The sequence below is a fragment of the Panulirus ornatus genome, chromosome 50 (genome assembly GCF_036320965.1).
Source record: "Panulirus ornatus isolate Po-2019 chromosome 50, ASM3632096v1, whole genome shotgun sequence".
Taxonomy (NCBI): domain Eukaryota; kingdom Metazoa; phylum Arthropoda; class Malacostraca; order Decapoda; family Palinuridae; genus Panulirus; species Panulirus ornatus.
In genome coordinates, this window is record NC_092273.1 from 23,415,176 (window position 1) to 23,559,354 (window position 144,179).

Below are 144,179 nucleotides of genomic sequence, written 5' to 3' on the forward strand. Positions count from 1 at the left end.
AAGCCTAGCTCCACCACCACTGGTGTCAAGCCTAGCTCCACCACCACTGGTGTCAAGCCTAGCTCCACCACCACTGGTGTCAAGCCTAGCTCCACCACCACTGGTGTTAGCCTAGCTCCACCACCACTGGTATCAGCCTAACCTAGGATAAGAAATCTAACCTACCTTAACAAATCAAACCTAACCTAAGTTAACTTAACAAACATAACCTAACGAATCTAACCCACCCTAACAAATCTAACCTAACCTAACCAAAGCTAACTTAACAAACCTTTTATCTAACCTAAACCAACCAAAGCTAACTTAACAAACCTAACGAATCTAACTTAACCTAACCAAAGCTAATTTAACAAACCTAACGAATCTAACCTAATCTAACAAACCTAACCTAACTAATCTATCCTAATCTAACAAACCTAACTAAAGTTAACCTAACAAACCTATCCTAAAATTCTCTTTTGTATATCATGACTGAAGACATAATCTAACATTAATTCAATTAACTACGTAACGACACTGGCTAATTAGCTAAAACAAGGATCACATCTGAAGCGTCACGCCTTTCTCCCAACAAAAAACGGGATGTCTGATAATGACGCGCCTGGTTATAAAAGAAAACTTTTCTTTAAGGCAAAATGATGTAGCAAAAAACCAGTTGTGAAAAAAATGGCTGATCACTTGAGTGGCGTAACAAGTTGTAAAAGTGAGACGCTATTACTTGCTACTAACTCTTTTGTTTTTACGTTTGGACCCACTAGTCTGTTTCGCCCTAGACTTCCATCATCAAGGGTGTATAAGCAAGCTGGTCCCACACATCCCAAATGGGACATGGGACACAGGAATCCCAAAGGACCCTACAGACGGTTCATGAGGGAAAAAGAAAACTAATATATACATTTTCCAGATGACAGACCAGGACAAGTGATCCCCTTAAGTGAGCGGATGAGACAGTTCATAAATCTAAGTGACACCAGAGGCCATTTATAAGTGAACTGATGACAGTCAGCCACAAGGGTTATGCAAGGGAGCAAGATAATGTATAACCCACCCAGGGCAACGACAGGGCAGAGAAAACACGACCTAACGAACAGGAAAGCAACAGGAGCCACCACGTCCACAGGAGCCACCACGTCAACAAGAGCCACCACGTCAGCAGAGCCACCACGTCAACAAGAGCCACCACGTCAACAAGAGCCACCACGTCAGCAGGAGCCACCACGTCAACAAGAGCCACCACGTCAACAAGAGCCACCACGTCAACAAGAGCCACCACGTCAACAAGAGCCACCACGTCAGCAAGAGCCACCACGTCAACAAGAGCCACCACGTCAACAAGAGCCACCACGTCAACAGGAGCCACCACGTCCACAGGAGCCACCACGTCAACAAGAGCCACCACGTCCACAGAAGCCACCACGTCAACAAGAGCCACCACGTCAACAAGAGCCACCACGTCAACAAGAGCCACCACGTCAACAGGAGCCACCACGTCAACAAGAGCCACCACGTCAACAAGAGCCACCACGTCCACAGGAGCCACCACGTCAACAAGAGCCACCACGTCAACAAGAGCCACCACGTCAACAAGAGCCACCACGTCAACAAGAGCCACCACGTCAGCAGGAGCCACCACGTCAACAGGAGCCACCACGTCAACCTCGTCTTTACAAGCCACTTACGACACCTCGCAATGACTGACGGATCCTTACAAGCCCCTTACGACGCCTCGCTGACGGCTCCGTCCTCAGTGTGGACGCAGAGGGCGAGGGGCGGAGCCATGTGTCTGTGGTAGAGAAGTGGTGGCGGGTTTCCACCTGCGACAGAGAGCGGGACACAGATGGTGTTACCCGGTGTGATGAGGGAGAAAGTGGACACAGTGACATATGGCCGCCCGTTCCCCCGCAGGGCAAGGAGAGTGAGGCCCTTGAGCATAATAGGACGAAGGCACTGACGAAGGCACTGACGAGGGCACTGACGAAGGAACCGACGAAGGCACTGACGAAGGCACTGACGAAGGCACCGACGAAGGCAATGACGAAGGCACCGACGAAGGCACCGACGAAGGCACCGACGAAGACACTGACGAAGGAACCGACGAAGGCACTGACGAAGGCACTGACGAAGGAACTGACGAGGGCACTGACGAAGGAACCAACGAAGACAATGACGAAGAGGTAAAATGCTGCAGGAGACACATTCCTCTTAACCTGCACCAGTTGGTAAACACCTAAATCAGAATCATTTAATGATGTAAAAAGTGAAGTAAACCAATTGAAACGTATTTACCTGACAAGATCCAACAGGTTCCTCACATTTCAAGAACTCCAGCTGTTACAATGACAGGGTACAAGGCACACACCCCACCACCCCCCCCCCCCTGCTGGAAAATGAAAGCAGATTGAAGGAAAAGAAAGAAATGCGCAGCTTTCATTAAACCCTCCTCACCCACTTTGCGCGTTCATGATATACATGGCCTCATGGACGGTTTACCCGGGGTGTGGTTTTACGACGAGTGTGGTTTAGGGAGAGTTTACTATCCCTCAGTTCAGTGACTGAAGCGAAGCTGTGGACCAGAGGGGTCCCTGAACAGACCACAGTGCCTGTGGTCTGCGGGCATGTAGAGGAGAATGGATGAAGGGCCATGTGACGGAAGGGGCCACCTGTCGCAAGACGGAGGTACGACACCATCTGACAGACCCCCACAGCTGGAGTTTGGACCAGCTGCGGTGTGGTGGTTGAGTAAAATGTTCGAGACTGTGGATAGCGAATGAAAGTGAGGAAGGATACGGCACCCGATTTCCCTTCTTAATCTGGTAGCGCCACAGGTTTACCACCAACATGGAACACCGCGTAATGCATCAATAACATGACTTGTATCAACGCAAGTTGTTCTTCAAGAACAGATAACAATCTTACGATGAACAATGCAGATTATTGTATGGTGTTCATCTGGCATGTCTTGGATGACTGGTCTCTATCATGTCTATTTCTTTACTTACGCCGCTAAGCTTTGGAACTCCCTTCCCTTCTCCTGTGTCGTTCCAAAGAACTCCGACCTGAACCCTCGCACATTAAGAAGCTTTCCACTTCCTCCATAACTTATTTTTTTTCCCTTCTACTCTCCTGGCTTTTCCATCTTGTTAACCTTGGTGTGTGTGTGTGTGTGTGTGTGTGTGTGTGTAATGAGGCAGAACTTATGGACGTGACCGGAGCTTTTAATATTAAGAGATCAATAATACTGAGAGATTATATATATATATATTCCTGCGAGTCCACGGGGGGTGGGGGGTGGGGGAATGAAACACGATAAGTTCCCAAGTGCATTTTCGCGCAATAATCACATCATCATCGGGGAAGACACATATATATTTTTTTCCTCGGACAGCAAAGCCGTGGAATTCCCATCTTGCCTTCCTTCCTTCCTGTGTTTTCTCCTTCATCCTATAACCCTGCTACCTTTAAGACTCAAGTCTACAACACCTGCTCAGCCCTGAGGCTCAAGTCTACAACACCTGCTCAGCCCTGAGGGTCAAGTCTACAACACCTGCTCAGCCCTGAGGGTCAAGTCTACAACACCTGCTCAGCCCTGAGGGTCAAGTCTACAACACCTGCTCAGCCCTGAGGGTCAGGCCTACAACACCCGCCTGGCCCTGAGGAAACACGCCAGACCTACAACACCTGTTGAGGCCCAAGGCCACAAAAGAGGCCTACAACCCGTGCACACAACATTCTCCATCCTACAAGTGTTTTACCTTTCACCCAACATGGCCTTGCTGGGTGGCGTGTTTTGAGCGGCCTATGTCGGTCAACGCGAGATTAAAAGAAAAAAAATATACGATTAATCATTCCAAGTGAGGGCGTGTGGGTGGAAGTGGCCCTACGACCTGTGCAGGGAGGGAGGGAGGATGTAACAGCCCCTCAGTACATCCGTACAACCTCAGTACAACCAGAAGCTGTTGTATACAACCTCAGTACAACCAGAAGGTGTTGTATATTGCCTCTGAGGCGTAAGATGTGTGTGTCGTCTTATATTACGTGATGAGATTATTACATGACATGGCCATGAAGCAGAGGTTCACACACGTGAGAAACTACTGGTAACCCGAACGATTACAAGTGTAATTGGGTGATTAGGTGACTTGATGGTAATTATATTATTTATATACACAAATCTATACATGCGTATTTGGACTGTAACCTCTAATAACTATTTTTCACATATTTCATCAAATTTTGTTACGTTATCTGTTGAAATCTGTTTCTATTGTCACCCAAATACAGTCCAATAATAATGATAATAATAATAATGATAATAATAATAATAATAATAATGATAATAATAATAGATAATTATAATAATGATAATAATAATAATAGTAATTATAATAACAAAGATAATAATAATAATAACAATAATTACTTAGTCACGTAAAATATATGAAATATGCTTTGTGCATTTTCACAGTCATTCATCCTGATATATGAGATATCATATAATTATCATACTCATTTATCACAAGCTAAAACGTAAATGAAAAGACTGTTCTAAAGTCCATTAAACCACATACGAAAATTACATATGCACTCTGTCTTGAGAACCATACAAATCACCTTCTTTTAATCTCAAACGTCCCATTCTGTCTTATTGTGAGACATGTTAGATTCTAACATGTTAGATTTTAACATGTTAGATCTTAAGTTCACATATTTATCTACACGTGAGCCAACACACATCATGTGATGAGAGAGGGTTTTTATAATAATCAAAATCAAAAATGACAAATTGACATAAAAATTCAGAAAACCCAGAGCATTAACTGAACCATGGTGTACTTTCTACGTAGAAAAAAAAAGGATTAATACATATATATATATATATATATATATATATATATATATATATATATATATATATATATATATATATATATATATATAACTACAGTGGATCGCCAAACATCTAACCAAACCCCACTGACCAATAGATTACCTTTATCAAACTTCCTATCTATCATGATGTAGGACCATCTACTACCTTCGTCTCCAGATAGATAATTGGACCACTGGAGAATAATCTAATAGGCGGTTCAGCATCATCCCACGAAAAGTAGAAGTCCCTGATCTACATCACGCGCCTCAGAGATTAATATAATCATAGTCGATCACCTGAAAGAATTTTTTTTTCATTTTTTAAATGATGAACTTCAGCATACGAGTCAAGGTCGAGGGAGGAGGAGGATATATATATATATATATATATATATATATATATATATATATATATATATATATATATATATATATATATGTTATCCCTGGGGATAGGGGATTAAGAATACTTCCCACGTATTCCCTGCGTGTCGTAGAAGGCGACTAAAAGGGGAGGGAGCGGGGGGCTGGAAATCCTCCCCTCTCTTTTTTTTTTTTTTTTCTTTTTTAATTTTCCAAAAGAAGGAACAGAGGGGGCCAGGTGAGGATATTCCAAAAAAGGCCCAGTCCTCTGTTCCTAACGCTACCTCGCTAACGCGGGAAATGGCGAATAGTTTAAAAGAAAGAAAAAAGATATATATATATATATATATATATATATGGCCACAATATGTAGTTGTCTGAGAAACTGTGTTTACCTCGTCCACCCTACAGGAACTGGGAGTGTAGTCGGTAATAGACAGATAGAGAGACAGATGGAGAGATAGATAGATTAAAAAGACAGAGATGGAGAGATAGATAGAATCAAAAGACAGAAATGGATAGACAGATACATAAAAAAGACAGAGATGGAGAGATAGATAGATAGGAAGAGAGACAGATGGAGAGATAGATAGATTAAAAAGACAGAGATGGAGAGATAGATAGAATCAAAAGACAGAAATGGATAGACAGATACATAAAAAAGATAAGAGATGGATAGACTGATAGATTAAACAGAGAGAGATGGAGAGATAGCTAGAAAGGCGTCTTAGAATCTCGTAAGTTAAGGCCAAACTCTGTGTGTGATCCAGTGACTCACATCACGATAAAACATGTGATAAATGACACTTGACATCTTTATAATGACATAATTGCTGCTCCTGTGAGATGGCTGCGAGTGCCCGAGCCTCAGTGAGTGTGCTGAGGTAAATAGACACAGTGTGGCTTCCCATGGTTTCTGTGCAGACGCCAGCCGTACGATGATTGGCCATTATAATAACGCCTCCCTCTCCTCCCCCATATACGACCCAAACCCATGACCAGCGTGGCTGTAGAATTCTTCCACAATCTTTGAATTTACTTGTAGCATTTCCATAACTTAAAAAAACCTCTGTAGTTCTACAAATACTCAAATTCATTTCTACATATCTTTGTTGTCAATTTAGGAAGTAGGCCATGACCAGACCATATCATACCCTTAGCAAAATACCTGATATATATATAAACACACAAAAGAGTTACTGACATGGAGAGGAACGCAACAGCCACAAAAACCCTCGCTCTTGCTCACATCTTACAACCATCTCCCCCCCCCCTCACACACACACACACACACACACACACACACACACACACACACACACGAATAATACAAGCTTGTAGATGCGATTCTCTCAAAGGAAGGGTAGAAGAAATTCCCCTTCTGGTCCACACACAGAGGTGGTGTTCCAAGCTCCCGTTTTCCACCACTGCGTCAGCTAAGCTTTCCCCCCCCCCACCCCCCCACGATGGACGAGGGGTCCGGACCCGCCCCTGCAGGCCCCCCCCCCTTAACACCACCAAAGACTAGCGGGTCTTTTTAGCGTAGTTTCACACACAGACCGACCGACCACGTCTCCCAGTTGGCGGGGCAAGAGCGAGCCAAACTACCTACCTTGGATCAACCATCGTTTCGGGCGAAAGTCCTGTGGAGTAGTGTGCAAAGCACGAACCAATGGTTTCTCTTTACTATTACCTTCTTGCCCCCGTTTCCCAGGGAGCGTCTGAGGTGATAATGCGACCCTTATGGGACATACTGCATCTACTGTAGGACTGTTGTATGATGCATACAACAGCATGAACCATACACAACATCTTGTATAACATTCGCCATCCATCCACGATACAGTACTGTATTATATGCAACAATGTGTCTTAAAATACAACTACACTCGACACTTGTAAACAAGTAGAAAACTTGACGCGACACTTACTTATAAACAAGTAGAAGTGAGTTGCAAGGCAATTATAAGTATCCTGTTACTGACGCCAGATAGACTGAAAAGTATAAGTAATTTCCGAAAATACTTAAATCCTTATACAGGATACAGTGTGTCCTGCATGTGTGACTTTGTTTTTCTCATATATATATATATATATATATATATATATATATATATATATATATATATATATATATATATATATATATCTTTTTCTTTCAAACTATTCGCCATTTCCCGCGTTAGCAAGGTAGCGTTAAGAACAGAGGACTGGGCCTTTGAGGGAATATCCTCACCTGGCCCCCTTCTCTGTTCCCTCTTTTGGAAAATAAAAAAAAAAAAAAAAAAAAACGAGAGGGGAGGATTTCCAGCCCCCCGCTCCCTCCCCTTTTAGTCGCCTTCTACGACACGCAGGGAATACGTGTGAAGTATTCTTTCTCCCCTATCCCCAGGGATAGTATGATATATGAATATCTGTATATATTACACATATATGGCATATGTATATCTTTATATATTACACATATATGGCATATGTATATCTTTATATATTACACATATATGGCATATGTATATCTGTATATATTACACATATATGGCATATGTATATCTGTATATATCTGTATGAAACGGATTTTTCAAAAAACTGGTAAATCCACACTCGCTTGGTACAGTTTGAGGGACACAAGAACCCACCTACCTCATGGGTTACGACCGCGACCAACGCTAACCACCCAATGGGGTGGTTACCCGTGTGTCGTTTAACAGATGACGACCTGACCCCCACCTGTGCAGGGGGGGAGGGGTCACTTGCCGTCGGAGGTCAGGTCAGGCGTCCTAAACACGACGAGTTGACCCAAGTTTTCCCGGATGTCCAAAAAGGTCACCAGATGACCTCTCCACTAACAACTCCCCCCCCCCTCCCCCACTGCTGGTCTTACTCTCGTCAACCACTGGAGCGAGGTCATGGTGGACCTGTGACCTGGTGGGTCATGGTGGACCTGTGACCTGGCAGGCGCGTGTGGAGCTGTGACCTGGTAGGCTTTAGCATGCCCACGACCTGGCAAGCTACGTTCTCACTAAGAGTGAAAAAAAAAAACAATAATTGATAAATAATAAATGGCATTTAACGAAGGTGGGTGAAAGTGGTGACCTTTGTGATAACTGGCTCGCAATTTCGGTATCAATTATCACACATTTTTGCGTCCATTTTCCCAAATACCCGTTGCCATTCAACATACCTCTGGCCTTCTCTCTCTCTCTCTCTCTCTCTCTCTCTCTCTCTCTCTCTCTCTCTCTCTCTCTCTCTCTCTCTCTCTCTCTCTGTGCACTCGAACGCATTCCTCTTGGGTCAAGGGGTAAGGTGCTATAGGGTCCACGTCTTGGTCCTCTTTGCACGTCAAAATGTCTATGCACACACCCCTTTCAGAACATGCTATCCCCACACTCCAATGCCAAGCCATTTCCACCCTTGAGGCTCGTTGCTCGTATCGTCCATTCATGCCATTTCCCACCCTTAAAACATGGCCTTTTTCTCTCCCCTTAACTCATGCCATTGCCACCCTAAACATGTCCACCCTTAAGTGTCATCATCACCCTAAACATGCCCATGTTTCCACCCTTAAGTGTCATCATTTCTTCGTACGAAATCCATTTCCATTCTTAAAAGCAGACATTTTCGACCAGCTGTCCAGGTGGTGGTCTGCTATATAGCACTGACGTAGACACTACCAGAATGTAGCGCTTGTAGAGCGGGTCGTTCTGTAGACCTAACTAGGCTAGGTAGCACCTATATGGGGTCGTTCGGTAGACCTAACTAGCCTAGTTAACGTCCCCTAGACCTAACTAGGCTAGGTAGCGCCTATAAGGGGTCGTTCGGTAGACCTAACTAGCCTAGTTAACGTCCCCTAGACCTAACTAGGCTAGGTAGCGTCTATAGAAGGGTCGTTCTACAGACCTAACTAAGCTAGTTAGCGTCCCCCTAGGCCTAACTAGGCTAGGTAGCGCCTATAGGGGGTCGTGCTACAGACTTAACTACCCTAGCTAATGCCTAGAAAGGGGAGGTCGACCTCCTGTGTCTACCAGGTGGAATGAACCAGCCAGCCCCCCCCCCCCCCCACCCTGGTCTACACGACTCGACCACATTCGTCCTCCTCCTGCTATGTCTCTCTCTCTCTCTCTCTCTCTCTCTCTCTCTCTCTCTCTCTCTCTCTCTCTCTCTCTCTCTAAGATACATCCAAATCAACCTCTTGATCACTACATCAATACCCTTTGGGCACGACCTCCATGCCTTTGGACCTGGGATCTCTCACAAGGAGCGGAACGACCAAGGCTCGGGAAAAACGACCAGTTCTTCCCTCGTTACAAACACCATTAAGAACAGTAGTAGTGGTTGCCAGCTGGCCAAGGCTTCGAGAAGGTGGTCGTCCAGTGGGTCTAACTCTGACCCACAGACAGGTGGAGCAAGGCTGGCTACTCCTGCCTGACCTACCTTGGCATTTGTACAAAGTCTAGACGTAAATAGATATGTGTACACCAGGAAGAGACTGCTAAGCCAGTCCCTGGGTTCGAACTCTCCTAGTATGTCTTCGGCAAAGGCGCTGTGACCCATCTGTATGGTCTATTCCTTCCCCATGTCTTAGACATTTAGCTTTTCCATATTTCAGCTCCGGTTTCACCCCGATGATCGTAAGGTAGTTAGAAAATCAACGGTAGTTTACAAGACAAAAAGGTTTAGAATTGGGGTAGTTAAGGGTACTGGTCTACGAGTGATTATAAGGGTCAAAGTCAGCCCAAAATAGCGAGATGAAGAAAGGTTTCCAATTGGCCCCTACAGACAATCTCTCCACTAACAACCCATCAGCTCAAATCACCATGAAAGAATAATAATCAGGCAACCACAACACAACACGTAATAATAAACAAAAGGATAAATATTAAGTCGTATATCTATAAACAAAAAATAAGTGATTGTATGTCACAGGTTTGCCCAGATATCACTTGGGAATATTGAACAAATTATCAAATGATATCAAATAATCTCTCATTTTATAGAACCCTTTTCTTGAACGTACAAGAAACACTTTGACACCCACGGGAACTTCCCCGAATATTTTGAAAAAGTTTCAGATGACAGCGATTAAAATGGCTGACTTCCGTCCACCACACACATTCATTTGACGTTGGTGGCCGGAGCCAATTCAGGTCAAAAACTGACGATTTAAACTCATTTCTGGAATGACGTTGTTAAGACAAGACAACTACCGTGCCGCTGGACATGATAACGACGTCCTTTTATATATTTCATTATTTTACATACATAATTTTCCTTTATTTGTACCCTAATTATAAACGCCCTGCCCACTGTTCACACAATTATTGGCGAAATACGTAGTTAAGTCCTACTTCACAGTCGCCTACAATGTTGTAAAGATGTTTTGATATATATATATATATATATATATATATATATATATATATATATATATATATATATATATATATATATAATACTTTATCGCTGCTTCCCGCGTCAGCGAGGTAGCGCCAAGAAACAGACGAAGAATGGCCCATTCATTTATATATATATATATATATATATATATATATATATATATATATATATATAATATATATATATATATATATAAATATATATATATATATATAAATATATATATATATATATATATATATATATATATATATATATATATATATATATATATATATATATATATATATATATATAAAAAGGAAAATTTTAATTTCATTTTGCCAATAAAAGTCGACCTCTTCAGAGATAATAATGCTAACCCGTGGATGAACATCTCTCGCTACCTACACTACCCACACACACACCACCGTACAGATATGTTCATCATGCGGGTCGTGAACAACTGTATCGCATGATAAAGTTGCTGAACAAGTTTGAACCTCGAGCCATGTTCATCTGATAACAACGGCCACGGAGCACGCCAAAAAAAGGGGAGGTAAAAACGCAACTCTACATTATCTTTAAACGCTTACACAAGGGAGTAGCAAGACCCAATTGTATTCAGGCAACGTTTTTCGGTGTTGTACTGACATTTCAAGACATATATAATTCGTACCTGCCTTCCCTTCACTTACATTAGTACCCCCTTATAAAAAAAAACTTGCATACCCATTTTCTTTAATTTCCAGGGTGGACTTAAACGCCCTCAGGGCCAGTTCTATTATGTAACACATCATGGCTCGTACATCAGCTACACATTCCAACGTGTATGTACTATTGTCCTACATAATCCACACATAACACAGTCTGGAAGGTGTACCAGTACACGTTCATTCGTCCTGCCCACACGGGAACATGTACTATGTACTCTTTTTGAACATTAGTACAGATATTCCACCCTGAGTACAGCTGTAACAGCATCTGTTCCTCATCTCACTTTCATGCTGTCACCCCAGCTCCTCCTGTATGCAAATCATAAACATAAAAGCACCACCTCCCCCTTTGACGGATCACAGCCTAGCTAACTTAAGTGTCAGTCCTCGTAGTTAGGTGTAAACAAGCAGTTTCTACAACCAGCGTTTTGCATAATGGTTGAATGAGACGACATAGTCATCTTTCATACTTAATATACATCTTCTTGGGTAGTTTACCCTGCAAAGCTGATTGGCGGAGGAAGATGAACTTATATGACAATGTCTATTTCGTATGTACATGTTCGAGGTGTGGGCAGGGGTATGAATTGATGCAGTCTAAGGTCAGTCATCAAACCATCAGTTACTGGGGTCAACAGGGTGGTTGAACGGTCAGCCTATGTACATGTCTTCCATCTAAGCCACAATTTCCTGCCATCAACACTTTAACAATATAGAACATATGTGCTGGCTTCCTCACACCATGATCCAAGCATATTCTTCACCCATCTACACACCTTCCCTGCATCACTTCACCCACCTACACACCTTCTCTGCATTACTTCACCCACCTACACATCTTCCCTGCATCACTTCACCCACCTACACCTTACCGTACCATTATGCCCATCTACACTGCTCTACCAACGTAGACAGCCCCTCAACCACTTACATACCCCCGTCAACCACTTACATATCCCATCAACCACTTACATATCCCGTCAACCACTTTACTCCCGTCAACCACTCACTTTATCCCCGTCCACCACTCACTTTACCCCCGTCCACCACTCACTTTACCCCCGTCAACCACTCACTTTACCCCCGTCCACCACTCACTTTACCCCCGTCCACCACTCACTTTACCCCCGTCCACCACTCACTTTACCCCGTCCACCACTCACTTTACCCCCGTCCACCACTTACTTTATCCCCGTCCACCACTCACTTTACCCCCGTCCACCACTTACTTTACCCCGTCGACTACTTACATATCCCCGTCCACCACTCACTTTACCCCCGTCCACCACTTACTTTATCCCCGTCCACCACTTACTTTACCCCCGTCCACCACTTACTTTACCCCGTCAACTACTTACATACCCCCGTCCACCACTCACTTTACCCCCGTCCACCACTTACTTTATCGCCGTCCACCACTTACTTTACCCCCGTCCACCACTCACTTTACCCCCCGTCCACTACTTACTTTACCCCCGTCAACCACTTACATACCCCACCTAGTTCACAGCTTCCCCGAGGGACGAAGGCGAGCGGAGGCCGTGTGACACAGTGGGAGCACCAAACCTAGCCAGCCAGCCTAGCCCCACCGCCATCATGGCTCAGTGTTTCTGTCTTCCCTCACCAGAGTTACCGGGGGGAGAAATTCAATTCTATTTAACCATTTCCCTCGCTCACATTTAAGTCTTTTTTTCTTTGGGAAGTTCAGAGATGGAAACAGGTTCTTCCGGGAGCATGTAAATGCCTGCCTATTTTTTTTTCTCGGCAAAAATAGAAAAAAATTTTTTTTTTGGCACAGAAGTGGATGATGACCATCTTCCACCGCTCACTTCCCGGTCGGGTTTCTGCTGCCACTATTCCACCTGGTTCTGTGCTTCTGCAGGTGGTGGGGGTGGGGGGTCACCATTGACCCGTCCCTCGGGTGAATAAAATGGTTCACTACTACGCTGTAAAATCGTCCGTCAAAAACCACCACCTCGTACAGAGCGTACGCCATTTTACGAACGCAGTCTTGCAAGGTGTTCAGCGTATATTAAATTAATTAATCTATTTCTAATGTATGTCAAGTTATATGATACCTCCTGTCAGTGAAGTCTTAGCGCTTTCATTCCCTAATTTGATCTCTTATCCTATTATCTAACTCGCATTTCTCTTTCTTTCATAATCTTATACACAAGTTTAATTCAATGTTCTTTTCTCTAAAGACCCTAACTAATTGGTCTTACATCGTACAGTCCCGCTGTTTCTTCATTAAACCACATGTCACATACTTTGACCACCACCTCCACCATCTATATACCCTATATGACGAGTATACATATATAAATTCCTTGGGATGAACGTATATATATATTCAAAAACAAAACAGACATAAGAATCACAGCATTTTTTTTAAACGCCTTTTACATCCCAAAATGAAAAAAAATAATGTCCCCCTACAACCTCAGCCCTCAAAAGCAGACAAAAAGGTATATATATATATATATATATATATATATATATATATATATATATATATATATATATATATATATAAATAACAGGGGTTAGCTATGTTGTCTTGCAGCCATATAACTTAAAAAAGTACCTTAATACACAAGTCTTCTACACTTAACAGAGTGCAGTAATAATAAATAATAATAATAATAATAATAATCTATACTCCACATTTTACGAACCACTGACATCAATTCTCAAACCACCAGACCAAATTATATCAATGAAAGTCATATAAATAATCAATAATCCAGTAATTTAGATAAAAAACATTTTCAAAGCAGATCCTTCATCAGCGAATGCCTACAGCAATGTCAAATAATTGGACATATTCAAATAACTGGACATAATTCAAATAACTGGACATAATCTAACAAAGCAAATTTATAATCTCAAAGAGAAATCAGAAATATAATCGTAGTGGTTACTTTAAACCAAAGATAACAGAAAAAACATAGAAATGACACCATATGATTATCTAAAAGCATAGAAATATAGAAACCCAGTGCATTAGAACACTATAACCAGGTTACAAGTTACGAGTATGTGGTTTTTAAGGAAAATCATTCTCCCTTAACCTAACCCAAATTAAATTTAAATAATTATGGTGAAACAAATAGCTTTATCAGTCTTTTAAGGAACAATTACGATTATAATTAAATTACTAGCGTACGTCAGTCTACCTTAGTTTCAATGACTTTAAATATGCTATGTTTATTATTAAAGTAGATAGTTAATGTTAAATATATTAACTCCCACCATTACGGCTTTACGAGTATGTAAACACTAACTAAAACTATTTTTAACGTAATATTAACATGTAACAATATTAATTCATTTGTTATTTTTTAATAATTTCTCTTCATCGACTGTCCTAATGAAATGAATTAGTACAAAAATCCTTCATCTGACAGGTATTACAAATTGCAATTTAACAATCAGGTTAAATCTATCAGCATCAGTTGGCCGGCCAATCAGAAAACTGCAAGTTAACTTTAAAGGGAAAAGGCAAACCAGTTTGGGGTTAGCCACCTATCAAGTCAAAAAATTTAATATTCTTAATTAGGAATAAGTGGGGCAAGGAACACACACACACACACATATATATATATATATACACATAAAGTACATATGTACACCTATGCACAGAGGTACATAGTATCATCTCATTGATGACCCGTATGGTCAATCCTACTTAGATTAGCCTTTGTTTTGACGGCAATATAAGGCGGCATCCTACAAGGCAAACTGCTGAACTGGTCTTCAATAGTTAGAACAACAATCTAAATCAACATAGCTTTAGGCTATGTTCCTACATACACTGACATATTTTGAAAGAGGTTCTTTCACCTACAGTCGTAAATGCATCGTATCTAAGTCTACTGTGAACCTTAAAGATCATGGGTGGTTCCATGTAATCCTAACAAGCGTATAATTACGTTCAACGCATTTCAGTAATCATTCGAAGCCATTAGAAATGTAACTAAACCTCTAGTGTCTTTAACGCATACTACATACTACATCTTTAGAGTATGTAAACACTAACTAAAACTATTTTTAACGTAATATTAACATGTAACAATATTAATTCATTTGTTATTTTTTAATAATTTCTCTTCATCGACTGTCCTAATGAAATGAATTAGTACAAAAATCCTTCATCTGACAGGTATTACAAATTGCAATTTAACAATCAGGTTAAATCTATCAGCATCAGTTGGCCGGCCAATCAGAAAACTGCAGGTTAACTTTAAAGGGAAAAGGCAAACCAGTTTGGGGTTAGCCACCTATCAAGTCAAAAAATCTAATATTCTTAATTAGGAATAAGTGGGGCAAGGAACACACACACACACACACATATATATATATATATATATATATATATATATATATATATATATATATATATATATATATACACATAAAGTACATATGTACACCTATGCACAGAGGTACATAGTATCATCTCATTGATGACCCGTATGGTCAATCCTACTTAGATTAGCCTTTGTTTTGACGGCAATATAAGGCGGCATCCTACAAGGCCGACTGCTGAACTGGTCTTCAATAGTTAGAACAACAATCTAAATCAACATAGCTTTAGGCTATGTTCCTACATACACTGACATATTTTGAAAGAGGTTCTTTCACCTACAGTCGTAAATGCATCGTATCTAAGTCTACTGTGAACCTTAAAGATCATGGGTGGTTCCATGTAATCCTAACCAGCGTATAATTACGTTCAACGCATTTCAGTAATCATTCGAAGCCATTAGAAATGTAACTAAACCTCTAGTGTCTTTAACGCATACTACATCAATGGTAAGTCATGAATTCCACTGACTGTAAACTATAAAATATCACCGGCATCACAGTACACAAAATAATATATCAGGATCCACACTTACCAGCCATGAAGGTGGCACAGAGCAGCAGTAGCCACACGAGCGATCGCTCCGTCCCTGTCATCGTTGTAGGAGGGAGTGTTGCCCACCTTCACGCCGACCCCTTTATATAACTTTCCCTTCCAGGGGGCACAACCGAACCGCCCCCCAACCCTATCAGGGGCACCAACACTTCCGCTACCACTAAACCATTCCACCAATAAAGTTTACCTAATTTTCTTAGTCAGTAATTTACAGAATATTTGAAAAATACTTTAATATTAATGAAATACATTCCGTTTGACGATGGTTGGGTGGTTGTTCGGCCGTCCATGGAAAGCTATACCAACCAACCGAAATATTTTGAAAACATTCACTTCAGACTTAATATGAATTCTTATATACTTTCTCCCTATCTATGTATTCTTTATATAATTATCTATAAATGGGTAACTGATTATCTAACGCTATATCTTAGACACTAATGTAATTCTGTTGAATATTTTGGCTATCACTTCTAAAGAGGCACTTAATTTACATATGTCTGTCTACTGTATTTGCTCAATCATTTAGGAAAGCTACACAAATGGTGTTACCGGACTCCCAAAGCAAGTAGTTACACAGCGAGCGAGAAGCAGCCTTCAGTGAGGCTGTATCATCGTTGATGTAGGGTTACTGCGTCTCGCAGGACTGCTCCCGCTTCGAAGGACTCCACATTCCCCTGCTCCTGACTGGAGCGCAGCCTCTCAAAGCAACATAATGTGGAATAAAACTAGAAATATTAATTGTACCACTTTGTATCAATTTCCTTCCTACGTGATGGATATTCACCCTAAAGTTTGCTTTAAAGTGATCAATATAATCAACATGGCTTCCAGAAAAATCACGCTCCTTGCCCGAAATATTTTAATGCAAGTGTTACCATAAAATCAGCTTTATTTGCGGTAATCTGCGGTCGAATCTTCGTTAGCGATTCTTAATTACAGGGGAAATTAGCCAAAGATCCGTCAGGTTAGAGCGAAGCGGCGAAATAGTTTTCCCGCCAGCGTCCATGAGGAAAGTGTCGGTGTGCGCCGCAGCCATATTGCACCTATTTAATTTTTACGCAATCTATCGCTCTCACAACCTCCTTTTTTCTTCTCAATTACTAAAAAATATAAAACATTAAAACCTCTATTGTTGTTCAGTTAAAAATCTAATCCGCTGAGAGGTATTGGTAATAATTTAAAGTTATAAAAATTGGCTTTGGTAACCAAGCCACCTGGTGGATCTGGGTTAGTTTCCCCCGGGGTCATTACGCCCTAATGGCGCCTCAGCATTAGACTTCAATTCCCCTGCGTGTGAAACGACGGAGACGCGAGAACAATTCTTAAAATAGAAAGCAAGACAATATAGACTTTATTTAACCTCTGAAGTTATCATTTCATACGCTTACTGTATCTGAAATGAGTACGAAAGCTCCTACACTCAATAGGCGTATTGTATAGTATATATATGAACAATACAGCTAATAGATTACTACTGCCGTTATAATAAATCTACTTCATTTCTGACGACGTGAATCGTCTCATTTCACGTGATGATATACGAGATAAATATATCTACAAACATTCAAGTGTACAATAGAAGATTCATCACATAACCTTACCATAATTTCAAAGCCAGACCGTAATCCTATGCGAATTCCTAATTTACATAAACTCGGAAATATATACAACTACACATCTGATGGCTAGAGAAAGTCACAGGCCTCGTATTAATACGATGGTAAACAAATTTACCCCACACGACATACTGTTCTCAAACAATGAATTTCCAACACATTAACCTTCTTCTACAATGCCTTACCTATAGCCCATGCCTGGCATCAATATAATATTGTTGGGACTACTATTTCTTCAAACATACCCATTTTTGCCTTCCCACATAACGTTCTTTCCACATATTTTTCGGCCCTTCCAGAATCTTCACCCCCTCACCCACACTGACACTTCTGCTTCCATGATTCCATTTGCTATTATGTCCACTCCCAAGTGTCTAAAACACTTCACTTTCTTCATTCAAACTCGCATCCCACATAACCTGTCCCTCAACCCTTCTATGCCTAATAACCTTGCTCTTAATCATATCTATTCTAAATTTCCTACTTTCACACACTCTTTCCAACTCAAATCACCAACTTATGAAGTTCCTCACTTGAATCTGCCACCAGTGCTGTATCATTAGCAAACAACATCTGACTCACTCACTTCCCAGACTCTCTCATCCTTCACAGACTGCATACTCGACCATCTCTCCAAGACTCTCGCATGTACCTCCCTCATCACTGAATTTCTTCTTTTCTATTTCAAAAGAAGGAACACAGTAAATGTATCAAATCATAAAAAGTGATAACGTATGAAACCTATACAGTACTGGGTGTATAAAACTCCAGCAAATGTTACAATTTATTCAGTCTGCTATTAGGTCCCCATGAAAATATTGATAACCACAATAGCAAAATCCGTTTTGACAACTGCTGAAGTAAAGTAATTCCATATTTTTTCTACATAACTGAATGCCTTTCCTGCCTTAGTAAGGCTACACCACAAACAGATGACTGAGCCTTCAAAGAAAAGTTCTTACCTGGTCCCTAACTTCCATCTATTTTTACCTTCACTGGGAGCTACATGGGTAATATTCTTTATCCCTATTCCTAGGGGTAATTATTATCAATCATAATTAATTTTTTTTTGTCGCTGTCTCCCGCGTTTGCCAGGTAGCGCAAGGAAACAGACGAAAGAAATGGCCCAACCCCCCCCCATACACAATGTATACACACACACGTCCACACACGCAAATATACATACCTACACAGCTTTCCATGGTTCACCCCAGACGCTTCACATGCCCTGATTCAATCCACTGACAGCACGTCAACCCCGGTATACCACATCGATCCAATTCACTCTATTCCTTGCCCTCCTTTCACCCTCCTGCATGTTCAGGCCCTGATCACACAAAATCTTTTTCACTCCATCTTTCCACCTCCAATTTGGTCTCCCACTTCTCCTCGTTCCCTCCAACTCCGACACATATATCCTCTTGGTCAATCTTTCCTCACTCATTCTCTCCATGAGCCCAAACCATTTCAAAACACCCTCTTCTGCTCTCTCAACCACGCTCTTTTTATTTCCACACATCTCTCTTACCCTTACGTTACTTACTCGTTCAAACCACCTCACACCACACATTGTCCTCAAACATCTCATTTCCAGCACATCCATCCTCCTGCACACAACTCTATCCATAGCCCACGCCTCGCAACCATACAACATTGTTGGAAACACTATTCCTTCAAACATACCCATTTTTGCTTTCCGAGATAATGTTCTCGACTTCCACACATTCTTCAAGGCTACCAGGATTTTCGCCCCCTCCCCCACCCTATGATCTACTTCCGCTTCCATGGTTCCATCCGCTGCAAGATCCACTCCCAGATATCTAAAACACTTTACTTCCTCCAGTTTTTCTCCATTCAAACTTACCTCCCAATTGACTTGACCCTCAACCCTACTGTACCTAATTACCTTGCTCTTATTCACATTTACTCTTAACTTTCTTCTTTCACACACTTTACCAAACTCAGTCACCAGCTTCTGCAGTTTCTCACATGAATCAGCCACCAGCGCTGTATCATCAGCGAACAACAACTGACTCACTTCCCAAGCTCTCTCATCCACAACAGACTTCATACTTGCCCCTCTTTCCAAAACTCTTGCATTTACCTCCCTAACAACCCCATCCATAAACAAATTAAACAACCATGGAGACATCACACACCCCTAGTGCAAACCTACATCTACTGAGAACCAATCACTTTCCTCTCTTCCTACACGTACACATGCCTTACATCCTCGATAAAAACTTTTCACTGCTTCTAACAACTTGCCTCCCACACCATATATTCTTAATACCTTCCACAGAGCATCTCTATCAACTCTATCATATGCCTTCTCCAGATCCATAAATGCTACATACAAATCCATTTGCCTTTCTAAGTATTTCTCACATACATTCTTCAAAGCAAACACCTGATCCACACATCCTCTACCACTTCTGAAACCACACTGCTCTTCCCCAATCTGATGCTCTGTACATGCCTTCATCCTCTCAATCAATACCCTCCCATATAATTTACCAGGAATACTCAACAAACTTATACCTCTGTAATTTGAGCACTCACTCTTATCCCCTTTGCCTTTGTACAATGGCACTATGCAAGCATTCCGCCAATCCTCAGGCACCTCACCATGAGTCATACATACATTAAATAACCTTACCAACCAGTCAATAATACAGTCACCCCCTTTCTTACTAAATTCCACTGCAATACCATCCAAACCTGCGGCCTTGCCGGCTTTCATCTTCCGCAAAGCTTTTACTACCTCTTCTCTGTTCACCAAATCATTTTCCCTAACCCTCTCACTTTGCACACCACCTCGACCAAAACACCCGATATCTGCCACTCTATCATCAAACACATTCAACAAACCTTTAAAATACTCACTCCATCTCCTTCTCACATCACCACTACTTGTTATCACCTCCCCATTTGCGCCCTTCACTGAAGTTCCCATTTGCTCCCTTGTCTTACGCACTTTATTTACCTCCTTCCAGAACATCTTTTTATTCTCCCTAAAATTTAATGATACTCTCTCACCCCAACTCTCATTTGCCCTCTTTTTCACCTCTTGCACCTTTCTCTTGACCTCCTGTCTCTTTCTTTTATACATCTCCCACTCAATTGCATTTTTTCCCTGCAAAAATCGTCCAAATGCCTCTCTCTTTTCTTTCACTAGTAATCTTACTTCTTCATCTCACCACTCACTACCCTTTCTAATCAACCCACCTCCCACTCTTCTCATGCCACAAGCATCTTTTGCAAATTAATATCATACACATTCCCCTTTTAACTGTATTCCTTACCTGTACTATACAGAAGTCTCTCCTATTCCTCCTAATTTACCTTTGCGCATGTTCACTAATTACCTTAAATTCTTATTTTTCATGAAGGCAAAAGAAGAGGTGAAAAAGAGAGTGCAAGAATTCTGAAGGACTTTTACATGAAATGATCAGGATATGTGGTGTGGTTTGGAACACAGTGTCACACCGAGAGAGTCTTGGCGAATGGTATGGTAAAGAAAGAGGAAGTTGTGAAATCCTTGTGTAGGAAGTATGGCAAGGTGGAAGAAGTAGAAGAAGGATATGCAAGGGTAAGAAAGAGATGGTAAGAGAGGGTAAAAGAAGCTTTGGGGTATCAAAGTCTGAACATTCAGGCCTTGATACCTTGAGAAGGTATCAGGCCTTGAGAAGTGTGCTTGTGACAAAATATATTGAATTGATGGGTATTTGGGCTGGGATGATGAAGAGATAAAACATTCTGTCATTAGGTTGATCTAAGACATATGAAGGAGTCATGGTAATCCATGGAATAGTGGGGCTTGGTTGTAGATGGTAGGCTTGAGTTTCAGTCTATTATGTGACAGCTTGAGAGTGGAAATGTGTTCTTGGCACTACCCCCAGTTAATTGTAAAAGCAATTATGTATGAGAGACATAACACTTGCATCACTTAAAGACAAATAAATATATATACTGAATATTTGCACAAGTGCTTTCACCTCTGCTATTTGCTCTGATGGCATTTTGTGCAAAGATGTCTGTAAATAAATTTGGGAATCAGTTTATATGTGGCTTAAATGATATAGGAACTTACATTCAAAGTCTTATCCAAATATCTACAACTACATAATTCTATGTCCTTTCAAAAACTCCTTTCATTTTCCTTGAACTTTTACATAACTTTTGAATACTTAGAGTTTTATGGAAAGTTTTAAACATTCTCAAAAGAACCAGGAAGGCTTGTTACTTACAATGTTATCCACAAAGTCATGATTTTCCACTGGCTACAAGTTCAGTAAATCTGAATTAATCGAACACAATGAATCTAATTAAAACAATTCCTATATAAAAAAGTCACAAACATCAATATACACTTCAAAAGTGGTTAAGTTAGTAAAATTACATAAAAGCAACAGAGGACTGCAAAAGTTTTGTAATACTGAAAATGCATATAAATCACTCACTCTACATACTGCACTTCCTTTTGCTAATCAAATAACATGCAAGACAACAGTAAATAAATATCAAAACTAAACATGATTTTCAAATTAATGGAAATTCAATTATACTTCAAACCTAAGAATCTTCTAAACAAGAAAAACTATGCATGGCAAACTTTATACTAACTTGCAAAACATCTCAAGGTAAAACTGGAATAACACTATAAAATATGAATGAACCAAAATCTGCACCAGAAAATGTTTGGAAATCACTAAAAAACAGTTTGACAGCAAGATGTAATCCCATCAATATCGTGCATCTCTTGGAAAAGTAATGAGAATGTAAACATTAATCTTTATAAAAACATTAAATTAACCTTACTGTGAACTCTGCAGCCTGATATCTTTTAACTGAAACATATGACATATACCACTACACATATAGCAAATAAATCCACACCAGCTTTAGACAAATGTGGATCCAAGAATCTATCAATACATTCCAGGAAATAATTCAGATTTCTACACATCAAAGGAAGTTTCATGTGAAGTATTTTCCACTTTAATAAATGTAGTAGTTACATTGCACAAATCTTTACATATTTGCACACTGTGTTGGAATTTCACTTTTGCCAGAGGCACAAAAGGCTAAGAATCGGCACAGAAGTCTACCACTTATGTTTGGGAGTAAATGGGATGAGCAATTGACAGAGATGGCTCTGAATGTAAATTGAGTGACTGGTAAAAATAAAAGGAGGGAGCTTGTGGAGAAATTTAAGTTATGGTTTGGATGTGTTAGGATTGGAGAAACCCATATCCTGGGCAGGGGGTATGAGGTGAAAAATGATGAATGCAAGTATCAGGGAAGAATGAAAGAAAGATGTGCAACTGTGTTATCACTGAGAGTATGGGAGGGTGTTACAGGTCATGGATGGAATGAATCAAGAATAGTGTGGGTGAAAGGAAAGACTGGAAATGTAAAGTGTGCATGGGTATGTGTAGATGTGCCTGTGAATATAAAGACTGTGCACAGGTAAGAATGAAATGAAGCATTTCTGGAGAAATTAAGATGACTGTATAATGATTTTGAGGAGACAGAGGTGGATGTAATGGGCAATATGAATGTGAAATGTGATGAAATTGGCAAGATAGTTGGTAAATGGGGAGTGCCTGGAGTAAATGAGAAGTGAGGTATCTTGCGGATGTCTGTGCTGAGACGAGCTTATTCACAGCAAACATCTTTTTTCTGCATGCAATGATCCACAGGTATACAGGATTGAGAAATGATGGAAGAAATCACTAAGAGGTTTGGCCAATTATGTGGCAGGGGATGAAAGGTTGAGAACGGCTGTTCTAGATACTAAAGCTGTGACAGAATTTTTTGGAGCCTCTTACCATTTTGTGGTTCTTGTAGGGGTAAGGATCAGGAAGTGGAGGTATGGTGTGAGTGATCAATGTAACCCAACTCTGAACACTTAATACCTTGTATATCAGCTTGTGGTGTGTAGGATTTCAACCTCTACTTAAAATCACAAAAACTCCTTATAGATTTAAACTTCTCAGTTTTTAGGTTTTTCTAAAATAACAATAAACATTTACAATACTTACAATAAAAACGTATGTCGAAATACAACGTACATCATTCCAAGCAATGCCATCTTTGCTGTCAGTGTCAAGATTATATCTCCTGGACCTGGACCTGCCATCTCCCATTAAAGACTGTTGTCAAGGTTTCTCCAACATTACTTCGTCACAATATAATCTTAAAACACAAGAAATGTAAAAGAATGAAGCTCCCAACTATCTTAAGCCAAGGATGAGTTTGTTTAATATTAATCGACAGTCAAGGTCCCAGAATCTTTAAAGAATGGATAACACTTACAAAATTTTTGATTAAACTGCTTCTCTTACATTTCATCAAAATGGTGGGCAAGATTCCTTGAGGATGAAACAGCTCATAAAAGTCTTCAACCAGCATTTTTCTATGAAACAATTTCACAGAAATGTGAATTTACAAAGTGCTGTCAATTCTAAAGAGCTTAACTTTTGCAATTACAGTATTACCTTTAAATTCAAGTTCTGCAATCATTTGAAGTGATGCTTCAAAAGGAAAAAAATACTTCACAAAGTTCACATGGATATTTTCCTTTCGGACCATTTTCTCAGACCCTATTCTCAAAACTGCACTCAATTAATAATTATAAAACTATTTTTCAGATTTTCCAGCCCCAAAACATTAATAAAGCAAAAATGAAACATTAAAATTTCTAAAGATTAAAACACCTTTACAATTAATCCAAAATGGGTAAAAACAGCATAGTTTTTCTTACTTGCTTCCTACAGACAGTTATGCATTACCTCTCAAGCTTTTTCCTTGCTCAAAAATAAGTAAAGGTTTTATGGGATATACTCTTTATCTAAAAGTTACAATTCTAGCAAATCTGAATAAAAAAATTGGGTTAAAAAATAAGAATATGGAAAAATAAGATAGAATCCCATGCAATCTTGACTTATTCTCGAGGAGACATTTTGCAATGACTCCTTGTGGACCTTTTAACCCAATGAATAACAAAATACATTATCCCATAATCCTCAACATAAAACATCAAACCGTGTATGGATAGCCCACAGCCTACACAAGTTAAGTATATCTTCACCAGTAAAAGTAATACATACAATGCCACAACAATAAAACTAGAACAGTATCATGCCATTCTGAGAGCATGATGTACAAAAGCCTGGGAAATAACAGGGATATCTAAGAAGCTCAGATACACCTCTGCAACACTAATAGTTTATAAGACAACAATCAAGTTAAACAAGAAAAAATCTTTATGACATACCTTGTAATAGGAACAATGAGATCAAAATGATAGTAAAATTCTAAACTCATCAACAATTGTGTAACTAATACTAAGCACGAGACAGTTAAGAATACAAAAGCCACTAGATTTAAACAGATGCAAGTCAACTCTTGGAAACTTTCGTTTTAGTGTGAAAAAGGCCATTACTCAAGGAATATGTCTGTCAAAAGTTAATCAGTTCTCAACCATCAATAAAAGCAAAGCCTCTGTAAACTTTTCAAAGAACGAAATATTAGAAGTCTGGATGAAAAAGATACCTAAAAGCTTTGCACTGGGACAATATTATATAAGCAAAAACCTTGCTGCCTTGTCATTCACCTAAGAATGAAACTTTCAACTTTCTTTCCTTTCACTGGGACTCATTTCTGCCCAAAAAGGTCCATGTTAAACATGTACAAGCAATCAATATGATTACTAATAGGGCCAAAGAGGAAATGACAAATATAATCACCTATCAGTTACTTATACATCAAAAGATCCCTCTAAATGAGGTTGAGGCCGTTAATACCTTTATAGCATTCAGTTTTGTAAACTTACAACTTAAAAACTTCCTGTTAATAAAGATACTTAGTACAATATCACTCAAGGAAACTTGGACTTGGAATTATAGTACAGATGTTGGGAATTCTTCAATATACTTGTTACTTTGTTGTGCATTCAATACTATAAGACTACACTTCAAAATAGACCCTCATTTCAACAGTCCAGATCTAAAACTTAAATCTTAAACTTGCAAAAAACATTTAATATAAATTAGAAAACTATAGTCAATACAAAATTAAGGAAATACGAGACTCAACCAAAAAAAAGTTTTGCTTTACATTTATGGTAGGATGATTAAGGGATGCACTCAAAAGACACCCTTGAATCACTCCCTACACTATATTTTCTAGCAATGAATGTAGGCCACATATTGTTATAGATACAGACAACTATGTTAGATATGTACTCACACAATCAGTTCAATACAGCAGAATGCTTCTAAAGAATGTATCTATGCTAAGCAAAGTGTAAGTGGTACCATACTATCTAACAAATGTATCCTAGTTATAACTTTTTTTTTTTTTTTTTTTTTTTTTTTTTTTTTACCTCGTCGCTGTCTCCCGCGGTTGCGAGGTAGCGCAAGGACACAGACGAAAGAAATGGCCCAACCCCCCCCCATACACATGTACATACACACGTCCACACACGCAAATATACATACCTACACAGCTTTCCATGGTTTACCCCGGACGCTTCACATGCCTTGATTCAATCCACTGACAGCACGTCAACCCCTGTATACCACATCGCTCCAATTCACTCTATTCCTTGCCCTCCTTTCACCCTCCTGCATGTTCAGGCCCCGATCACACAAAATCCTTTTCACTCCATCTTTCCACCTCCAATTTGGTCTCCCTCTTCTCCTCGTTCCCTCCACCTCCGACACATATATCCTCTTGGTCAATCTTTCCTCACTCATTCTCTCCATGTGCCCAAACCATTTCAAAACACCCTCTTCTGCTCTCTCAACCACGCTCTTTTTATTTCCACACATCTCTCTTACCCTTACGTTACTTACTCGATCAAACCACCTCACACCACACATTGTCCTCAAACATCTCATTTCCAGCACATCCATCCTCCTGCGCACAACTCTATCCACAGCCCACGCCTCGCAACCATACAACATTGTTGGAACCACTATTCCTTCAAACATACCCATTTTTGCTTTCCGAGATAATGTTCTCGACTTCCACACATTTTTCAAGGCTCCCAAAATTTTCGCCCCCTCCCCCACCCTATGATCCACTTCCGCTTCCATGGTTCCATCCGCTGCCAGATCCACTCCCAGATATCTAAAACACTTCACTTCCTCCAGTTTTTCTCCATTCAAACTCACCTCCCAATTGACTTGACCCTCAACCCTACTGTACCTAATAACCTTGCTCTTATTCACATTTACTCTTAACTTTCTTCTTCCACACACTTTACCAAACTCCGTCACCAGCTTCTGCAGTTTCTCACATGAATCCGCCACCAGCGCTGTATCATCAGCGAACAACAACTGACTCACTTCCCAAGCTCATTCATCCCCAAGATGAAACTTCCTTCTTTCCCATGGACTCTGCATTTCCTCCCAAAACATCCATGTAAACATGTAAACAACCATATGATCACTAATAGGCCAAAGAGTATATGACAAACTAATCACCTATCAGTTCTTATACATCAAGATGCCTCTAATGAGTCGATTAATAACTTTTACATTCAGTTTTAACAACTTGCCTAAAAATTCTTTTAATATACAGAGATCTTACACAACATCACTCAAGACCTTGACTTGAATCATAGTACATACAATAATCTCAATATTTGCTTCTTTAGTTGTGCTTCAATACTATAAGATACACTTCAAAAAACCCTATTTCAACATCCAGATCTACAAATTTAAATCTTTACTCTTCAAACCTCAACATTCTATATAATTAAGGAATAAGTCATACAAATATACTCAGGAAATATGAGCACTCAACCTAAAAATTTTCCCTTTACATATGGATAGGATTGATTAAGGGACTGCACCAAAGATCACCCTTAAATCACTCCCACACTACATATTTTTAATAAATTAGGCCACATCCTAGTTATAACTATGATAATAAATTTAAGTGCCTTTGCTCAACACATCCCAGTTATTATGCAATACCCAATACTTGCTTAAGATATTTAAAAGGTCATTTATTATTACATATGATTAAAATACAAATTCAAATAATAAAAGCTTCATCACATTTCCATATCAACTTCAGCTTCTCAGGATTATAATCTACATAAGGGTTCCTCAACCTGTGTGCCATGGAGAAAATGTCAGTAGTGTACCTCAAATCGAGGGAATGAGTGGGAAGGGGATGCATCCATTCAATTTGCATTGTTCGAACCTGAATTTGAAATCATCTACTGGCAGTCACCTCCTTGTCTAATTAGTCCTGTAACATCTATTACCTGCAGTAAGCTATTTTCGAACTCTCTGCAATATGTTGTTATTATATCATTCTTGTAAGGACAAAACTCCACACTGGCCTTTTAAACTAAACTTACTAAAGTGTTTGTGTTTTTTTGTGCATAAGGAACATGACCTTACAAGAAAGGGAGTGTCATGACACCAAAGCTGGCTGCTGTTCTCCAATACTGAGTTAATTCAAACAAGAACCATTTTCTGAACAGAAAAACCAATGAAGGGAATGAGACTTCAGGAGTTGCTAAAAACGTGGCTGAGCATTTAGTAGGACAATATGACCCTGGTATATCAACTTTGGATTTCCATTGACAGGCTGTGATTCAGAAACAAAAGCATAGTGTGTGAAATGTGGTAATGAGTTATCAAGCAAACAGCTAAGACCATCTAAATTACTAAATCATTTACAAACCAAAAACCCTGGGTCTGTTGGAAAACTGAAGGATTACTTCCAAAGTATACGAGAAGGATCCCAAACACAGCAGAGATCAATGGCTACATTTACAACACATTCCAAGAATGCCCTGAAGGTGAGTTACATAGCAGAAGCGTGAAAGCTCTTAACACTGCAGAGAACTAATTCTCGCCAACGCAGTAGATATGTCACAAGAACTACTGGGAGAGGCTGGCACTAAGGAAATTTTGACCATCCCTATGTCAAATGACACTGATAGCAGGAGGATAGCTGATATGAGGGATGTTGAAAAAGAGCTTTTGGAGAGGATAAAAGTAAACCCATGTTTTGCCATACCACTGGACAAATCTACTAATGTTAGCAATGCTGCTCTGCTGCTGGAACAGTGGTTTTCATGAAGGTCTACTATTTTGCAATGAGTTCCCCATCAGAAAAACAGCCAAAGAGTGCTTCCAATCCCTTAATATTCAACTCAATGATCAATCAACATGGAATTGAATGGAAAGATTGTGTCGGTATATGCATGGATGGCACTGCCTCAATGAATGGGAGACATAGTGGAGTCATGAAAAAGTTTTAAGAAAAGGCAAAAGAGGCCCAGTGGATGTACTGTTTCCTACACTGCAAAAGCTTAACCTCAAAGATGTCACCAGAGGTACATAACATCTTATATGTGGCCAAGAAAATAGTTAATTATGTGAAAAAGAATACAGAAAATTCCAAATGTTCTGCTGCACTGTGTAACAGAATGGAAGAAGAGCATATGCAACTTTTGTCATGGTGAGGTTAGATGGCTGTCCATAAGACAGTTGCTGAATCACCTGTTAAAAACGAGAGAAGAAATGTACACCCTTGCAGATCATTACTTTAATAATGAGTTCAGTGTCAACCTGGCCTACTTGTCAGATGAATTTTATCAACTGAATTAACTGGATCTTTCCTTCCACAGAAGAAACAGTACTATATTTTTGGTTTCTGACAAAACTGAAGGGCTCAAGAGGAAATTCACACTGTGGAACCAGCATCAAAGAAGGAAGGTTGGAAATGTTCCAGATCTTGAGTGAGATTTCAGAATCTCCTTGTATCAACATAACCATATCTCTGTTCCAGAATCTAACTCAGCTGTCAACAAAATTTGATAAGTACTTCCCAGAGGACCCTAAGGATGGAAATCTTTGGGTCTTGGACCCATTATCCTACAGCCAAAGACTGATGAGAAAAAAGCTGATCGAGCTATCAGCTGACAGCAGCCTGAAGCCTCCATACACGCAGCCTGACCTTGCTGGATTCTGGATTACAGAAGCCAATGAATATCCAACTCTTCAGCGATGAGCAGTCATGATTTTGTTGCCTTTCTCTAAAATTTACCTGCGAGAGTCAGGCCATTCAATTGGAAACCTTACCAAATCAAAGAATAAAAACAAGCCGATATCAATGTTGACTGCCACTCTCCAAGTCAGCCTTTCTCCAATTTCATCCTGCATGGACTGATTATCTCAAAGAAACATGCCCAAATGTCTCAATGAGTGTCATCCCTCTCTTGTCCTGTACATTTTTCCTTTCTTCTACCAGAAGTTTGCAGGTTCTAGTTTTGTTTAAACTGTGATAGAAAAACTAATCTCTCTAATCTACTTCAAGAAGCACTTCTCTTTCATGTTATGTTTTCTAGTACTTAGAAGGTATTATCAACAAACAGATACGCTGAAAGTTGAACGTATTTCTGTAGTGGGTCCTGACCATCTTGACCCATACTTACATGGGTCTTCGGCCTGCAAAAGTTGAGAACCTTTGATTGCATAACAGTTTCTCAAATCTTCTTTTAATTGATGCCTATTCCCTATGGAGGATATCTATTTTTATGATCACTTCTAGTACCCATTTCTGTAGATAATCCAATAACAAAGCTATCAAAACTATGTCACTGAAAATCTTAAATACCTATGATCAAAGCACAACAAAAATTACTTAAACAGCTGCATGCAACATATGAAATCTTATGCAAAAGCAGCGTTTAGACTAGCAAACACAATTCCCCTTCTCGTGAAATACTTCTGCATCATCAACAAAAGCATCAGCTAAGCAGTGATCTTTCAGAGTATATGCCTGTCTCTGACATATACAAGATATAATTGCAACATGTACAGCATAAACATCTACAAACATGCCAATTGTTTACTCACATTTTATAACCTATTCTTTCCCACACATTTGCTCATAAACTGTGATGCGAATCAACCTTTCAGTAACGTTTCATATGTGCTTACCATATTCAAATTTGAGAAAAAAATAACTAGAAGCATCATCACTTCTGAGTGAATGTTAAGTATTTCTCTCTACCCTATTACTCATCATAATGTTCATTATGGAAGGAAACATCACAAAGCTCATCTTCCCTACACCCTTAATAAACCTAAGTAATTTCAAAGGCCATCTTCACTACAGTGATATAGGTCAGGTCAATGACCATCTTTTCTATGCCCTCATGTTAATTACACCCACATCTTCACTATACACTTGCCTTTACTATATCCTTATCTTCAATAAACCTTTATTTCTCTTCATTACACCCTCATCATCAATAGATGCTTATGTTCACTACATCCTGGACTCTACTGGCCTTAGACCTACCCCTATCATTACTACAACCTAGTATTCATTACATCCTTGACAACACCGGCCAGTAACCTGGCCTGTAAGGGTAAGGTCAGACAAGTCTCCACTACATTTCAAATTAAAAGTCCATATTGCTGTAAAGCTTAAGAAAATGAAAAAGGAAAAGATATTATTATGATTTTCTTCTTTGGAAAGTGATGTCTTCTTAACAGAAGCAGTCCTTGTAAAACATGAAGAGCAAGACAGTTAAATTCAAGTTTTCCAAAAGTTGGTTTCCCAAGTAAATGGTTCACTATTTCATTGATTTCTTTTTTGCAAGGTCTCCACTTAGTCAACTCTCACACCATCTCAAACTCATGGCAATCTTACAACTATTGCTACAGTATAACCTATTTTACACCTCACTCCCATTTCTTTTCTATCTCAAGTTAAATAATCTGGGATGTCACATTTCAGTAGACTTCTTTCTTGTGATGCAAGAGGAATAACAACCTCTGTGTCACAAGTAACATAGTACGTACAATAGTTCCATCTGTAAAATAAAAAAAAAGATAATTATTGCTGATAGCTGGCCCAAGTAAAATGAAAACTTGCTTTAATCAAAGAATTCTTGCTTAAAATTTTACAGAAATTTCTATTGAAGACAGAAATTGGTTTAAAAGATATATATGAGTGCAGCAGATGAACTGCCTTTATGGAAAATCTATACTAATAAGGTCCTAACTTCAATCAACAAAAAGTATATCTTAAATTCAATGACTAGTAATCTTTGAAATGCCACAGTATATGCCCACCATTAATACATAATAAGATCCATTTCCATCCCAACAGCTGTATCTACTCCACAGCAGTCTTTTTGGCAAATGCAGTTATAGAGGACATCTCTGATGGTTCTGTTGCCAATCTGCTGAACTCAATCTCTTCCCCTGTGCTGCTTTGTGTATCTGTAAGAGGGACATGTGTTAATTCTTTTTGGTAAATGTCAACATAATTCTACTGAGGACACAGTAAATGAAACAATAATTTTGTAATGCTAATGCTAAACATGAAACCATAAAAACATTCCAAGCATAACTAACAAACGTACCTTAGCGTACACTTACGGTTTAAATCATTTTTTCTTTATGCCTTTTCCTAATTCAACAAAGAAATGTCAGAAGCAGATAACTGGACCTAGGAAAAATCTTCACTGGGCTGCTCCTGCTCCCCTTTTAAAACGTTAATGGAGGGGAGGTTTTCCGGTCCCCTAACTGTAACTTTCTAGTCATTTCATATAACATGCAAGAGATATATGGGTAGTATTCTTTCTTCCTTATCCCAAGGGATAAGTATTATGTCCTTATAAAATTTGAGATATCATCTGAATCATCTACACCAAATGCATGAAACAGATAATGTACACTTTAAATCTTTACCAGAAGAGGTCAATCATGATACCATTATTGGCCTCCTTTTATGGGTCTCTTGAAGCTTCAAGACTTCACTCCACACAGATGCGGAAATAATGGGAATCTCTGAAGCAAGATGGTTCGTGATGAGACAGCATATCTTTCTGTTCATGAACAATGGAGGTGACTTCTCACTCATGGTGTAACCACTAGCAGGTGGAGTCCACATGTATGCAACAGAAGAAAGTTGAGAATAAATGTGCACAAAAGTAAGATAATTAGGTGCAGAAGCATTTCCTTCAGCATCTAGAATTTCGCTCTCTTTTATCTGATCTGAAATTCATAATGAGATCTATAGATGTTACTAATGTCTTGTCAACCTAAACTGAGAGACTTTGGGGAATCCTCTCTAATAACCCTTGATATCTTAAAAACATCCGACTTGGAACAGCTTCAGGATCTGATTCCCAAGATTTCCTCCTTTGGCTTTCTTTCCTCGCCTTATTCTCTCATAAACTGCTTCCTCTCAGGCAGGTCTATCCATCATAGTTGTCGATGGATTAACCTCCATATCTTTTTCAATGAATAACAGTCCCTTACTTTGCAGTACAATTCACAATGGTTTCAAGAGTCTTCTAATTCCACAGCTCAGACCAAATCCAAGCTGTTAAACTGAGCACTTGTTGGCCAAGATGATGGAAGCTACAGACCACAGGCCGAAACAACCACACAACCTGAAAATACTTATCCAGAGCTTTCTTAAATTTCTCCACTGCATACCCAAGTGTTTCTGAAGGTTCCAGACTATGGGTTGAACAGCCCCAGCAATTCAAGGAATTTTATCTTGTCCTTAGTGCTCTGTTGATTTCAGTGGTAATATCCAGTGTTTCATGCCTGTCATATCTTATAATGAAAATTATCTTAAGAGTGTAGGTTGAGAATAATACCTTCCATGTTTTTAAGATATACCTTTCCAAAAAAGGCCCAGTCCTCTGTTCTTAACGCTACCTCGCTAACGCGGGAAATGGCGAATAGTTTAAAAAAAAAAAAAAAAAAAAAAAAACCTTTCCTGAGTGCACTCAGGAGTAGAGTTCTTTCAGTCATTTACAATAGTTCATATCCTTTACAGCATTAATGTGGCCTGTTCCCAAGTGGAACTTCCTCAAGGGGGTGGCCACGACAATAGAGTCTCCATAAGTAGTGAACTCCAGTGCCACTTCTTAGTCTTTACTGCCTCATCCTTAACAGGCCACTGGCAGAGGCCAACTCTAGCACAGCATTTGCAGAGGCTCCTATGTCATGTTCCTACTGAATACTTCTACCTAATGCTCCTGCCTACTGTTCCTACCCACTACTTCTAATGCTCCTGCCTACTACTATTTACTGCTCCTACCAATTTTCCAAAAGGCAGGGCTAGAGCACAGAGCTCACCGCAGGAAAATCTAGAATTATGGAGAATGAACCGTGTGTGTTAAGTATTGTCGAGTGTTATCTATGACAAAGAAAGATTATATGTTTGTAGACAGAATGCCTGCAGTCCAAGTGTAGGTGAGGCAGAAAGAAAAGACAGCTACCTGGGTCAGATGAGTGCAACTTGACAACCACTTAAGTGCTGATACCCAGGTGGGTAGTAAGAGTAATATACCTCCCTGGTTGTTGGCTGCCTAACAACTACTACCACAGTAGCAACATTCTATTTGTGAGGATATCTGTGTCTTGGTGAGTATCTACCTCTCTTGCCTTGAAGATCCACAAGATCCAGCCTACCAGCCTTTAGGAAGAAGCATCTGATGTCTTGTATTTGTTGTTTTACTCCATAGTCTTTTTCAAAGGTCAACATGATATGATAATGTCTGTGTTTGACCAGTAATCTCCACTCTATTATTTCTTCACCCTCCCCATACCAGAAGAGTTGTCACACTTCCCAACTGAAAAGCCTGTTTATGTCTGTACATGGTTAATCAATGTCTTCTGCTGATGAGATTTCACACCTATTCAAGTATCATCTGCAAAGAGTGATATGAAACTCACTCGAGTTTCTTTCAGTATTAGATACAAAAATAACAAACTTGAGGAATACAGGCACAGCTCCTCAAGGACTGTACTTTTATCAATTAAGACACGTTCATATTCCAATTATCCTGGCTATTCTCATCTTATGCATCTTACGTGCTGAGACTCTCCAGTTGCATTTATCAATGGCTTTTGCAAAATCTGCATCTGTCACATCAGCATTCTGTTTGTTTTCCAGTGCCTATAATCAACTCACTGAACATATAAGTACAATGTAATACTTATCAATTTGACAAAAATGTGGCTTAATGAGAGAATCAAAGAATTAAACAAATTTAGAATGTTTTGCGATCTTTTGTGCATACCAAACTTAGTGGTGCAGCATCTATGCAAACAGCTGAAGTTAGAAAGGAAACTAAAGAATGAAAATAAGCCACAGATAATATGAATCACGAACAATAACCATACCAGCAATAAATACAGTTAATATAGTACCATAAAGAATACCTAAATATAAAATGAGCGTTTACAGAAATGCTTTCAAAGGTACAAAAGTTATTGAGTATTGTTAATCATCTTCTCAAGTAATCTCTATTTGTTTTACTGAAAGGTATAAAATTAAAACTATACAATGTATAAACAGATGAAAGGGAACATTTCAACAAGATTTGGGACTGATTTAAGACACTACCAATTCAAGTCATCCACAAAGCAACAAAAAACAACAATACAATCAACTTACATTCTGTCTATCTATCAATATCTTTGACATCCATTCCCTCCAGGAACTCTCATTAAGGGGGGCGGACAACGCAAAAGAGTCTCCACTTATCCCTGTCTTTACATGCCTCCCTCACATACTTACATTCTAACTATATCATCACGCTCATCAGAGAAATCAAAGTCATTAAAGAATGTATATCAGATTACAACATAATAGAAGTAACTGGAAACTACATAGCAGAAAAAATAAGCAAATCAAGCACATCAAATTCTTACTCAAACAAGACAGAATTGAGCATAGGTTAATGTTCCAACAGCAAACACAAATTGGTATGTGGTCTTCAACAGAAATAATTCAAGAACTACCATCAAATGACTAACCCCTACAGGGCTTTGTACTTGAATGTTTTATGGTGTAGTAGAGACCCTTGCCATATTTGTACAAAAATGCCTCTTTCCAACTACATCTAAATTTGGAGACATGCTTAACTGGCATGTAAAGATGCCTTCTGCCATGAGAAACTGTAAATTACATTGAGAAAAATTCACAGGTTAAAGCTACCCATATAACACAATGTCTTACCCAGTGGTGAACCAAGCCATCCTTGTGCAGGTTACATTTTCCTGCAGTCATTTAAAATGAAAGGTGCATTTTACTGGTATGTAGAGATGCCTTATATCATGAGCAACTACTATTAGCATTGGGAAAGAGTTATGGTGTATCAGTTACCCATATAGAGAGGTCCTATATAGAGACTCCTTGGAGGCAAGACCTTGGTTGGCAAGGTACTAGCCATAAAAGAAATAGGGGTTAGGGGGAGACAGACATACCCAAGTCCTATAACGAGTACTTCAAAATAAAAAAAATCAGCATTATAACTCAAAAACAATATAATATGGTCTACAAAAGTATAAAGAAATAATTCACAATACAGAAAAGAAATAGTGAAAAGAAGCAGTGAAAAGTTTTTATCGAGGATGTAAGGCATGAGTACGTGTAGGAAGAGAGGAAAGTGATTGGTTCTCAGTGAATGTAGGTTTGCGGCAGGGGTGTGTGATGTCTCCATGGTTGTTTAATTTGTTTATGGATGGGGTTGTTAGGGAGGTGAATGCAAGAGTTTTGGAAAGAGGGGCAAGTATGAAGTCTGTTGGGGATGAGAGAGCTTGGGAAGTGAGTCAGTTGTTGTTCTCTGATGATACAGCGCTGGTGGCTGATTCATGTGAGAAACTGCAGAAGCTGGTGACTGAGTTTGGTAAAGTGTGTGAAAGAAGAAAGTTAAGAGTAAATGTGAATAAGAGCAAGGTTATTAGGTACAGTAGGGTTGAGGGTCAAGTCAATTGGGAGGTGAGTTTGAATGGAGAAAAACTGGAGGAAGTGAAGTGTTTTAGATATCTGGGAGTGGATCTGGCAGTGGATGGAACCATGGAAGTGGAAGTGGATCATAGGATGGGGGAGGGGGCAAAAATTGTGGGAGCCTTGAAGAATGTGTGGAAGTCGAGAACATTATCTCGGAAAGCAAAAATGGGTATGTTTGAAGGAATAGTGGTTCCAACAATGTTGTATGGTTGCGAGGCGTGGGCTATGGATAGAGTGGTGCGCAGGAGGATGGATGTGCTGGAAATGAGATGTTTGAGGACAATGTGTGGTGTGAGGTGGTTTGATCGAGTAAGTAACGTACGGGTAAGAGAGATGTGTGGAAATAAAAAGAGCGTGGTTGAGAGAGCAGAAGAGGGTGTTTTGAAATGGTTTGGGCACATGGAGAGAATTAGTGAGGAAAGATTGACCAAGAGGATATATGTGTCGGAGGTGGAGGGAACGAGGAGAAGAGGGAGACCAAATTGGAGGTGGAAAGATGGAGTGAAAAAGATTTTGTGTGATCGGGGCCTGAACATGCAGGAGGGTGAAAGGAGGGCAAGGAATAGAGTGAATTGGAGCGATGTGGTATACCGGGGTTGACGTGCTGTCAGTGGATTGAATCAGGGCATGTGAAGCGTCTGGGGTAAACCATGGAAAGCTGTGTAGGTATGTATATTTGCGTGTGTGGACGTATGTATATACATGTGTATGGGGGTGGGTTGGGCCATTTCTTTCATCTGTTTCCTTGCGCTACCTCGCAAACGCGGGAGACAGCGACAAAGCAAAAAAAAAAAAAAAAAAAAGAAAAGAAATAAGACATAATACTATACTTGGCCTCTGTACATCTACAAAGCAGCCACTCAGCTATGCTGCACAAAAGCCTGCCTCCATTTTCTTTGTGGTTCTCACTGTTGACTCACTAATACCAAAATACTTCCCAGAAGACTGCATTTTTACCATATGCACAGTGATCACTTAAGTCCACTTTTGCTCAAAAGATGTCACTTTCCTTCCTCTCTTTGAGGTAGTGCAATTTGCATTACTAGCTTTATACTTAAGAGTCCATATTCAAAGGTACAAAGGAACAAAAAATTATTAAATAATCAAAAGTTTGTGAAGCATCAAGATCATTTGTGGAATTCCTCACTCAGTAAGAGTTACAGTAAGACAGACCAATGCAGCCACAGCACAGGCAAGGATGCTTGGGTGATGCAGTTATCCCATTCATGCATCACAGTGCACATCATGCCACCACTGCTGGTATCCACCTGGCATAGCTAGAAACAATCCATGGCTACCACAGTACTCACACAAAAGGTGGAAAAAGTACTAAGGATACTCGCTCTGCAGTCGAAAATACTGTGAAAAACAAGGGACCTTTGTACCACAATAGGGGAAGGAAAAGCCCTCTTGTGAACCCCTCATCCCCATCAATAAATGGCTACTTAATGATAGTCTTTGCAGCACTAATTATGGTGATAATGGTTTGGCAGTTTGAACAGTTAGCATTAGGTTCTAAGTATATCAATTATCCATTGGCAGTGGTGGAGATAGGGCAAAGGCATACAAGTCAGCAAAAGTCAACAAAAATGTAACAAGCTAAGCTGGTCTGGTGCACTAAACTTAAATCCATTCAGCAACATATATGGATAATCATAATCTACGAGATTTTTCCTTTTTCTATAACCTTTCTTGATATTACCAACTGATGGACAACAATATTTTCTTTGTATACTTATTCAACTGCAGTCCTGTGAACCTCACTTAATTTCCAGGCTTGATCTTTAAGGGCTAAATTATCAGTTCCATGTAAAAGAGTAAAACAAATGAAGTGAGAGAAAATAATGGACAAAATGAAGAGAATGTAAGATCTGGAATGATGTGCAATAAGCAGAGAAAGGGTTGAGCTGAAAGAAATAACAAGAAAAAGAAGATGGATTTATGGAGTCATGGGTTGAGCTGAAAGAAATTACAAGAAAAAGAGGATGGATTTATGGAGTCATAAGAAAACATAAAATAAAAGAGGAAAAAGCAATACAAAGCAAGAAACAAAATACTAAAGTTCTATTCTTATACAGGAGTAAAGCAAGAAAAACAAAAAAGAATCAAATATCATTTCTTTTAAGGTAAAAAAATGAAAGAAACCATTATATGATATGTCAGATTCTAACTTATCAGTATAAGTAGGCATTAAGCACAAAAAAAAGAGAAACATGGAGAGCATATCTTTACTAATATTGAAATAGCCAAAAGTCAAACTACATCTGCTTTTCTTTTCTCGATATGCCTACCCCAGTAAAAAAAATAATGAAACATATGGTACATAATAAAATGTGAAAACCATATATTCTTTAAGGGAATTAAAATCCCACAATCATGGCTATCAAAGGGCTATACATACACTGGACTTACAATCTCAGCCTCTGCACCACAAACACATCAAAACTCACCTTTACTGGTTCTGTTTGGAGCCCACTCCCCATTCTCACAAGTGCTTCCTCCTCACTTGTCAATATTTTACATTTCAAACTGAGTTTCCTCATCACATAATTAAGGATAAAGAGATTTTCTTCCTCATTTCATAAACTTATCCTGCACTCTACTATTTTTGAGCCTGTAAGAATGCCGATATGGGCAGCAGGAGTATCCCAAAGAGACAGGTGCACAGAGCCAGCAGGGGGAATTGTAATCTTGTCCCTGAGTGAGTGAGTCCCGATACAAGCACGCAACTATCCACCATGCTTATTAAAGAAATACTGAAGCTGGCAAGCTACTCCAATGATTCATCTTGTATCTGGGTTGCCATATATGTCCAGCCAATAGATCTTAGAGCACATATGGAATTACAGTTAATATGTGGCAAGATTGAAGACTATAATACCCTACTGTGCTACATTTGCCTCGAAAGAGGATGAAAGCACCAACAGTGTTAAACAGAACTCAGCACGATTACCATATGGAATCCCAGCTATTTTCCCCTAAAAAGACAAATACAACAATAGCAAAACCTTTGTGGAATTCATGAGAAAAAACACTGATCAATCTATTACAGCAGATGTACATAAAATAGCTTAAAAACACTAATACACAAATGCAGATAGAAGCTACTGCTAAAGCAGTGTAGGCTAATCAGGCTTACATTACATATAATGATAGAAAAAATAACAGCAGAGCAGTTGATTAACACTAATTACATAAATAATAGATGGCATGGACTTGTAACTAATAAAAGTACACAAAATAATGTACAACTATCATATGGAAAGATAATAGACACTTTTTCCACAAGTATTATTAAAGAAAGTAACAAACTATATATGAAGGGTAATCTAAAGAAAAAAAAAAAAGATAAAAATTTTTAATCCAGCAAAAAATTCAGTAATTGCAAAGAGAAGCATATCTGAAGAGGAAGTTCTATCATAATACCAGAAGAAACAGTAGCCGCTTCAATACCATTTGTAATGATAATTTTGGACAATGAGAAAGAAGTAAAAGGCACTGTCTCATGTTTTGCAAATTGCATGAAAGAGTGAAAGGATTAGAATAGTAGAAAATGTATATCAATTGTAAAAATACCTAAACATGATATGCAAATGGACAGAGGAAACCTGATAGAATTCAGTGAAGATAAAAATGAGCAAATTAGCCATGGAACAATTAACAATAAATATGACTTCCAACTATAGTCCCATGTCAAAGGACATAGAGAGTGGAGAAAACATCAAAGGGAACTTTAATGAAATAGTACCTTCATGCAAAATAATGAGTGGCATGATGAAAATGTTTGATGAACACAAAGAGACTTCTCATAACACACAAGATGTGTTCTTGAGGAATGTCCTTTAAGCAAAAAAAAAAAAAAAATCCATCAAATGAGGTCATCATAATATGGTAGCTATGGACATGTTCTTGACAGCTTCATTTCTCACACTAGGATGTGCGGTGGAATGGCTTCCTTCCGTTACAGTAATGGCCCTGCACATGTTATTTTGGCATTTTAAAGATAACTGGAGCATGCACTGCTGTTGATCAATGCTACCACTCTCTAAAATGCACATATAACTTCCTGGTCTACTCTCCATCCTTTACAGTGGTTCATTCCTTGTGTGGAAAAATTCATTGCAACTTAGAACATGGTGGACTGGTTCATTTCATACATTCACTATTAAAGAGTATCATTCTAATAGTAGAGGAAGCTAATCCACAAGACTGACCCACATGTGCCTCGATTACTAACTTGCCACAGCACCTCTGACGCTTTACCTATACTCACACTTGGGTTATCCTGCAAGGAGCATGTTGTATGATGAGATGGAATAAAGTGATGAGGGAGTGTATGAGAGTTTTGGTATGGCAGGAAATACAAAAGAAATGAATTGTGCAATGGATGAGTAGGTGAAATGTTATACTTTTAAGTGGTTTGGGCATGTGTAAAGAATGCACGAAGAGGAGTTTACAAGGAGAGTGTGCGATAGTACAATTAAAGGGGTTGGTGTGAGAGGAAGACCACCTGTGACACAGGGATACTGAGTGGAAGACTACTGGAGAGAGAGAGAAATGGGGGAAGAATGCATGGAATGGCACATGTGAGGGAGGTGTGTATGGACAGGGATAAGTGGAAACTCTGCCATGGCCATCCCCTCAATGGAAGCTCCCAAACATCAATGATATAGAGAAACTGACAGATGAGTTTACATGTTCTCTAAATATATTTGAGATACCTAAAAAGAGACTGATAATGAACTAATGAGAGTTATGACAGGCTGTACACAACTGCCTTAGAGAAAGTAAACAAAGATGGTGGCACATATATCCAATGGTTCTTTTTTTTCAACATCTAATGGATCTTTTTACGTATGTACATGTGTATATTTGTATATGTCTATGTATGTATATGTGTATTTGAGTGGATGGGCCATTCTTCTTCTGTTTCCCAGGTGCCACCTCGCTGATGCAGGAAACGGTGATCAAGTATAATAATTAAAAAATAATAATATATCTAATGCCTATTCCCAACAGAAACTTCCTCAAGGGGGTGGCCACGACAATAGTCTCCATAACTAGTGAAACTCCAATGCCACTTCTTAATCTTTTAGAGCTTCACCCTCAACAAGCCACTGGCTGAGGGCAACTCTAGTGCACTGTTTGTAAAGGCTCCTACCTAATGTTCCTACTGACTACTTCTACCTAATGCCCCTGCCTAATGTTCCTACCAACTACTTCTACCTAAAGTCTCTAACTCATGCTGCTGCCAAAATGTTCTGAACTACTACTTCTCTCTATTGCACCTAACATTATGCCAAAAGGCAAGGATAGCAGTGTGCGCACCAAAGGAAAATCTACAGTTACAAAGAATGAACTGTGTGAGTTAAGTGTTGTCAAGTGTTATGTATGACTAAGAGAGACTATGCTTGTCGACAGAATGCCACTAGCCTGTGTGTGGTTGAGGAAGAAAGCAAAGACAGCTACCTCTGGTCAGAGAAGTGCAACTTGACAACCATTTAAATGCTGGCTCATATGCAACCATCATTAACCCTCTCAGTACTCAGGCTGGTGCTGCTGGTATTATACCTCCCTGGATGTTGGCCACTTACCAACAACTACCTACCATTATATATCATATGAGACCATTATATACTTTTCATTAATTAAATGATTATTCTTTTCATGTCCGTTAAATGAAAAAACCATCAAGCGAGGCTTTGTTAAAAGATGTCTCTCTGTATATAAGAATTAAAACTGAATACAGCACTGCTGTGTCATATGATCACTAATCACACAAACAGAACTAATCAAGTTAGGGAGAATTCAGAAACACTTCAAAGCAAAATAAGGGGAGTGCAACATATCAACTATCATGAGAAGTTGAAAGAACTAAAACAATGCATGGCAGAAAACTGAAGGCATCACGAATAATTATTGAGTCTGAATGCATATCGATGGAAGTAACAGAGCAACTAAGACAACAATGATATCTTAGTATACACAAAAACTATAGCAACCAAAAACATATGAGAGTCTAGCAAAAAATGGAAAGATTATTCAATACAAGGACCAAGAAACATGCACGGAACAAAAATACTTAAAAGAAAACTTGATATATGGTTGATGTCATTCCCAGATGAACCTAAGACTAACAATTATGAAATGTGCATGATAAAGGAAAGAAACAGCTTATTCATCAGGCAAGGCATGCAGTGAGTGCTTTGCAATAACAATGCCGTTTAGGTAAAATCCTGCTGTACATACTTGAAGTTACATACAAAGTTTCTCTCCAGGGATCTTTTTTCCTTATGCCTTGGGAGTGGTAGAAGGTTAGAGGGGTGGTGTTATCAACACTTCTTATAAAATCTATATATCCCCTCCCAGTATGGTTTACCAATGAAGAGTACCCTAAGATTTCAGTCTAGTCTACTTAGCTTTTCCTTCTTTCAGTCAACAATTCAATCAAATCTTCAACAGATAATCAAACGTCCTCATATGCTGATGATGAAATACTAAATATCCCCATTTCTCTATAAATACAATCTATCTTATTCTGCTCAAACAATGTCGCACCTAATCATAATTACCTCCAAAACTCAGACCAAATTCCTATTGGAGTAGATACAGTTCAATTCAACTGAACACTTCTAAAACCCAATTTCTTTCCATTTCCTTTTTTAAAATCCCCTTACAATTTTCCCACCTCTTTAATGGCTCTATAATTCCATCATCTAACACAATAAACACATCTAGTACCTGCAGATCAACTAATCTATCTCGGTAACCCATATTACACAAACAGCAACATCTGCCTCTAAGAAACTGTAAGTCTTGCAAATTCTTCAGTTTTGTACACTTGCCCTAATAAAGAGAGGACAAATTCAATTTTGTATGGAGTACTGCTCTCATATCTGGCATAGTTCAAGCTCAATATATCATATTTTCTGAACAGAGTTGAGCCCAAAGCAATCCCAAACTAGACTCAACTGCCCTACACACCAGTGATGGCTCTCTTTGCCATCTCCACAGACATTTCTCTAGTTTCTGAATTTTAAATCTGGCTGCTTATGATTCCTTACCGTTAGACAGATTCATCGAGTGACTGTGCTGCATGATTACTACGTGCCTGCTGGCAACTCAAGAGCGAGTTGTTATGATGTCTTTCTTTCTCAATACAGCTAATCTTTGGAGCTCTTTAACTTCTCGTACTATGTAATAGTTATTACTGGAACTTTATTAAAAGGCAGGTTTTTTTTTACTTCCTCTAAGACTTTTGAATTACTTTTCCTCTTCTCTCCTAACTTCTTTATTCTTTAGCCCTTTTCATACTTTATCTAAAGCCTAGCCTTGATAAGGACTTCTGTCCAAGACTGTAGCCTATGACTTTATACCTTACCTTACCTTCCTGCCACAGGATCCCTTCTATAGAGCTCCAGCAGCACTCAGGAAGCTGGCCATTCCAGTGGGCAGAACCACAAGTCAATGAGTGTGGTGATGTGTATGTCTTTGTGAGGCAAGTATGGAAAAAAATGAGGTAGGTACTCATTGTGTTCAGTATAAAGATGCTTCTTGCACATCAGGAAGTCTCATGATATGTTAAAACGGTGTTTGTAATGATGGAGGGATGGGTGGTGTTCAGAAAATCTAATAAACCTCGGGAATGTAGTATCAAACAGGAATATGCCTGGAGGAATGGAGATGGGGGAGTTGAAAAGGTTGTTGTTTCATGCTTGACAGTAATAGGCTGAAAGGGTGGTTGTTTTATGCTTGTCAGTTAATTACAATGAGTATTTATTGTGTTGATGTCTTCTCTGTTGGGTAAAGGGGGATCTGTAAGTATAGGCTGTTTATGTATGGAGTGGGAGTCTGTAGGTAAGCATTCACTTTCTTTCTGCATAAAACTTTCTCCACAATTTGTCTACGTGCAAAAATCTGATTTAGATGTCCTTTTCCCTCCCTAAACCCATCTTTTCCTCTTCTTTTCCATTTAATACGATCAATCATTACTCTGCCTTACAACTTACTAAAATTCACCACAATCATCTTGGATGGGATACAATGGTAAACTGTAACAAGTAAGGCTTGGTTTCTTCCACCAACATAAAATCAAATCTTTTCCACTCCATCCTTCCGTCTCTAATTTGCTTTCTGTCCCATTCGCATGACTTTTAGAGAATGAGTGAGAGCGGATGTAGCCTTTCTTCATGTGTTTCCTAACGCTAACTCGCTGATGCAGGGGGTGGAGATGCTGTTTCCTGTAGGGCGGGGTGACATCGGGAATGGATGAAGGCGAGCAAGTTTGAATAAGTACATGTATATATGTGTACATATGTGTATGTCTGTTTCCTGACGCTACCTCACTGATGTGGGAAAAGGTGATAGAGTGCTTCGAGGAAAGAGTGATGGTATGTGCAAGAGATGCATGTGGCATATGAAAGTTGGGAGGTGGGAAGACTGGAAAGGGTAGTGAGTGGTGGGATGAAGAAGTACAGTTGCAAGTGGAAGAGAAAAGAGGTGTTTGGGCAGTACTAACATGGAAGGAGTGCAAATGATAGGGAGATGTGTAAGAGAAAGCAACAGGAGTTGAAAAAGATGGCAAATGAGAGTTAGGGTGAGAAAGTATCATTTAACTTTAGGGACAATAAAAAGATGTTTGAAAGGAGGCAAATAATGTGCAAAAGGCAAGAGAACAAATGGAGCATCAGTGAAGGGGCAAAAGAGGAAGTGATAACAGGTAATGAAAGAGTGGGGAGGAGATGGAGTGAGTATTTTGAAGGATTGTTAAATGTCTTCGATGATAGAGAAGCAGATGTAGGGCATTTTGGTTGGGGTGGTATACGAAGTGTAAGAGTCATGGAGAGTGGTTTGGTGAAGAGAGAAGAGGTGGTGAACACCATGCAGATGATGAAATGTGGTGAGAGTGAATAACGCTGCATTTGAATATATTTAGAAAGGGGGTGACTGGGTTGTTGACTGGTTGGTAGGGATATTCAATGTATCTATGGATCATGGTGAAGTCCCGAGGATTGGCGGAATGCACGTATAGTGCCACCGTATTAAAGCAAAGGGGTTAAGGGTGAATGCCAAATTACAAAGGCATAAGTTAAGGGTGAATGTCAAATTACAAAGGCATAAGTTTGTTGAGTATACCTGGTAAATTGAATGGGTGGGTTTTCAATGAGAGAGTGAAGGCATGTACAGACCATCAGATTGGAGGAACAGTGAGCTTTTAGTAGTAGTAGAGGATGTGTAGGTCAGGTGTTTGCTTCGAAGAATGTGCATGAAAAGCACTCAGAAAAAGTGATGAATTTGTATGTGGCATTTATGGATCTGAAGAAGACATATAATAGGGTTGATATAGATGCTTTGCAGAAGGTTTTAAGAATACATGGTGTGGGAGGTAAGCTGCTAGAAGCTGAGAAGTTTTCATTAAGGGTGTAAGACATGAGTACAAATAGGAAGAGCGGAGAGCAAATGGTTCCAAGTGAAGGTTGTTCTGCAGCAGGAGAGTGTGATGTCACCTTGATTGTTAATTTATGGATGGGGTGGTTAGGAAAATAAATGGGAGTCTTTGAGAGAGGGGCAAGTACGCAGTCTGTTAGGAATGAGAGGCCCTGGGAAGTAAGTCAGTTCTTGTTCGCCAATGATACAGCACTGGTAGCTAATTTGAATGAAAAACTGCAGAAGATGGTGACTGTGATTGGAAAAGTGTGTGAAAGGAGAAAGTTTAGAGTAAACGTGAATAAAAGCAAGGTAATAGGTTCAGCCAGGCTGAGAGACATGTTAGGATGTAAGTCTGAATGGAGTAAAATTGGAGGAAGTGAGGTGTTTTAGATATCTGGGAATGGACTGGGCAGCAAATGGAACCATGGAAGGGGAAGCGAGTCACTGGGTGGGGTAGGGGGGAAAGTTCTGGGAGTGATGAAGAATGTGTGGTAAGAGAGAACATTATCTCAGAGAGCAAAAATTGGTATGTTTGAAGGAACAGTAGTTACAACAATATCATATGGTTGCAAGGCATGGCCTATAGATAGGGCTGCACGGAGGAGGGTGGATGTGTTGAAAATGAAATGTTTGAGGACACTATGTGGTGTGAGGTGGTTTGATTGAGTACGTAAAGGAAGGGTAAGAGAGATGTGTGGAAACAAAGTTGGGCGAGCAGAGGAGTGTGTGTTGAAATGGTTTAGGCATATGAAGAATGAGTGAGGAAAGGTTGAAAAAAGAGGATATATGTGTCAGAAGTGGAGGGAACAAGGAGAACCGGGAGATCAAACTGGAGATGGAAGAATGGGGCCTGAACATGCAGTCCAGTGAAAGGTGTGCATGGAATAGAGTGAATTGGAACAATGTGGTATAATGGGGTCAACGTGCTATCAATGGACTGAACCAGGGCATGTGAAACATCTGAGGTAAACCATGGAAAGGTCTGAAGGGCTTGGATGTGGAGAGGGAGTTGTGGCTTCAGTGCATTACACATGTATGGATGTGAGCAGCTATGGCCTTTCTTCGTCTGTTTCCTGACACTAGCTCGCTGACGTAGGAAAAGGTGATCAAGTATGAAAAAAATACATATATTTTCATTTATATTTTTTTATATATATTTTGCTTTGTCGCTGTCTCCCGCGCCTGCGAGGTAGCGCAAGGAAACAAACGAAAGAAATGGCCCAACCCACCCCCACACACATGCACACACACACACGTCCACACACACAAACATACACACCCAAACATCCCAACGTACACACATATATACACACACAGACACACACATATACACACATGCACACAATTCACACTGTCTGCCCCTACTCACCCCCATCGCCACCCCACCACACACAGAATAACATCCCCCTCCCCCCTCATGTGCGCGAGGCAGCGCCAGGAAAAGACAACAAAGGCCCCATTCGCTCACACTCAGTCTCCAGCTGTCATGCAATAATGCCTGAAACCACAGCTCCCTTTCCACATCCAGGCCCCACACAACTTTCCATGGTTTACCCCAGACGCTTCACATGCCCTGATTCAATCCACTGACAGCACGTCGACCCCGGTATACCACATTAATCCAATGATTTTCATACATGACAAAATTCCTGGAGTGCCAGGAACACAAAGAAAGGCCACATTTGTTCACATTCATTCTCTAGCTATCATGTGCAATGCAACAGAACCTCAGCCCCTATCCACAACCAGGTCCCACAGACCTTTCCAAGGTTTCCCCCAGCTGCTGCACATGCCTTAGTGCCCTAGGGCCATTGAATAGTAAGCTCAGTGTCTTCTTTATGGTAGTTGCATCCTTGGTATGAAGAATCTCAGGACATGCTGAAACTGTTTGTACTGTTATAGTGATGGGTGATGCCCAGAGAATAAGAGGGAGTGTGAGACTCATGTTTGTCTGGGTAGTGTAGTTTCTGATGGATGGATGTCTGGTGGGATGTTGGTAAAACTGAGCTAGAAGGTCGGCTGTTTAGAGCTTGTTGGGTTGTTTCAGTGTGTATGTTTTGCTAGCATCATGACTGGGTGGTGAGGGATAATTCTTTTTATTTCTTAGGGACAAATAAAAGATGTCACTGCCATGTGGAGGTTGCTGATCTGTCTATGGGCAGACCCTAGCGAAGCCAGCAGCACGCTAGCAACAAATAGATGGTTAGTGAGGAAGGAGCCATTCACCTCACCAGAAGGTATTGAGAGGGTCTAACCCTCAGGAATTTTAGAGATTCTCACAAGGCTCATGGAACTATCCAACCTTAGAGGGGAACTGGGACAAAGATACACATAGGGATATAGTTGCAATAGGTCACAATGGTGTGCATGATCTAGTATTTGACTCCATCTTCATATGAACTAAGAAGTGATTAAATGGGTCGCTTCTAATGTCTGGTCAATATACATACTGCAAACCTTGAGCTTGGAAACTGAAGCTTGGGGCTCTGTAAAAAAAAAAAAAAATTATTTGGCTCCAGCTATGAAGTTGGGTAAAGGATTCTAAGTAAAGTATCCTCAGCCTGATTGTTCAAAACCCAACAAGATTCAGCAAAGTTAGTTCTTACAAATTGTAGTTCATGGTATACTCTACATACAAATATATTCATGGATGTAAGATTTGGTTCTCTCTTCACACATTCAGAGTTTTACCCAGCCACTTATTGCTGAAACATTTCTGACCAAAATGACAAGTTACAGAAAACAAAATAAAATAACTGGCAAACAACTGACAAACAGCATCACAAATACATCCTCCACTCTTCTGGTCAGCTACAAAACAATTAACACTCCAGTAAACTTGGTTTATGGTTTCTGTTGAATATTCAAGTTGAAGCTTAACCTTTTACACTCAAACTGTTCTACAAAAGAGTCTCAATAAGTTATGTAAATACTATGCTTTCTTACAGTGTGAAATACCTCTAACCTATATCTTTCATAAAGCTAGTAGGCACCTGATAATCCTGAGGATCATGAATATAGATAAAATTCAAAAACATTCTATTTGGTAGTCATTCATGACCAATGAATATAGCTACACTGGTGATCAGGTCTTACCTCGTGCCAAGAGTGCTCCGTGAATTGATGCTAGACCTATAAGTGCCAGGAGTGCAAAGGTTAGTGGGCTAATTAACTATACAAGGATTCAAATGTACATTAGGATAAAGCAGGTGTCTGAGCAAGCAAATCTGCAGTAACCATATTTGTAAACTGACAAGTGAACTAAGGTTTTAAGAGGGGGAAAACATGCTTGACAACTGCATGCCACTGAACTTGTGTTATTGAAAGTTAATAATTCAGAATCAGAATCATCATAGGTAAATCTTAATCGTTAAAGAGAAAAATCTTAAACTTGTGGCATCAATACATGCTAATCCCTCAATTAATCAATAATGATCAATTACTTAGTGCAAAGCTTAAATTACTCTTAAAAAATAAAACTTCCCTTGTGAAAAGCTGCTAAAAAATCGTAAAAGTTAAAAATGTTTCCCTATAATGAAATTAGTGTTGAATAAGATTTTCTTACATGAAAAAATCATGAGCCAAGTAGACACATGCCTATGGTTTGTCTCGCAGACAAGCAGAACAAACCACAAAATCAGGAAGCAAGATTACCAATCACTATGGTAAACTGTTCCTCACCTAATCACAAGATGACTGCTCATAAACCATGAACCACACTGAATTCTCTAAAGACATACTGGCTTGGCTAAGTAACTGATAACCACATTCCACGGTGGTATCACATCCAGAAGCAATATATTAAACAGCTTTTCCATTAACCCTTTGGCCAAAAATTACAATTAGAGTCATAATATAGAATACTCTCTCAATATGAAATATGACTAAGGTCCACAGCTGTTAAAAAGTTTTGTACATCCTAAAACCCTCCCTAAACAAGGAAATGGTGCTGGGTCCTATAAGGAGCTGCTCCCATGTGGTGGCCAGTTGAAACTTCATATATAAACAATGACTCCACCACCTGATGGCCACCATCCACTTCGTGATTCATTTATCTCTTTCTTCTCTTTCTAATTTCATTGTTATTTAAGTAGTCTATACATGTTAGAAGTGTAAACTATGTGTACACTATGTATCATAAACCATAAATAACAATAATAAATTAATAAGTTGATGAGTGTTTACGAGCTGGCAACTTTGGGCTGCTCAGTATCCTTCAAAATCCAGTGCTTTTTTTTTCTTTACCCTCTGCTGTTTGTTCATCATTATGAAAGTGTGTTATGTATAATATCAATAATTCATAATGTATTTCTTTATATTGATGCTCATAAGCTGGCAACACTTTGCTGCTTAGTGTCCCTTTAAATCTAGCTACAGTATTTATCTTTCAATACCCTTAATAATTTGTTACACATAAGGCTTCTTATGCCACCAATCTTTAGGCATCATCCATAAATACTTTATCATAATTTTTCTTCTCCCCTCGATAATCATAGATACATTTAATAAACATCAGTGCCTGATAAGGTAACTTCATGGCTTTGCATTTATCAAAAAAAAAAAAGAAAAAAAATGACAAAAAAATTACCACTTTAGGAATTTTGCTGAAGAATTTTGGCAAGGCATCTGGAAATTCCTTATGTGGCCAAAGGGTTAACTATCTTCAAGAAATAAGTAGCTTGATATTAAGTTTTTGCAACTCGCACACAGCTTTCGTACAAAGTCACAAATGAAAACCTTTTTCCTCTAGCTGACAATGAACCCCAGAGGTATAAAGCTATAATCTCATCTTATACCAGTCTTTATGAAGGGAGGCAATCTTTAGTTCAAATCACAATTCAAGCAATAAAGTCTTAAAAAGCATGAAAGTGGCCTGTAAATTATAATACAGATGTTCATACACATGTTTCACAGATCAGAAAGGAAAAAGCTTTTATGGTAAACACATAAATGCCCTTGAAGCAGAAAAGCCATGTTCAATTGAAGGACAGCAAAAATATAACTTATAACAAAGAAACAGTCTAATTTTTTCTTATACCTGACTGCGTTTTTCCCCTTCATACATGACTGTATGCAAATGGTGGACAATGGCCTCTTCAACATATCCAGCCTCTAGCTATCACATATCAGAGCTGCCAACCTTGTCAAAAAGAAAAAAAAGGCAAAAATAAGGAATTTTGAGTAAAAAAAAAAAGGAACTCTGCAAAACGAAACTTACAACTCCACACAATACAGGCTGCACTTTCAATAGAGAAAACTGTGATGTCCAGTGCTCAAGCTGTTACCTCCATTTGTTTATCTACATGTAGATAATCCACAATTGTTCACTTTAAAACCAACAAAGTATTTAGTCAGTAGTGTTTCATTTTCAGTCCTCAAATTAAGTCAACGGAGATTCCAATGTTTGTTTGTCCACACATGTTCAGTTCCGGCTAGAGAGCTCTTTGTTATAAACAGTGTTTGCCTGTTTGCATTTCTCCAGAAGCCTCTCACTGAATTTCACTGGAAGACAACATTTCTTTTTTTTAGCACAGCTATAAACTTTCTATGTGAGGGAAATGATAATGTTTGTGAGCAAAGACTTGAACAAAATTCAGTAGAATCTTTCCTTACCACAATGAAAATTCTCTCATCTTCAACATTGCTGTGAGCAGCTGACAGGATAGCAAACATGGTTCTCGGAAGATGTATATACTTTTCCTTATATGACGACTTATCTCATAGTTGTGAAAAGGCCACCCACAACTCATCAGCTCTTTGGTCACGATATAACCTTCAAGCTGATCTAACTGGCAGTGAACAAATTCAAGTTCCAGCTCATCTATCTGCTCTTCTATGAAGAGGAATTTCTTCACAAAGTAGAGCAATGATGCAAACTTTGCATCCATTCTCTTCCTTGGGTCAGCAACACTTGCATTCTGAATCAGCTCATTCTTCAGGGGAAACTTCTTGAGCACATAATCACATACATAAAACAAAGTATTTCCTGACTGTTTTGATGAGAATGTTTTTGTTGTGAGAAAGTTCATAACATCATTCCCTATGATGAGATCCTCATCTGGTCGTCGAGTGCACTTTTCCCTATAACTGCACTGCTCAGGTGAAGGAGAACTTCAATCATCAAGGGCTTCACAAAGCAGGAGCAGTATCTCTTGTACGAAGACCTGTAATTTCTCATGTAAAACATGGACCTTTGGTGTTTCTTTTTACAGCTCAAGATTGAGCTTACTGAATAGAGGGATGGTTTTAAGTTGGAACATACAATACAGCTTGTAATCTACCTGTAATCTCCAAGTCTTGTACGAATCTTACTAACTTTTTCCACAAAAACACTTGCTACATAGTCTGCACTGGAAGACAAATCAGCCATTTCCTGCTTCCAATCAATGAAGCTCAGATGAAGGTTTCTTTCTGTTGTCTATACATCTTGAACCTGCTTTATTACAAGTACCTTGATGTATCTCTTTCCGTGAGTGCAGTGACATTTGGTATTTGTTCTTGCAAATAATACCCCAGTAGATGCAGTCACTGTGTCAACTTTGCCCAATCTCTTTGAGGATGAAGGTTGAGATATCTTCTTAGAGGAAGCCTGTCCTCCATTGCTGACTGGGTGAGAAGATGAAGGTAGAGATGACTTCTTAGAGGAAGCCTGTCATGCACTGCTGGCTGTGTGAAGAAGGTACAGATTTTTTCTTAGACTCAGAGAAAGCCTGTTTTGCACCTGCTGGCTGTGTGAGAGGATGAAGGCAGAGACACCTTGCTAAATGAGGTCTATCCAGCACAGCTCTTTCCCAGGAAAGATGGCATGACATTGCTTGTCTTGGCTTGGAAATTTGGCACAACTAACACTTGTAGAGGCCTTCTGTTTCTTCGACTCCTTTGGAGTGCCATCATGTACATTCCTTTTCTTTTCCATGGACACTGCTTCTTTATAGAAGTACTGTTTTAAAGGCTCCCATTGTTGAGAGAGTCTAATTAAAGCCATTTCCAAAGACAGTCAGCGAGTATACACATTTCAAGATTGCACGCTGTTCAACACTGCACAGGGTTTGAACTGGATTTCTCCAAGTAATAATAAACAAGAACAAGTAAGTCCATCAGTGAAAATGGCTGCTGGCTAGTTCCTTTCTCAACAGTGAGATGAAGAAGACGACAAGGACATCCCATGATGAAAGTATCTGGATTTTTCTTCTTTACAAATTCACCTACCCTCATCTGCTCTCCCATCATGACAACTGCATTATCTGCTTCAAGACAAATGACATTTTTCCATGGGATCTTATTTCTGTTATGACATTGTCAAGAAGCTGAAAGATGTTTCTCCCAGTAGATCGTTCCTTTGCCGTAGCAATTTCCAGGATGCTAAAAACTCTGTTCACTTCAGAATCTAAGTATCGCACAATAACGGGATATAACTGCTCCTGTGCCCCACAATCTGAGCTGCCATCTGTTGACACAGAGAATGATGCTCCTCTGACCTTTCTCAGGATTGCAGCCATTAAAAAGATATAAAAAAACAGTCAATGCTACTGGGAAATCTGTATGTAGGATTAATCAATATGTAACCCATGCATGAATCATTGATCAACCCACAATAGTAAAGCATTACATAATGTTGGATATCCCAGACAGTTGTGCGGTAACTAAGAAGGAAATTGTGAGACTGAATCAATGGGGGCAATCAATCGATGTGCCTTCCCCAACAAGGTGGGGGTTGACAACCTTGGCATGCCATTTTTCCCTATTTTCTGTAGCTCTGACCAATGCTCATGTACTTCCTTTCATACCAAATGTTACTTCTTTAATATCATCTAACCACCCTATCCTTTGTCTGCTGTAGAGTTTTTCCATACACTTTTACAGAAACCTTCAGTAGAGTTTTAGATTTAAATATGACCATACTTTTAGTCTTCAAAACACTGATTTTAAGGCCACATTCTTCTCCTTTCCTGACTACATTATTGGTGATTTCTTGCAAATCACTTACAATGGGGGCAGCATAACAAAAATCGATGGAGGTGTTGACTGAATCATATCAGAACTCCATATACTCTTAATACCTTCCACAAAGCATCTCTGTCAACCCTATCATATGCCTTCTCTAGATCCATAAATGTGACATACAAATCCATCTATTTTTCTAAGCATTTCTCACATACATTCTTCAAAGCAAACACCTGATCCACACATCCTCTACCACTTCTAAAACTACACTGCTCTTCCCTAATCTAAATTTATGTTATGAAAAACATCAAATGGAGATATGAAAGTACACATACTTTTGGGCTTTTGGCCAAGAGTCCTAGTTATGGCTGTTTTTTTTGGTCTTCAGGAGGCAAACTTCGAAGCAATAGAGCTGTCTGGAAACATGACTTTGAGAAGGTCACTCAGGTGATCTGAAGCAGCAAATGCAATATTGTATTCAATTAAAAAGTTGGTCATCAGAGTTTCTGCTTCCATCAGTCCAGCAGATGGAAAATTTGTCCAATATCACAACTGCTCCCTGAACTTTCTGCCATGCTGGTAAGTTTTTTCCTGCTCAGGTGGGCCTGAATGTCATTCGCTCCTCTGCGTGCAAAGCTAAAATCTGAAGCACAAACTTGACATCCTTTCTTGATCATACAATGCAAGGCCACTTCCTGGTGTATTTCAACCAAAAGGTCTGCTCCTACTTGATTTTGTACCCAAAAATCGATTCCATGATGAAGTGATTTCAGTCTTCTCCAGCTTACCGTCGACTCGCTTGATGATGCATGACATGATATGCAATATGAACAATAGCAAGCCAAAGTAACAAAACATGAGACACAAGCTTTCCCACGTGGGACATGGCTGTAACATTTTGACTGCTTCAAACTCTTCCATTATGAGCTGGTCATTCTCTAATTGATTTTCCTTATTACATCACAATTCTAAATGTTTTACATAGACATGATTTAACATTTGTAATGGTAATATGAACACTGTCACTGGTTTATTAGAGATTACATGAACAAAATTTTGCAGGAAAGGATCAGGTTTATACATAGTAGTTCATTTTATCCCATTAATTTATGGTTGAGGCCTAAATAAACTGATGTATCTTATGCGCTGAGGAGTTGATTTTTCTAGCAAAATTTCATTGTTACTCTTCATCTGTCACTGCTAGAAAATCTTAGTAAATCAAATTCTACTACTTTGAAGAACAGCAATAGATGAAAGGGAACTAGTAGTTTCTTATCCACTTCTATACATGAAGATTTTGCACAACTTCTTTGAAGCCTCAGGAGGGCCTGGCTGAGGAGTAGGACAAGCCTGGTTACACAAGCTAAAGATATGATCGCATGTAAGACTGTTATTTTGTACAGTGCATTATTACTTGCATGTGCAATGAGAATGTACACTATATACTGAACAGTGCACCCCTGTGAACTTCCCATACATGACATACACAATACATGAACATATGACCAGACTTTCAAAAAACATATCTTACTAAGAAAAACCATACTGCTCTATTTATCTAAAAAAAAGAAAACGAAATAACTACAGCAAAACTGTAATGGTTGGCAGCTCTGTAATATACCAATACCACAGTTAGGTAATGAAGAGCAGTAGATGGGTGAAACAGAATTGTTTAGGAGTGAGTTTAAATGGGGAAGACCTGAGGAGAGTGAAGTGCTTTTATGTATGTAGGAGTCGAAGTGGCAAAAGACGGAACCATGAGGGCTGGAGTGGACACTAAGATAAAGGTCTTGGGTGCATCAGTGAGTGGATGGAAAAATCAAGAGTCCATTACAGCAAAAATGGGCACGTTTGTAGGTAGGGCAATTCTGACAGTGTTACGTGGAGGTTAATCTAGGCCATTAAACGTAAAGAAGGGGAAAAGAATAGGTGTCCTGGAAATGAATCTAAAGATGCTATGTGGCATGTGGTGGGTTGATCATTGAGAAATGATACAGTCATAAAAGAGCAGTGGCAGAGCACAGTCTAAATGTGAGAGCTAACCAATGTGTAAGGATTACTATATCTTCAATTATGCCCATCTCTGCCTTTAGGACAATGATCTTTCCTTCTACATACTCCTTCATGGGCCCAAGATCTTAAACACTCTTCCATCTTAAGACCCATTTCAGCCCCTATGGACCAATCTGCTGCCATATTCCATTCCTAATCATCTTAGGAATATCATTTCCTCTAAGTCCTCCATCAATCAAACTCATGCTCATAAAATGAAGAGAAGGCTTTAACAAATGAACATTACCAATTTAGAAAGAATCAGAAAAACAGAATTAGACCAGTGGTAAAATGTCCATGGGCACAATCAAAGTCCAAATGAGAGATGTATAATTAAGTCCAAATGAAAGAGAATGCTGGTAAGGTAGTAAAAGCTTTCTGTGATGAAAGGAACTTACTGCAAACTGTTGGAGCCCAACTTTTATATGAAGGACTACTCACATGTAAGAATTTAGAAGTGCAGGTGTTCAATGAATATTAATGTGTTGTTTCAAGGAATAACACATTCTGCCAAAAACCTGAACATTTCAAGATGCGATTTAGTCATAAAAAGCACACCCTATTACTTTTAGGCATGATTAACACTTGTAATGTTAATTCAACAAAAAAACACATTAAGACATGAATAACTAATAGGAAACGTACCACAGCTGTCTGTTACCGCCCAGTCTGAAGTAGAAATCAATTATAAGATTAGAAGATTTTACTGGAAATTAGATTCATAAGAAAAGGTAGCTTCATTATAATTAGGTAACGGTTATAAGATTTGCTATACCTAATGATTTTATATTAGAAACAAAATATTACAAGTCCATATAAAGTTGTATGGTCACTTCATATCATTCTAGTATTTTCACAAATGGTATTATCAATTCAGTACTAAAAGTATAGAAATAATTCATGTTATAAGCTTGGACAGAAGGTTCACAGAAACTTCTATACAATAAATATTCAGCTACCTCGTTCACTTTCAGACAGCACTGAGGAATAATCAATGACATTGGGAACTAAAATATTTGTAAATGACAGATCAACTGAGGTGGGTTCAAAACTTTTATCCTAAATACCAATCGTTAATATTATACCTCACAGGTAACTCTGGCTTAATAACTCCATAGAATAAACACTTGCAAATCCCACTTCAGATTCAATTTCAGCTTAATGAGATATTTGTTGACAGGAAAGCTATTCTACAAAGATTAAGTAGTATGAACTGGTGTTAATGGATGACACAATCTATGGTTTAGTGCTTAAAAAAAAGGTGTTCCATCAAGGACATTAAATATATCCAAAACGTCAAAGGGAGAAAATTACTATGAATTCAGAAAAGCATTTCTGCCAAATATTAGATGTTCCAATTTTACATGAGCTAAAAAAAAAAAAGTTTTTGCAAGAGCAAAACTATAAAACCTTGCAAGTCAAATGTTATTAAGATGAACATTCATAGACATTTCTTATAGCATTGCATTAATTATAACACTCATACATATGAACAAATAAACCAATATCATCTCCATATTACCATAAAGAGCAATTATTTGGTACTCTAAATCAAGAGTAATACATGGTGGAGTAAAATAAGCATTCCAATGTTCTACTGACTTTGCAAATAAGTACTTCATTTATGTAACTGGGCAATAAAGGTAGTCAAACAAAGAGGCAGCCACAAAACACTTGTTTATAACTGTTGTACTCTAACCACACATCCAAATGTTGTTACAGGACTTAAGAACAAATTATTCACACTTTTAAGTCAATAACTTAATAAAACCTGTTGCAAATATTTTTTCTTTTGCTTCCTTGTCTTATGAAAAGAGGGCTATCTTCTTACCACACATATGATGTGTTATGTAAAGAGCAAAGTAAACAGTACCAAGTATCCGGAGCAAGTGTCACTCGAGTTTACAACTTACAGTTCAACCAATTACCATGATAAGCTCAGATTTAGTCGATCTGTTGTGCTCCAGTCCAAACATAATCAAACAAGACTTTTTGACTGTGACAATACAAATACACACGACAAAAAAGAAGTTACATAAACATATATAACAACAGCAACTATCTACCATAAGAAATAAGAGTAATCTATGTGTGGAGAGACTAATTTCTGCACTCTAACAGGAGGCTTGAAGAACACATGCACAATCCTGTTCTGTCAATGCAGGTTGAACCTCCCACAGGAAGTCTAAGTACCCCAACAAAGTATCAGTGCTCCCTAAAATTCACAATGGGCTAACCAATCACAATCCTACAAAAATAATTACAAGTCATTTCCCACTGAACAGGATTAACTAGCAAAGTGCCTGTCAACCATGAAAGAACCACAGATCAGAAAAAAGCCAAGTCAGCTAACTACAACGCACTTAGAAAGATGGGTGGAAGGTGAGTGTATTCTTTCCTCCTTTCTCACAGAATGCATGAATTAATTTCCCCACTTTTCATCTAACAGAGATTAAAGGTTGTATATCTGATTAAACAACAATAAGTTTCCTCATACAGAAAGGCATACAAAAAATCTTTTGTAAACAATATGCAAACCATCTCCTCATCCAAGGAAATGACTATTCAAAAAACAGGATAATTCAAAACGTAATCTCTGGCTCAGCGATGAGATTCATAAGGACAATTTCCAGGGAAAAAATGCAAACTGGGAAGAGAGCAACTAATATTAGGCTTACATGCTAAGAACCAGAGTTAAACAGTTAGGTTATGGTAACTCCATAGAAAAGCTCAATTATCATCAGAGGAACAACAAAATTTACTGTGGTGAAAACATTACAATGAATATTGATAAAATACAACAGTCAAGACAAAAGTGTACTATCATGTGAAAAAACTAGCAATCTACTGCCTGTGATACTACAATAAACCCTAGATACAAACATCCTTTTAAGCAAAAATGCCTATTGACTTAATTTGATCAAACATTCCAATGTTTATCTGGAGTAACCAGAAATGTAAGATATAAACTCCCAGATCACATATGATCAGATACACATATCCAGTTCACATAAAGCTAGTTTCAAAAGGATACTGAGAAAAAATTATTTTTTTTTATATACTTGACTGCTGTTTCCCACATTTGTGGGGCAGCACCAGAAAAAACAAAGACAAGCCACATTCACTACCTGTCATATGTAATGCACCAAATCCACAGCTCTCTGTCCAAAACCAAACCCTACAGACCTTTCCACAGTTTATCCCAAACGTTTAGCATGCCCTGGCTCAGACCACTGACAATTCATCGACCCCAGTATACCACAACATTCCAATTCACTCTTCCTGTATGTTCAGGCCCCAACCACTTAAAATCTTTTTCACTCCATACTTCCATCTCAATTTGGTTTCCTTGTTCCCTTCACTTCTGACATATATCTGTTCTTTGTCAACCTTTCCTCTCTCATTCTCTCTACATGTCCAACTCATTTCAGCACACCCTCTACAGCTCTCTCAACCACACCCCCTTTACTACCATGCATCTCTCTTACCCTTTCATCACTTACTTGATTAAACCACCTCACACCACACACTCCAAAACATCAACACGTCCTTCCTCCTCTGCACAGCCTTATCTACAGCCCATGCCTCGCATCTGTATAGTATTGTTGGGACTATCATACCTTCAAACATACCTATTTTGCTATCTATCTATCTATATCTCTAATGTCTGTTCCAATTAGAACTCCCTCAAAGGGGTGGCCACAGCAACAGAGTCACCATAAGTAAAGAACTCCACTTTGACAAATCAGACCTCAAACATAATTTTCCATCATGTTTTCATTATATATTCCTTGGTAGCAGCATCCAAAGTCAAGTAAATCCTGGTCGAAGCACTTGCTTTGCTCCTCCAAATATGCTCCCATGTTCTTGAATTTATCAAGATGAGCATCAAGGATATGGACTTTGGGAGACATCCTACAGCCCATTTTGCCATAGTTCTTCACCAGTCTCAACCAGCTCCACATAGTTTTCAGCCTTGTGATTGCCAGAGAAGCCCCAAACCACAGCGACAAAGCTGTACCAAGCTGCTTTCTCCTTCCTAGTGAGCATCTTGAAGAATTCCTTGTACTCCAGGATCTTCTTTATCTGTGGTCTGACGAAAACACCAGCTTTGACGTTTGCCTTAGACAGCTTAAGGAAGAAGGTACTTGAAGGCTGCAGACTCTTTATCCAGAGCTGCAACAAATTGTTTCATAAGGCCTATTTTTATGTGCAGTGAAAGTCTGGATACGTGATAGGGGTCCATTCTTGCCAGTCAGACGTTCAGAAGGGTCCATCAGGCAGAAGTAGCAATTTCTTAAGTGGTCAGTGGGTTCCTGCCAAATTCATGGGATAGTGAACTTCATGGCTCTCTTTTCTCCTCAGTATCATCCTGCAAAAGAACAATGTAAAATTGAGATTATGAAAAAAAATATATATTTGCTTATAAATCTATTACACCCATGATTAATGTGTAAGAGATGCTCTCAACATATTCCATATATGACATTTTTTCAATAACAGAAAATCTTAAAAAATAATTTAATTAACACTTTTTAAGGTTTCAAAAATTCTAAAAAATCTTATAACATAAAATTCAGCCATGCAAACAAGCAACCACTGTCTATCTTACCTTCCAGAGGTTTTTTTTGCAGTGCTAGCAAGTGAAATGAGGTGCCCAGAATTTGTCTTGATCCCAACAGGCATGCCAAAATATGCCTTTCAGGCCTCATACATCTTAGCAGATGCTGACAGGGAATACCTTTTCACTTGTTTTGATAAAATGGCCACAGACATAGCAAAACGCATCTGCTGGAAGCTAGCAGTCTCTAGATGCCTTCTCAGAAAAATGTATGTATACGTTAAGGGTTAAGAATGTGTGGAAGGCAAGAACATTATCTCGGAAAGCAAAATGGGTATGTTTGAAGGAATAGTGGTTCCAACAGTGTTATATGGTTGCGAGGCGTGGGCTACAGATAGGGTTGTGCCAAGGAGGGTGGATGTGTTGGAATTGAGACATCTGAGGACAATATGTGGTGTGAGGTGGTTTGATCGAGGAAGTAATGAAAGGGTAAGAGAGATGTGTGGTAATAAAAAGAGTGTGGTTGAGAGAGCAGAAAAGGGTGTATTGAAATGGTTTGGTCACAAGGAGAGAATGAGTGAGGAAAGATTGACAAAGAGGATATATGTGTCAGAGGTGGAGGGAACAAGGAGAAGTGGAAGACCAAATTGGAGGTGGAAGGGTGGAGTGAAAAAGGTTTTGAGCGATTGGGGCTTGAACATGCAGGAGGGTGAAAGGTGTGCAAGGACTAGAGTGAATTGGAATGATGTGGTATACTGGGGTCGACATGCTGTCAATGGATTGAACCAGGGTATGTGAAGAGTCTGGGGTAAACCATGGGAAATTTTGTGGGGCCTGGTTGTGGAAAGGGAGCTGTGGTTTCGGTGCATTACACATGACAGCTAGAGACTGAGTATGAATGAAGGTGGCCTTTGTAGTCTTTTCCTAGCGCTACCTTGCACACATGCAGGGGGAGGGGGGGTGTCATTTCATGTGTGGCGGGGTGGTGACGGGAATGAATAAAGGCAGTAAGTATGAATTATGTACATATGTACATATGTACATATGTACATGTATATGTGTATGTATATATATATGTATATGTTGAAATGTATAGGTATGTATATGTGCGTGTGTGGATGTGTATGTATTTACAGTGGTGGGTTGGGCCATTCTTTTGTCTATTCCCTTGCGCTACCTCGCTAACGTGGGAGACAACGACAGAGTATAATAAATGAATAAATGTATCCACTTAGGCAGTTAGATCTAAACTGAAGTGGTTGGCTCAAGGCCTTTATATTCATACTACCATCTATATTACTGGAAACTTCTAGAAAGTTCTATATCAGTTAGCACTGAATCTATAATGTTCTGAAAAATAGGTTTGTTTGTTTTTATTTTTTTTGCTTTGTCGCTGTCTCCCACGTTTGAGAGGTAGCGCAAGGAAACAGACGAAAGAAATGGCCCAACCCACCCCCATACACATGTATATACATACGTCCACACACGCAAATATACATACCTACACAGCTTTCCATGGTTTACCCCAGACGCTTCACATGCCTTGATTCAATCCACTGACAGCACGTCAACCCCGGTATACCACATCGCTCCAATTCACTCTATTCCTTGCCCTCCTTTCACCCTCCTGCATGTTCAGGCCCCGATCACACAAAATCTTTTTCACTCCATCTTTCCACCTCCAATGTGGTCTCCCTCTTCTCCTCGTTCCCTCCACCTCCGACACATATATCCTCTTGGATAAATAGGTAAATCTCAAAATATCAGTCCTGATCAAAACAGCAAAGTTTCAAGGGAACAATAGCTATATTCTATACTTTTTTGATGTAATCAATCATTACCCAGGACAACAAAAAATTTTTTAACACAGTATAATCACCAAATCCTGGCCAGTCTGGTATGCTTTGTAGATATTTACTCATGGCCTTTCAAAATTTCCTTTCTGCACAGCCCATAGCATTTATAAAGGATTCAGGCAATATGTTAAACAACCTTCAACCTTGGAAATCTATACTTAATTCTCTTTCTTGACCTGTTGCACCTTATGTTTTCAAAGTTAATATACTAGTCTTCTGTGACCTCATCACTTTTTTTTTTGTGTCTTTCCCATAAGTTTTTATCAAACTATGACTAAATGTGTCAAGAGAGAGTGTGGTATATGGGTGGCAGGCTGAGTTGTTTCATGTAGAGTCCACCCATAAGGGTTAAACTGGTAAGAATTTTGTTCAGAAGCACGGCCCCTCATATAAAATGAATTTCTATTAAATGAATTACATTTCGCTTGTGACAGGTTTTCCAAGAACATAACCCCGTCACAAGTCAAGGCACTGGTTTACCTACTTACCTTTTCCCACATCAGCAAAGTAGTGCTAGGAAGAGAGGAATGAACCTTCAAGGAAAAATCCTTACTTGGATTCGTCTTTTCCCTTTTAAAATGTTAACACAAAAGGGGAAAGACTTCCAATTACCTGCTCCAGCCTCTCTTAACTTCTTAACTACCTTCAAAGACATATGAGATATGTAAACTGTGATCTCGCTCCCCTATCCCCAAGGATAATTAAACTATTGTAAATGTAAAAATATAAAAGTGTATAAAAATAAATAAGACTGCTATCTCTGTACCTCCTGCATGTTGTAAAAGACAATTAAGATGGGCAGGATTAAGGGCTGGAAATTCTTCCTTCCTGTGTCATGACTTCTTAAAAGTAGAAATTGGAGGAGAAAAGCAAAGTTTTTCCTCAAAGACTCAAGCTCTTGATGCTACCTTACACAAGCAGGAGAGTCAAATAAGTGTACTAAAAAACAAATCACACACATGCTCTTGCATCTCAGTAAAAGTACACCAGTTTCAAGATTCTGAAATTCACTGCTAAATTTTTATAAAAAGACATATCAAATCTTCTAAGCCCATGGCTAAGCTTCAAATAAGCAAGCTAATCATCAGAAAATGTACACGTTTATTTTTTCATGAAATCTCTTTGCTATGTCAATCAGCACTGGACCTAAAACTTCATATTTCAAATTAAATCAATCATACAAAACAATGTCTAACTGTGCTAAAAATGAATTTGGTAGTCTCTCTTCCTTAACTAGCTTTTTCTGATTCTGCATATCAATGATGTGCAGCTAAAAAAGTAAGAAGCACTTGTGTACATGAGGAAGTCCATTTTTCATCATAAAACACTGGTAACTGGTTGGGTATGAGTGATTTCAGTAGTTGTATGGTTTCGTCCAACCCCTATGGAGTTAACGATAACAGAGATTGATAATTACATAGATGATTTAGCAAAACTGAGGAGCTGTTCTTTTTTCTCACTTAATTCTTCCTATCTATCAATATCTCTGATGCCTGTTCTGACTGGAACTCCCTTAAGGGGGTGCCCAAGGCAATAGAGTCACGATAACTAGAGAACTCTAGTGCCACTTCTTAGCCTTTACTGCCTCAACCTTAATAGAACACTCGCAGAGGGCAACTCTAATGCAGCGTTTGCAGAGGCTCCTACCTTATATTCCTACTGACTACTTCTAACTAATGCTCCTACCTGCTACTTCTACCTAATGTTTCTAACCAATGCTCCATGGACATTCAATAAATTAAACATGTATTTTTACCAACTTTCTCAAGTTGTTTACAAAAGTCTAATTTCTGACAATATATGAACACAACTAATTCATGTTTCACTCCTTTACTAGAAAAGGGACTGTCTGCAGATATTGTAATCAGATGCTAGAACTGTGGAAAGTAGAAAATTTCCAAATACAGTCAGCACATGTAATGAGTGTAAATCACTTGTGGATGGTAGGGGGGTAGAAATTACATACTACCTGAAAAAAAAATATAAACCGTTACCCAAGTGGTTTTCAGAAATACTATAAGGGAAAGAACTTTCAAGGAACTTCCTAAGCAGGCCAAAAGATGCCATATAAAATCATGGATAACAGTAGCATGCTGGATAAAATCACATGAATTAAGTAAATACAATACACCTTTGTCTTCAAAGATTTTGGAAATTGCACAAAATTGCTTTCCAGTTACTCAGTTGCTGAATAATAGAGGTTTTTCAACTCTTGCACTAAAGAAAAATATTCACACTTAGATCAAATCCAAAATACCCTAATGGAGGCAACTGTGACTTAATAACACTCTACAGAAGACCAGTTATTCATCACTGGGTCACAGAATGTCACATAAAAAGGATGGCAAGTCTGAAGCCTGACTATCAAAAGACTTCCTAACTAATGAAATCCAAGCTGAGCAAATCTTACTATAATAAAACATTTCAGCTGCTGCTCAAAATATATATTACAACCTATGGCTGAAAACGGATGGGGCTAGTTCTGGAAGGTTCTCGCAAACACACATACACACACAAGAAGACATCCCCTGATCATATTCAGAATTCAAAGATTCCCACTTAGACCATTAACCTCAGCCTGGGCACTCTAATGAGTACATATAATGATTACTGATGATTCTATTGTGTGAGCCTATCATTATAACTTTCCAATAATTGCTCATCTTAGATTACCCAGAGACAATTGCCCAGGCATAAATGTGAACAAGAATTTTCTGATGATAAGCCAACATTTAAGATGTGAGTTAGCCCTGACTGGGAGAAAAAAAAATTGATAGCAATGCAATTGTTTTTGAGGGCTATGACTGGCTGGTTCATGGAAGGTGGCTATCAGGGTGGATTGATATTCTAAAGGATTAGGTGGGTTTCATATGTAAAGGTATAGTTTACACATTCTACAGCTCGAGACAACATGAATCCCTAAAGTTCTGTTGAGGACATAAAAATTTGGAGTTGACATGGATAAAGAATTCAGGTTTAAACTTATGTGGGATAAGGAAGGAATCTTATATACGAATTCACAAAATCTTAACAATAAAAAGCAAAACCTCCTTGCAAAACTTTCTTACTTTGATCTTTAGGCCAACGTTTGTGGGATGGTGCATACAGGCAGATGAGGGCAAAGGTGTAGATGTTCCACATACCATATACTCCCGTAAAGAATGCACTGGTGTACTCCAACTTTATGTTTTCATTCCAATTCCACTGGCCCTCTGATAACTGGAAAATCAATCACAGTAAGAATAATAATAATATAACAATAATGATAATAATAATAATAATAATGATAATAATAATAATAATTCATACTATTCACCATTTCCCGCATTAGCAAGGTAGCGCTAAGAACAGAGGACTGGGCCTCTGAGGGAATGTCCTCACCTGGCCCCCTTCTCTGTTCCTTCTTTTGAATTAAAAAAAAAAAAAAAAAAAAAAAAACGAGAGGGGAGGATTTCCAGCCCCCCGCTCCCTCCCCTTTTAGTCGCCTTCTACAACACGCAGGAATACGTGGGAAGTATTCTTTCTCCCCTATCCCCAGGGATAAATAATAATAATAATAATAATAATAATAATAATAATAATAATAATAATAATGTATGTATGACTCATGGTGAGGTGCCTGAGGATTGGCGGAATGCGTGCATAGTGCCATTGTACAAAGGCAAAGGGGATAAGAGTGAGTGCTCAAATTACAGAGGTATAAGTTTGTTGAGTATTCCTGGTAAATTATATGGGAGGGTATTGATAGAGAGGGTGAAGGCATGTACAGAGCATCAGATTGGGAAAGAGCAGTGTGGTTTCAGAAGTGGTAGAGGATGTGTGGATCAGGTGTTTGCTTTGAAGAATGTATGTGAGAAATACTTAGAAAAGCAAATGGATTTGTATGTAGCATTTATGGATCTGGAGAAGGCATATGATAGAGTTGATAGAGATGCTCTGTGGAAGGTTTGTATTAAGAATATATGGTGTGGGAGGCAAGTTGTTAGAAGCAGTGAAAAGTTTTTATCGAGGATGTAAGGCATGTGTACGTGTAGGAAGAGAGGAAAGTGATTGGTTCTCAGTGAATGTAGGTTTGTGGCAGGGGTGTGTGATGTCTCCATGGTTGTTTAATTTGTTTATGGATGGGGTTGTTAGGGAGGTAAATGCAAGAGTTTTGGAAAGAGGGGCAAGTATGAAGTCTGTTGGGGATGAGAGAGCTTGGGAAGTGAGTCAGTTGTTGTTCGCTGATGATACAGCGCTGGTGGCTGATTCATGTGAGAAACTGCAGAAGCTGGTGACTGAGTTTGGTAAAGTGTGTGAAAGAAGAAAGTTAAGAGTAAATGTGAATAAGAGCAAGGTTATTAGGTACAGTAGGGTTGAGGGTCAAGTCAATTGGGAGGTAAGTTTGAATGGAGAAAAACTGGAGGAAGTAAAGTGTTTTAGATATCTGGGAGTGGATCTGGCAGCGGATCGAACCATGGAAGCGGAAGTGGATCATAGGGTGGGGGAGGGGGCGAAAATCCTGGGAGCCTTGAAGAATGTGTGGAAGTCGAGAACATTATCTCGGAAAGCAAAAATGGGTATGTTTGAAGGAATAGTGGTTCCAACAATGTTGTATGGTTGCGAGGCGTGGGCTATGGATAGAGTTGTGCGCAGGAGGATGGATGTGCTGGAAATGAGATGTTTGAGGACAATGTGTGGTGTGAGGTGGTTTGATCAAGTAAGTAACGTAAGGGTAGGAGAGATGTGTGGAAATAAAAAGAGCATGGTTGAAAGAGCAGAAGAGGGTGTTTTGAAATGGTTTGGGCACATGGAGAGAATGAGTGAGGAAAGAGGAGTGAGTGAGGAAAGAGGATATATGTGTCGGAGGTGGAGGGAATGAGGAGAAGTGGGAGACCAAATTGGAGGTGGAAAGATGGAGTGAAAAAGATTTTGTGTGATCGGGGCCTGAACATGCAGGAGGGTGAAAGGAGGGCAAGGAATAGAGTGAATTGGAGCGATGTGGTATACCGGGGTTGACGTGCTGTCAGTGGATTGAATCAGGGCATGTGAAGCGTCTGGGGTAATCCATGGAAAGCTGTGTAGGTATGTATATTTGCGTGTGTGGACGTATGTATATACATGTGTATGGGGGTGGGTTGGGCCATTTCTTTCGTCTGTTCCCTTGCGCTACCTCGCAAACGCAGGAGACAACGACAAAGCAAAAAAAAAATAAATAAAAAAAAATAATAATAATAATAATAATAATAATAATAATAATAATAATAATAATAAATAAATAAACAAATAAATAAATATTCATTCCCGTCGCCACCCCGCCATACACAAAATGACAACCCCCTCCCCCTGCATGTGCACGAGGTAGCGCTAGGAAAAGACAACAAAGACCTCATTTGTTCACACTCAGCCTCCAGCTGTCATGTATAATGAACCAAAACCACAGCTCCCTTTCCACATCTAGGCCCCACAAAACTTTCCATGGTTTACCCCAGACGCTTCACATGCCCTGGTTCAATCCACTGACAGCATGTCGACCCCGGTATAATAATAATAATAATAATAATTTTTTTTTTTTTTCATACTATTTGCCATTTCCCGTGTTAGCGAGGTAGCGTTAAGAACAGAGAACTGGGCCTTAGAGGGAATATCCTCACCTGACCCCCTTCTCTGTTCCTTCTTTTGGAAAATTAAAAAAAACAAGAATGGGGAGGATTTCCAGCCACCCGCTCCCTCCCCTTTTAGTCGCCTTCTACGACACGCAGGGAATACGTGGGAAATATTCTTTCTCCCCTATCCCTATCCCCTACCAATGGGAACATTGGCAAGGAGGCTAATGGGGAGGTAATAACAAGTAGTGGTGAAGTGAGAGGGAGAAAGAGTGAGTATTTTGAAGGCTTGTTGAATGTGTTTGATGATAGAGTGGCAGATATAGGGTGTTTTGGTTGAGGTGGTGTGCAAAGTGAGAGGGTCAGTGAGAATGATTTGGTAAACAGAGAAGAGGGAGTGAAAGCTTTGCAGACGATGAAAGCTGGCAAGGTAGCGGGTCAGCAGGTTTGGATGGTATTGCAGTGGAATTTATTAAAAAAGGGGTGACTGTGTTGTTGACTCGTTGGTGAGGATATTCAATGTATGTATGGCTCATGGTGAAGTGCCTGAGGATTGGCAGAATGCATGCATAGTGCCATTGTACAAGGCAAAGGGGATAAAGGTGAGTGTTCAAATTACAAAGTTATAAGTTCGTTGAGTATTCCTGGGAAATTACATGGCAGGGTATTGACTGAGAGGGTCAATGCATGTTTCAGAAATGGTAGAGGATGCGTGGATCAGGTGTTTGCTTTGAAGAATGAATGTGAGAAATACTTAGAAAAACAAATGTATGTAGCATTTAGGGATTTGGAGAAGGCATATGATAGAGTTGACAGAGATGCTGTGTGGAAGGTATTAAGAGTATATAGTGTGGGAGGAAATTGCTAGAAGCAGTGAACACTTTTTATCCAGGATGTAAGTCATGTGTACAAGTAGGAGGAGAGGAAAGCGATTGGTTCCCAGTGAATGTCAGTTTGCGGCAGGGGTGCGTGATGTCTCCATGGTTGTTTAATTTGTTTATGGATGAGGTTGTTAGGGAGGTGAATGCAAGAGTTTTGGATAGAGGGCATGTATGTATAAAAGAGAGGCAGGTGGTCAAGAGAAAGGTGCAAGAGGTGAAAAAGAGGGCAAATGAGAGTTGGGGTGTGAGAGTATCATTAAATTCTAGGAAGAATAAAAAGATGTTTTGGATGGAGGTAAATAAAGTGCGTAAGACAAGGGAACAAATGGGAACTTCAGTGAAGGGGGATAATGGGAAGGTGATAACAAGTAGTGGTGATGTGAGAAGGAGATGGAGTGAGTATTTTGAAGGTTTGTTGAATGTGTTAGATGATAGAGTGGCAGAAATAGGGTGTTTTGGTCGAGGTGGTGTGCAAAGTGAGAGGGTTAGGGAGAATGATTTGGTAAAGAGAGAAGAGGTAGTAAAAGCTTTGTGGAAGACGGAAGCTGGCAAGGCAGCAGGTTTGGATGGTATTGCAGTGGAATTTATTAAAAAGGGGTGACTGTATTGTTGACTGATTGTTAAGGTTATTTAATGTATGTATGACTCATGGTCATTCCTCGCGTGTCGTAGAAAGCGACTAGAGGGGACGGGAGCGGGGGGCCAGAAATCCCCCCCACCTTGTACTTTTTAACTTTCTAAAATGGGAAACAGAAGAAGGAGTCACGCGGGGAGTGCTCATCCTCCTCGAAGGCTCAGATTGGGGTGCCTAAATGTGTGTGGATGTAACCAAGATGTGAAAAAAGGAGAGATAGGTAGTATGTTTGAGGAAAGGAACCTGGATGTTTTGGCTCTGAGTGAAACGAAGCTCAAGGGTAAAGGGGACGAGTGGTTTGGGAATGTCTTGGGAGTAAAGTCAGGGGTTAGTGAGAGGACAAGAGCAAGGGAAGGAGTAGCAGTACTCCTGAAACAGGAGTTGTGGGAGTATGTGATAGAATGTAAGAAAGTAAATTCTCGATTAATATGGGTAAAACTGAAAGTTGATGGAGAGAGATGGGTGATTATTGGTGCATATGCACCTGGGCATGAGAAGAAAGATCATGAGAGGCAAGTGTTTTGAGAGCAGCTGAATGAGTGTGTTAGTGGTTTTGATGCACGAGACCGGGTTATAGTGATGGGTGATTTGAATGCAAAGGTGAGTAATGTGGCAGTTGAGGGAATAATTGGTATACATGGGGTGTTCAGTGTTGTAAATGGAAATGGTGAAGAGCTTGTAGATTTATGTGCTGAAAAAGGACTGATGATTGGGAATACCTGGTTTAAAAAGCGAGATATACATAAGTATACTTATGTAAGTAGGAGAGATGGCCAGAGAGCGTTATTGGATTACGTGTTAATTGACAGGTGCGCGAAAGAGAGACTTTTGGATGTTAATGTGCTGAGAGGTGCAACTGGAGGGATGTCTGATCATTATCTTGTGGAGGCTAAGGTGAAGATTTGTATGGGTTTTCAGAAAAGAAGAGTGAATGTTGGGGTGAAGAGGGTGGTGAGAGTAAGTGAGCTTGGGAAGGAGACTTGTGTGAGGAAGTACCAGGAGAGACTGAGTACAGAATGGAAAAAGGTGAGAACAATGGAAGTAAGGGGAGTGGGGGAGGAATGGGATGTATTTAGGGAATCAGTGATGGATTGCACAAAAGATGCTTGTGGCATGAGAAGAGTGGGAGGTGGGTTGATTAGAAAGGGTAGTGAGTGGTGGGATGAAGAAGTAAGAGTATTAGTGAAAGAGAAGAGAGAGGCATTTGGACGATTTTTGCAGGGAAAAAATGCAATTGAGTGGGAGATGTATAAAAGAAAGAGACAGGAGGTCAAGAGAAGGGTGCAAGAGGTGAAAAAAAGGGCAAATGAGAGTTGGGGTGAGAGAGTATCATTTTAAATTTTATTAGAATAAAAAGATGTTCTGGAAGGAGGTAAATAAAGTGCGTAAGACAAGGGAACAAATGGGAACTTCAGTGAAGGGCGCAAATGGGGAGGTGATAACAGGTAGTGGTGATGTGAGAAGGAGATGGAGTGAGTATTTTGAAGGTTTGTTGAATGTGTTTGATGATAGAGTGGCAGATATAGGGTGTTTTGGTTGAGGTGGTGTGCAAAGTGAGAGGGTTAGCGAAAATGATTTGGTAAACAGAGAAGAGGTAGTAAAAGCTTTGCGGAAGATGAAAGCCGGCAAGGCAGCAGGTTTGGATGGTATTGCAGTGGAATTTATTAAAAAAGGGGGTGACTGTATTGTTGACTGGTTGGTAAGGTTATTTAATGTATGTATGACTCATGGTGAGGTGCCTGAGGATTGGCGGAATGCGTGCATAGTGCCATTGTACAAAGGCAAAGGGGATAAGAGTGAGTGCTCAAATTACAGAGGTATAAGTTTGTTGAGTATTCCTGGTAAATTATATGGGAGGGTATTGATTGAGAGGGTGAAGGCATGTACAGAGCATCAGATTGGGGAAGAGCAGTGTGGTTTCAGAAGTGGTAGAGGATGTGTGGATCAGGTGTTTGCTTTGAAGAATGTATGTGAGAAATACTTAGAAAAGCAAATGGATTTGTATGTAGCATTTATGGATCTGGAGATGGCATATGATAGAGTTGATAGAGATGCTCTGTGGAAGGTATTAAGAATATATGGTGTGGGAGGAAAGTTGTTAGAAGCAGTGAAAAGTTTTTATCGAGGATGTAAGGCATGTGTATGTGTAGGAAGAGAGGAAAGTGATTGGTTCTCAGTGAATGTAGGTTTGCGGCAGGGGTGTGTGATGTCTCCATGGTTGTTTAATTTGTTTATGGATGGGGTTGTTAGGGAGGTGAATGCAAGAGTTTTGGAAAGAGGGGCAAGTATGAAGTCTGTTGGGGATGAGAGAGCTTGGGAAGTGAGTCAGTTGTTGTTCACTGATGATACAGCGCTGGTGGCTGATTCATGTGAGAAACTGCAGAAACTGGTGACTGAGTTTGGTAAAGTGTGTGGAAGAAGAAAGTTAAGAGTAAATGTGAATAAGAGCAAGGTTATTAGGTACAGTAGGGTTGAGGGTCAAGTCAATTGGGAGGTGAGTTTGAATGGAGAAAAACTGGAGGAAGTGAAGTGTCTTAGATATCTGGGAGTGGATCTGGCAGCGGATGGAACCATGGAAGCGGAAGTGGATCATAGGGTGGGGGAGGGGGCGAAAATTCTGGGAGCCTTGAAGAATGTGTGGAAGTCGAGAACATTATCTCGGAAAGCAAAAATGGGTATGTTTGAAGGAATAGTGGTTCCAACAATGTTGTATGGTTGCGAGGCGTGGGCTATGGATAGAGTTGTGTGCAGGAGGATGGATGTGCTGGAAATGAGATGTTTGAGGACAATGTGTGGTGTGAGGTGGTTTGATCGAGTAAGTAACGTAAGGGTAAGAGAGATGTGTGGAAATAAAAAGAGCGTGGTTGAGAGAGCAGAAGAGGGTGTTTTGAAATGGTTTGGGCACATGGAGAGAATGAGTGAGGAAAGATTGACCAAGAGGATATATGTGTCGGAGGTGGAGGGAACGAGGAGAAGAGGGAGACCAAATTGGAGGTGGAAAGATGGAGTGAAAAAGATTTTGTGTGATCGGGGCCTGAACATGCAGGAGGGTGAAAGGAGGGCAAGGAATAGAGTGAATTGGAGCGGTGTGGTATACCGGGGTTGACATGCTGTCAGTGGATTGAATCAGGGCGTGTGAAGCGTCTGGGGTAAACCATGGAAAGCTGTGTAGGTATGTATTTTTGCGTGTGTGGACGTATGTATATACATGTGTATGGGGGTGGGTTGGGCCATCTCTTTCGTCTGTTTCCTTGCGCTACCTCGCAAACGCGGGAGACAGCGGCAAAAAAAAAAAAAAAAAAATGACTCATGGTGAGGTGCCTGAGGATTGGCAGAATGCTTGCATAGTGCCATTGTACAATGGCAAAGGGGTTAAAAGTGAGTACTCAAATTACAGAGGTATAAGTTTGTTGAGTATTCCTGGAAAATTATATGGGAGGGTATTGATTGAGAGGGTGAAGGCATGTACAGAGCATCAGATTGGGGAAGAGCAGTGTGGTTTCAGAAGTGGTAGAGGATGTGTGGATCAGGCGCTTGCTTTGAAGAATGTATGTGAGAAATACTTAGAAAAGCAAATGGATTTGTCTGTAGCACTTCTGGATCTGGAGAAGGCATATGATAGAGTTGACAGAGATGCTCTGTGGAAGGTATTAAGAATATATGGTGGGGGGGGGGGGCAAGTTGTTAGCTGCAGTGAAACGTTTTTATCGAGGATGTAAGGCATGTGTATATGTAGGAAGAGAGGAAAGTGATTGGTTCTCAGTGACTGTAGGTTTGTGGCAAGGAAGTGTGATGTCTCCATGGTTGTTTAATTTGTTTATGGATGGGGTTGTTAGGGAGGTGAATACAAGAGTTTTGGAATGAGGGGCAAGTATGCAGTCTGTTGTGGATGAGAGAGCTTGGGAAGTGAGTCAGTTGTTGTTCGCTGATGATACAGCGCTGGTGGCTGATTCGGGTGAGAAACTGCAGAGGCTGGTGACTGAGTTTGGTAAAGTGTATGAAAGAAGAAAGCTGAGAGTAATTGTGAATAAGAGCAAGTTAGGTACAGCAGGGTTGAGGGACAAGTCAATTGGGAGGTAAGTTTGAATGGAGAAAAACTGGAGGAAGTGAAGTGTTTTAGATATCTGGGAGTGGATTTGGCAACAGATGGAACCATGGAAGCGGAAGTGAATCATAGGGTGGGGGAGGGGGTGAAAGTTCTGGGAGCGTTGAAAAATATGTGGAAGTCGAGAACATTATCTCGGAAAGCAAAAATGGGTTGTTTGAAGGAATAGTGTTTCCAGCTACGTTGTATGGTTGCGAGGCGTGGGCTATAGATAGAGTTGTGCGGAGGAGGGTGGATCTGCTGGAAATGAGATTTTTGAGGACAATATGTGGTGCGAGGTGGTTTGATCGAGTAAGTAATTATAGGGTAAGAGAGATGTGTGGTAATCAAAAGAGTGTGGTTGAGAGAGCAGAGGAGGGTGTTTTGAAATGGTTTGGTCACATGGAGAGAATGAGTGAGGAAAGATTGACCAAGAGGATATATGTGTCAGAGGTAGAGGGAACAAGGAGAAGTGGGAGACCAAATTGGAGGTGGAAAGATGGAGTGAAAAAGATTTTGAGTGATCGGGGCCTGAGCATGCAGGAGGGTGAAAGGCGTGCAAAGGAATAGAGTGAATTGGAACGACGTGGTATCCCAGGGTCGACGTGCTGTCAATGGATTGAACCAGGGCGTGTGAAGCGTCTGGGGTAAACCATGGAAAGTTCTGTGGGGCCTGGATGTGGAAAGGGAGCTGTGGTTTCAGTGCATTATACATGACAGCTAGAGACTGAGTGTGAACGAATGTGGCCTTTGTTGTCTTTTCCTAGCACTACCTCGCACACATGCAGGGGGGAGGGGGTTGTTATTTCATGTGTGGCGGGGTGGCAATGGGAATGAATAAAGGCAGACAGTATGAATTATGTACATGTGTATATATGTATATGTCTGTGTGTGTGCATATACAGGTGTATCTTAAGATGTATAGGTATGTATATTTGCATGTGTGGACGTATATGTATATACATGTGTATGTGGGTGGGTTGGGCTATTGTTTCGTCTGTTTCCTTGCACTATCTCACTAACGCAGGAGAGAGCGACAAAAGTAAAATAAAATAAATAAATTAATAAATATCTAACCTGTCCAAGGATGAAACCAATAACAGTCATTGCAGCACACAGCAAAGTAGCCAACATGAGAACCTTGAAGCGGTAGATTATGCCCTCATAATGTAGGCGTCGCGCAGATGACATTGCTGGCAAAGACTGACGTTTACTACTAATATTCATGAACACCTGAATAGAAGAACAAATCATTTAGCACCTTCTCTCTGTAACAATAATGAAGCTTGAATTATGTTACGATGATATGAAATTTAATTAAAGGTCAATGAAATACATAAAGCTAATATATATTCTTTTTCATAATTATCAGGAAGCTTGAAAATTTTTCCCTCACATCATTTCACAAATTGTACTGTTGCCTAAATAAACTGATCTCACCTTCCAAATCATATATGAGAGGAAGCAGAAGTAAAGACCAGCACATATGCCTGCAAGAATGATGAATGCCAGGGCCAAGTTTGTGCCTACTTCTGTTACCCAGATGGAGTAGAATGGATTACGAAGTTGTACTCCACGTTCACACATATCAAAAATGAAGAGACATAGGCATCCTCCAAGCACAGCACTTAGGTGACGCCAGTACACACGAATTCTATTTCGCTCAATGTCATCCTGTGGGTATTAACAGTGTTTATGGGCAGTGAAATAGAAGTGTGGCACTGAAAGTATGTAACAATGACTAAGGAACAAAGTATTCCATTTCCAGTGAGCAAATGCACAAATATCAAACATAGATTCAAATTCACTTCAGTAGTACCATCCTGCATCTATATGGTAACAATATACACTATCTATTAATTATTTATTTATCATACTTTGTCACTGTTTCCTGCATTAGTGAGGTAGCACAAGGAAACAGACGAAAGAATGACACTATCCACCCACATACACATGCATATACATATACATCCACACACGCACATATATATACCTATACATTTCAACGTATACATATATATACATACACAGACATACACACATACACATGTACATAATCCATACTTGCTACCTTTATTCGTTCCCGTCGCCATCCCACCACATATGAAATGACAACTCCCTCCCCCCCGCACGCGCGTGAGGTAGCACTAGGAAAAGACTACAAAGGCCGCATTTGTTTACACTCAATCTCTAGCTGTCATGTATAATGCACCGAAACCACGGCTCCCTTTCCACATCCAGGCCCCACAAAACTTTATGTGGTTTACCCCAGATGCTTCACATGCCCTGGTTCAATCCACTGACAGCACGTCAACCCTGGTATACCAAATCGTTCCAATTCACTCTATTCCTTTCATGCCTTTCACCCTCCTATATGTTCATGCCCCGATCACTCAAAATCTTCTTTCACTCCATCCTTCCACCTCCAATTTGGTCTCCCATTTCTCCTCGTTCCCTCCACCTCTAACACATATATCATCTTTGTCAATCTTACCCCACTCATTCTCTCCATGTGACCAAACCATTTAAATACACCCTCTTCTGCTCTCTCAACCACACTCTTTTTAGTACCACACATTTCTTTTACCCTTTCATTACTTACTCAATCAAACCACCTCACACAACATATTTTCCTCAAACATCTCATTTCCAACACATCCATCCTCCTCCGTACAACCCTACCTATAGCTCACGCTATAAACTATATTCACAAAAATAAAAATGTGCAACTAGTTTATCATATCACAATTCAATTTACCCATCTGTATCATATAAGCCAGCCCCTACTACAAATCAAGGTGGCTCATACAGAACTGACTGCACACACCATGTTCTTAAAACACTTGTACACAATCCTGAATTGTCTGTCACACCTTTCACCCTCATTCCTTTACTTTGGTTTTCCACTTCTCCAACCAAAATCTAATTTTCTGATATAGCTCTCTCTGCAGAAGTTGGTGACTGAGTTTGGTATAGTGTGTGAAAGAAGAAAGAGAGAGTAAATGTGAATAAGAGCAAGGTTATTAGGTTCAGTAGGGTTGAGGGACAAGTTAATTCGGAGGTAAGTTTGAAAGGAGGAAAACTGGAGGAAGTGAAGTGTTTTTAGATATCTGAGAGTGGACTTAGCAGCGGATGGAACCTTGGAAGCGGAAGTGAGTCACACGGTGGGGGAGGGAGCGAAGGTTCTGGGAGTGTTGAAAAATGTGTGGAAAGCAAGAATGTTATCTTGAAGAGCAAAAATGGGTATGTTTGAAGGAATAGTGGTTCCAACATTGTTATATGATAGCAAGGCATGGGCTACAGTTATCCAAAGACCCCTCAAGCCCCAATTCAACTATTATAAAGAAAATACCAAGCACTGACTATTCAAATGCCCTGCATTTTCTGCACACAGACGCACTCACAACAATATCAGTTTCATGAAAGAAAATGCAAAAGTAAAAAAGCTAATGAATAAAGAGTTCATTGTAGAACGGCAGGACACAGAAAGAGAAGTCTCTCTGCAAAGGCACATAAAAGCAACAGGGAAGGTTTTGTTGAACATGTGAAAGATGCCACATCACCAGAAAATGACATTGGTAATAACTGCAGAGAACATATAAGCAGGAAAATGTTAAACCACCAGTTCTTATATATAATGACTCCACAACTGATACTTCAGGGAAGTCAACTGAAAGAACCAAGCTCATGAAACAGTAGAAAGTCCAAGCAAAAGCAAAAGCTGTTGAAGAAGCACTTTTATCAAAGAGGGACTGGAGATAAATTTACTTATACCTCTATTTCTGAGGAAAGGAGATGCAGATCTATGGCAGACTTACATGAAGGTTTATGGATCATGACCACTGGTTTCAAAATACATGAATCCATCCCCAAGTTCTCTAAGTTAATAATACATGTCTTCAGCTGTAACAAAAACTTAAACACAAATTATATGAGGCTGGTTTTTGACAAAGTAAAAAAGTTGATTTTCATAAGGAAACACCTGAAATTTCTTGAAGAAAGGAGGGGACATGAAAAACCACTTAGAAAAGCCACTTAAATAATAATTTTTATATCATCAATGAATGATTTCTTTTCAGCATTTGAACTGGTATTGATTCTCAGAATATCTTTTTTTCTTTTCTTTCATACTATTCGCCATTTCCCGTGTTAGCGAGGTAGCGTTAAGAACAGAGGACTGGGCCTTTGAGGGAATATCCTCACCTGGCCCCCTTCTCTGTTCCTTCTTTTGGAAAATTAAAAAAAGAAAAAAGTTACAAAAGCATTAACTAATCTCTCTTGTGTACAGTAGCAGACATATGCTTATTTTCTATAACACGAATGATTATAATCACTGTGTAAATTTCCTCATTCCGTCTGTTCCATACACCCACAACTCTTATTTCTTTTATTTCAGTTTTATTAGCTGAGTGAGGTACAATGCTGTCTTAAGCAGATTACCCACTTACCCTACATACTGGATTATGATTCATAATACCAGTTCAAGGACATTTCTAACAAATTTCTACCACCCAAAGAATCTGCTTGTCCTGGACCATGATACTTCCCAATTTCTCATGACACCCAAATATCATCACTCAAATCCTTAATAGTTCTAACATAAGCAGTATTCACTGCGATACAGTAAAGGATTTTTCAGTGAATTTCCTAGTATTCTACTGTATGGTAGCAATAACAAGGAATTTCTGTGCTTATCAAGTCTCACAAAACCCCAAAGTCCCCCAGAATTCCCCAGCAGACATTAATCTTCCTCATAACACATACATTTCTATGAGAAAATAAGCTTCACTAAAAAAAAAAAAAAAGCTTCACCTAACAACAGCAATGGGAAAGTATATGAAATGAGAAAATTGGGAGCTAATATGAATAAAATCAAAGTCATCAATTGTAGCAGGAGAGAGTTATAGGCCGGTTGGAGTGTAAGTTCTATCTATCTATCTATATCTCTGTAGCCTGTTCCAATTGGAACAGGTGTTCTTGGTCATTTCCACTAACCCCCTGCAAGTATTGTCCATATGCCTCTCTCTTCTCTTTCAATAACAACCTTACTTCTACATCCCACCACTCACCACCTTTTCTAATCTGCCCCCCTCCCACCTTTCTCATGCCACATGCACCTTTTGGAAAAAGATATTTGTATATTTGCATATAATTATATACCAGAGTCCATGTGCTGTCAATGGATTCAACCAGGGCATGTGAAGCATCTGGGGTAAACCATGCAAAGGTCTGTGGGGCCTGGATGTGGGAAGGGAGCTGTGGTTTCGGTGCATTACACATGACAGCTAGAGACTGAGTGTGAATAAATGTGGCCTTTTTTGTCTTTTCCTGACGCTACCTTATGGGAGGGGGGATGCTATTTCTTGTGTGGTGGGGTGGTGACAGGAATGTATGAAGGCAGCAAGTATGAATATGTACATGTGTATATATGTATATGTTTGTGTATGTATATGTTGAAATGTATATGTATGTATATGTGCGTGTATGGGCATTTATGTAAATGCATGTGTATGTGGGTGGGTGGGGCCATTCCTCATCTGTTTCCTTACGCTACCTCTCTGATGCGGGAATCAGGATTATTTTTATTTTTTTATTATACTTTGTCGCTGTCTCCCGCGTTTGCGAGGTAGCGCAAGGAAACAGACGAAAGAAATGGCCCAACCCCCCCCATACACATGTATATACATACATCCACACACGCAAATATACATACCTACACAGCTTTCCATGGTTTACCCCAGACGCTTCACATGCCTTGATTCAATCCACTGACAGCATGTCAACCCCGGTATACCACATCGCTCCAATTCACTCTATTCCTTGCCCTCCTTTCACCCTCCTGCATGTTCAGGCCCCGATCACACAAAATCTTTTTCACTCCATCTTTCCACCTCCAATTTGGTCTCCCTCTTCTCCTCGTTCCCTCCACCTCCGACACATATATCCTCTTGGTCAATCTTTCCTCACTCATTCTCTCCATGTGCCCAAACCACTTCAAAACACCCTCTTCTGCTCTCTCAACCACGCTCTTTTTATTTCCACACATCTCTCTTACCCTTACGTTACTCACTCGATCAAACCACCTCACACCACACATTGTCCTCAAACATCTCATTTCCAGCACATCCATCCTCCTGCGCACAACTCTATACATAGCCCACGCCTCGCAACCATACAACATTGTTGGAACCACTATTCCTTCAAACATACCCATTTTTGCTTTCCGAGATAATGTTCTCGACTTCCACACATTCTTCAAGGCCCCCAGAATTTTTGCCCCCTCCCCCACCCTATGATCCACTTCCGCTTCCATGGTTCCATCCGCTGCCAGATCCACTCCCAGATATCTAAAACACTTCACTTCCTCCAGTTTTTCTCCATTTAAACTCACCTCCCAATTGACTTGACCCTCAACCCTACTGTACCTAATAACCTTGCTCTTATTCACATTTACTCTTAACTTTCTTCTTCCACACACTTTACCAAACTCAGTCACCAGCTTCTGCAGTTTCTCACATGAATCAGCCACCAGCGCTGTATCATCAGCGAACAACAACTGACTCACTTCCCAAGCTCTCTCATCCCCAACAGACTTCATACTTGCCCCTCTTTCCAAAACTCTTGCATTTACCTCCCTAACAACCCCATCCATAAACAAATTAAACAACCATGGAGACATCACACACCCCTGCCGCAAACCTACATTCACTGAGAACCAATCACTTTCCTCTCTTCCTACACGTACACATGCCTTACATCCTCGATAAAAACTTTTCACTGCTTCTAACAACTTTCCTCCCACACCATATATTCTTAATACCTTCCACAGAGCATCTCTATCAACTCTATCATATGCCTTCTCCAGATCCATAAATGCTACATACAAATCCATTTGCTTTTCTAAGTATTTCTCACATACATTCTTCAAAGCAAACACCTGATCCACACATCCTCTACCACTTCTGAAACCACACTGCTCTTCCCCAATCTGATGCTCTGTACATGCCTTCACCCTCTCAATCAATACCCTCCCATATAATTTACCAGGAATACTCAACAAACTTATACCTCTGTAATTTGAGCACTCACTCTTATCCCCTTTGCCTTTGTACAATGGCACTATGCACACATTCCGCCAATCCTCAGGCACCTCACCATGAGTCATACATACATTAAATAACCTTACCAACCAGTCAATAATACAGTCACCCCCTTTTTTTTATAAATTCCACTGCAATACCATCCAAACCTGCTGCCTTGCCGGCTTTCATCTTCCGCAAAGCTTTCACTACCTCTTCTCTGTTTACCAAATCATTTTCCCTAACCCTCTCACTTTACACACCACCTCGACCAAAACACCCTATATCTGCCACTCTATCATCAAACACATTCAACAAACCTTCAAAATACTCACTCCATCTCCTTCTCACATCACCACTACTTGTTATCACCTCCCCATTTGCGCCCTTCACTGAAGTTCCCATTTGCTCCCTTGTCTTACGCACTTTATTTACCTCCTTCCAGAACATCTTTTTATTCTCCCTAAAATTTAATGATACTCTCTCACCCCAACTCTCATTTGCCCTTTTTTTCACCTCTTGCACCTTTCTCCTGACCTCCTGTCTCTTTCTTTTATACATCTCCCACTCAATTGCATTTTTTCCCTGCAAAAATCGTCCAAATGCCTCTCTCTTCTCTTTCACTAATACTCTTACTTCTTCATCCCACCACTCACTACCCTTTCTAATCAACCCATCTCCCACTCTTCTCATGCCACAAGCATCTTTTGCGCACTCCATCACTGATTCCCTAAATACATCCCATTCCTCCCCACTCCCCTTACTTCCATTGTTCTCACCTTTTTCCATTCTGTACTCAGTCTCTCCTGGTACTTCCTCACACAGGTCTCCTTCCCAAGCTCACTTACTCTCACCACCCTCTTCACCCCAACATTCACTCTTCTTTTCTGAAAACCCATACAAATCTTCACCTTAGCCTCCACAAGATAATGATCAGACATCCCTCCAGTTGCACCTCTCAGCACATTAACATCCAAAAGTCTCTCTTTCGCACGTATAATAGATAAATAATTACATCATACATAACCCCAGGACCCCTTTCAGGGAATTGCAACTGCTTCAATGCTATGCTACAATTACAAGGAAGAAAACAATGGGCATCTATGGTGCAAGAAGCTTCTGAATGAGACTGTACTTCCTTTCATCAACTGACAATGATACACTCTTGCTGAAGGTGACTCCTCACTCACAGTGTAACCACAAGCAGCCAGAATAAGGTAACACATGCACAAACAGTATCTCTTACTCAGCTCTATAATATCATATAATTCAAAGATATAATCTTCCTAAATTCACCTTTTCTTTTATATCTTGGACTCAATCTGTTCCAAATAAAGTTAAGTACAATCATTCATAATCTGTAAACAAATTCAACAGGCTTACACCACTCTCATTTCTCCCTATATATTTGACCCTATCTTTCCACTGCTGCACCATTTAATATTTTAGATCCTATCTATTCACTAATCTTTCTAAAAAATCTATATCTTATTGACTTCTCCCGCTATAAAACAAGATGTCTCATGCATAACCCTCAATACATACCATGACCTCAGAACTACACTACACATTCTGAGATCACATCCTCTTCTTGATCCAGTATCACTATAAAAGTACTTTACTTAATCTATGCACTTCAATGCCCTCATGATGCTATGCATTACTAGATTCATTCCAATGAAATGCAATTATAAACTTACAAGAAGAGACATTTTGAAAATCATATATCAAATTACATCAGATGTACTTGAGTCATGTTTGTTAAATATAATGTATGGATACAAGAGCACCTTAACCACAAGCAAGACCCAGAGATTTCACTTTACTTAATCTGTGCACTTCAGTGCCTTCATAATGCAATGTATTACTAGATTCATCCCAATAAAATGCAATTGTAAACTTATGAGAAGTGACATTTTGAAAATCATTCATCAAATTACATCAGATGCACCTGAGTCATATTTGTTTACAGTACAAGCAAGGGAATATAATGACTGAAAGAATGATTTTTTGAATAAACATCAACAATTATAGAGATGACAAGACTATGAACATAACATATATTAGTTTTAAAGGTATAGTACATAAACTAAAGAAAAAAGGTGTATCAATCATCAAAAATAATTACTGCTTACCGCAATCTGCAGACGCCATCGTCATCCAGCATGGAAGAAAAAACAAAATGAGGGATGAAGATGATGCTCAAAGAAAGAAATATTTACTATACTAAATAAAGAAGATATTGGCAAACCATAAAATCTCAGCACACGTATTCAGTGTGGCATGCCATTATTTGCATCCCAAGTGAGGAAGTAGTCAGAATACAGGAAAACTTTATATCTTAAGTGTTTATGGTTGACATTAACATCTATTATGGCAATTCCCAATAGGAGACAGAATGCCTTCAAGGAGAAAAAGTGGGCATTATCTAGTTAAAAGGTCCATAGGTAGCAATAGCCCAAATAGTAATAGCCCGAACCAAATATAACATCATCTTAAAAAGCCATATGCTTAATCATGGAATCAAATATTTTGTTCCTTTTCTTTACCGAAGGTCCAGACTCACTGGGAACTCTGGAGCAAATACAATAATCTACCTACCTATCTGTCTCAGGCTGGAGCGTCAAAATGTGTGTGGATGTAACTAAGATGAGTGAAGGGGAGAGAGAGGTAGTATGTTTATGGAAATAAACCTGGAAATAAACCTGGATGTCCTGTAATAATTTCTATCTATCTATCTATCTATTCATCTCAGGCTGGGGTGTCAAAATGTGTGGATGTAACCAGGATGAGAGAAGGGGAGAGATAGGTAATATGTTTGAGGAAAGAAACCTGGATGTTCTGACTCTGAGAGAAACAAAGCTCAAGAGTATAAGGGAAGAATGATTTGGAATATCTTTAGTGTAAAGTCAGGGGTTGGTGAGAGGATAAGAGCTAAGGAAGGAGTTGCACTATGCCTGACGCAGGAGTTGTGGGAGTGTTTGACAGAGTGCAATGAAATAAATTCTAGACTGATGTGGGTAAAATTGAAAGTGGATGATGAAAGATGGGTAATTATCAGTGCTTATGCACCTGGTCATGAAAAGAATGGTCATGAGAGGCAAGTGTTTTGGGAGCAGCTGAGCGAGTGTGTCAGCAGTTTTGATGCATGAGACTGGGTATAAAGTATGGTGATTTAAATGCAAATATGAGAAATAAGGGACTTGAGGGAATAACTGTAGGGCATGGAGTATTTAATGTTATGAGTGGAAATGGTGAACAGCCTGTGGAGTTGTGTGCTGAAAAAGCACTGGTGACTGGATATATCTGGTTTTAAAAGAGGAGAGCTGGTCAAGTGGCATTACTGAATTACATATGAATTGACATATGTAAAAGAAAGACATTTGGGTGTAAAACATACTTTTCTTTCAGTAATTAAGTTATAAATGTTTGTATTTATGTAGAACTTGAACTAAAATCCCATTTACATTAAAAAGGAGTCAAGTGCATACATGCATCTTTAAAGGATATCAAATGCAGAACCAAGGCCCCTAGCCCCTAATCTGCAGGATGGCAAAAAAGCAGGTATACCTAATTCCATGGCAAACTAGCATACAGATGCTTTTGCATGACTGTACTTATTCACGACAGACATGCCATCAATCATAACACTTACTTAGTGAAAGATATTCCCCATTCAGCATCATTGTAAGTCCTGACCTGGTGACAAGTTAGTGTTGGCAGGAATGATAAGAAATTATGAGACTACTTTACAGCTATCTGGTGGAACAACTATTTGTGATCAACAAATATTTTTGCACTAAACACCACTGACACTTAATGACCAATGAGTTGGGTGAAGTCTAAACTCACCGTTTTCACTTGATGCAAACAGGTGGTTCCCAATACTTCTTAGTCAAGTGAACTCACTACAATACTAAGCCTCCTTTCCAGCAAGGAAGGGTAGAGGGGACAGGTGCGATCTGATGACAGTCATTAGTTTTCATAAAGCTTCAATACTTGAATTAAGGGGAATGTTTACAATGTATTATATTGCCTATAGTCTTGAACAGGATACAGGGTCACTAGTATCCAAGGATTATTTTCATGCTGACAGACTACTAGCAGATAAACATTCTGAAAGTCTGAATATTACAATCATTTGCAATGCCAGTCATGATAAAGTCACAATTCCTCCAAGACCCAAACTATATAAATTTTGCACAGGAGGCAGCCACTCCACCAAGAAATGCCATAAGAGATGTTAGACTTTGTTAAGGTAAAACTGAACACTCATATTAGGAATGACTAAACACCAAAATATGCACAAGCACTGGAGGAGTAGCATTAATGACTATGAAAACTTTATTTTCACAGCATTATGCAAGAATATCGACACTGAACTTTTCACAAAAAGAAAAAATACAAATGGTTACATAAAACGGATAATTAAAAAATACAGATGAATTATGCAGAGATATATACAACATCTAAAGAGAAAATTGCATTTTCATGAGAACTGTGACACTTGCCAATGACTAATTTCTCTTAAAAAACAGTTCTATCAAAGTACTAAAAGTAATGAAATTACACTAGACACTATTAACTTCAAATTTTCCCCAAATAGTACAGCTATTAGTACAGTATGTCAAAAGATTTTTCAATATATTCCACAAGAAAATAGGTTTGCCATAATTCATACGAAAGATACCCACCATGAGATGCTCTCCAGTGAAGATTAACCAAAAGGAGAGGAGTGATGCATAGAAAAGACCTTGTCGAACATCACTAACAACAGTCATCCATGGACAGTCGAATGCTAGTGTCAGGTACTCCAGTGGACCTGAAGAGAAATAACGGTTCATCAGCATATCACAATAAAAGAAAAGCAGGTTTGGTACTGAGAGACTCTGTCAAGACATACTTAAGACAACAGAATGTACATGATGCCAGAAGCCACAGATTTTGAAGTATGAAAAACAGTTTCTCTGCCAGAGGCACAGCCATGTGAGTAAAATAGAAAGCACTTACTAACTGGGAGTCCAAGACACCATTTCACCCTTCCATAAAGTGTATTCACAAGGATTCCACCCTTTCTAATAACCATATTACCCATGAAGTTGGCTAATGCACATTCACAGAAACCCAAGTAATTTGCCCCAGCCTTGATATCACTGGTGTGGAGGTGCAGTAGCACTTCTCAGTCAACAAACTTTAACACTCACTACCCACTAAGCCCAGGGTGTCAAACTAACTCTACAGGACAGGCTTGACTGGATTTCACCTTACATCATTTGGGCCATACGAAAAACTCCTTAAAATACACAAATAATACATAGTAGTATGATTATAAGCAGTTGTTGGCAGTAAAAAGCAACAACCATATCACTAATTCAACTTATAATAATTTTGTTTTTCAAATTTGTTCATTTCCAGCACAGTAAGGTAGTGCCAGGAACTGTCGAAGAATAGCCTCATTTGCTCAAATTCACTCTTTAACAGTTCTGTGTAATGTATAAAGTAATAATGAAACTTATCAATAATAATTCATGCTTAATGATACAATGGCACTTCTTTATTTACTACCGCTGCTGTTTCCAGATACCAAGCACCTCTTAATCAGAGATACAGCATCAAATGTTAAAGCAAGTGACTATGCTGTGGCACTTTCCAGTAATGTGTTCATAATTTGTGTCATGAAATTGGGAATGTAGTTTGACATGTTCATGCTCATTACAAGAACTGTTCAAAAAAGTACATTTGACATGTTCGTGCTCATTACAAGAACTATTCAAAAAAGTACATTTGACATGTTCATGCTCATTACAACAACTGTTCAAAAAAGTACACTGTCCTAAATTTATCAAGAATTTTCAAACCAAGACTTCAGTCTGGTATAAGTTGGTTCCTGATACTGATAGAATGTATAAACATCGTGAGAAAATTTATCCTTTAACAGTGCGTGACTCTGCAGATAAATTGTTTTCACTTGTAGCTCCTCTGGGTCATCCAGTGACTGGTAAAAACAAGTTATTAGAAAACTGCAAACTGCCTTTCAAGTTTTTCAGTTTTCTAGTCAAAGAACAACCACTGAATTTCCTTTTTGAAGATCAGCAATTCTTTCCCATTCTTTTCCATTACAATACTGCATGTAGACCCAGACAAATCAATCAAAGATTTCAATGAATGAGAACATACCATATTTTTCACAAAAAACCTTTCCCAGGTTAAAGCATAATCTCAAAGACACTAATGCTGTCAAATATTCTATTACTTTTTTATGCACACAAGAGAATTCACTCTTAATTATAAGGCATTTGAGCTTTGTAGAATGTCATCATCTCTTTCGTCCATCTCCTCTAAATGGTCTGCAAAGTACCCTACCAACATATATGAAGAGACATCTATTACTCTGGTGTACTTGTTGACAGTGATTTAAATATAAAAGTGAATAATGTACATGTCAGTTGATGGTATAACCGAAGGAATGGGGTATTCAGCAAGGTGAATGGAAATGGTGAGCACCTTGAGTGGTTATGCGTTGATAAAGGGCTGGTGACTGAGAGTACCTGTTTTGAAAAGATCAAAATACACAAGTATACAAATGTGAACAGGAAAGATGATACACAGGCATTATTGAACTACATACTAATTGATAAGCATGCAAAAGACAGAATCTAGAACGTCAATGTGGTGAAAGAGGCAACTGGTAGGAGGTGAGGGTGAAGATTTGTAGAGGTTTTCAGAAAAAGAGGAAACAATATGGGTGAAAAAATAGTAATAAAAGTATGAGAGCTTGGAAAAGTGACTTGTGTGAAGAAATACTTGGAGGGATTGAGTGCAGAGTGGCAAAAGGTGAGGGAAAACAAAGCAAAGATACTTAGCGAGGAATAAAAAGATGTTTAAGGAAGCAGTACTGGCATGTATGAGAGAAGTGTGTGCTATGCAGACAGTATGGGGTGGGCAGGTGAGAAAGGGTAATGATTAGCAGGATGAAGCAAAATCGCTAGTGAAGGAGAAAAGAGAGCCAAATTGGAGATCGAAGGATGGAGTGAAAAAGATTTTGAGTGATCAGGGCCTGAACTTGCAGGAAGCTGAAACGCACACATGGGATTGAGTGAACTGGAAGAACATGGTATACTGGGTTCAAAGTGCTGTCGATAGACTGAACCAGAGCATCAAATGCATCTAGAATATACCATGGAATGTTCTGTGGGGCCTGGTTGTAGACAGGGAACTGTGGTTTAAGTACATTACACATCACAGTTAGAGCATGAACATAAGTAGATGTAGCCTTTCTTTGTCTGTTCCTGGCACTACCTCAATAATGCCGGCATTGGTGATCAAGCATGAAAATAATAAATCAATAATGGATGTCTGGATGCCAAGGGTCTAAAAAGTGAAGTCAGGATTAGGATGAACTGGCAGCAATAACAAATACAAAGTCAGTATACCTAAATCCTGTTGCATGCATAAGCAAAAAATGAGCCATACACAGAATCAGTCCATTTCAATATTATGCCATGTTTACTTAGTCAAACATGCCTTCATAAGGTACACATGATGCATGTAGTTTTTTTATTCTGCAAAGTTTTTTACCAGCTCATTATGAAAAAAACAATGATTCAACCTGATGATGAATAACCACATTCTATAACACACATACTTTATACTTATATCAACCTCCAGGTTTCGTGTATGTCTGAAACACTAACCTTGATAAGTAACATTCTAAACTGACTACTGATCTGAACTCACAATTTAATAAGGTGAGGGCAGCACCAAGCATCATGAGCATGTACTCCAGAAGAGCTGGTGGTCGGGATAGCTGTGAAATACGATGCCAAAACCAGATCATGATGGCTACAATGGTTGGGAGGAATACAGTTTTAAGCGACACCCATACTTTTGTGAATCCTCCATTCTGAATGATGAACTGCAAGAAGAAACATACAAATAGCAGAGTATCAATGAAACAAATTGATGATAATAAAACTAAGGTGGAACAGTTGAACAAAATAAGTGGAAATTACCTTATCAATGGAAGAAAGAGTAAAGACAATGATTTACCAACATTTTTTCCTGTTAATACAATTAGCAGACAAAATCTTTAAGAAAAGGCAAGATAATACATATATAAATCTAACCTACAAAATAAACTCTGATTCTAAGAAAGAATCACTCCAAAGCTCCTTGTAGGTTAGCATTTCACAAATGAACTGCATTATAAGGCACATCCAGTGATTAATCTTGATTTTTTTTTTTTTTTTTTATACTCTGTCGCTGTCTCCCGCGTCTGCGAGGTAGCGCAAGGAAACAGACGAAAGAAATGGCCCAACCCCCCATACACATGTACATACACACGTCCACACACGCAAATATACATACCTACACAGCTTTCCATGGTTTACCCCAGACGCTTCACATGCCTTGATTCAATCCACTGACAGCACGTCAACCCCTGTATACCACATCGCTCCAATTCACTCTATTCCTTGCCCTCCTTTCACCCTCCTGCATGTTCAGGCCCCGATCACACAAAATCTTTTTCACTCCATCTTTCCACCTCCAATTTGGTCTCCCTCTTCTCCTCGTTCCCTCCACCTCCGACACATATATCCTCTTGGTCAATCTTTCCTCACTCATTCTCTCCATGTGCCCAAACCATTTCAAAACACCCTCTTCTGCTCTCTCAACCACGCTCTTTTTATTTCCACACATCTCTCTTACCCTTACGTTACTTACTCGATCAAACCACCTCACACCACACATTGTCCTCAAACATCTCATTTCCAGCACATCCATCCTCCTGCGCACATCTCTATCCATAGCCCACGCCTCGCAACCATACAACATTGTTGGAACCACTATTCCTTCAAACATACCCATTTTTGCTTTCCGAGATAATGTTCTCGACTTCCACACATTTTTCAAGGCTCCCAAAATTTTCGCCCCCTCCCCCACCCTATGATCCACTTCCGCTTCCATGGTTCCATCCGCTGACAGATCCACTCCCAGATATCTAAAACACTTCACTTCCTCCAGTTTTTCTCCATTCAAACTCACCTCCCAATTGACTTGACCCTCTACCCTACTGTACCTAATAACCTTGCTCTTATTCACATTTACTCTTAACTTTCTTCTTCCACACACTTTACCAAACTCAGTCACCAGCTTCTGCAGTTTCTCACATGAATCAGCCACCAGCGCTGTATCATCAGCGAACAACAACTGACTCACTTCCCAAGCTCTCTCATCCCCAACAGACTTCATACTTGCCCCTCTTTCCAAAACTCTTGCATTTACCTCCCTAACAACCCCATCCATAAACAAATTAAACAACCATGGAGACATCACACACCCCTGCCGCAAACCTACATTCACTGAGAACCAATCACTTTCCTCTCTTCCTACACGTACACATGCCTTACATCCTCGATAAAAACTTTTCACTGCTTCTAACAACTTGCCTCCCACACCATATATTCTTAATACCTTCCACAGAGCATCTCTATCAACTCTATCATATGCCTTCTCCAGATCCATAAATGCTACATACAAATCCATTTGCTTTTCTAAGTATTTTTCATAACTAACTGCCTTTATCATATTAGCAGGGTAACATTAAAAACAAAGGCCTCATTTGCAGACAAGGAATCTCACACAGAGCCAGAACATCCCAGTTCCTTTCCCTTAACATAATAATACCTTCCTCTCCCTTCTCACCCTGGTTAATACATGCATATCGATATGGCAGCAAGAGCCTTTAAGGAGGTTGAGAACTTGGTTCCTTCTTTTGTTCTTTTTTTTTTTTTATTATTTTTTTTTTTTATTATTTCTGGTCCCCTAATTCTTTCCCATTCTACTCACTAACCAGGAAATAAGAGGGTAGTACTCTTTCTCAATCCCAAGGGGATACATATACATATACATCAAGGCATGCACAGGACAGAATGAACTGGAGCTATGTGTTATACAAGGGGCGACAAGTTGCCACTGGACAGAACAGGGGCATATGAGGTAATGGGAAAACCAAAGAAAGGTCTGTGGGCCCTGGTTGTAAATAAGGGTCTCTGGTTTTTGTACATTAGAAATGACAGCTAGAAAATGAATGTGAGCATATGAGGCCTTTTCATTGTCTTTTCCAGGTGTTACCTTGCTATTGTAGGAAATGGAACTAGCCCCAAGGAGAGGATAAACAGATAGGTTGACTTAGGCCACCTGCTGTACTCAGGATTCAAACTTAAGCAGGCACATGGATGACTCTCCTCATGGGAAGGAACACTAATTACAATTTGAACAAACAAGATTAAATATTTCTATTCATATTAATCTATTTCACTTGATCTCTGTGTCTCGCTTCGGTGAGGTAGCACAAGGAAACAGACGAAGACTGGCCCAACCACTCATATACACACACATATATATATACATAAACACACATACATGAACATATACATTTCAACATATACATACAGACATATATATATATATATATATATATATATATATATATATATATATATATATATATATATATATATTTTTTTTTTTTTTTTTTTTTTATACTTTGTCGCTGTCTCCCGAGTTTGCGAGGTAGCGCAAGGAAACAGACGAAAGAAATGGCCCAACCCCCCCCCCCATACACATGTACATACGTCCACACACGCAAATATACATACCTACACAGCTTTCCATGGTTTACCCCAGACGCTTCACATGCCTTGATTCAATCCACTGACAGCACGTCAACCCCTGTATACCACATCGCTCCAATTCACTCTATTCCTTGCCCTCCTTTCACCCTCCTGCATGTTCAGGCCCCGATCACACAAAATCTTTTTCACTCCATCTTTCCACCTCCAATTTGGTCTCCCTCTTCTCCTCGTTCCCTCCACCTCCGACACATATATCCTCTTGGTCAATCTTTCCTCACTCATTCTCTCCATGTGCCCAAACCATTTCAAAACACCCTCTTCTGCTCTCTCAACCACGCTCTTTTTATTTCCACACATCTCTCTTACCCTTACGTTACTTACTCGATCAAACCACCTCACACCACACATTGTCCTCAAACATCTCATTTCCAGCACATCCATCCTCCTGCGCACATCTCTACCCATAGCCCACGCCTCGCAACCATACAACATTGTTGGAACCACTATTCCTTCAAACATACCCATTTTTGCTTTCCGAGATAATGTTCTCGACTTCCACACATTTTTCAAGGCTCTCAAAATTTTCGCCCCCTCCCCCACCCTATGATCCACTTCCGCTTCCATGGTTCCATCCGCTGACAGATCCACTCCCAGATATCTAAAACACTTCACTTCCTCCAGTTTTTCTCCATTCAAACTCACCTCCCAATTGACTTGACCCTCACCCCTACTGTACCAAATAACCTTGCTCTTATTCACATTTACTCTTAACTTTCTTCTTCCACACACTTTACCAAACTCAGTCACCAGCTATATATATATATATAGGGTAGTGAGTGGTGGGATGAAGAAGTAAGAGTATTAGTGAAAGAGAAGAGAGAGGCATTTGGACGATTTTTGCAGGGAAAAAATGCAATTGAGTGGGAGATGTATAAAAGAAAGAGACAGGAGGCCAAGAGAAAGGTGCAAGAGGTGAAAAAAAGGGCAAATGAGAGTTGGGGTGAGAGAGTATCATTAAATTTTAGGGAGAATAAAAAGATGTTCTGGAAGGAGGTAAATAAAGTGCGTAAGACAAGGGAGCAAATGGGAACTTCAGTGAAGGGCGCAAATGGGGAGGTGATAACAAGTAGTGGTGATGTGAGAAGGAGATGGAGTGAGTATTTTGAAGGTTTGTTGAATGTGTTTGATGATAGAGTGGCAGATATAGGGTGTTTTGGTCGAGGTGGTGTGCAAAGTGAGAGGGTTAGGGAAAATGATTTGGTAAACAGAGAAGAGGTAGTGAAAGCTTTGTGGAAGATGAAAGCCGGCAAGGCAGCAGGTTTGGATGGTATTGCAGTGGAATTTATTAAAAAAGGGGGTGACTGTATTGTTGACTGGTTGGTAAGGTTATTTAAAGTATGTATGACTCATGGTGAGGTGCCTGAGGATTGGCGGAATGCGTGCATAGTGCCATTGTACAAAGGCAAAGGGGATAAGAGTGAGTGCTCAAATTACAGAGGTATAAGTTTGTTGAGTATTCCTGGTAAATTATATGGGAGGGTATTGATTGAGAGGGTGAAGGCATGTACAGAGCATCAGATTGGGGAAGAGCAGTGTGGTTTCAGAAGTGGTAGAGGATGTGTGGATCAGGTGTTTGCTTTGAAGAATGTATGTGAGAAATACTTAGAAAAGCAAATGGATTTGTATGTAGCATTTATGGATCTGGAGAAGGCATATGATAGAGTTGATAGAGATGCTCTGTGGAAGGTATTAAGAATATATGGTGTGGGAGGAAAGTTGTTAGAAGCAGTGAAAAGTTTTTATCGAGGATGTAAGGCATGTGTACGTGTAGGAAGAGAGGAAAGTGATTGGTTCTCAGTGAATGTAGGTTTGCGGCAGGGGTGTGTGATGTCTCCATGGTTGTTTAATTTGTTTATGGATGGGGTTGTTAGGGAGGTAAATGCAAGAGTTTTGGAAAGAGGGGCAAGTATGAAGTCTGTTGGGGATGAGAGAGCTTGGGAAGTGAGTCAGTTGTTGTTCGCTGATGATACAGCGCTGGTGGCTGATTCATGTGAGAAACTGCAGAAGCTGGTGACTGAGTTTGGTAAAGTGTGTGGAAGAAGAAAGTTAAGAGTAAATGTGAATAAGAGCAAGGTTATTAGGTACAGTAGGGTTGAGGGTCAAGTCAATTGGGAGGTGAGTTTGAATGGAGAAAAACTGGAGGAAGTGAAGTGTTTTAGATATCTGGGAGTGGATCTGGCAGCGGATGGAACCATGGAAGCGGAAGTGGATCATAGGGTGGGGGAGGGGGCGAAAATTCTGGGGGCCTTGAAGAATGTGTGGAAGTCGAGAACATTATCTCGGAAAGCAAAAATGGGCTATGTTTGAAGGAATAGTGGTTCCAACAATGTTGTATGGTTGCGAGGCGTGGGCTATGGATAGAGTTGTGCGCAGGAGGGTGGATGTGCTGGAAATGAGATGTTTGAGACAATGTGTGGTGTGAGGTGGTTTGATCGAGTAAGTAACGTAAGGGTAAGAGAGATGTGTGGAAATAAAAAGAGCATGGTTAAGAGAGCAGAAAAGGGTGTTTTGAAATGGTTTGGGCACATGGAGAGAATGAGTGAGGAAAGATTGACCAAGAGGATTTATGTGTCGGAGGTGGAGGGAACGAGGAGAAGTGGGAGACCAAATTGGAGGTGGAAAGATGGAGTGAAAAAGACTTTGTGTGATCGGGGCCTGAACATGCAGGAGGGTGAAAGGAGGGCAAGGAATAGAGTGAACTGGATCGATGTGGTATACCGGGGCTGACGTGCTGTCAGTGGATTGAATCAGGGCATGTGAAGCATCTGGGGTAAACCATGGAAAGCTGTGTAGGTATGTATATTTGCGTGTGTGGACATGTATGTATATACACGTGTATGGGGGTGGGTTGGGCCATTTCTTCCATCTGTTTCCTTGCACAACCTCGCAAACGCGGGAGACAGCAAAAAAAAAAAAAAAAAAAAAAAAAAAAAAATATTCATACTTGCTGCCTTCATGCATTCCCGTCACCACCCCGCCACACATGAAATAGCATCCCCCTCCCCCTTCAGGAAGGTAGCACCATGAAAAGACAAAAAGGCCACATTCATTCACACTCAGTTTCTAGCTGTAATGTGTAATGCACCAAAATAAAAAAAACAACTATCATATAACATGAAAAAAGATTCTGATCTTAATGATAAAGGAAGATTCAATCTCCAAGCGCAGAGATTTAAGCTGGAAGGATGATCATGCACTACAATAATTGGATACACCTCAAGGTTAAACTGCAACAGTGCAGGAAGTCTAAAGGCCTTGATGGCATGCTGAGGATAAATGTCTCTCAGGCACAGTGTTTAAGTGGTTGAGGCTGTCTAGGTGTCTTCTCACATTTTTTGGTATTTCATTACTAGAAGTCAACCATCTGTGGGATTCAACTTCAATGAAACCACTGTCCTAAAAGAGTGAAAAAAACAAGATCACACATCCATGACACAGACCCATCTTCACCTGGAGCCATTCTCTCTCCCCTCCTTCCTATATGTATGCATGCCTTAATTTCTTATTAATAACTCTATACTGTTTTCAGTAGCTTTCCAATTACTTCATATATCCACAGTATCTTTCACAATGCATCTACGTCATTCATATCATAAACTTTCTTCAGATCCACATATACCATTTACAAGGCACTTTCTTTCTCTATTTCTCAATTTCTTCATAGCTAATCCACACAATCTCTACCATTCTTGAAACAACACTGGTCTTCCTCAAACAGATACTCTGTGCACAATATAACTCTCTTGATCACCACTTTCCAATACTACTTAAAAGGTATATTCAATAGAGTTATATCTTTATAATTCAACTGATAATTTTTGTCCCTCTTGCCTTTATACAATGGTACCGTGCATGCACCCTGCCAGTCTTTAGGTCTTTACCTTGATCTATACATGCAGGAACAAAATGACTAACCAATCAAAAAAATCGTCACTCACCTCCTTGAGAAACTGAATTACAATGTCAATCACTCGACATGCTTTTTCACATTTCATCTAATACAAGGTTTTCATTACCTTCTCTTTTCAAGTTCCTAATTGCCATGACTCTCACTTACATGCCACCTCAAATCCTACACACCAAACTCCCCTCTCTGCCATCTAAAATATTCAGCACTTTCAAAATACACATTCCATCTCTCGATCTCATCTTCTTTGCATGCTACCGTTTCTACATCTATTCTCAAGGTTGCTCCCATCTTTTCTCATCTACCCTAACCCTGTTCACTTCTCTAAAAACATTTTTACATTTTCTTCAGGGTTCAACAAAAATACTCCTCTCCCCAAGTCTCATTTGCCCTCCCTTTCAGCTCTTACCCATCTTTTTAACCTAATGGTCCTTTCTTTAGCACTCCTCTGGATCACTTGCATTCCTACCTCATGGATACCACTCATACAATTGCATTTTCCCTACCAGTAACATTTTAACTTCCGTCTACCAATCGTTACCCTTTCATACATGTTCACATCCCATCTTACGCATTTTACATACATGCTTTACCCAGGCACTTAATCTCTGCTTACTTAAATACCTTTCCTTTCTCTTCCACTACCCTAGGTTCATTTGCTATCACCCTACACACCTCTTAACTTTCACCTGGTATCTTTCCACACAAGCCATTCTTTTTTCAGTTCTGTTCACTCACCTCTTTCACATGTATACTAATTTCTTATTTCCAGTACCCACAACCAACTTTCAAACTTACCTCTACCAAGATATAATCACACATTCCATATTTTTCTTTCATGGTGGAGGCTCCAGTCACAGAGAAAAGTCCACAACAAGACCAGGCCTTAATTGAAATATGAAGAGGTTAAAGAAAGGGAAGAAGGGACAAGGGTGAAAACAAGGTGAAAACCCTGTCTTTTAAAAAGTGCCAAGTCACAGTCATTTGGAAAGACATGAAGAGGTAAAGAGTTCTAAAACTTTGAGGTGCAGGGAAACAAATAATTATCAAACTGGCTAACTTGAGATGCCAATGGCCACGTGTAATCACGTGCCGAGCACTGCATGGGCTGGCTAAAAGTAGGGGCTTACAAGCAGCCAGATCCTGGCAACAAAAACCAAAGTAACAGCTACAGAAGAAGTAGTGTACCAACACTGTGGCATAAGGCAAGCAGACCAAATCTTGAAGCTAGCCTGGAAGAGCTGGTAAAATGGACTGCCTTCAACTTAACCCTGCCAAGTAAGGATGTAGAGCTAGAATCATCCCAGATGTGAGAGCAGTCCTCAATGCATAAACGGATCAATTCTTTATATGAATGGAGGTAAAGTTCTGAACAAAATGAAATTGACATCTAAACAGAACCCCAAGTTTCTTAGAGACAGACTTAATTATTTCCATAATGTAGGGTTTCCAAGAAAGACTGGATGTTACAGTAATACCAAGTACGTTCACCGACTTAAAAAGTGGAACGTCAGAGTTGTTCAAGAAGAAAGGAAAGCTGTAACAAAATGCTGATAAAAAGAAGGGCAGAAAATGGGTCTTGAACTCATTAAACTTAAACAAATTTCTTCTACCACACTAAGATATCCTGTCCATGTGTGTGTTTAGTGAAGAAGTTACATTGAGACAAGATACAAATCAAGAGAGAAGAGGGAGCACAATCAAGGAATGTGGAGGAATGCAGTGTTGAATCTTCAGTGTATGAGCACATTTGGTTATTTGAAGAAAGAAAATCATATATAAAAACGAGAAAAAGTGTAGGAGACTGGGTAGAAACTTGAGGGACACCATTGTTCATGGAGAGAGGGAGAGACTGATCCACCAAAAACTACAGAGATAGATCGGACATAGAAAAAGCTAGACATAAGAGAGTAGAGTGAAAGAGAAAATCCGAAAGAAGGGAGCTTAGAGATGAGACCCAGAGGCTACACCTTGCAAAAAGCTTTAGGTATATCAAGGGTAAGTATATAGGATTCCCCAAAAAATCTTTCAAGGGTAATGACCAAAACATAGTAAGATAGGAAAGGGTATTACTGGCATATCTAGCCTTATCAAAGCCATTTAATGATCAGGGACAACTGTGAGATTAAAGATATCTCAGGATATGTGAGTAGAAAAGGGATTCAAAGACTGAAAATGGTAGATGTAAATGCAACAGAACAATAGTTAGAGGTGTTAGAACAATCACCCTTCTTATGGATGGAATGTATCAATGCATGCTTCCAAGAAGAAGAAAGAGCTCTGGCTTTTAAACATAAATGAAGCAGTTGAGCAGGCACATATAACTATTTGATTAATATTTGCAATGGTCTTGTCATCTTCATTAGCTTTTATCTAGTTACAATTTGCCAGTACAATATACAAGCATGTGGTAACATCCATTCTATTCCAAGAGGGTTTAGTTGTATTATTTACTTTTTATTTTATTTTGCTTTGTCGCTGTCTCCCGCGTTAGCGAGGTATCGCAAGGAAACAGATGAAAGAAATGGCCCAACCCACCCACATTCATGTGTATATACATACACGTCCACACACACAAATATTCAGTTGTACACTTTAATAATCCAACAAGAAACACAAAAAGGGAATAGAAATACGACACACAAAACAAAGGATGAAAACTCACTGCGACCCACATATCCACCAGGTATCCAAGATCTTCATTAGTACTAATCTCTTGTGAATCCACTGCTGTTTGATGAGGCAGTCGAATATTTAAGAGATAAAAATCATGGTGTAGAGAACCCAGCTCAAAAAGTGGCAAGGATGAGCAATTATATGTGTACTCTGCTTTCCTGTAAGCAGGATCTATGGCACAATCAAGACGTCTTTCTTCAGTAGATGCTGCATATTCAGTCCATTTCTTAACTGGGTCCCCCTTGTTACGATAACCCAAACGAGCCTCAAGGGTCATCAGAGCATTAGGATCTGTGTGAAAGAAATAATGAAGTTCAGATCTCCCTATTTACATATCAACCCTTTCACTACAAAATACACATATATCCCTGTAAATCACTTTTCTCTTGTCTATGATCTCTGGATTTACTACACATACTTCAAAAAAGTTTCCCTTTATCAGAAGATTCATGAACATTCCACAGATCTTGAAACACTTTAATGGATGATTCCATCCATGAGAAATCACATATACACAGCTTACTAAAAAGCTGACTAACCCCATAACATGTGGGTTGTAACTGTTTTACAGTACTTCAAATGAGTTTTAAGTCCTATAATGTAATACACTGCTTAAAAGTTCATATGACATTAAGTCTCTCATACACGGAAAGTTAGCTCCTAGGTTTAATATTTCTCTCCTCTGCTGGTTTTCTCTTAGAGCAATGAGTTGTATCCAGGGGTCTGGACCTTCTAACATCCCATCGAACCAGTGAAGTAGCACAAACCTTCCCTACTTGTCACAACCCACTGCAACCTACCCTCACTTAAGAACATGTCGTATAGTGACGTGTCATGGTTACCACATTTCAGAATTTAGGTACCACCAGGGATAATTTTATGTAAGTCCTTGAAGTTTGAACAGATTTGAAAAAAATATTCAGTGCATCATTTGAAAAATTCTTTTCTTTTAACTATAAAATATTTCTTTTCAATTATCATGCAGTTCATGATGACTGATGATGTCACAGAGATTCACATCTCATCAACTGGCAAAATACATTTTGATTCATACACCATCAATGAACAAAATATAATTCATATTCCACCCATCTGCATTTAGCTTGTAAAAAGAAACACAGTGCAATGAGTGGTAGTCCTCACCTCAATCTATCCTGCCCTCACACTATATAGCTGTCATGTACATTGCACTAAAATCAGAGCCCATCATAAACAGCGAAGTCCTACAAACTGTTCCATGGTTGATCCTGACTACTTCAAATGCCTTGGTTTATCCCATTTCTCCCTGTACAACTACATCAATCCAGTTCAGTTATCTCATGCATATCCTTCATCCTTATGTATTTTCAATTCTCAATAACTCAATGTCCATTTCACACAATCCTTCTATTTCCTTCATGGTCTCCCGCTCCCACACCTTCCTTTCTGACATGTAGGTCCTCTTTGTTAGTCCATCCTAATTCCTCCTCTCCATATGTCTAAATCATTTCAGCACACCCTGATCACCTTTCTTAATCACCCTGCACTTCCTACAAGCACACCTCCCTCTTATTCTGTCATTCCTTACACGATCAACCTGCTTCACATCACTTATTTGCCCTTTCATTTTCAATACATCCACTTTCTTTTGTTAATCTACCTTCAGTATCCAAGACATATCTGTACAACACTGTCAGAACTACTGAGTTTGAATATGTCCATATGTCCATCTTTGCCCAAGCAGACACATTCCTTAATGCATGCAGGACCTTAGCTCCCTCTCCCACCCAATTACTCATTTGACCTCCATGTCCCATTTCCTGCCAACTCCACTTTCTCATTAAACTTTACCCTTCAGCCATCATGTCTCAAACCCCTGCTATATCTCATTACCTTACTTTTGTTCAATGTCACCCTTAACTGTCTTCCATCATGCACTCTCGTAACTCTTTTACCAGCTTTTGCAGTTTCTCTCTGGAGTCTACTACCAGGGTAATGATATCATTTGCAAACAGCAATTGATTAACCTCCAATGCCACTCTTGGTAAACCAAAGACCTGCCCTCACAGTGAGTAATAGGAGCAACAAAGAGATTTTTATAAATGAATCAAACTGAGGTCTACAGGATGGTTGCATTACAAACAATTAACTTCCTCTATCAAACCTTGAACAGTGGGGTATAAAAAGGGTCCTAATGACAATTTTCTTTTCATATTCTGTATAAAGTCACTTTTTTTTTCAAAATTCTACATGTAAATTGAATTTGCATGTTAGTATGATACTTAAGGGTTGATATTTTTATCATTCTTACCCATTTCAGTTCAGTGTAATGGAACATGATATTTGGTCAAATATGTATTTCTTTAAATTTTCTATCATTATACAAAGATAAAGAAGTGCATATATTACAAGTTTTTGGCAACAATCTTTATGTATATTACACTTACACCTTTCACTTTTTAGAGGATATATTTCATCTAATTATGCAGCAAAAGGATTTACAGACTACATCAAATAAGTACAGTACACTTAGTCTCAAGAACATGTATACTCACTAAATTGTGCATCCTCAACATAGCGAATATCTAGGTGCATCATTGCTATCAGGTTCTGTTGCCAACGTGAGAAATCAAGAATCACATTATCTTTGGGTTGTGGCACCTGAAAGTTTATCAACCATTAGTAAAGGAACACATAATAGTGATCCTATTGCAGTCAACAACACTTGTGAAAATGCTTCAAACACATTACCACGATCAGTGAAACTTGCACATGTAAAGATGTATGATAACTATAGAGATTGAGGAAGATTTAACAACATGCCACCAAGTTACTATCATCAGTGTCATTATGTACATAAATAGTATTTTTTTTTTTTATTATACTTTGTCGCTGTCTCCCGCATTTGCGAGGTAGCGCAAGGAAACAGACGAAAGAAATTGCCCAACCCCCCCCATACACATGTATATACATACGTCCACACACGCAAATATACATACCTACACAGCTTTCCATGGTTTACCCCAGACGCTTCACATGCCTTGCTTCAATCCACTGACAGCACGTCAACCCCGGTATACCACATCGCTCCAATTCACTCTATTCCTTGCCCTCCTTTCACCCTCCTGCATGTTCAGGCCCCGATCACACAAAATCTTTTTCACTCCATTGGTCAGGCCCCGATCACACAAAATCTTTTTCACTCCATCTTTCCACCTCCAATTTGGTCTCCCTCTTCTCCTCGTTCCCTCCACCTCCGACACATATATCCTCTTGGTCAATCTTTCCTCACTCATCCTCTCCATGTGCCCAAACCACTTCAAAACACCCTCTTCTGCTCTCTCAACCACTCTCTTTTTATTTCCACACATCTCTCTTACCCTTACGTTACTCACTTGATCAAACCACCTCACACCACACATTGTCCTCAAACATCTCATTTCCAGCACATCCATCCTCCTGCGCACAACTCTATCCATAGCCCACGCCTCGCAACCATACAACATTGTTGAAACCACTATTCCTTCAAACATACCCATTTTTGCTTTCCGAGATAATGTTCTCGACTTCCACACATTCTTCAAGGCCCCCAGGATTTTCGCCCCCTCCCCCACCCTATGATCCACTTCCGCTTCCATGGTTCCATCCGCTGCCAGATCCACTCCCAGATATCTAAAACACTTCACTTCCTCCAGTTTTTCTCCATTCAAACTCATCTCCCAACTGACTTGACCCTCAACCCTACTGTACCTAATAACCTTGCTCTTATTCACATTTACTCTTAACTTTCCTCTTCCACACACTTTTCCAAACTCAGTCACCAGCTTCTGCAGTTTCTCACATGAATCAGCCACCAGCGCTGTATCATCAGCGAACAACAACTGACTCACTTCCCAAGCTCTCTCATCCCCAACAGACTTCATACTTGCCCCTCTTTCCAAAACTCTTGCATTTACCTCCCTAACAACCCCATCCATAAACAAATTAAACAACCATGGAGACATCACACACCCCTGCCGCAAACCTACATTCACTGAGAACCAATCACTTTCCTCTCTTCCTACACGCACACATGCCTTACATCCTCGATAAAAACTTTTCACTGCTTCTAACAACTTTCCTCCCACACCATATATTCTTAATACCTTCCACAGAGCATCTCTATCAACTCTATCATATGTGTGGTTTCAGAAGTGGTAGAGGATGTGTGGATCAGGTGTTTGCTTTGAAGAATGTATGTGAGAAATACTTAGAAAAGCAAATGGATTTGTATGTAGCATTTATGGATCTGGAGAAGGCACATAAATAGTAAACACGTGAAAAAATCACGTAACCTTAGAACTCTTTTTATGTGGCTTCTGCAGGTTCAAGAATGCACTACACTCAGTAGCAGAAAAATGGACAAAAATTTCTGAGTTACCCTGCCAGAGCAATTCAGGTTTATTACTTATATCCTTACAGTATAAGCAACCATACAAAAACGAGACAGATAACGAAATATATAGGCATCAATAGCATTACTACTTGAGGCCATTGCTGATCTACCAACATCTATCACTTTTAATGGTAAAGGTATAGGACATATACATTACAAAGACAAACATGGTTATCTTTTGGCAAAATGGGAAATTGTTTATGCCTTAAATATAAAGGAAGAAAATGAAAAATCTATAAAGAGATGGCTGACAAACCTGGAAGGTAAAGATAATACTGTTGGAATCAACTTGGAGCTCTTCAATCACTGGGTCTTTTAAGTCCTCAAAGCTTTGGCACTTGCCCTTGCCATGGGGCCAGTACCACTTATCCTTCCGGTAATTCTTGTCAATGCACTTAGTTCCCAAAACTGTCATGACAGATGATGGGGCAGGAGCTGCAATGACACAAAGAATGAGAAAGGTGTTCAATAACTAAAATAATGGATGCAATAAAAATTTATTTGTTTTCATGCAACAAGATGTCCCAGATTTCCTAACCAGAGTGCACATTATCATCACGAACAAGTTCTGTCTTATTGCCAACCCTTCTTGACTCCAGATTATCTTTCTTCAAACTCTTACCATATTCAGTCCTATGTCAAAGATTCCACTCTACAAAATTCAATTCATTTCCCTCCCTCCTAATTCTGCCAGCTTAGGGTTACACTGCTTGTGAAAAGTCAGCTTTGGCGAGGCTGTATCACAGACAACAATCTTGCTGAAGAACTTTTCACTTCAAAGGAATCCATCTTGTGTGTACTGTAGCCTTGAAGCTGCAAGAGTCCCTCAAAAATGAGTCCTTGAGTAACACCAGGACCCTTTTCAAAAATGGAGCATGAGGTAATCATAGTATACATAACTTATCTTACCTTTCTGCCTCAGGAGTACCTTTTATCCTTATGAGGCTTCTAAAGCACATATGAAACTGGCCATGCCCACTCGTCTGGACCACAGGTCATAAAGAAGTGTGATGTTGTGTGTACATTTATGGGCAGAAAGGGTTGGGCAAGTGTGTAGTAAGTGCTGAATGTCTTCTTTATGGTAGCTACAGTGAGACTAAAGTCAGGATAAAATGAAACAGTGTTTGTAGTGTTGTAGAGATGGGTGATATCCTGAGAATAAGTAGAAGAGTGTGTTGTGTTTGTCTGGGATGAGTGGTTTCTGATGGGTGTATGTCTGGTGGGTTGGAGATAAGACTGAGTTGGGAGGTCAGTTGTTTAGTGCTTGTCAGGTTATTTCAGAGCATATGTTTTGTCTGTTATATTTGTTAGGGTCAGGAATCTGCAAGTAGAGGTTACTGAAAAGTGAGGGAGAGGTGAGCTTTTCATTTCTACTTGGAGGTTGCTAGTTAGTTACAGAGTGGTTTGGGTGGGAGGGGCCTAGTGCTACTGTACAGAACTAAGAGCTGAACATGTTGAGAAGGGACTATAATGGGAGGATCTTTGCTTCACTGCGAAGGTGTTGAGTGTTTGTGGTTGCCAAGCAGCCAGTTTTCCTTCTGCATGTACTATTTTGTGTGGTTTGCAGCTTTATTTTATTTGCTTTTGAGAGGGGGGAAGACCAAGCACATAAGATATGTTTAAAGTAGATAAATTACGTGCACAGGATGTTGAGGGACTTTTTCTTGTCCAAAATGGTGCCGCTTAGTGTTATGAGTGCATTTAGTTTGTGTTGCATTTGTAATGAAGTTACTGGTTTGGGGAATGACTGACATGCGACATGCCTAGAATTGTTGGGGTTTTGCGAAGTGAGAAAAGCTGTCTGTTCAAGGTGACTGAAGGGCATGTGCTGGATTCAAGTCTGTCTGGGGATAAAGAGGGACTGAAGACTTCTGTGGAGTTGCAGACAACCTTTTCTGGATGAGCCACTGTTTCAATTGCATAATATTGAGCCACGTTTAATGCTGCTATCTTGGTGTCATGCAGTTTGTGCTTTCTTTGGGGAAGGGATTTCATTAGAATGGGTCAAGAACGCTTCAAGAGAGCACCTAGACTGGCACAATAAGTGAATTTTCTTTAATGTGCACTAGAGATGGTTTCTATGGATCTTGTGTTTAATTATGATGAGGAAAGAGTACCAGTTTTTTTTCAGTGATATGGTTAGTGATGGCTTCATTTAGAGTCTAGATTTGCTCTGTGATTTCTAATGATGGTGAATGTCCGTCTGACATTTTTTTTGTAAGAGGTTTGTCAGATTTGGTTACTGTGGGTCTTGTGATTCCCCATTCCTCAGTCTGTCTTTCAATGATTAGGTTAGAGATGGTGTTATTCAGTTTTGTTCTCTGATTTCTGTTTGATGGAGAGTGACTGTGTTTGAGCTGTTTTCTTTGCTTTATTAGGAGTATAACATTATTATTATTATTTTATTATACTTTGTCGCTGTCTCCCGCGTTTGCGAGGTAGCGCAAGGAAACAGATGAAAGAAATGGCCCAACCCCCCCCCCATACACATGTATATACATATGTACACACACGCAAATATACATACCTACACAGCTTTCCATGGTTTACCCCAGACGCTTCACATGCCTTGCTTCAATCCACTGACAGCACGTCAACCCCGGTATACCACATCGCTCCAATTCACTCTATTCCTTGCCCTCCTTTCACCCTCCTGCATGTTCAGGCCCCGATCACACAAAATCTTTTTCACTCCATCTTTCCACCTCCAATTTGGTCTCCCTCTTCTCCTCGTTCCCTCCACCTCCAACACATATATCCTCTTGGTCAATCTTTCCTCACTCATTCTCTCCATGTGCCCAAACCACTTCAAAACACCCTCTTCTGCTCTCTCAACCACGCTTTTTTTATTTCCACACATCTCTCTTACCCTTACCTTACTCACTCGATCAAACCACCTCACACCACACATTGTCCTCAAACATCTCATTTCCAGCACATCCATCCTCCTGCGCACAACTCTATCCATAGCCCACGCCTCACAACCATACAACATTGTTGGAACCACTATTCCTTCAAACATACCCATTTTTGCTTTCCGAGATAATGTTATCGACTTCCACACATTCTTCAAGGCCCCCAGAATTTTCGCCCCCTCCCCCACCCTATGATCCACTTCCGCTTCCATGGTTCCATCCGCTGCCAGATCCACTCCCAGATATCTAAAACACTTCACTTCCTCCAGTTTTTCTCCATTCAAACTCACCTCCCAATTGACTTGACCCTCAACCCTACTGTACCTAATAACCTTGCTCTTATTCACATTTACTCTTAACTTTCTTCTTCCACACACTTTACCAAACTCAGTCACCAGCTTCTGCAGTTTCTCACATGAATCAGCCACCAGCACTGTATCATCAGCGAACAACAACTGACTCACTTCCCAAGCTCTCTCATCCCCAACAGACTTCATACTTGCCCCTCTTTCCAAAACTCTTGCATTTACCTCCCTAACAACCCCATCCATAAACAAATTAAACAACCATGGAGACATCACACACCCCTGCCGCAAACCTACATTCACTGAGAACCAATCACTTTCCTCTCTTCCTACACGTACACATGCCTTACATCCTCGATAAAAACTTTTCACTGCTTCTAACAACTTTCCTCCCACACCATATATTCTTAATACCTTCCACAGAGCATCTCTATCAACTCTATCATATGCCTTCTCCAGATCCATAAATGCTACATACAAATCCATTTGCTTTTCTAAGTATTTCTCACATACATTCTTCAAAGCAAACACCTGATCCACACATCCTCTACCACTTCTGAAACCACACTGCTCTTCCCCAGTCTGATGCTCTGTACATGCCTTCACCCTCTCAATCAATACCCTCCCATATAATTTACCAGGAATACTCAACAAACTTATACCTCTGTAATTTGAGCACTCACTCTTATCCCCTTTGCCTTTGTACAATGGCACTATGCACGCATTCCGCCAATCCTCAGGCACCTCACCATGAGTCATACATACATTAAATAACCTTACCAACCAGTCAACAATACAGTCACCCCCTTTTTTAATAAATTCCACTGCAATACCATCCAAACCTGCTGCCCTGCCGGCTTTCATCTTCCGCAAAGCTTTCACTACCTCTTCTCTGTCTACCAAATCATTTTCCCTAACCCTCTCACTTTGCACACCACCTCGACCAAAACACCCTATATCTGCCACTCTATCATCAAACACATTCAACAAACCTTCAAAATACTCACTCCATCTCCCTCTCACATCACCACTATTTGTTATCACCTCCCCATTTGCGCCCTTCACTGAAGTTCCCATTTGCTCCCTTGTCTTACGCACTTTATTTACCTCCTTCCAGAACATCTTAGGGTGGAGTATAACATGTATAAAGAAATTTGGGTTGTCTCCTTGCGGTATGTAATTTTGCTGGCTAGGCTGGAGATGCTGATGAAGTGTAAGACTTCAAGATCTAGCGAAATCATCTGTACTGAAGTTTTGGATTCTGTTTCTATATAGTGAGTGAAGGATGGTCAGTCTACTTTACTGTACTTTAAGTTTTTGGGTGGGTTGTGTTGACTGAGTTGGCTAAATGGGGCATTATTAGGATGGGCAGGTGGTCAGAAGGCATTTCCTATATGCTGCTCCACTTGGTTCATGTATGCAGTGCAGAGAAGAATGTGATGCCCGGTGAACATGACTACTAGAGGTGATGGGCTGAGTCTAGTTGCATAGGATAAGGATACTGAGAGGTGGCAGTTAGTTCATGGGAAATTCACTTTGGGGATCATGAGTGTGAGTGATGGTGGACACTGAAACATCTACAGTGGAATGGCATCTGGCATGTTGCAGAGTTTCTACAGCTGGAGTGTGTACCTAGAGGGGCATGTGGAGAGGGAAGTAAGTAGATGGTCATTATACTGTAGTTGGTACTATGAAGTTTTATTCCTATGGAAGGTGCATATTCTTAAAGTGTTGTCGTTGTCTGCAAGCTGTTTTGAAGTTTAAGTGGTGTTGGAGGTAGGTGCTGCTTGGTGGACGAGTGTATAAGTCCTTGTCCTTGTTGTTTATCATTTCTCACAGCGGTGTAGTTGTAGAAAATGGGAAGGAAGGATTTGGGTGTGGATACGGTTTCTTACATAAGGGCTGACTGGATGTTGTGTTCTCTGAGCTGGTTCTGTATTTCTTTGTTTCTGATGCCATTAGCATTGAGGTGCAGGACTTTTAGATCACAAGAGAGGAAAGTGATTGGTTCTCAGTGAATGTAGGTTTGCAGCAGGGGTGTGTGATGTCTCCATGGTTAAGTTGTTTATGGATAGGGTTGTTAGGGAGGTGAATGCAAGAGTTTTGGAGAGAAGGGCAAGTATGCAGTCTGTTGTGGATAAGAGAGCTTAGGAAGTGAGTCATTTGTTGTTCGCTGATGATACAGCGCTGGTGGCTGATTCGGGTAAGAAACAGTAGAAGCTGGTAACTGGGTTTGGTAAAGTGTGTGAAAGAAGAAAGTTGAGAGTAAATGTGAATAAGAGCAAGGTTATTAGGTACAGCAGGGTTGAGGGACAAGTCAATTAGGAGGTAAGTTTGAATGGAGAAAAACTGGAGGAAGTGAAGTGTTTTAGATATCTGGGAGTGGATTTGGCAGCAGATGGAACCATGGAAGCGGAAGTGAGTCATGGGGTGGGGGAGGAGGCGAAAGTTCTAGGAGAGTTGAAAAATGTGTGGAAGGTGAAAACATTATCTCGGAAAGCAAAAATGGGTATGTTTGAAGGAATAGTTGTTCTAACAATGATATATGGTTGCGAGGTGTGGACTATAGATAGAATTGTGCCGAGGGTGGATGTGTTGGAAATGAGATGTTTGAGGACAATATGTGGTGTGAGGTGGTTTGATCGAGTAAGTAATGAAAGGGTAAGAGAGATGTGTGGTAATAAAAAGTGTTTGGTTGAGAGAGAAGAGGGTGTTTTGAAATGGTTTAGTCACATGGAGAGAATGAGTGAGGAAAGATTGACAAAGAGGATATATGTGTCAGAGGTGGAGGCAATGAGAGGTGGGAGACCAAATTGGAGGTGGAAAGATGGAGTGAAAAATATTTTGAGCGACTGGGGCCTGAACATGCAGGGGGGGGTGAAAGGCGTGCCAGGAATAGTGAATTGGAACGATGTGGTATACCAGAGTCGACGTGCTGTCAATGGATTGAACCAGGGCATGTGAAGCGTCTGGGGTAAACCATAGAAAGTTTTGTGGGGCCTGGATGTTGAAAGGTAGATGTGGTTTCGGTGCCTTGTACATGACAGCTACAGACTGAATGTGAACGAATATGATCTTTGTTGTCTTTTCCTAGCGCTACCTCGCGCACATGCGGGGGGGGAGGGAGTTGTCTTTTCATGTGTGGCCGGGTGACGACAGGAATGAATAAAGGCAGCAAGTGTAAATTATGTACATGTGTATACATGCATATGTCAGTGTGTGTATATATATGTATACGTTGAAATGAATATGTATGTATATGTGCATGTGTGGACGTGTATGTATGTATATACATGTGCATGTGGGTGGGCTGGACCATTCTTTCGTCTGTTTCCTTGCGCTACCTCGCTTTATCCATTCCCGGTACCACCTTACCCAATATGAAACATCAAAACCCCCCATGCGTCTGCGAGGCAGCGCCAGGAAACATACAAAGGAAGGCCACATCTGCTCACATCCATACTCTAGCTGACATGTGTTATGCACCGAAACCACAGCTCCCCATCCACGTCCATGCCCTACATATCTTTCCATATATACATATGTATACGTTGTTGGATTCGGCCTGGTTGTGGTTATACTACATCTGAAAAGTCACCTTTGAAGAGAGTATTATCATTTATGACCTAAATGGAGTACAACCTAACAGTTAGACCAACTCAGTCCAAAGGTATTCCTCTTTTTATCGCAGCTGACAAACGTAAATTCACTGCCTCTTTCTTCACTTTTCACCATGCCAATTCCCCATGACAGCATGCCACCGTGTCCCATAAGCCATACCCGCATCTATCAACTTACATAATTCATCAGTTTGTAAGTATAGTGTATATCTAAAATCTAACTCAGCTTGCGGTGTAACACTATGTAAATCGATTGACAAGTCAAATGCTCGTTCCAAAATGTAACAGTCTCACAAAGGCAATTGTTCCAAAAATTAAGTCTCACAAGGGCAATTCAACAGTGTTACATGAAAATATTTCTATGCCTGTATTTAGTATACATTAATAAATGTAACTGGGATAAGGGGAGAATTTACATTTTAGTTTGTATACTGTATAGCTCTACGTGTGGGGGACCCCCGTCCCTATTTCTACCTCAGGTATGCCCCTGCTCTTAGGTCGACTACACAGGGGAAACAGCCTAGCATAACATTTTTCATGAACTACCATATATATCAAACCTAATAATCTGTCCGCAGATCAATCTAATCGATTTACGTTTGATCCTTTTTATCCATCACAGAAGGGTTTCATTGGCGAGACATCTTTAATTCACCAGTCCATCTAAACGCACATTTCACATCAATCAAAGCAAAAGTGACCGACATATACATATAAAAGGGGTAAAATACAAGTGAATTTGTACATGTAAAGAAAAACGTATGAATATTTAGGCATTTGGCGAACGGCCGGCTGAATGAGCCATGTGGAGTGGGAAGCCTTTATTAGAATCAACGTTAGATTGCCGATAAATTTCAGCACCACACTTTTCAAACCATTGTTCCCCTATGAGACTATATCCTCGTCAAATGCATCAGTAATAAGACACCGTCAGAACAGGTATTATTACGTTATCTTAAGAACCCAGGATATCAAAAACATCCCCCAACCCTCCCAAAGAATAAGTAATATTACGTAACTTTAAAAAAAATAAGGGGCATCAAAAATTGCCCCCCACCCCTCCAAAAAAAAAAATTCCCTTAACATTTGATTAGGGTTTTAATTAAGTTACATTAGACTTGGTTTATGTGTCGTTGGAGGGTGTTGTATTCAAAGTGACACTGAACAACGAGTTTAATGAACAAAGGAGCATGAATGAGGAAGGATGAAAGAACAATGGAGGAATGAGTGACATCTTAGACAGGAATGCCATACAAAGCAAAACATGACAAAAAAAAAGAGAGAAAAGGAACAGCTTCACGAGAAGCAGACATAGCAATCGATATGAAAAAAAGGGAAAAATAAAGACTATATATATAACACACTTAATCCAAGCACATTAGATACATACACAGCTTCTAGTCAATAATGGAATATCTTGAAAAGCAAAATACCTTTCAATCATGATATGCGTACAATGCACACAGGAAACCAACTCACACAAAAGACTTCCTGACCTTGAGACAGTTAAATAGTCACCCGTAATTAGCTTTGGTCTGAGGGCAGTTGTAACATAACACTTCAAGACAGAGAGAGACGCTGGCTAAGGCGACCACGTTACCAATTGTAACACAAGGTGTTACCTTATGACAACCGTGTGTAGCATTATCATGACCTTGTTATGTTCAAGTTGTCTTAATCATATTCATAATGGGTTTATAAACCTATATTTCATGCTTCACGTAATATCCGCTTTGTATAATCATCTTCAGTGGCATCATTGAAGCTACATTGAAAAGCATCTTTTAACATTAGGTTAAATATGTGTCTCAATTCTAAAATTATGACTAACAAGTCCGTAATTGTCTGTAATGAGATGCCAATTTCCATTCGCATGCTAGTGTTTCTAAAGATCTGAAATAAGCCTACAAATTTGAAAAAAAATCAGTTTACACTTCAGTCTTCAGCAGTTAACTACAATGGTGTCCAACAGCATCTAAGTCCTGTACACAAGCACGACATAATCTTCCTTATGCTAAGGGTAGGGAAGGGCTATTATACCGAGTGGACAAGTCTTGCATCAGGGCCGGGAAACCATGAGTAGTGTAATATCTTGAGAGCCATTTTGATCCTGCCCTCAACGCCATGTTTGTCCACCATCAGTAGACACCCCTCCTACCTTCTCTATCCACACCTTCTAATTACAAATTGCGACATGACAGCTCTGTCCCATGCCAGTCCCCTACCATCCCAGGATATCCCAGCCCCCTACCATCCCAGGATATCCCAGCCCCCTACCATCTCAGAATATCCCAGCCCCCTACCCTCCCAGGATATCCCAGCCCCCTACCATCCCAGGATATCCCAGCCCCCTACCATCTCAGAATATCCCAGCCCCCTACCCTCCCAGGATATCCCAGCCCCCTACCCTCCCAGGATATCCCAGCCCCCTACCATCCCAGGATATCCCAGTCCCCTACCCTCCCAGGATATGCCAGCCCCCTACCATCCCAGGATATCCCGGTCCCCTACCATCCCAGGATATCCCAGTCCCGTACCCTCCCAGGATATCCCAGCCCCCTACCTTCCCAGGATATCCCAGCCCCCTACCATCCCAGGATATCCCAGCCCCCTACAATCCCTGGCCCCTAACACATAAACACAGGATGATGCTCTCCCAACACACACAACACACACATGCCTGAGCCGCGCCAATGGCATCACCTCGTCTTTACCACCATTTTTACAACAGATATTCACATTACACCTCTTCCCTGCCTGGCAGATGGTGGCCTGATGTCCCAGAAGGTCACGCACTGGCATGTTAACCCCCGAAGTTGAGCGGAAAGGGAGGAAAATGTGTGTCATGTCGGCGGAGCTCTTTGTCGTCCAGCCCAGTCCCACCTTACCAATCAATGCGCCGACCAGGAAGCACACCACTTGGCATATCATCAGGAAAACAATCAGGACTCCTAGTTTCCTGCCACTCAGGTTCTCGATGATTGCACCCGCCATTCTGGCTCGTAATAACCGCCAATCTCCCTCGGGAACAAGTCGAAACGGAGAAGAGGATCGATAGCCGATGTGTTGCCCCCGCCTCACCTCAACGTAAACTGACATGCGTTGAGCAGGGAAAATATCTCGTACAAAACAATGATTTATCATTCAAATATATATAAATATGTATATACTTATTCATCTAATCTTTTTCAAGAAAAGTTGAATTAGATATTTAAAACCGACCCTAAGATATCTGAATATTCTCATGATAGACAGAGAAAGTCTTTGTCTCCCTGTGAAACGTACGTCTGGCAGGTGTAAGGAGAGAGACAGGATGCTGTCTCGTTATTTCTAAACAAACTATGTCCAACATAAACTACCTCGGGTTGTTTCAGTCACGGCATGTGCACTAAAGCTCAAACTACAGCCGGAAAGCTGTTAACAAAGGAACTTCACCGGTTCATGGTGGTAAAAATTCCCCAAGAAATATCGTTGAATAAAAACAGGAAGCGGGTGGCCCGTGTTTAACAATACTTCAAAGTTAGGTCCACAGCTTCCTCATGCATAACTTGTATGTGAAATAACTGAATTATCCACTTATAACCACCAGACAAGACAAGGTAATTATTAATAGATATTATGACGAAATTCCCAATTAATGGGGAAAGAATTATGCTCGATTGGAGCCAAACAGGAAATATACAACGAGAAATAATGGATACCATTAAAAAAAAATATTAAAAAATCTATTAAATTCACATGATATTAAGAGACAGAGGTTCATGCATACTGCACTCACTCCTGTAGCAAACAAGCTTAAGCTGAAGGTGACACGCTTTATTGATGACAGAAGTGTAGGAAAGCTTTAGCAGGTAGTGCGTAGTGACAGCATAATGCTAAGCTGACCACGTAACGTGACATGCTTACCCATGCTGACCATTATAACGCAAGGTGACAGCATAAAGCTTACCCATGCTGACCATTATAACGCAAGGTAACAGCATAAAGCTTACCCATGCTGACCATTATAACGCAAGGTAACAGCATAAAGCTTACCCATGCTGACCATTATAACGCAAGGTAACAGCATAAAGCTTGCACATGCTGACCATCATAACGCAAGGTAACAGCATAAAGCTTACCCATGCTGACCATCATAACGCAAGGTAACAGCATAAAGCTTGCACATGCTGACCATCATAACGCAAGGTAACAGCATAAAGCTTACCCATGCTGACCATCATAACGCAAGGTAACAGCATAAAGCTTGCACATGCTGACCATCATAACGCAAGGTAACAGCATAAAGCTTACCCATGCTGACCATTATAACGCAAGGTAACAGCATAAAGCTTACCCATGCTGACCATCATAACGCAAGGTAACAGCATAAAGCTTACCCATGCTGACCATCATAACGCAAGGTAACAGCATAAAGCTTACCCATGCTGACCATCATAACGCAAGGTAACAGCATAAAGCTTACCCATGCTGACCATCATAACGCAAGGTAACAGCATAAAGCTTACCCATGCTGACCATTATAATGCAAGGTAACAGCATAAAGCTTACCCATGCTGACCATTATAATGCAAGGTAACAGCATAAAGCTTACCCATGCTGACCATTATAATGCAAGGTGACAGCATAATGCTACCAGTTAAGATGAAAATAATTTCTAATATCTCAAATCTATTTCATTTTTTTACATGGCATTTTCAATGTGGTTGAAGGCTGAATTCTTCCCTGAGATACGTAGAAATTAATCATACCGAACTCACAGGGCAAAGCAGTCTGCCTTCAGTTAAATGTCACGTAAGATAAAAATTAAAAAAAAAAAATGAGAATAATGGAAATATTTAGACATTTACATACCCGATGAGCTGGGATATAAGCTAGGCTGTGGCCTGGCATACCCGATGCGCTGGGATATAAGCTAGGCTGTGGCCTAGCGTACCCGATGCGCTGGGATATAAGCTAGGCTGTGTCCTGGCATACCCGATGAGCTGGGATATAAGCTAGGCTGTGGCCTAGCGTACCCGATGCGCTGGGATATAAGCTAGGCTGTGGCCTAGCGTACCCGATGCGCTGGGATATAAGCTAGGCTGTGGCTTGGCATACCCGATGCGCTGGGATATAAGCTAGGCTGTGGCTTGGCATACCCGATGCGCTGGGATATAAGCTAGGCTGTGGCCTGGCATACCCGATGTGCTGGGATATAAGCTAGGCTGTGGCCTAGCGTACCCGATGTGCTGGGATATAAACTAGGCTGTGTCCTGGCATACCCGATGCGCTGGGATATAAGCTAGGCTGTGTCCTGGCATACCCGATGAGCTGGGATATAAGCTAGGCTGTGTCCTGGCATACCCGATGCGCTGGGATATAAGCTAGGCTGTGTCCTGGCATACCCGATGCGCTGGGATATAAGCTAGCTGTGTCCTGGCATACCCGATGAGCTGGGATATAAGCTAGGCTGTGTCCTGGCATACCCGATGAGCTGGGATATAAGCTAGGCTGTGGCCTAGCGTACCCGATGTGCTGGGTATAAGCTAGGCTGTTTCCTGGCATACCCGATGTGCTGGGTATAAGCTAGGCTGTGTCCTGGCATACCCGATGCGCTGGGATATAAGCTAGGCTGTGTCCTGGCATACCCGATGAGCTGGGATATAAGCTAGGCTGTGGCCTGGCATACCCGATGCGCTGGGATATAAGCTAGTCTGTGTCCTGGCATACCCGATGAGCTGGGATATAAGCTAGGCTGTGTCCTGGCATACCCGATGAGCTGGGATATAAGCTAGGCTGTGGCCTGGCATACCCGATGCGCTGGGATATAAGCTAGTCTGTGTCCTGGCATACCCGATGAGCTGGGATATAAGCTAGGCTGTGTCCTGGCATACCCGATGAGCTGGGATATAAGCTAGGCTGTGGCCTGGCGAATCTTCAACTGTTTGACCCAAAGATTCACTTGTGACAAAGAAATCTTGTTATTTTCACGCTTTCTGTATCTATCCATCTATCTATCTATCTTGGTCTCGAGGTGTATACAGATGACACATTAAGGGTACAATGTGTATAATGATGACGTCAGTGTATTGATGACGTCAGTGTATATGATGACGTCAGTTGTAGCGGCAAACGAGACTGTAATTTGCCACTGTAATTTAACACTGTAATTTACCACTGTAGTTTGCCACTGTAATTTACCACTGTAGTTTGCCACTGTAATTTACCACTGTAGTTTGCCACTGTAATTTGCCACTGTAGTTTGCCACTGTAATTTACCACTGTAGTGTGCCACTGTAATTTACCAGTGTAGTTTGCCACTGTAATTTACTACTGTAGTTTGCCATTGTGATTTGCCACTTTCAGAAAAGCAAGGGAGGAATATCGACCAGTTCCCCGTCAGGAGAAACAATTGTAATCATTCTAACGAAGGAGGAATTACCTTCGATGTGGGATATATACATCATCGTTAACCAACAGAAAATGGGGCAGCGTCGTTAAACAAATTGCCTCAAAAAAAAAAATGGCCCCCCAAGTTTAGGTAAAGATCTTTTAAATTATATGTCAGAATAGGGCAAGATAATGGTATTCTGAGGGACGAGGGTTAGTTAGATAGTTAGTTAGTTAGTTAATTAGTTATTTAGGGGCCACTAATTTACCTTCAAATTGAATCTTAAACAATTTAAATAACGAATAAATTCTATAGATAGAGCTAGAAATATGTAAAAAAAAGTACACCAAAAAACTTACAAAGAGAAATACCGTTGTAATTTTTAGTGAATGAATGGAATCAGAGGTGAAATTGTGAATGCCAAGTTGGAAAAGTTGTATAACAAATATGAAATCATGAAATGGGTTGCCAACCTGTGTAAAACTGCTGTTTTACTAGACATGGACAGTGACTTTGTATATATATATATATATATATATATATATATATATATATATATATATATATATATATATATATATATATATAATTTATTTTTTTTTTTTTGCTTTGTCGCTGTCTCCCGCGTTTGCGAGGTAGCGCAAGGAAACAGACGAAAGAAATGGCCCAACCCACCCCCATACACATGTATATACATACACGTCCACACACGCAAATATACATACCTACACAGCTTTCCATGGTTTACCCCAGACGCTTCACATGCCCTGATTCAATCCACTGACAGCACGTCAACCCCGGTATACCACATCGATCCAATTCACTCTATTCCTTGCCCTCCTTTCACCCTCCTGCATGTTCAGGCCCCGATCACACAAAATCTTTTTCACTCCATCTTTCCACCTCCAATTTGGTCTCCCACTTCTCCTCGTTCCCTCCACCTCCGACACATATATCCTCTTGGTCAATCTTTCCTCACTCATTCTCTCCATGTGCCCAAACATTTCAAAACACCCTCTTCTGCTCTCTCAACCACGCTCTTTTTATTTCCACACATCTCTCTTACCCTTACGTTACTTACTCGATCAAACCACCTCACACCACACATTGTCCTCAAACATCTCATTTCCAGCACATCCACCCTCCTGCGCACAACTCTATCCATAGCCCACGCCTCGCAACCATACAAAATTGTTGGAACCACTATTCCTTCAAACATACCCATTTTTGCTTTCCGAGATAATGTTCTCGACTTCCACACATTCTTCAAGGCTCCCAGGATTTTCGCCCCCTCCCCCACCCTATGATCCACTTCCGCTTCCATGGTTCCATCCGCTGCCAGATCCACTCCCAGATATCTAAAACACTTTACTTCCTCCAGTTTTTCTCCATTCAAACTTACCTCCCAATTGACTTGACCCTCAACCCTACTGTACCTAATAACCTTGTTCTTATTCACATTTACTCTTAACTTTCTTCTTTCACACACTTTACCAAACTCAGTCACCAGCTTCTGCAGTTTCTCACATGAATCAACCACCAGCGCTGTATCATCAGCGAACAACAACTGACTCACTTCCCAAGCTCTCTCATCCACAACAGACTTCATACTTGCCCCTCTTTCCAAAACTCTTGCATTCACCTCCCTAATAACCCCATCCATAAACAAATTAAACAACCATGGAGACATCACACACCCCTGCCGCAAACCTACATTCACTAAGAACCAATCACTTTCCTCTCTTCCTACACGTACACATGCCTTACAACCTCGATAAAAATTTTTCACTGCTTCTAACAACTTGCCTCCCACACCATATATTCTTAATACCTTCCAAAGAGCATCTCTATCAACTCTATCATATGCCCTCTCCAGATCCATAAATGCTACATACAAATCCATTTGCTTTTCTAAGTGTTTCTCACATACATTCTTCAAAGCAAACACCTGATCCACACATCCTCTACCACTTCTGAAACCACACTGCTCTTCCCCAATCTGATGCTCTGTACATATATATATATATATATATATATATATATCGTTGCCTTCCAGTCACGAACAGAAGTCCACGTTAAGACTTGCCACTATAAAGGGATAGGAAGTCAAGGGAAAAGGAATCTTTCGAATTTTAAACGAAGTGAAATCCAGTCTTTTTAAACTACACCAGATCATAGTTGATGGCAAAGACATTAGAAGGGAAAAAATAGTTCTAGAGTTGCGACATGCAAGGAAAGAAATAGATATATTATAACCCGACATATTCCTTTAAGTTACCGACGGCCATTGAACTCCATTCAACCCTAAGTCCAGACCTGGGTGTTCCTCCCTCCCCCACTCCATCCAGTGATGTCAATGAGACAGGAGACAGTAATCAAAAAACCAAGTTTAGATTATATTTTTGATAATGGTTGTTAACTTATGAATTGTTCGCAGGCTATGTGATATGGTACACGATTTGGGAAACACTGCTTGTTAAGAAATGAGGAAAAAAAAAAATATATATATATATATATATATATATACATGAATATATGTACAGATTATGTAGGCAAATTTGTCAAAACTAGTCGAAATATTGTACTAAAAAATTTATTATTTTTGTATTGCTATAATGCAGGTGTCATTTTTGGTTGTTTTTAGGCGAGTCAGTGATAGAAAACGTACTGTCGTCATTCTTCGATTGATTACGACAACATTGCTGTATACTGGTGGTTATAATGACCATAGTTGGTCAAACTGCGGAATTAAGTTAATTAGTTAATACATAGTTGGACTGGCATGAAGTCCTTGTTCTTCTAGGCGTGGCCAGTGTCCAAATGACCATACCTAACCTAACCAAACTCTCACACTTGCATAAAAACCAGCGCACTTAAACAATAAATAACTATCTACTTAACACCTCAGCTATGAAAAAAATAAAAAAGGGACATTTATATACGGGTCATTAAGTAGAAATAAGGTAAACATAGTGGGAATGGGAAGCGGATGCCATGAGTCAGGGAATCGAACACGTTACCCCCAGAGGAACAACGCGCTTGTTTACCAGACATCACAAACTTCAAAATGTACCCTGCCAGGTCACTCCTACCTCTCTCCCTCCTCTTGTTACACATGCTAACAACCGCACAAGGTAGGTCTGCAAACGGTCGTTCAAGCTCTTGGGGCAATGGGTGGTAGTGAAGAGTAATTGGGTCGTTAGATTACTTTGAAAATTGGTGAATGTTGGTCAAGGCGAGTCCTGGGCCTTGATGGCGTGTGTGTGTGTACTTGGCATATCAATATTTTCTAAGTATTTTGAGCTTTTTTTTAATACCATTTATAGACATTTTACTTCAATATAAGGTGTTGTATTTCCTCATACGAGAGAGAAGCCTCGTAAATATATGTTAATCATTATTAAACCTTCATATTCTACACTAATAATGTAGGCCAGAATGGCATTCTATTATTAAATCGCAAATTAAGTTTTTTAATTAATAATGGAGGAAGACGTCCTTCCCAGCACTGAACCAACGTTAATCAATAGATATATTAAGACTTGGATAGACATAACGGTATTGTATAAGGTCGTGAACTTGTTCACCTTTAAGGATGGGGTCACCTTTATGCTCCGTATATATATATATATATATATATATATATATATATATATATATATATTAGAACAAATATTAAGTGATTATAGTATATCTGGGAAAATATGAAGTTATACATAAAATTATGGGATTCTTTTACTGATAAATCAACAGAATCTCTTGACCTCCTCAAGTATCATGTACAATTACCATTTGGGACATAGGCCTGTGTGGAAGTTGAAATTATGTTTTTCCTGTTGATTTTTCGACATTTTTTGCTCAATTTTGACCTTCATATTTACAGAAGTCTTCGTGACATTTTGAGATATCACCTCCCATCTTCCAGCGACACTGGGAACCCTTAATGAGAAGTTTGTAGCGATTTGTGATAGAAATGAAGGTCTGAATTGTTCAGAACATATCAAAAACTACTGGAAAAAAATTTATGCCGTGGCCAAACCAAACCTAACAATGTCTGAAATGGTGATCATACCACCGAACCTCCCTAGAATTCGAGCTTTATCTTAATATTCGTTGATTTTACTCAAAATATGGCAGCTATACCCATGATTGAGTACTGCTCGTGTGGTTCAAGTTATTGTCAAACAGATGACACAGTGATCTATCCTGCAATCCCCAGAGGAATTTTCTGTTGGTATATTTCTACCATTATTTTGGCGACTAAGCTCAGTTGATTATTTTAAAGTTATTTTTCACTTTTATGTTAATTATCCCTCTATATTTTTCTTGATATACATATCCCTGTTAATGCCTTATTTATTATCATCCATAAAATTAAATCTCAATTCATATCCGCAATTATTACTGTATTTGTTAAACTTCACAGAACAAGATCATTCCATATCCAGAGCTAAGAGTTTTGTGTACCTGAAATAGACTTACTGAAAACATTTTTGATACGGTAGAGATTATAGCAAAGGGTATCATAATGTGATACAGGAGAAAAAAAACTTGAAATATACACACCTATTATAGTAAAGCTCTTCCCAGGATTCATGAATAAAGGAAAACTCGTACACTAGATACAGAAACGCAATGATTGGGAAGTCTACAAGGAATGATGTACAGTCAGAGATCAGGTGTGGACAGTAATTATATGGAAATAAAACAAAATAGTGTGAGAAATAAATGATAATAGGTGAAGGAAAATCCAAAGAAATTTGCAAAATTGAAATTTGAAACAAAGGCAGGTACTCATGCCATATTAAGGACTGTAATAATAAATTTGTCATCTTAAGACAGTTAAAAGGATGGTGCATTGGGTATGATTTTACATGTGTGCTAACAGGTGAGAAGAAATGCTTGGTTTCGACAAAAGTTGTTTCACCAACCTTGGACACCTTGACTATTATATATTTTTATGTACAAAGCTCCAAAAGTTTACATTGAGGCTAGGCCATAATTGAAATATGGTAAGTGTCAATGGGAGGAATAAGGAGCAAAGAGAATTTTTTTTTCCTAAATGTGATGAAAGCATGGGGTAATTGAGCAACAAATGTATGGTGTCCTCATTGTCATATTTGCGTCATGATTATGATGGGTCTGAAGATATGACGAATTGTGTTTGTAGTGTTGTAGAGATGGATGGTGTCGAGCATGGGTGGGAGTGTGACTCGTATGTTTGAGGATTGTGGTTTCTGATATTTATACGTCTGGTGGGGTGGTGTTTATGACTAACTTGGGAGGATGATTGTCTAGTGCTTGGCCAGTCATCTCAGTGTGAGTGTGTTTTTACATTGTAGTAGTTGTTGGGCATAGGGATTCTGTGAATAGAATTTGCTAAGATTGAGATAGATGTACGCTTTTTATTTTGACTTGGGGCAGCCAGTGATTGTTGTGAATGCTCAGTTGTGTGTAGTTTTCAGCTTTATATATATATATATATATATATATATATATATATATATAATTAATTTGATTTTGAAAGGCTGGATAAAGAGGCAGGTTTGCGGTAGTTTAGGTTGGAGCTGATGAAATGTTTGTAGAGGATTCTTTTTCATGCTCAAATCTGGTATTGTTAATGCCCTTAGGCATTTGCTCTATAGGATGTTGTTTGTGTAGGGAATGTCATGTGCATGTCGTATGTGATGCATGGAACAGTTGGTGCTTTGTTCGGTGGGAGTGATCCCTGTACAAGGTGACTGGAAGGGGTTGGCTGGATTTGATTCTGTCTGGGATTAAAAGGGTGGATGAAGACTTATATGGAGATGTGGACATTTTGTTCTAGATTAGCCATTGAGCCACGCATAATGTTGCTACTGTGGTGTGGAGAGTTGTGATTGTAAGGTTTCCAAGGAGAGGAGGTAATGGGAAGTCATGTAGGAAGATGCTGAAGAAGGATGAAGAAAGAACTGCTCTCTCGACAACTCCACTGTGGGGCGAGTGAGTTTTAGAGGTGAAGCCTTTGTGGATGACTGTGGTTTTGCAGCCAGCTACGAAGCTATCTATCCTCTTTTTATTTTAAATATCATTACCTATCAGGGGCACAGTATGTCTGCTGTGCTTTCATGTACTGTTATGCTCCATCTAATGAAGACATTAATTTTAGCATGAAAGTTGAATTCATATAAATCTAGAACGCTCTCCTAAACCAAAGTTACTTGATGAAGAAACAGAAGTCTCTTGATAATTCTCAAAACTAATTACAAATGTCTCAGCTCAGAATATGGGCCTCTAAGTCATAAATATATTGCCTCTGTTAATTAGTACTCTGATGAAGTTCTGACATTCCTCACTTATATAAATCTATGTTTTCACTATTACAATTCTTCTCATAAGTACACTGTTGAAATCCAGTTTATAAAAATCTCATCCTCTTTCAGACAAGAATAAGGATATATTGTGACATGAAATGCAAGTCCTTCCGTTTTAGTATGGAGGAGTGTAATTACCTATTATGTAATGTACAGGTAGGGACTTCCTCACTCATAGAACCCAATTTGTTAAGCTTTCTTTAGTAGCATTTATAAGAAATTTTAAACTCCAGTATAAAGTCTACGTGCAGTTTCATTACTTACCGATTTCCTTCATCCACAACTTCAACACTACAGAAGTACTTTGCATCTTTTCTGATACAGTCCTTGCTTAGTTTCTGGTGTGACCCTCTTGTTCCTTTTTATTATCCTTTAAAGAATTGTTCAATGTTGATATTGGCAGTTTAATTAAGAATTTTTTTTTTTTTTTATACTTTGTCGCTGTCTCCCGCGTATTGCGAGGTAGCGCAAGGAAACAGACGAAAGAAATGGCCCAACCCCCCCCATACACATGTACATACACACGTCCACACACACAAATATACATACCTACACAGCTTTCCATGGTTTACCCCGGACGCTTCACATGCCTTGATTCAATCCACTGACAGCACGTCAACCCCTGTATACCACATCGCTCCAATTCACTCTATTCCTTGCCCTCCTTTTACCCTCCTGCATGTTCAGGCCCCGATCACACAAAATCTTTTTCACTCCATCTTTCCACCTCCAATTTGGTCTCCCTCTTCTCCTCGTTCCCTCCACCTCCGACACATATATCCTCTTGGTCAATCTTTCCTCACTCATTCTCTCCATGTGCCCAAACCATTTTAAACACTCTCTTCTGCTCTCTCAACCACGCTCTTTTTATTTCCACACATCTCTCTTACCCTTACGTTACTTACTCGATCAAACCACCTCACACCACACATTGTCCTCAAACATCTCATTTCCAGCACATCCATCCTCCTGCGCACAACTCTATCCATAGCCCACGCCTCGCAACCATACAACATTGTTGGAACTACTATTCCTTCAAACATACCCATTTTTGCTTTCCGGGATAATGTTCTCGACTTCCACACATTTTTCAAGGCTCCCAAAATTTTCGCCCCCTCCCCCACCCTATGATCCACTTCCGCTTCCATGGTTCCATCCGCTGACAGATCCACTCCCAGATATCTAAAACACTTCACTTCCTCCAGTTAAGAAATGTAAAGATATTAAGTCTTACCTGATTATTATCCCTCCCAGAGTGGGCTTCTAACCTCATCCTCAGCTGTCTTGTTTCTGTTACCATCTTTGTTGCCCTTCCCTCTAGTTCCTTGTGTTTCTCTAAGTGTGGTGACAAAATTTTAGATGCATGCTCTAATTTGGGTCTGTTAAAAGCTGCAATTATTTTGTGGAACATTTCCTTATCATGTACTTAAAACTTTTTGTAGTATTAACCAGCATATTATTTGCCTGAATTTCATGAAATGCACATAATGAACTCTAGCTTATATAAGTACTTTATAAGTATGTCCATTAGTACTGAAATGATTGTTTTGTCCTAACATATTTTATAATATTCTCAGATGCTTTTCACATAATTTTGTCGAGACTAAATGTAGAGGAGGATATGCCAATACTTTTTGGTATCTGATCAGCAAACGTATTAGTGCAAACAACCAAGGCAATGCAATCCCATTTATAATCAATTGCAAGAGAATTTAATGATCAAGAAAATGTTTGACTTAAAAAGCAAGAATTTTGATGATTAACTGTCTGTTCTAGATAACTTATACACTTGTGCATCCTCCCCTTACTTTACAAATGTGTAAGTTTTTCTTGCTTGTTTGTGATTTACAAAGCTAATGAAGTTGTCAGAAACAGGCAACTGATCCTTGGGGGAGGGGGGGAATCCTTGCTTAATTCCTTTTTCTGTTCCTCCTTTTGAAAGATATTAAGTTACACTGTAGAAGAAGATTCCAGCCCCCCTTGTAGTTGCTTTTTACAGCACACAGGAAATGCATGGGTAGTATTTTTCTCATACATCCCTAGGGATAAACATTTAGGCAGTGACTTAAATCAGATGTTTTCCTTTCCACTGGAATTAGATGTTTCTTAGTTGAATAGGTTCACATATATGTAGCAGCATACACTTGATATACAACTGCAAATATCTTGATATGTCACTATTGCCATATGGGTTACCCACGTGCATAGTTTGACTCAACTCATGATGGCAGCTATCTATAAGATTTACCATACGTTTTAGAACATATCCAACTTTTCATGAAAGAAAGAAAAAGCACAAGTAACTGACCCAAGTTAAATGATGCATTATTTTTCTTAATTGAGGCTTTAGCTCTTAATTATTGAAATAAAACTCTTCACATTTACAGATCACAATAAATAAAATAGTGAACAAGCATGAAAGAATAAACAAACAAAACTGGTAACTCAAATAACAAGCATTTGCAACAATTTAGCATATAAACATATGATCCTTGCTGTTACATCACAATTGGTTACCTTAGTCTTTTTCCAATGATTCTTTCCGCTTTAATATTCTCTGACTACAACATACTCTGTTACTGATAAAATATTTTTATTCCAGGTATAAAATGCTGGTTTTGCAACAGCATGTTGGACCCCTTCTGCAGTGATCCATTTGATAATTCAACTGCTACCCCAAAAGACTGCAGTCTGGAAGGGGATATGCCTCATCTTCGTGGGGTTCCTGCTACCATGTGTCGTAAAACAAGGATGAAAGGTTAGTTATTGAGCTATTAAACTGTGATTGCATTAGCTATACCTGTTGATCTGGTTGACTTTCCTCATGTCACCTGAAGATGATGATCCCAAACGAGCAAAATAAGTCATGAAGCATAAGCTTATTTCTGATGTTGTTACTGAGGTTTTTATTTAAGGCTTTCTTCTTATGTGTAGATATGCTCTTTAGATGTTCATAGGGCTCAGTCCTTGGAAGAGAAGTGTAGGTTTTGAAGAATGAAAAGCCTTCTCTCCAACATTGATCGAGCCCTAGGGATATCTGTTCAGGATTCCCTCCCTTCCCTTTCTTTCGTGAAAATCTATTTCTTGATTCCTGACAGAACAGGCCTGAGGCACAAATAATGGTGGTAAACAATGAGTAGTGATGGCAAGTTCAATCTTGCCAATTTACTTTCAAGTCTTGAGCAAACTACTGCATGGTCAGTAAGCCCCTGTGAATGAATATCCACCAGCCTTACATCTTTTATGATGGTCACAGAAGACAAATCTTCATGGATACACATCATTTTCTTTGGTAAAGTGGATTTTAACTCTGCCTGAAGCAATTTTTCTCTACTCATCAAGCTCTGCTTTCAGTAAAGGAATGGTCTTTAAATCTTCAAAACTTACATTTTGAATGTTTCTTCCATACATGGTATCAACTGATTATTCTGTAAATATAAGTGTAAAAGAATGTTATTTCTAGTTAAGCTAACACTTGTGCACCTCTCTATGGATAATAGATGTAATTTGTGTTTATTAATGCATTGTTTGTGTAAATTTATTGGTGGTCATGTTTCTTATACATGTAGAGTTTGTGTCATTCAGTGTGTAATGTTATCACAGTATGTTTGCATTCAGTATATATTTACAATTGGAGACGTTAAGCTACTTTATTAATGCGAGTGCATGATTTCCTTTCTGTAACTTTCCTTGTGCATGTTTGTAAGTTGTGTTCATGCAACATTTATTACTCGAGACACCAAATTGTTTCTCTTGCTAGTTTGGTATGTTTGGAGTGATTAAAAGGGTCTTCTTGGTAAATGCCCTTTCCCCCTTTTTGTTTTATCTCCAGTACAATTTCAAATGCAGAGCTGCCAACCTTGTAAAAAAAAAAAAAAAGGGGGGGGGGGGAACAAATGGCAAAAATAAGGGATTCTGAGTAAAAAAAAAAATGCAAAATGAAACATATAACCACGTGCAATAAAGGCTGCATTTTGAATACAGGAATTTGTGATGTCCACTGATCATGCTGTTATGCCATTCATTTATCTACATGTGGATAGTCCACAATTGTTCACATTAAAACCAACAAAGTATCTAGTCAGTAGTGTTTCATTTTCAGTCCTCGAACTAAGTCAACAGAGGCTCTAATGTTTGTTTGTCTGCACATATTCAGTCCTGGATAAAAAGCTTTTTGTTATAAGCAGTAGTTGCCAGATTGCACTTCTTCAGAAATTTATCACAACTTCACTTGACAAGTCATATGTGATATGTACAACTACAAGCCAAAACATCAAAACACAAGGACCCAGTTTTCCCATGTGGGAGATGGCTGTAACATTGTGACCTATTCAAACTCTTCCATTCTGAATTGGTCATTGTCTAATTGATTTTCCTTGTCATATCGGTTTTTAAATGTTTTACACAGATATGATTTGGCATTTGTTATGGTAATAGGAACATTTTCACTGGTTTGTTAGAGAATAGCTGCACTAAATTTTGCAGGAAAGGATCAGGTTTATACATAGTACTTCATTTTATCTGAATTAATGGTTTAGGCTCTATTAAACTGATATGATGATGTAACTTATGCACTGATGATTTGATTTTTCTTACAAAATTTTTACTCTTCATTTGCCTGCCTGGATACACAAGCTATAGATGTGATCGCAGGATAAGGCCTTCGTGGTAATTTCCACGAATTGATCAGAAAGTGACATGTCCAACTGTTATTTTGTACACTGCATTAGTACTTGAGTGTGCAATGAGAACATACACTATATATTGATCAGTGCACTCTAGTGAACTTCCCATACATTACATACATAATACATGAACATGACCAGAATGTGAAAAAAAAAATTTACCAAGTTGAGCTGCCATATTTATTTCAAAGTAATAAACAGGCAGAAATATAATGGTTGGCAGCTCTGCAAATGTACTAAAGAACATTAAATTAATATTAAATATTTGAATTTGTTATCAGCAGCTAATTTTTATACCTATGATATTCATATATTTATGATTATTGATAATTGAATTTTTTTGTGGAAAATTTTATGTTAATTATGAAAGGACATAGGAATTTATTAGTATGACGACCAAGTAACCAGAAATGTCTATCTGTTGTGTATATCATCTACCTTACATCGCTGAAGTGACAAGTGGCAAAGTCTGTTTTGTACACTTAAGAAAACTCGGGTTCTCAGGAAATGATTTGATTACTATCCAAATAGTTGAACGTCTGTAAGGTTTACTTTGATATCATGGAAGTGGGAGTACAGTAGAGTAATAAAAATTAGAATGGTAGCATTACAGAAAGTCATTATTTCATTTATTTTTTCACTATTCCATTTCACCATTGCTTAATTTTTTTCTTCTAAATCTTCAGGTAATGAATTTGATTTTTTTTTTTTCATACTTGATTGCCATTTCCTGTGTAAGCTAGGCAAGGCTAAGAAACAGACGGACACATCCCCTCATATACATATATTTTCATTTATTATTATTATACTTGATCGCCATTTCCTGCTTCAGGAAGGTTGCACCAGGAAACTGATGAAGAATGGCCCATCCACTCATACACATAAATGCCCATACATGGACATATATACACATGTACATATTCGTACTTGCTTGACTTCATCCATTCCTGGCACTACCCTGCCCCACAGGAAACAGCATTGCTACCCCCAGGAAAAAAAAAAAAAAAAAAAAAAAAAAAAAAAAGGCCGCATTTGTTCACACTCGGTCTCTGTCATGTATAATGCACCAAAACCCAAGCTCCCAATCCACATGCAGGCCTCACAGACCTTTCCACAGTTTACCCAACGTTTAACAAGCCCTGGTTCAGCCCCATGACAGCACGTTGACCCTAATATACCACAGTGTTCCAGTTCATTCTCTTCCATGCAAGCCTCTCACCCTCCTGCATGTCCAGGCCCTGATCGCTCAAAATCTTTTTCACTCCTCCTTTCGCTTCTGACACATACATCCTCTTTGTCAACCATTCCTCACTTGTTCTGTCCATATGTCCAAACCGTTTCAACACACCATCATCTGCTCTCTCACCCACACTCATATTACCTCATCTCTCTTACCCTTTCATTACTTACTTGATCAAACCATCTTATATTTCATTACCAGCACATCCACCCTCCTCCATGCAACCTTGTCTATAGCCTGTGCCGTACAAAGATTTATTTTTGTTCTTAGAACTACTTTTCCTTCAAACATACCCAATTTTGCTCTCCAAGATAGTGTTCTCTCATTCCACATTGTTCAGCATTCCGAGAACCTTTGCCTTCTCCCTCACCTTATGACTTGCTTCTGCTTCTGTGGTTCCATTTGCTACGAAGTCCACTCCCAGATATCTAAAGCACTTCACTTCCTGCAATTTTTCTCCATTCAAACTTACATCCCAACTAACTTGTCCCTTCTGAACCTAATAATCTTGGTTTTATTCATATTTACTCTCAACTTTCACACACTTTTCCATAGTCACCAACTTCTGCAGTTTTCTCACTCAACTCAGCCACCAGTGCTGTCTCATTGGCAAACAACAACTGACTCACTTCCTAATCCCTCTCATCCCCCACAGACTGCATACTTGTCCTTCTCTCCAAGACTTGATACCTCCCTCACCACCCCGTCCATAAACAAATTAAACTAACATTCACTCCTCTCTTCCTACTCATGCATTACACCCTTGATAAAAACTCATTGCTTCTAGCAGCTCATCACCCACACCATATATTCTTAAGAACTACATAGAGCATCTCTAATTAAATCTATGATATGCTTTTCTAAGAATTTCTCACACACATTCTTCAGAGCAAACATCTGAAACCACACTGCTCTTCCCCAATTTGATGCTCTGTACATGCCTTCACCTTCTCAACAGTACCCTTCAGGAATACTCAACAAACTTATACCTTTGTAGTTTGAACACTCACTTTTATCCCTTTTGCCTTTATACAGTGATACTATTCATGCATTCTTCCAATCCTCTGGCACTTCATGATCCATACATACACTGAATATCCTTACCAACCAATCAACAAGTCACCCTCTTTCTTAATAAATTCAACTGCAATACCATCCATTCTAACTGTTTTGCTGCATTTTATCTATGTAAGGCTTTCACCATCTTTTCTCCCTTACCAAAAAGCACTCTCCACAACTTACACTTCGCATACCACTCCAACTTAAACACCCTACATCTGCCACTCTATCTTCAAACACATTTTACAGCCCTACAATATACTCCATCTTCTCACTTCATCACCATCTGTTATCACTTCCCCTTTTGCCCCGTCACTGACATTCCCATTTGTTCTCTTGTCTTTCACACATTATTTACCTACTTCCGAAACATCTTTTTATGTCCCTAAAGTTTACTGAGACTCTCTTACCCCAACTCTCATTTGCCCTTTTTTTTTCAACCCCTGCACCTTCTTGATCTCCTGCTTCTTTTTCTTATACATCTCCCAATCATCTGTGTTATGTAAGTACCACTCAAATGCCTCTCTTTCTCTGTCACTAGCAACTTTACTTCATCTCACCACTTGGTACCATTTCTAATCTGCCAGCCTCCCACCTTTTGCTTGCTGCATGCATCTCTTGCACATGCCATCACTACTTGCCCAAATACCCTCCATTCCTCACCCACTCCCCTCACTTCATTTGCTCTCATCTTTTGTCATTCATCACTCAATCTCTGGAGGCATTTCTTCACACACATCTCTTTTCCAAGTTCACTTACTTTCTTCTCCCTGACATTGTTTCCTCTTTTTCATAAACATATAAATCTTCACCATTGCATCCACAGGATAGTGATCAGATATACCACCATTTACCTCTCTCAGCACATTTATATCCAAAAGTCTCTCTTTTACACACCTATCAATGAATACATAATCTAATGATACCATTTGACCATCTTTCCTACTCACATACACATACTTGTGTATATCTCTCCTTTTAAACCTGGTATTCCCAGTCACCAGTCTTTCTTCAGCACAACGCCACAAGCTCTTCACCATTTCCATTCATAACACTGAATACACCATGCGCACCAGGTATACACCCTCAACTGCCATTTCGCATTTAAATCACCCAACAATATTACCTGGTCTTTTACAACAGAACTACTAACACACTCACTAAGCTGTTTCCAAAATACTTGCATAAGCACCAGTAATCACCCATCTCTAACCCTCCACTTTCAGTTCTACTCACATCAATCTACAATTTACTACTCCTTCCTTAGCTGTTGCCCCTTTCACCAACTACTGAATTAAGTTTTTCAAATTCAGTATGTCCCTAAAATTAACAGTTACAGCAACATGTATTGTTGGACCTTCTGAAAAAGCTATCTTTTCTTCTGGCTTCTGCCAGTTCAGGATAGCCTTGGAATATATTTTAACTGAATGAATGAAACTCCTGTCCTTTGGATGCATTAAAGGAAATACAGTAAACAAAAAGTTTTTTTTTTTTTGTAAAATAAAGATGTGTAATATCAAACAATAAAGAAAAGGAATTAACACATAAGAAATACTGAATATGGCTCATATTACCAAAAGGATTCCTAAAATTTCTGTGAGATATATATAGGAGTAAAGAACATGACAAAAAGATGTTTTGGAAGGAGGTAAATGTGTGAAAGACAAAAGAACAAATGGGAACATCGGTGAAGGTGGCAAAAGAGGAAGTGATAACAGGTAGTGATAAAGTGAGTATTTTGAAAGACTATTAAATGTATTTGATGATAGAGTGGTAGATGTAGGATGTTTGATTAGGGGTGGTATGCAAAGTGAATGAATCATGGAGAGTGGTTTGGTGAAGGGAGAAGAGGTAGTTAAAGCCTTGCATAAGATGAAATGTGGCAAGGCGGCTGGAGTGGATGGTATTCTCATCGAATTTATTAAGAAATGGGGCGACTCGTTTATTGGTTGGTAAGAATTTTAAGTGTATGTATGGATCATGTTAAGGTGAGCCTTCAAACTACAGAGTATAAGTTTGTAGAGTATACCTGGTAAGTTGTATGGTAAGGTATTGATTGACAGCATGAAGGCATGTACAGAGCATCAGACTATAGAGGAGCAGTGTGGTTTCAGAAGTGGTGTCTGTTTAAAGAATGTGTGTGAGAAATACTTGAAAAAACTGATGGATTTGTATGTGGCATTTGTAAACCTGGAGAAAGCATATGATAAAGTCTTACGAATATAAGGCGTGAAAGGAAAGCTGCTGGAAGCAGAGAGGTTTTTAACAAGGGTGTAAGGAGAGGAGAGAGAATGGTTCCAAGTGAAGGTTGGTCTGTGATGTCACTATGGTTGTTCACTTTGTTTATAGATGTGGTGTTGAGGGAGGTAAATGCAAAAAATTAGAAAGGGGGCACATGCTATGCAGTCTTGGGGGGATGAGAGGGCCTGGGAAATGAGTCAGTTGTTTGCTGATTACAGAGTACTGGTGGCAGATTTGGGTGAGAAACTGCAAGAGTTACTGACTGAGTTTGGAAGATTATTTGAAAAGAAAAAAATGAGTGAATGTGAATAAAAGCAAGGTTATTAGGTTTAGCAGGGTTGAGGGATAGGTTTGTTGTGGTGTGTTTGAATGGTGAAAGTTTGGAAAAGTTTTGTGTTTTAGATACCTGGGACTAGATATGGCAGTGAAAGGAAGAGAATCATAGGGTTAGGGAGTGGGCAAAGGTTCTGGAGGCACTGAAAAATGTGTGGAAAGAGAGAACGTTATCTGTTTGGGCAAAAATGGGAATGTTCAAAGGAATAGTAGTCCCAACAATATAATATGGATGTGAGGCATGGGCTACAGACAAGGCAGTGTGGAGGAGAGTGGATGTGTTGGAAATGAAATGTTTGAGGGCAATTTGTGGTGTGAGGTGGTTGACCGAGTAAGTAATTTACGGGTAAGAGTATTGTATTATTGATATTATACTTTGTCGCTGTCTCCCGCGTTAGCGAGGTAGCGCAAGGAAACAGACGTAAGAACGGCCCAACCCACCCACACACACACACATGTATATACATACACGTCCACACATGCATATATGCATACCTATACATCTCAATGTATACATATATATACACACACAGACATATACATATGTACACATGTACATAATTCATACTGTCTGCCCTTATTCATTCCTGTCGCAACCCCGCCACACATGAAATCCCCCCCCCCCCCCCCCATGTGCGCGAGGTAGCGCTAGGAAAAGACAACAAATGCCACATTCGTTCACACTCAGTCTCTAGCTGTCATGTATAATGCACCAAAACCACAGCTCCCTTTCCACATCCAGGCCCCACAGAACTTTCCATGGTTTACCCCAGATGCTTCACATGCCCTGGTTCAATCCATTGACAGCATGTCGACCCCGGTATACCACATCGTTCCGATTCACTTTATTCCTTGCACGCCTTTCACCCTCCTGCATGTTCAGGCCCTGATCACTCAAAATCTTTTTCACTCCATCTTTCCATCTCCAATTTGGTCTCCCACTTCTCGTTCCCTCCACCTCTGACACATATATCCTCTTGGTCAATCTTTCCTCACTCATTCTCTCCATGTGCCCAAACCATTTCAAAACACCCTCTTCTCCACCACACTCTTTTTACCACCACACATCTCTCTTACCCTTTCATTACTTACTCGATCAAACCACCTCACACCACATATTGTCCTCAAACATCTCATTTTCAGCACATCCACCATTCTCCACACAACTCTATCTATAGCCCACGCCTCGCAACCATATATCATTGTTGGAACCACTATTCCTTCAAACATACCCATTTTTGCTTTCCAAGATAACATTCTTGACTTCTACACATTCTTCAACGCCCTCAGAACTTTCGCCCCCTCCCCCACCCTATGATTCACTTCTGCTTCCATGGTTCCATCCGCTGCCAAATCCACTCCCAGATATCTAAAACACTTCACTTCCTCGTTTTTCTCCACTCAAACTTACCTCCCATTTGACTTATCCCTCAACTCTACTGTACCTAATAACCTTGCTTTTATTCACATTTACTCTCAGCTTTCTTCTTTCACACTCTTTACCAAACTCAATCACCAGCTTCTGCAGTTTATCACCCAAATCAGCCACCAGTGCTGTATCATCAGCAAACAACAACTGACTCACTTCCCAAACTCTCTCATCCACAACAGACTGCATACTTACCCCTCTTTCCAAAACTCTTACATTCACCTCCCTAACAACCCCATCCATAAACAAATCAAACAACCAAGGAGACATCATGCAACCCTGCTGCAAACCAACTTTCACTGAGAACCAATCACTTTCCTCTCTTCCTACACGTACACATGCCTTACATCCTCGATGAAAACTTTTTACTGCTTCTAACAACTTGCCTTCCACACCATGTATTCTTAATACCTTCCACAGAGCATCTCTATCAACTCTATCATATGCCTTCTCCAGATCCATAAATGCTACATGCAAGTCCATTTGCTTTTCTAAGTATTTCTCACATACATTCTTCAAAGCAAACACCTGATCCACACATCCTCTACCACTTCTGAAACCACACTGCTCTTCCCCAATTTGATGCTCTGTACATGCCTTCACCCTCTCAATCAATACCCTCCCATATAATTTACCAGGAATACTCAACAAACTTATTCCCCTGTAATTTGAGCACTCACTTTTATCTCATTTTTATCCCCTTTGCCTTTGTACAGTGGCACTATGCAAGCATTCTGCCAGTCCTCAGGCACTCACCATGAGTCATACATACATTAAATAATCTTACCAACCAGTCAACAATACAGTCACCCCCTTTTTTAATAAATTCCACTGCAATACCATCCAAACCCGTTGCCTTGCCAGTATTCCCAACAATATAATATGGATGTGAGGCATGGGCTCCAGACAAGGCAGTGTTTTAAGAGAGTGGATGTTTTGGAAATGAAATGTCTGAGGACAATATGTGGTGTGAGGTGGTTGATTGAGTAAGTAATATAAGGGTAAGAGAGATGTGTGGTAATAGAAAAGAGTATGGCTGAAAGGGTAGAAGTGATTGTGTTGAAATGAATTGGACATATGGATAGAATGAGCAAGCAAAGGTTAACAAAGATGATTCATGTGTCAGAAGTAGAGGGAAGAAGGAAAATGGGGAGACCAACTTGGAGATGGAAGGATTGAGTAAGAAAGATTTTGAGCCATCAGGGCCTGAACATGCAGGAGGGTGAAAAGCGTGTAGAGGATTGAGCGAATTAGAACCATTTGGTATACTGGGGATGAATTGCTATCACTGGACTGAACCAGGGTGTGAAGCATCCATGGCAAACCATGGAAAGGTCTGTGGGGCCTGGTTGTGGATAGGGAGCTGTGGTTTCGGTGCATTATACATGACAGCAAGAGAATGAATGAGTAGATATGGTCTTTCTTCATCTGTTCCTAAAATGGAAAAAAAAAGAAAAAAAAAAGGGATAAGTGATACTAAAAAGAATATTTTGAAAGGGATTCTTTTGTTACTTTTCACTCTGAATTGCACGTATCTTGGATGATTACCAATGTATGTAATTTTTCTATCCCTTGTAATCTTTGTTATATGATGCTCTGTCATGCACAACATGTATGAGCCCAAGTGAATGGAATGAAAATGCTTACACATTTTTAAATGATACCTGAATTTGTAAGTTAAAAAAAAAAACTAAATTATGAGAGGGCTTGCAAATGCTAAAGTATCTTGTGTGCACCTTTTAGACTTAAACATCTGAAATTTTACCCAACTGAAACTTTCTAATCAGGTTAGAATTCCCAAACTGGGAGTGAGGTGGTGTATCTCTCTTTAAATGTTGCTTTGATCACGTGAACAGAAATAAAATAAAATGAATTGAGCTATCTTGAAACATTTTTCTGTGAAGTGCATAAGAGATTATAAGTTTAGTTGTTGTAGCAGTGGTGTAGATTTGAGTATATATAGATCTAAATCTGTCATTTTAATGTCGGAAAAAGGTAATGGTATTAGGTTAGATATATTTAAGCTTTTCACTAATTCTAAAGTCTTTATGAAGGTGAGGAAGAGTTAAGTTCTTAGCAGCCAGAAATTATTTGTGTGTTTTTGCTTTTTACTAGTGAATGGACATTGGCGTTACAAACGGGACTGTGCACGACTTGGTGAAGCAGGAGTTGGAGGAGATGCTCGCTACTGTATCTACCGCACAGGCACTTTCAATATCCACGTTGAATATTGCACTTGTAATGACAAGGATGGGTGCAATCCTGCATCTTATGCTCAGCCTAGTTTTCATCTTGTTGCTTCAGCATCCGCTGGCATTATGATGGTCATGGGAAGATGGCTACTGTGGTAATAAATGTTGCAAACATGAGCTATTTACATGTAGCTCTGTGGAATCCTGTCATTGAAAAAGGTAATATACAGAATGAAAGCTGAAGTTAATGTAAAAGTTAGATTGTGGATTGTTCTTTACATTCAGAATGGTATGAACAATTACACTGCCATATAAAATGATGGAGGAGCTTAAGATCAGTATTCGCACTAATTTTGTGGTGTGGATGCGATTGTGCGAGTTATTACATGAGGCAGTTAATGTACTGTAAATACTTGTGTATAGTTCTATTTTGATGTTTTTGTAGGATATCACAGGCATATCAGTACCATTCATTTGCTCCTTACTCCTTCCCCAGACCCATCATAATAAGGTATCACTGTGATGTTATGTATATTACTGCCAAGCCATTATTTTCTCATGAATATATGTAACACATTCCACTGGTACATATGTAAGTACTTTCCCAGCTGAATGAATTAAATCAAAGACTGTAGTCACTTCATCATATTTTAGATCCAGATCAAGAATGGTCCTTATTTATGTATCTTGTATTACAGAACAAGTGGTCACTTATGTAAGATTATTTTGTCAAGCTCTAATATTTTTGTACTTTGAGATACACAATACAATATACTTGTTTCATACTTTGAGATATACAATATAATATATTTTTTCTTACTTGATTGCCTTTCTCATGTTAATGAGAGAGCACCAGGAACAAAGAAAAGCTAAGCTGCTTGCGCCCACATCCATTCTCTAGCTGTCACATGTAATGCACCAAAACCATGGCTCCCTGTCCACAACCTGGCCCCATTATATATCTACAGGTGTCTTCTTAAATAAACTTCTTGTAGTGGTTACTTTTGGTCCCAATATCGTGATATAATGCAGGTTCAACGTATCTAGTGCCTAGATTTTCATTTCTCCCAAATATTACCTTTGTAGAGGGTGACTCCCTACATTTTTGCATAACAATTTGGTAATAAAATCTAAAACTATTCATGAGTATGTATAATAATGTGTTGCATGAATTTCAGAAGCCTGATGTAATAGAAATGGGAGAGGTAATAATTTTTGAGCAGGGGATGCCATACTTAGAACCCTTTGTTAATGGTGAGATCCAAGGTTTTTTACTTTCATTTATATATACTGTACAACTTCACAACCTCTTTCATGGACTTTCTGCAGGAGCTAAAAGAAGTTTAAAAATGTTTTCACAGTGGGGTACATTACTGTCACAACATTAGCAAGGATGGATAGGGTAGAAGTCTTTGAAGGTATAAAAATGACATAATCAGGCTACTGAAGCAACTTGACCCAGGCTCGTTGTCCTGATGAAGTCTCCCCAAATGTTCTGAATGTGTGGAAGCACTTTCAAGGCCATCCTAAATATTGTTCAGTAGGTTATTGGAGGAAGTAGGAGTTCTACAGCTGTGGAAGAAGGCAAAAATTGTGCATATGATTAAGGAAGGTGACAAGGAAATTGTTCTGAATTAGAGACCAGTCACCCCAACAAGTGTGGTTGGTAAAGCAATGGAAGAGATAATCAGAAAGCAAATGAATGAATACTTGCAAAGAAGAAACTACCTGTTTAAGAAAACGTAGCTTTAGGGAAAGGAATTCTATGAGAGGATAAACTCCATCTTATACCAAAGGGATGGATGGGTAGACTGTGTAATTCTAGACTGCCAAAAGACTTTTCACAATGTAACCCAACAGAGGTTGATTAAAAAAGCTATCTACATATACAAGCAGGAATAAGTGATAGCCTCCTTCATGCAGCAGAAAATTACCTATGTAAAAGGGAATCAAGGACATTAGTTAGAGATGGTATTGGGTACCAGTGAGGTGTTAAGGATTTTTTTTTAGCCCACTACTATGTATCTACCTATTTATATCTCTAAATGTCTGTTCCCCTTGGAAACTTGCTTCAAGGGGATGCCCACAGCAAGCGTCAACACTTAACTCACATGCACCATTCCACAGATTCTTCCACCACTTCTTTCCAGTACTATTTCAGTTTATTTCCCCATGTCACAGGTGGTCTTCCTCTCACATTGACCCCTTTAATTGTAGTATCATACACTCTCCTTGTAAACTCCTCATCATGCATTCTTTCCCTATGCCCAAACCACCTCAATGTGTTTCACCCACTCCACCACTCATACCTTTCCCTGGCATTCTAAAGCTTGGATACACCCCCTCATATTTTTCTTCATTCTGTCTAATCATACCTTTTACTCCTTTCAAAAACTTCCTTTCCACAGCCTGAATTCTTTACTTATTTTGCCATCCTACAGTTATCCCTCTACTTCATATATCCATCCTCAATACATCCCATAAAGCATTCCATTCAAATCTTGTCATATGCCTTCTCCAGATCCATAAAAACTGCATGCAGCTTAACTTTTGCTTGATACTTTTTAAGTCGTTTTTACCACAAAAATCTGATCCACATATCTCCTACCTTTCCTAAAACCCCCTTGCTCCTTACTTATTCTGTATTCAGTCACTTCCATCACTCCATCAATCAACACTCTTGCATACTGTTTTCCAAGTATACATAGCAGATTTATTCCCCTATAACTGCTACCTACATCCTTAGCCCACTACTATTCTTGGCCTATGTAAATGACTTGCTTGATGGACTTGAATCTGAACATGTTTAAAGATGATGCCATGGTCGTGAGAGTGAATGGTTTTAAGTGAAGGTCAGGCTGCAGTGGGGGTATGACATCACCATAGTTTTTTAATATGTTCATGGATGGAGTGTTGACGGAGGTAAATGCAAGAGTCTTGAAGAGAGGGGTAACTATGCCGTCTTTTGGGGATGAGAGGGCCTGAGAAGTGAGTTCCTTGTTGTTCACTGATGGTACAGCACTGGTGGCTGATTCAAGTGAAATAACACAGAAGTTGGAGGATAAGTTTGGAAGACTGTGTGAAATGAGAAAGTTGAGAGTAAAACTGAGTAAAAGCAAGATTCAGGAGGGTTGAGGGACAAGTTAGCTGGGATGTAAGTTTGAATGGAGAAAAATTGGAGGAAGAAGTGTTTTAGATATCTTGGAGTGGACTTGGCAGTGAATGGAACCAAGGAAGCGGAGGTGAGTCACAGGGTGGGGGAGGGGACGAAGATTCTGGGATCGATGAATAATGTGTGGAAAGAGAAAACTATCTCGAAGAGCAAAAATGGGTATGTTTGAAGGAATAGTAGTTCCAACAATATTATATGGTTGCGAGGCCTGGGGTATCAATAAGGTTGTACGGAGGATGTGTTGGAAATGAAATGTTTGAGGACAACATGTGATATGAGATGGTTTGATCAAGTAAGTAATGAAAGGGGTAAGAGAGATGTGGTAATAAAAAAGAGTGAGGTTGAGAGAGCAGAAGAGGGTGTTAAAATGGTTTGGACATTAGAATGAATGAGTGAGGAAAGGTTGACAAAGAGGATATTTGGACAGTGGAATGAATGAGTGAGGAAAGGTTGACAAAAAGGATATATGTGTCAGAGGTGGCGGGAACAAGGAGAAGGAGGAGACCAAACTGAAGGTGGAAGGATGAAATGAAAAAAATTTTGAGTGAACAGGGCCTAAAAATGCAGGAGGTTGAAAGGCATGAATTGGAATGATGTGGTATACTGAGGTCAACATGCGGTCAATGGACTGAACCAGGACATCCTGGGTACACCACGGAAAGGTCTGTGGGGCCTGGATGTGGACAGGGAGCTGTGGTTTTGGTGCATTACACATGACAGCTAGATACTGTGAACAAATGTGGCATATACATTTGTACATATTCATACTTGCTTGCCCTCATCCATTCTTGGTGACACCCCGCCCCATAGGAAACAGCATTGCTAACTCCTGAATCAGGGAATATAAAGTGTCTGGGGTAGAAAGTCTGTGGGGCCTGGTCATGGACTGAGAGCTGTGGTTTCGATGCATTGCACATCACAGCTAGAGAATGGATGTGAGCAGATGCAGCCTATCTTCATCTGTTCTTGGCGCAGTTTCCTGTGCTAGCAAGGTAATGCTAGGAACAGATGAAGAAAGGCCGCACCCACTCACATGCAATCTTTAGCTGTCATGTGTAATGCATTGAAATCACACAACCTATCCATAACTTCAAAGTATTATATTTCATCCACTCTTCATTTCCTTTGCTTTCCCTTCTTACCAAATCTCTCCATACATCCCTTCAGTATTTTCTTCATTCTGACTAGTGATACCACATGCTCTTCTCAAATAACCCATTTCCACAGCATGGATTCTTGACCTTTGTAACTCATCGCACGTTCATGTTTCAGCTGTATAGGTCTGGGTGACCGTACTCTCCCCTAATTGTTCTTTACTTCCACACTTACAACTAGAAATCCTAACATGCTGATTCAGTGCTCTTTGGATATTGTTATGGAATTCTTGCACTGTTGTAGGACATTCCTTTTACATCCTCATACCATGAGTGTTTATAGGATTTGCTGACCTAATGTCTTTAGTTGAAATGTGTACTTCACTTGTGTATAGACTTTCAAAGTCAGTTATCTTGAATGTTAACCAAAATGCCAGTGCATCATTTTAGATAATGGCAATACCATGAATCACAACTTACGTCTGTCTTTAGCTTTAATGTTTGGGGTCATGGGTTCCAGAACCCCAAATTATTTGCTCAAAAGCTATTCCCCCCATTCCTAATGTGAATCATACTATAGCCATTAAGAATTTATAATGATGGTAGCCCAGTAATCCACAATGCAAGTGAGGGTGAGTGTATGCTCACTCTCCTGTTAGTAATTTACATACTGTCAGTAAGTGACTAACACTTTTTGTCAATTATACAACTATGAAAATATTTTAAAAGATGGAGTAAATTCTGCTTCTAGACAGGGCAAGAGAAGGATATGGGATATGCCAGATTTATTCTGTCAAATTGTTGAAACCAGATTCTTGATGGAAATGATAGTAAGATAATGAAGAGTTGAAAAGGGTATGGAATTCCATATTCAAATCAGTAGACTGTTGGACTTTTCTTTCCATACGACATTAAACGAGTGAAGCAAAATCAAGACATGAAAGTGACTAGAACATGAGGTGGACAGAAGATAGAGCAGAGTGAAACTTCTGGGCACTAATGTTATCTGCACAATATTGATGACAATGTGAAAGCCTCTATAATGAATCTTTAGGAATGTGAGGTACTGCTGGTCTATATATCTTATACTCTTGTAGAACACTTGAAGCATTTCAAAATTTTTGGTTGACTGATAAATTTCAGCAATTACTGGACCATATTTTAATCCAACAAATGGTGTGTGTGTGTGTGTGTGTGTATATAATCTCCATTTTAAATCTTATTACATGTGACAAGAAATGTGGTTATTGACACACAGCTGTTTGTAATGACAAAGATTTTATCTCTTGTTTTTGTTATATATATATATATATATATATATATATATATATATATATATATATATATATATATATATATATATATATATATATATTCTTTGTTATACTTGATTGCTGTTTCCCGCATCATCAAGGTAGCACCAGGAAAAAGACAAAGAATGGCCCATCCACTTATATACACATAAATGCCTATACAAGCACATATACATATCTACATATACACAAACATATATACACAGACATATACATGTAAACACATGTACATACTCATGCTTGCCTTCATCCATTTCTGGCACTACCCCATCCCACAGGAAATAGCATTGCTATCCCCTGCTTCAGTGAGGTAGTGCTAGGAAAACAAACAAATAAAGGCCACATTTGCTCACACTCAGGCTAGCTGTCATGTGTTTTATATTTAAAATGTTACATAGAAATTTTAATTCATTTTATATGCTGTTGCTGAAAAAAAAAAGGATTAAATTATTCTTAGCAAAATTTAATGCCTCATTCTTTGTTTCATTGTCTTGTTTGGTAATAATTAGTTATCAAAATTTTTAGATTTATTTTGACATGTTAGAGCATATATTTGACCTTTCATTAAAAATGTAATAATATTACTGTATACGAGTTTTGAGGAAATCTGATTAAATTCTCTAAGACTGTGCTTCTTACAGTTTGTAGTGATGTAATATATCTCTGTGAGGTTGGTGTGTCTGCACACACTGAAAATTAGCATTTATGAGTGCAGTACTATATTTCATATGATTAAACCCATCGTAGTTACTATGGATGTGTTGGAAATGAGATGTTTGAGGACAATATGTGATGTGAGGTGGTTTGATCGAGTAAGTAATGAAAGGGTAAGAGAGATGTGTGGTAATAAAAAAATGTGGTTGACAGCAAAAAAGGGTGTTTTGAAATGGTTTGGTCACATGGAGAGAATGAGCGAGGAAAGATTGACAAAGAGGATATATGTGTCAAAGGTGGAGGGAACAAGGAGAAGTGGAAGACCAAATTGGAGGTGGAAGGATGGAGTGGAAAAGATTTTGAGCGATCGGGGCCTGAATATGCTGGAGGGTGAAAGGCGTGCATGGAACAATGTGGTATACCGGGGTCGACGTGCAGTCAATGGATTGAACCAGGGCATGTGAAGCGTCTGGGTTAAACCATGGAAAGTTTTGTGGGGCCTGGATGTGGAAAGGGAGCTGTGGTTTTGGTGCATTATACATGACAGCTAGAGACTGAGTGTGAATGAATGTGGCCTTTGTTGTCTTTTCCTAGCGCTACCTCGCATGCATGCAGGGGGAGGGGGTTGTCATTTCATGTGTGGAGGGGTGGCGACGGGAATGAATAAAGGCAGCAAGTATGAATTATGTACATATGTGTATATGTATGTTGAAATGTATAGGTATGTATATGTGCATGTGTAGATGTGGATGTGGGTGGGTTGGGCCATTCTTTCATCTGTTTCCTTGCGCTACCTCACTGATGCGGGAGACAGCAACAAAGTATAATAAATAAAATATTTAGAATTTATGTGGGCAGTACTCTATTTTGTTAATGTGATTAAATCCGTCCTAGTTAGTACTTATGAGGACAGTACTATACTTCATTAATGTGATTAAATCCATCCAAGACTCAAATATATCACATGTTTATTTTTTCATGAGAGTTGTTGTCATCAATATAATGAATGTGGTGGGTTCGAGGAAAGCTCATACCATTGATTACAGATTTTGAACAGTTTAGGCTGATCATATATTTTTCAAAATTTTCATCATGTTGATCTTGCTGTTTAAGAGTGAGATTTTGAAGATCTTTTTGATATCTCTGAATATTCTTTCTAACTTAAAGATCTGGTTTAATATCTTTATAGAATAAAGCAATATAATATTCTGACAATGTATATACTGTATTGTTATATTAATACATTTGAATAAGTAAATGTTAATATTTCTTTTACCAATAATGCTGCATTTTTCACTTATTGCACCTTACTTTAGAGGGATTAACCCTACGTTTTAATATTAAATACTGGAACCTGTTGTTCAAAGAAATTTAAGGCACAAGCTCGACATGCTCTAGAAAGTTTGTCAAGACTTTTGTCACCGGCTACTGTGCAGCAACGTGATGTCATCCTTAATGTCATGCAGCATGAGAGAGTACCACAAGCTGTATTCCTGGTACTTTAATGAGGATGCAATTTCTTCATGTAATGTTTGGCACTTCAATGATGTGATGCTGTATGTGGTAAATACTGCCCTACTTGAAGAGCAGGCACCTAATTAGAATTGCCTGTGCCCATATGTTCAACAAATTCTTATCCATTTCATTTTCTTGTGAAACAGTTTAGTGCTATGACAAAGTTCACAATTCAATATGTAAAACCTATAAGGAGCTTTTCCATTTTTCACGTCCCCCTTTCCCCAATATGATTAAACCGTTTGTGTTTAATTTCTGGCCTTCTGTTGCAAGCACAGATTATCATGAATCTTTATACTCTTCTTTCAAGGTTGTATTTTTTTTTTTTTCCTAATCTTTCAAGTAGTTAAGATGTTCCAATTGTTCAGTTTTACCTACTGAGTGTTTCTAAATTCTCTGAGTGCTTCAACTTCTTTAGTCACAGACCAGACAACACTGAAGTATCAATTTGCTATTTTTCATGTGGAAGGCATTTACATCAACACCTTTCTGTCTTTCACAATGAATGTTTTGATTATCATGCCATTCATTATTTGACTTGTGCGTAGCATTTTTCAATGATCTCATTCACTTCATGTTTCTCATTTATGATGACATCTGGGTTTCTAAAAAGAACATTTGTTCCACTTTCTATTTCCTTTCCAGATGGGGTTTATATGGCATTATTACCATATTGCAAAGCATTTCACTTATTGGTTCAAGCTTTAATCTCTTAAATTCTTTCAGGGCCTCTTCTACCCATTTATAGATTATGGCCATGTTTCTATTGCACTTCATTTTGGTCATCTTATGATCATAATGCATATTACCGTGCTTTCCTTGAATCTGCTGTCAATGATCCTCATTATCAATAACAGGATTGACGCTAGTGCTGTCCTTTGTGGTATACCTGACAGGACACCATCTTCATCTGGCAGTTATGTTCACAGTCAAATTTCTATTAGAAGTTCTTTGATCCATTTTCCTTTTTTTCTGTAGATGTTTTGTTTTAGTATTTTCTCTAGTAAGAATTCATGATTTACTTTGTCAGATGCATTTCCTTGCATGGAGATTCAGAGATGTAGTTAGAGCACAATAATAGCTGGGACTATATGCTTTTCTCCTGACTCAAATCCATGGGTTCCTCTACTCATGTAGTTGTCCTTGATCAAGTGTTCCGGTGTATGTCCTTTCATCACTTTCAAAAACTTTACTGTGTGTAATGTCAAGTAGA

At 39.5% G+C, this 144,179-nt stretch overlaps 3 protein-coding genes across 8 annotated transcripts in view; 1 reads left to right on the top strand and 2 right to left on the bottom strand.

Annotated features, from left to right (window-relative positions):
• Positions 1-18,636: 18,636 nt before the first annotated feature.
• wls (Wnt ligand secretion mediator) lies at positions 18,637-112,401 on the bottom strand. Of its 5 annotated transcripts, XM_071691528.1 has the most exons (14): positions 112,202-112,401; positions 102,730-102,908; positions 100,594-100,699; positions 98,049-98,350; positions 88,517-88,694; positions 85,474-85,601; positions 75,141-75,374; positions 74,778-74,933; positions 65,585-65,735; positions 56,745-56,768; positions 49,200-49,235; positions 31,988-32,137; positions 27,802-31,725; positions 18,637-26,220 (listed from the first exon to the last, which is right to left on the bottom strand). In XM_071691528.1, exons 1-12 carry the CDS (start codon positions 112,305-112,307, stop codon positions 32,031-32,033), a joined length of 1,707 nt encoding a protein of 568 aa, XP_071547629.1. In that variant the 5' UTR covers positions 112,308-112,401; the 3' UTR covers positions 18,637-26,220; positions 27,802-31,725; positions 31,988-32,030. The 5 variants fall into 5 exon arrangements, with proteins under 5 accessions (XP_071547629.1, XP_071547630.1, XP_071547631.1 ...); XM_071691529.1 differs by lacking the exon at positions 56,745-56,768; XM_071691530.1 differs by lacking the exon at positions 49,200-49,235.
• A 6,296-nt stretch (positions 112,402-118,697) lies between these two features.
• Positions 118,698-142,709, top strand: LOC139764666 (UPAR/Ly6 domain-containing protein crok-like). The gene is made up of 3 exons (XM_071691536.1): positions 118,698-118,820; positions 124,642-124,797; positions 135,142-142,709. The coding sequence occupies exons 1-3, from the start codon at positions 118,754-118,756 to the stop codon at positions 135,375-135,377; spliced, it is 459 nt and encodes a 152-aa protein (XP_071547637.1). The 5' UTR covers positions 118,698-118,753; the 3' UTR covers positions 135,378-142,709.
• The window catches only part of LOC139764665 (uncharacterized), a 59,794-nt gene continuing 56,417 nt past the window's right edge, over positions 140,803-144,179 (bottom strand). For both annotated transcript variants that reach the window (XM_071691533.1, XM_071691534.1), the window contains exon 10: positions 140,803-144,179. This exon is cut by the window's right edge and continues 4,211 nt beyond it. The gene's annotated coding sequence lies outside the window, so the exon portion shown is untranslated.

Bases quoted from the DNA above. Each gene is read 5' to 3' on its own strand.
- wls (XM_071691528.1), bottom strand. From the start codon at position 112,307: ATGGCGGGTGCAATCATCGAGAACCTGAGTGGCAGGAAACTAGGAGTC. The intron at 88,695-98,048 runs GTGAGTTTTCAT...TTCTTCTTGCAG, and splicing joins TGGTGGATATGTGGGTCGCA to TTCATCATTCAGAATGGAGG. The intron at 56,769-65,584 runs GTAAGAAAGTTT...TTTCTACTTCAG, and splicing joins ACGTTGGCCTAAAGATCAAA to ACTGGGCGGTAACAGACAGC.
- LOC139764666 (XM_071691536.1), top strand. From the start codon at position 118,754: ATGTACCCTGCCAGGTCACTCCTACCTCTCTCCCTCCTCTTGTTACAC. The intron at 118,821-124,641 runs GTAGGTCTGCAA...TTTTTATTCCAG, and splicing joins CATGCTAACAACCGCACAAG to GTATAAAATGCTGGTTTTGC. The intron at 124,798-135,141 runs GTTAGTTATTGA...GCTTTTTACTAG, and splicing joins TCGTAAAACAAGGATGAAAG to TGAATGGACATTGGCGTTAC.